Raw genomic sequence first — 135,367 nt, forward strand, 5'->3', positions numbered from 1 at the left:
CCAGAACCAGAACCTTAAAGCCAACCTTCTAATTGAATTTTGATCCCCACTCTCATTTTAAATGAGGAAACTGAAGCCCTAAGAAACTAGATGTAGTAGTTAAGTGCTGGAATTGCAGCAAAAGAAAAAAAAATAAACCTTACCTTGGGTTCAAATCTCTTTTGTGATGGGGACAAGTCACTTATACTATGTTTCCTCATTTGTAAAAAGGTGATAAAAATGCCTCAGGTATTTTTTTGGGAGGGGGGCAGCTGTTTTGAGACCCAAATGAGATAAGTAAAATGTTTTATAAACTTTAAAGTGAAATAAAGATTTCATTGAAAGACCAGAATTCCTGGAATTCCTGGTCTCAACCAACACAAATCAACAATTAGGTTTGCACAGTGTAGTTTTAAGGGAGTTGCCTGAAGCACTGAAAAGTCAAGTGCACCTCTAAGGTCAAACAACCATTCTGCCTGAAGCAGGTCTTTCTGACTGCAGTCCAGACTTCCATCTATTACACCATATTATTGATTAATTAATCTCATTGTTAATTGTTTGCTAGATTAAATGCATTTCCTATGGTCAGACAGGTTAGTAGGTATCACAGCAAGGAACCCAAATCCAAAATTATTTCTATTTCACCATACTATATCTAAAGGGACTATTTTAATCAATCAATAAACATTTATTAAACACCTACTATGTGCCAGGCATTGTGCTAAGATATGGGGTTTATATATATATATATATACATATATATATATACATATATATATATATACATATATATATATACATATATATATACATATATATATATATATATATATATATATATATATATATTATATATAATATATATATATATAATATATATATACACACACACACACACACACACACATATACATTTTTTTAAAGGCAAAACACAACTGCCCTTAAGTAACTTGCAATCTAATCCAGGAGATCACATGCAAACAAATACATACAAAGCAATCTATGCACAAGACAAGTAGGGAATAGTTAACGAGGAAGGCACTGGAATTAAGAGGGGGTGGGGAAGGCTTCCTGTACAAAGTGAGATTTTAACTGGGACTTAAAGGAAACCAAAGGGTTAGTAGTCAGAGTAGTGGAGGGAGAGAATTCCAGGCATTAGGGACAGACAGAGAGAATGCCTAGAGCCAAGAGATAGGAGAGTTTTGTTCTTGGAACAGCCAGAAGCCTAATGTCACTGGATCAGAGTATATATCAGGCAGTAGCAGAGCGTGAAAAAACTGGAAAGATAGGAAGGAGCTAGGTTATGAAGGGCTTTGAAAGCCAAACAGAGCATTTGTATTTGTTGGAGGCAATAGGAAACCACTGAAGTTTATTGAGTGGGGCAGGGTGGGGGTGGGGGTATGGGTGTGTGTGACAAGATCTGACTTGTGTTTTTAGGAAAATTACTTCAGTGGCTAAATGGAGAATAGATTGGAGTAGGAAGAAACTTGAGACGGGCAGACCTACCATCTGGCTATTGCAATAATCAAGGCATGAGGTGATGAGGCCTTGCATTTAGAGTGATGGCTGTGTAAGAAAAGATAAAGGGGAATATTTGGGTGATGTTGGGAAGATGAACTCAACAGGCCTTGGTAACACATTGTATATGAAGGGTGAGAGACAGTGAGGAATTGAGGATGACCTCTAGGTTGGGAGCCTGAGGGAGTAGAAGTAGGGTGTTGCTTTCCACTGTAATAGAGAAGGTAGGAGGTGGGAAGAATTTAGGGTAAAAGATAATGAGTTTTTGGAAATTATTGATTTTAAGATGTCTACTGGACATCCAGTTCATAATATCAGAGGTATAGCTGGAGATGAAAGATTGGAAGTCAGCAGCGAGATTAGGGCAGGATATGTAAATCTGAAAATCATTTGCATAGAAATAGTCATTAAATTCTTGGGAACTGATGAGATCACCAAGTGGAATAGTACTGAAAGAGAAAAGGGCCAGGACAGAGCCCTAAGGGACAAGTACTGTTAGCTGGTGTGATCTGGAGGAAGATCCTGCAAAGCAGACCAGAAGGAATAGTTAGTCATGCGGGAGAAGAGCAGTGCCTGGAAAACCTAGAAGGAAGAGAATGTCCAGGAAGTGAGTGATCAGCAGCATGAAAGGTCAGAGAGGTCAGGGAGCTGGATGAGTGAGAAAAGATGTTTGATTTGGCAATTAAAAGATCATTAATAACTTTGGAAAGAGTAGTTTTAGTGGAACGATAAGGTCAGAAGTCAGATTGTAAGTGGTTAAGAAGAGACAAAATGTACTATATAGTAGGGTTTTGTAGGACTGCTTAGCAGCAAGCAAGGGCCCGGTTGAGGTTACGTAATATACATTATATGTTATACATTACATAATACATTATATATTATATATATGTATCTTTGTTATGTATAATAACATTGTATAATATTTTGCCTTTTCCTACCATTTATAATATTATTTCTTTGCAAAAATGAATTTTAGTAAGGCAGTCAGGTGAGTCAGAAAGAACCCAGGATCTTGGAGTCATTAGACTAAGATTTTAGTCTTAGTGCTGTGGCTTACTAGCTAGCTGTGTGACTTTTTGTGAGTTACTTTCTGAGTCTCATTTTCCCCATTTGCAAAATGGTGGTAATATTATAGGTACTGCCTATCTCACAGGGTTATTTGGGTGAGGGAAGGGAATAAACAGGGCGTTTTAGCGTATAAATGTGAGTAAACATTTATATAGTGCTTTAAGGCTTATTGGGCACCAGTAACTTGTTCCCTCCACAAACTTCTACATAAGATTGGGAAATAAAGGGCATATTTCTGAGTGCCCTATTTTCAAATGACCCCACTGCACTACCACACCTCATTCAGGGACCCAACACAGAATGCTTCTCTTTTCCAGGAAAAGCTGATGGGAGGGGGAAGAGGACTGAGGGTGGGGATGGACTTTGATATATTGGATCTGTGGAAACGAAATGTAAGACAAATGACCTCTGAGCTACAGATAAGTTCACAACTTTTGAACAATCTACATTTAGAAATGGCTGTTGTCATCATATCTCCATTCTTTTCTCCTTTTCTCCCTGGAAACCCTCATCAATGAACTTGAGACTTTAGGAAAAAGTGGATATGACCCACCTCAGGTAGGCTAGTAACTCGGAAGAGGTAGGGAAGGGGAAGGAGTGTTGTTGAACTTGCAATGTTCATAACAAGGTGTCCACAGTGGATAGAGACTTCATGGGGTCTATGAACTTTCATAAGGGAAAAAATAACATCTTTAATTTCATTAACCTGTAACTGAAGTTTAGTATTTCTTTCAATTAATTTACACAGGCCTTTAATGTCACAACTCTCTGCTGTGATAACGTAACCATTATTACTGAGTATAGCTTCAAGTCTTCTCTGGATCTGTTCAAATCATACTTTTCTAGGCCCAGTTAAAATTGACTCCTATAATTTAATATAAACTTTTTCAGGTTACTCACCTATCTTTTTCTTCCCTCCATCAGAACTACTTATTTTGACACTGAGCCACATGATAATTTATGGCCAAATACCACTCCAGTTATAAAAAGTCATTTCAAAAGCCACATCACATCTCCAGGCCTGTTTTCTCACCTATAAAAAGGAGTTAGTCTGACTTCATGATTTCTAAAGGTTCCTTTTAGCACTCATATTTGATTTTGTGACCTTGATCCACACACCAACCCTATGGTGATAAATAATACAACTAGAATTATGCTTATTACATGGACAAGGAAATTGAAGCCCAGGGTCACTGGAAATCCTAAGGTAACTGTTAGAAGGGGCTGCCACTCATTAGTATTTAACTTTCATGTGAAATGTGAGCAGCGTGCACTACCAGTGTAGAGGGGAAGAGCACTGGACTAGGCACCAGTTAGGGAAAATTGGCTCTGCCGAGAATTGGATATATGACCTTGGTCAGCAGGATATATGACCTAAGTCCCAGGATCAGAGAATTAGAGGTAAAACAGACCTTAGATGCCCCCTAACTCCCTTATTTTATAAATGGGGTAACTGAATGCAGAGAGGTTGTGACTTCCTCAAGGTTATGAAGGTAGTATTTGAATTCAGGGCCTCTTTCTCCAAATTTAGGGTTCTTTCCACACTATCAGTAATGTCATTTTACAAATCAGGAAACTGAAGCTCAGAAAGGTTCAGTGCCTTGCTCCAGGTCATAGAGTTAGAGAGAATTAGAATTTGAACCTGGGTTTTAAATTCAGGGCTCTTTTCATATATAGTATTATTATTCTCATCTTCCATGAAGAAATTGAAGTTCAGAAAGCTTAATAACTCGAAAAGTGACAGCTATTAAAATACGGGAGGGAGCCACATTTTAAAAAAAAAAAAGGTCTTTTTAACTTCCAATTCAGTTTTCTTTGCAGTAGAAAGAGGAATATCAATGATGGAACTGGGGTGGGGGTGGGGAAGTGGCCTAAAAGGCCTTTCAATCAAACCCCCATTTCAGAAGCCTAAGAAATCTGAGACCTAGTGTGACTAGGTCACAGAAGTTCAGTTCCCAAATTTCAGGGGTTTTTTGTACTACTTCCACGTTTGAAATTCTAAGTCATCTACACCCCTCCACTCCTTATTTGCTATGTATTGATTAGTTTTACTGTTTTACTTTTACTTAATCTGGGAGAAATTTTTGCTTTGTAAGAGATAGCAAGTCCCTGCACATCAGGGAATGTGGCCCTTAGGGTGCGATGGATCAGCTGGGAGCAAGGAAGGGGGTATGACAGTCTGACATGACAGTTTGTCAACAGCTGTCCAGACCTAAGTGCAGCTGGGTCTCCTCCCTACGTGGAGTGGGGTGGCTGGTCAAAATGGTTGGGGGTGGAAAGCATCCCATGAATGGGTGGACAGTCTCAGAAGCCAAGTTCCCCCAGATGACAGCGTCCTTCAGGGTGACAGTCAAGCCGATTACTATCTGGGGATCAGCAGCTTGCCGATGTCAGGCCCTAGGCCTGGCTCATCCATCATTTACCGCCTGGCCGCTGACCACAAACGAGGGCCCCTCTTGGTCCCCACACCGACTCAGCACCAGAGCATGACCGGCGGCCCCAGCAGGTCAAAGATACCCATTCTTGTCTGCTAGGCCAAGGCCCAGATGCCGGGATGTGGGCTTTTGTTCTCCCAGAGACACAAGCGAGGCTCAGGGCGGGAGTCTAGAGGGGAGGCCCCAACTTGGTGACAGCCTCCTTTCCCCCCCCAGCTCCCTACGAGCCAATGGGAGCATCCGGAGGAGGCCGCAGGGGGCGGAGCGAGAAGGCTTTAGCGCCTGCGCCGGGGGCACCGTGTCCTTTCGGTCTGAGCTGTAGCAAGTGGCTCGGCAGGCAGCAGCGAGTTCCCCGGTTTTGGCCCTCTCTCTCCGGTTTTCTTCTCCAACTCTAACACCTTCTCCCTCCCGTAACTATGACGGAACAAGCCATCTCCTTCGCCAAGGACTTTCTGGCCGGTGGCATCGCCGCTGCCATCTCCAAGACTGCGGTGGCCCCCATCGAGAGAGTGAAGCTACTATTGCAGGTGCGAGCCTGGGGGGCATGCAATGTCAGGCCCGCAGCCCAGCTGGGGACAACCAGGGCCCGGGGAGGGAGTGCACATGGGGGGGAAGGTGGGTATCTGGGGTGGGGGTAGTAGGCCTAAGGATCCCCGCTGAGGCCAGGCGCCCACCCTCGCTGTACTTTTCACTGTGAGGCGGGGGCGGACGACGCCCTGAGTGGTCGCAGAGCCTTCTCGCCAATCTCGTAGCCGGATACGAGCGCGCGCTCCCGCGCGCCCTCCCTCCCGTCCTTGACCGAGGAGGTCGTGTAGGAGGGACGGGAAGGTGACGGGGAGGAAGTAGCCCCCGGTTGGGTGTTGGGAAGGGGGGAGGCACGTCTTCAATGACACGTGGGGCTTCTGCCCTCCCTCCGTCCCCTCGGGCCCTTGGGGATTGGCGCGAAGCTCCCGGAAGTGTGCGTAAGTTCGCCGGGTAGGGGAGGTCTTTGTCCTTCCGCGCCCCGCCCCGGCAACTTTACCCCTGCTGCCCTTTTAAGGGAGAGGAAGAATGAGGAAGGGCGGGAGGGGCTGACGTCAGCTGGTCACGTGGCGCCGGCTCTGCTGCCGCAGTCACTGGGCTGTCGCGAGGACTGAATGCGGCAGGAGATGGGGGGTGGGGGACGTCTCGGGTTGTCATGGTGACACCCGCGCGCCCCTCCCCTTCCCTCCCCCGGCTAATTCGGGCCTCCTTGTCTCTCTGCCCACGTCTTCTGCCTCCTGCCGCCCCCTGCTTGGGCTTCACCCCCCTTTGAGGTGCAGGCGTGGGCGTTGGGTGTCTTGGCCTCCGCATTTTTTTTCCTTTTTAAATCGATTCTGGAGAAAAGTTTCCGCCCCTCCCAGCCTTTTTTTTTCTCTTAAACATAGAGCACGGCCAGATAAAAGGATTTGGAAATGGAGAGGGGAAAAACATCCTATGGCCTATTACAGCCCCCTATATTAAAAAAAATTGAGGAAATTTAGGCCCAGTGAGTCCAGTATGTCAGTAAGTTCCTTGTCACTAACAGTGACAAGAGCTGGAATCAGAACCCCCAGCCTGTGACCAGGAGTGGGTGTTCTTTATCCTTGTAGACTGCAGAAAAGGAAACTGAGGCCTAGAGCAATGAAATGACATGTTTGTCCCAAGGTCACAGCTGGCTTCATTACTCTTCCTTTTGGTAGATAACCTTGTGAAGTAGGCAGGGCTGGAATGTAGCAATTAAATTTAATGTTTATTAAGTGCATACTTAGCACATTTTGTATATTATTTTGCTAGACTTTGATATTAATATACCTGTTTTAAGAACAAGGAACCTAGGGAGTGCTGCAGGCTGTACTTGCCTAAGGTGATACAGGTGGTTAATGTTGGAATGGGAAGTAGAACCCAGGCCTGATTAGCTTTGTCCTCAGTCAAGGCATTCCCTAGCTTCACTTCTTTAGCTGTAAAATATAGGCCTTGACCTGGATGAACTCTAAGCCTCCTTTCCTCCTCTTAATTAACATCTTACATGGATGCAGCAGTAGAGTTCTGACATTACCTATATTTCAGGGCCTATAAAGACTATAAATTGCTAATTGAAGCTCTTAACCAGAAATCCTAAACCTTTTCATTCGTCAGATTGGCAATTTAAAAAAAAGACATTTAAGAGCTAGGTTTATTCTCCAAAAGCGTGTTTTAATAGTTATTTTTGTATAAAGATTATTGCCTGTTTGGGGAGGGGGGGCTTTTATCCTAACAATTTGTTTTATGCTTTTTGGTTTTAGGTGCAACATGCAAGTAAACAAATTGCTGCAGATAAGCAGTACAAAGGCATAGTGGATTGTATAGTCCGAATTCCAAAGGAACAAGGGGTCCTTTCCTTCTGGCGGGGTAACTTAGCAAACGTCATCAGATATTTCCCCACCCAGGCCCTTAACTTTGCCTTTAAGGATAAGTATAAGCAGGTGTTTTTGGGAGGAGTGGACAAGCACACACAGTTTTGGAGGTATTTTGCTGGCAATCTTGCCTCTGGTGGTGCAGCTGGAGCCACTTCCCTCTGCTTTGTCTACCCCTTGGATTTTGCAAGAACCCGCTTGGCAGCTGATGTTGGAAAATCTGGCACTGAGAGAGAATTCAAAGGTCTGGGAGACTGCCTTGTGAAAATCACCAAGTCTGATGGAATTCGTGGCTTGTATCAAGGTTTTAATGTCTCGGTGCAGGGTATCATTATCTATAGAGCAGCTTACTTTGGAATCTATGACACAGCAAAAGGTAAGTCCTTTTAAAATATTGCTATTAGATGTTAAAAAATAACATTTATGACTGTTTCTTTTTCTGTTATAAATAGATCAAATAAGTTTGATTATAACTGCTTTGTGGGGTTTTTGTATTACCTGTTCTCCCATTTCTAAGGTAGCTTACTTGGAACCCTTCTGCAATCTGGTTTGATAGACAAATTGACTCCTAGCAAACAAAACAGGATTGTAATCAGTGCTTTCTTGCCATTAATGGCCTTTGCTAAATTAATTTGTATAGCTTCTAAATTTTAAGTGTAATTTAGAACATATTCCTTAGTTGCAACCTCTAAAGGGCACAGAAAAAAAGAATTGTAAGTATAGTTTTCTGTAGTTGAAAACAATTTAAGGTTTTAAAGATGATTTTCTTTTACTGTAGAGTAAAACTAATGTTTCTTCTGTTCAATTAGCTTGACATTTAAGGGTAGGATCAGATGTTTGAATTTAACAAAATGTGATTATTTTCCAGGTATGCTCCCAGATCCCAAGAATACTCACATTGTGATAAGTTGGATGATTGCTCAAACAGTAACTGCTGTAGCAGGTGTGGTCTCCTATCCCTTTGATACAGTAAGGCGGCGAATGATGATGCAGTCTGGACGCAAAGGAGGTAAGTTTTTCTCTCTTAAATTATAGTCACTATACTTATGTCATAAAATAGCTTTTTGCATTTAACTACGCTTTTGCCATCTGAACCCCATTTTGTTTTGGCTAAGCTGAAAATGGTGAAAATCTTAGGCAGAAAACTAAGTATATTGTCCAGTTAGGGAAATGTTGCTTTTCTTCAGCATGTGTGTGTTTGATTCATTCATGCTTCCATGTCTTAATCTGCTTCTGGAATGTCTTGTGTAGTAGCACATGCTCTTGCCACTTAGTCCCAGAACCTGGAGTCCCTAGTTTCAGCTGTCTTTGTTCTTTCTACCCTCATCTTTGTTTTCTGAATTCTGCCTTGGAAACAAGAGCCACAAAAGCAGAGGTGGGGGTGTGGTGACAGCCACCTACTGCTTGAATCTTTATTGTCTCTTTATAATAGCATTGGTTTTACTCTTATGAATAAGGGCCTATTTATTTTAGTCTAGGTAAATTGTAGCAATTTGTGACAAATTGTAAGTCTTGAATTCTGACTGGAATTTTTTTTCCTTTTGACAGCTGATATCATGTACACTGGAACAGTCGACTGCTGGAGAAAGATTGCTAAAGATGAGGGTGGCAAAGCTTTCTTCAAGGGTGCATGGTCCAATGTTCTTAGAGGCATGGGTGGAGCTTTCGTGCTTGTCCTGTATGATGAATTCAAGAAAGTAATCTAAGTGCACCCTAACTAAAGGAACCAGTGAATATAGATCTTGTAGAATACTTAACCATACTTAGCATTTTGGACCATTGAACTTCAAGAAATTCCTGTTGTCTTTTTATCCAGGCCAGATCATGTTTGTTAGGGGAGCCAGGAAACGCTCTTAGAAAAAGGGACTCATTTATTGTGATCCATTATTCACACAGTGGAACTGATGTTGATTCAGTGTATTGATTCTATTGGTTTTTTGGGAAATAACAGTTACGTGGGTCCAAGGAGGCAGATCAACTTAGACCATCTAGTTTAAATGCTCTTTTGTAGGACCATAAATTTGTGTTTAAGTATTTATTTAAAAAAATCATGTCTCCCATTTGTACTTAAGCACTATATATACTATTTTGCACAGCTGACTATTTGGCAGTTATGATGATCTGTGTTGGGCATTCTGCTGTAAAACAATAAATACACAGAAGACTCTAAGACTCGTGGATTATCCAACATGGTTTGGTTGTGGTCATGAGCACAGTAAAGGTATTAATTTTATTTTTTTAGTTAATCAAGGTAATATGAAACAAGTACTAAATTGAGTAGTTTCATGAAAGAAGTTTTAGCTTTCTGTGTTGTCAGAGTTGCACAGATTCTTTTATGCTACAATTCAACTAGCATCTTTTGTAGATGAGACAGTATCAAAGGTCAGACAGGTAACATCTGGTTACTCAGTAGAGCAGATAACAGGAATCAGAATCTGGGCGCATCCATTGCCTTTAACCATACTACCCAAGGTATCAATACTGCCATGAATACAGATATGACCTTTGTTTTGCATTTAACATTTTATAGCAGTTTTATTTCTGCAATGGAGCTATATACAAAAAAAAAATTAGTAGCTGTTAGTGGGAAAAACTGGCATAGAACTGGCTAATCATTAGGAAATGCACAAATTTATCAATAAGTTATTAAACATTTCGTTTAAAAATCTTTAGCAAATAATTTTGACTATTAAAGTACTGAATATGTATTAGGTATCTGTATACCTAGTGGATAGGATACAAAGATTGGGAAACTACATAATGTATACTAACACACATGCACATGTATATATGTATACTTAACTATCAATTTTGAGTCTCTAGGTGAATTGGATTGGGACTTAGACTTAGTCTAAGTGTAAAGATGGGAGTCAGGAAATTGAATTTACAAGACCTTGCAGTTACATGTATGGAAACGTTCTACTTCTAATCATTCACATTCTAAACAGTAGTGATAGTATCCCTACTGGTGTAGAGATGTTACAGTTCAGTGTTGGGTGGGAACGGAACCAAGAATGCAGACAAAGGGGAGTGGTCCACCATATCAAATACTTCTGAGAAGAGAAAGGGGAATTAAGTACCTTGTAATATGCAAGCACCAAAATGTTCATTTTGATGATTTTTGGAAGCCAAATTGGAAGGTGTCTGGTGTCTACCTCCTCTTAGGGAATGGAGAGTTTCGGGTAGGGAACTAGGGGGTGGTGGTGGTTTGGACAGAAACCATGGTTGTTAATAAGTGTTAAGCACCTGTCAAGTACAAAGGGTCTTGTAGGCTGAGAGTTAGCAACAGTGTCCTTTTAAGATGAGAGGTAAATAACAAACTTAATTGGGAGAGACTTGAAAGGGCTAGGAATCCTAATTGATGGGTGGAGAACATTTCAGTGACAAGGGTCAGAAGGGAAAAGATACAATCAATCCAACTGAAGGAGTATGATACTTTGACTAGTTTAAAGGTGGTAGTACAGGCTGGAGAGTAGGTAACTGGTTTGGGAGGTGGGGGATAGTGAAGAGGCAAAGGTGACCTGCTGGAACAATGGTGATATGTTTGACAAATGGAATTAGGGTTTCAGCAGAAAATGAGTTTTAGATATGTTGCATTTGAAGCTTGTGAGTGAAAATGTAAGGGTAAAGAAATGAGGACTAGAGATCATAGATTAGCAAGAGACAGACCCATAGAAGAAACTAGGGCAGAGCTTTGACCTATACCCATGCTTTGGGGATGGAACATGATAATCCTACAAAGAAGATTGAGTTTTGTCAGACATTTTTAGAGTCAATTGGTCTTTCAAAAACCCTGGTAGAATGGTATCATGAAGGGAGTCTCCTACAGTATCACACTGCAAGGATCAAAATTGGAAATGCCATTAAACTTTGCATCTGATATAAGCCACGTACTGCAAGAGTCTAAAATCTAAAGATGGGGGCAAGAAAATGGAACTGGTGAAAAAAATTCTAGGTTTCTGCTATGGAAAGGAAGGATTATAGAACAATAGTTTGAGGGAGTGATAGGATTAAGTGGTTTTTAAAGGATAGAGATCTGGGCATATTTGCAAGCATCAAGGAAGAGCCATTGGGTAGAGATTGAAATTGAGAGAGAAAAAGGAAGGTCACAGGAGATGGAAGAGAATAGGATCAAGGCAATAATTAAAGGGAGAGATTATTGGCAAGAAGCTAAGCTAAGACAGGAGGACTTGAGTTCAAATACACTCTCAGACACATACTTGCAGTGTGACCTTGGGCAAGTCATTTAACCCTAATTGCCTCACTGAAAAGCTGCACTTTAAATGTATTGGGAGAAAGATGGGTAATATTGAAGTGATAGAAAAGTGTGGGACTAGGGTGTAGTGTGACAGAACTCTAATTTATTTGAAGATTACCAGAAATGAAAAGGCAAGAGGATTTAAGGGTGAAGGAGAGAAAAGGGCATTATTAAGGGTGCTTAGTGGTAGATGGGTTCAGGATTGAGAAGAAACAGGCAAGAATAAGGTTGCTAGAAGAGAAAAACAGGAAGGTTTGGTCCAAAGATCCTGGTTAGAGCTATGAACAGGTAGAGAAAAGAGGGAGCGTTGAAAGGACAAAAGATTAATCAGGGAATTTCTTATTTAGATTTTTGCAGGTAAAGCTGTTTTAGTGATAATACAGTTGGTGGCTGTAGTAAAAGTGGAACTGAATAATTAGAAACTAGGATCATGAAAATGTATATTGAATTCCTTTAGGATGGCTTCTGGTGAAGAGGAAGATTTACCAGGTTCCACAGCCATGGGGAAAGGTTATAGTGTGACCAGAAAGACCAAGATAAGTGTTGGAAGAGGATAGTGTAATTTGTGTCCAGTGATTTTAATTAAAAGGACAGGTTAAGTGAGGTGGAGTTGAGAAAGGTGTGGGGAAAATGGTGGTCAGCATTAAAAAGGAAAGGTAGCTAGCAAACGAGTCTTCATAAAAAAGCCAAGATTAACTTAATTTGAGGCCACTTAAATGATAATTGACTATTATATGGTGCTTTAAAAGTTTTAAAAGTGCTTAATAACTAGTTTGAATTTCATAAAAGAGCCAGGAGTATTACAGGTATCTCCATTTTACAGGTGTGGGTGAAAATGGAAGGTTAGAGAGGTTAAGTGACTTGCCCATAATCACATAACTGGTAAGGTGTAAGAGTCGATAGTTAACAAGCTTTAGGTGTGTACTGTATGCCAGGTGTTGGACTAAGATTGGGTTGGTAGAGGTAGGAGTTGAACCAGGTGTTCCTAATTTAGCATTCTACCTTCTGTGCCAACCGAGATTGGATTGCTTTCAGAATTTACAGTCCCAAGCTTTTTATGAAAGCACAGGCTCAGTTTTTTGTTTTCAGTTATAACATTTCACTGCCCTTGTTATATGACGGCAAGACGTAGGATACAGTTGCTCCCTGGAGAATTACAAATGAGTATCGTACAGGGCAGTGGAAGGGTGCATATGCATAAGGTGGCTGCAACAGTAACCAATGAGCTCCAAAGAATAACAGGAGTAGAGAATGTCATAACAGTTTTATGCTAGAGAAGATGTGGTAAGAACAAGGGCTAACAGGTGGAAAACAATGAAGGCTTCCAACACCTTGTGTGACACCTGTTATACAAGACGGCAGGTATGTATGGGCTGCAGTCTACACCATTGTAAGGAATTCTGGAATTGGTGAGGACACAGATCGATCTCTTTCTGACTTCTTCAGGGATGTACATCCAGCAGTGAGATTGCTGGGTCGAAGAATATGCAGTCACTTTTCTTGTATGATTTCAAATGGTATCCAGAACACTTGAACCAATTTGTAGTTCCACCGATAGTGAAGTAAACCTGTCTTCTTGATGTCGGTCACTACTCCATATAAATATTAACTCACTAATATTAGGAACAACATTATTAATATAAAAAAGATGATGTTTTTGTTTCAGGAAGAAGCCTAAGGTTATTAAAGACTGGACAGCTCAAAGGCAATCCAGCCTATTTTCAGTTCTGAGCGTCGTACACTGGCCATAGGACATACCTACTAATGGACCAGCTCTTTGAGTTGCCCCTCCAACTGCTTTTCATAGTTAAAATACATCTCATGAGAGTATAAGTGAGATAATGTGTAAATCATTTTGGAAACCTTTCAGTGCTGTATAGATGTTGGCAATTACCTAAAAACAAGAATCTCATGTATATGGAAGTTCTTTGATTTGTGTTCTGTGATGGACATCCTTCAGGCAGTGGCTAGTGTACATCATGCTTAATATTTCACTTGATGTTAGTAAGGGGGAAGTCATCAAAGGAAGATGACATCAGTAGGAATAAATGTAAAACCCTGCAATTAAGTTATGAAAAGAGAAAAAAAAATAGGAAAGATGTGGCTTAGTTATTGAGAAAAGATTTTAGGGAAGTAAAAGGAAGTTCCCAGAAACACCAAAATACCAAAATCTGGCAGCTGTCAATAAACATTAAGCACCTATGTTGTGCCAGGCATTATGTTAAGCACTGGGGACACAAAGAAAGCAAGACAATTCCTGCTGTCAAGGAGCTCACAGGATAAACTGGAATAAGCAGGAAAGGCACTAGACTAGAATTAAGGGAGTTCAGGAAAGGCTTCCTATGGGATTTTAGTTGGTACTTGGAAGGAAGCCACGGACATGAGGCAGAAATGAGAAGGGAGAACATTCCAGGCATGGGGGGACATACAGTGAAAATGCCCAGAATCGAGCAATGGGATAGCAAGGAGGCCAATGTCACTGGTTTGCGAAGTACATGGACAGGGGAGTCAGAATAGAGGAGACAGGTTATGAAGGCCTTTGAATGCTGAACAGTATTCCTGGAGCTGTTAGGGTTGAGTAGGGGGTTGACATGTTCAGACCAGGTCTTTAGGAAGATCATTTTGACAATTGAGTGGAGAATGGAATAGAGTAGGCAGAGCCTTGTGGCAGGCAAGTTCAGATTTAGGTCTGACCTCAAGTTCAGCATTCGTTTCAATATTCCATTTCACTTAGCTCCCATATACCTTTTCCAGGAAAAACCTGAAATTTGCACTAGTTCAAATCCAGACATCCAATGAGAAGCCACAATAAGTAACTTCTTCCACCCCAGAATGGAAGCCCTAAGGCAATTAGAGAAGGGACTACCAGCAGAGTCAGCATTAGCAAGTCTAGCCTTTCAGCACTACCAGTTGAGAGCCAGAGACGTGTAGCTACAACACTGAAGAAGAGGCAAGAAGAGCAGATACTTCCTTTCCCAAGTGGGCAGAAAGCCCCAGGGTGACAACCTTGGAAGACCTGGGGAGTAGCAACCAGTGACATGGCTCACAATAGGATGGCTCAGTTATCTGGGTATGCTGAGGCCTCTAGCACTCTGTCCTGAAAGGCCATAGAGGGCTTTGAATATCTAATGCTCAGAAACTCAAAAGATCCATTGGGTACTGATCCTTGGAGGTAAAGGTAAAGATGGAAACCCAGAGGGCCCAGAGTAAGATAACCACCCCACCCAAAAGCCCAGCAGGGCATGGATCCTGGCCCTGGCACAAAACCCTGGTTCAGGAATCAAAGCTGGAGAAACAAGTAAAAGAGAAAACTGACCAGTATCAAAAATTATTGTAGATCTGGAGATGCCTTAAAAGAGGGAGTAATTCTGTAACAACTGGGAGAGGATTTTCTATGAAGACTACATGAATATTTAACAGAAACAAAGCAAGAGATGAAAAATAAAAGGAAAGCTCAGGAGAAAAGATGTGAAAGAATAAATAGCTTAGAAGAGAAAATGGTAAACCTTAGAAATAAACTTCCTGAAATCAAATGACTCCATAACAGGATAAAATGTTAGAGCAAAATCTAGAGCTTGACAAAAGAAAAGAAAATGTAAGATATCTGATAGTAAGAAAAAAAATAACAAAAATTGGTTCGAGAGATAATTTAACAATTATTGTTTGTTCTGTAGTCAGAACAAAACAAATTTTAAAAATCTTTCTTCTAATTAAACCTTCCTTTTCCTTTCTCATTCCTTCCAACTTCTTGCACTTAAGAATCAACTTCCTTCTTATGACACAGCTTCTCTGGACACACTTTCCAGCACTGGTTGCACTTTCACTCCTACTGCTCTCCAAGAGAGGTGGTAAGGGGAGTTGGAATACTTCATGCTCTTTATTGCCACTTCTAGGTTCTCCCTCTACCACCATCACCCAGGAACTTCTTCTTTGAGGTTATGGCCTACCCAATCAAAATTCTGGTAGCTGCTGTCTACCAGCTTCCAGGACACTTCTTTCTTTCCTCAAGGAATTCAATGCCTTGATCAGTCTCTCTTCTCTCCAGTCCTTGCCCTAGTGTGACTAGGGGATTTCACCATACATATTGATTCTATCTCAAGCGGTTCCTCAACTTATTCATTTCCTATTACATACTTCCCAGGCACTCCTAACCTCAGCTGTACAGAGATAGTTGTCTTACTCTCCATCTTGTTATTACTCACAAATATTCCTCTTCTTTGTTAATGAGCACTGAAGTTAATTTATCTCTTCATTGCCATTCCACTTCACTCTCTGCCATGCAATGCCAAACACCATTCTTTATTCCTATTTTTATTTTATTTATTTGCTTTATTCTTAATTCTCTGACCCATCAGTTCTTTCCCAGGCCACTTTCCCTGCACAAGCTACACTCTCCTCCCTTCCCCATCTTGATCCCTTAGAGAACCAGTTCAAATGTACACTGTCCTCATGTCTCCGGTTCCTTGTTCCCTTGTCGTATCATGGATCTTGTTCCGCCAAGGCTCAGCCTTGGATTGCTCTCACCATCTGCTGTCTTCTCTCTTACATGCTGCCGAATGAAGCTAGAGGAAATCATGAAACCAGGGTGACTTGAGTCCACCATAAATTTATATTAAGTAACCTCAACAGGACCCTCATTGTGGCAAAACACTCTTTATAACACTCTAATCAGTTTACTATTAAACTCACCGCAGCAACTTTTTCAGATTTTTTTCATCTTTCCTCAAGCCTCCCGTGGCTTCCTATCCCTCCACCCTCCCAACTGAGAACTTTACCTCATATGAATAAATTGAGACCATTCACAAAAAATTTCATCTTCTCATCTGACATCACTCAGATGTCTTCAGCCACTCTTTCTTCATTAACCCTGGTCTCACAAGAAGAGGTGATCCTTCTTGCCAAGGCAAACCCTTTTCCATGTAGAAGTGATCTCATTCCATCCTGATTTCTCAGGCAGATTGCCTCCTCTATCACCCCCACTCTCTCATTTATCTTCAATTTCTCCCTGTCTACTGTCTTTTTCCTTTCTGCCTACAAACACACCCATGTCTCCTCAATCCTCAATAAATCCTCATTTGTGGGAAGTTAGAAAAAGGTATTGTTGTGAGTTTAATAGTAAATTGATCAGAGAGTTATAAAAAGTGCTTTGCCGCAGAGAGGGTTTTCCTGAGACCCTCCCATCCCACTAGACAGTTCTATACCTTTCCTCCCTTTTTGTGGCTAAACTCCTTGAGGCTGTTTACAATTGTCTCCACTTCATTTCCTTTGACTTTGTTTTTAGTCTGGCTATCCACCTCATCATTCAACTGAAATGGTTCTCTTGAAAGTTACTAATGATCTCTTAATTGCCAGATCTAATGGCCTTTTCTCCCTCCTCGTTTATCTTAATCTCTGTACGCTTTGACTTTGTGAATTACCCTCTTCTTGTTGAATCACTCTCCTTTTCCTTCTGCTAGTCTGAATGCTCCTTAGTCTCCTTTGCTGAGGTGTGTGAAAAAGCTATATAAACATGAAGAAAGGGGAGGGGGGCATCAGATGAACTGCTCCCTTATCTTAAACAAAGAAGGGTTACGCATATGTACACACAGAGTTTGGTGTGAAAGTAAATCACATAGGATGTAAACAAGCAATGGCAGGACAGAGATTAAGAGGGAGCATGATAGTGGGTAGGGAAGAGACACATATGTACTTGATCCTGAAGGAGGAAATTAAAGGGGTGGGGGAAAAACAAAGACATAGACTTTAAGGGGAAAACAATAATCAGTTGTAGAATGGATGAACAAACTATGTTATATGAATATAATGGAATATTTCTACAACAAAAAAATGACAAAAGATACAATTATAGACAATCCTGGGTGATATGAATTGATAAGTGAAGAACACTTTATACAAGGACTGTGTTGTAAAGAAAAATAATTTTGAAAGGCTTAAGAACTCTGATCAATGCAACTACTAACCATGTCCAGAAGACCTATGATGAAGTATGTTATCTACCTCCTGACAAAAGAGATGGTGGACTCAAGATACAGAAAGACATACATTTTTGGATAAGGCCACTTTGTGAATTAATTTTGCTTGAGTATGCTTATTTATTTATTTATTGTGTTTTTTCTTTTATTATTATTTTTCTGTTCTCTAAATATTTTTCATCTTTCTTGCTGATTTATTTATTTTTAGTTTTTTTCTATTATTATTATTTTTCTGTTCTCTAAATGTTTTTTCTTTTTTTCTTATTGATTTATTTTTAGTTTTTAACATTCACTTCCACAAGATTTTGAGTTCCAAATTTTCTCCCCATCTCATCCCTCCTCCCACCCCAAGAAAGCCTCTGAATACCCTTTCCCCCAATCTGTCCTCCCTTCTATCTCACCCCCTCACTTCTCTTATCTCCTTTCCCTTCTATTTTCCTGTAGGGAAGAGACTATGCTTATTTATTACAAGGGTTTTTATTTTCCTTTCTCTCAGTTTTTAAGGGGCAGGGCCAGGGTAGAGAGGAAAGGGAGAATTGGCAATAACAATGAAAAAAGAGGACCATTGAAACACTTTTTAAATGCACAGAAGCTAAAAAAAATGCACAGAAGGAAGCACAGACATGCAGAGCAATTTTGAAAATAACACTTTTTTTTTTAAAGCAAGCAATGTGAAACTAAGATTCACAGTTTTATACAATCCTCCCTTTTGTATTTGGCTGTCTGCATAGAAATTGTTTCTTCTTTTTGGAATTTAAGGTCAGAATAAAAAAAGACCAAAAAAAATTAATTTAGCTAAAGTGGGAATATGCCACCAGATTCTCTTACTGAGGTTTCCAAAAGTCTAACCCCAAGTAAGTGGACATGTCTGAAAGTGTGCTTCGGTGAGCTCAAACAATCTCATCAGCGCCGACTGTTAAAATTTCTGTTTAAGCATTTAAAACTTAGAAATGAGCATCACTACCAATTAGGGCTTGATTTACCATTTTATTGGTTGTCTAGAATTAATAAAGTGGTGAAGAAAATGTTAATAATGCAGATTTAACTTAAAAGTATGTCTTAATTACATTATTCCCCCCCCCCAGAGAACCAGTTGTTAAACATTTGCCAGCACATTCCTCCTTATGTGTTACCATAAAATTATTTGGAAGAAAAGGAAAAAAAATAGAAATAAGAAAAAAGATCAGAAAAGAAATTTCTTTTTAAAAATTAATTTATTTATTCTTAGTTTTCAACATTCATTTCCACAAGATTTTGAGTTCCAAATTTTCTTCCCATCTCTCCCCTCCCCAACCCCAAGATGGTTAGGCATTCTGAATGCCCTTTCCCCCAATCTGCCCTCTCTATCATTCCCCCCTTCTCTTATCTCCTTCTCTTTCTATAAAAAAGAAATTTCTAAGAACATTATCCAATCTTGTTTAGTTTTATGGACAGTTTTATTTTTTCCCTATGACCTGTATCTCTTCAATTTTACATTGTTCTGGAAGTATTTTATTTTCTTCCCAGAGCACCTAAAGAAAAGAAAAAGACAAAAAGGTTATTTGATTACATTCTTTTGTGTATCCATCAACTTCATAAGTTTATTTATTTATTAAATTAATATTATTTTGTTTTTCTATAAAAGCATAAGACAGACATGGAAAAATATGTATAAAATCAGGAGGTAGGAAGATAAAAGCAGCTAGCTTACTAGAAAAAGTTAATAGGTTGTTAAGAGTTAACAAATTACTTAAAATATCTGAAGTTATCTTAATCTGTAGATGAAAAAACTGAGACCCAATGAAGTTTAGTAACTTGCACAGGATCACATTCCTAGTGCACTAGTTTTTGTCCAGGAAAACACAAGCTAATAGGGAAGGGAGGTAAACAATGATGAGATGAGATGAGACAATTTAAAATAAAAAAAAAACAATTATGTTAAGAGTGGTGATAAAAGCCTTGGAAGGTGAATAAGAGACTTCTTCACAGTCAAATGATAGCCAAACAGCTTTCAGAATTTCTACACATCTGTTCTCCACCACCTCCTAGGGCCTGTAATCTCGAGTTTGGGAAATATGGGGAACTTAGGCAGGCAGACAGAATGACATTTTCTCTCTGTCTCTCTCTGTCTCTCTCTGTCTCTGTCTCTGTCTGTCTGTCTGTCTGTCTCTCTCTCTCTCTGTCACACACACGTCTCACATCCTTTAAAATTAGTATTGTAAGATTTTAGCAATACAACTTACCTCATTGTATTGGTGAAAACTGTCACTAACTTGGTCTTTAATACGGGGAACAGGAGGGAATATTTTTTGAATCACATAATACCTTGGAAAAGAAAAGTAGATGTAAAACTGGATAACGATCACATGAAATAAGCACAAAATAGCATGCATTGAAAGGAGAGACAGACACTGAACTTGGATCAATATCTGATTAAAAACTCGAGTCTTAAGTGTACCTGTTTTCCCACCTCAATGTCCTCAAGCCACAGCTATTTTTGTCACTTGTAGCAAAGCAGAGTTCTGCCCATCCTCCCATTTATTAATATGTTCATTTTAAACCCTATTGTGCGTCAATCAACAAGTATTTATTAATTGCCTAGTATGTGCCAGGCACTGTTTAGGCTCTGGGAGTGCAAAGACAGAATGAAACAATCCTTTTTGCAATGAATTTATATTCTAATGAAGAGAGAGATGAAGAGGGATATACACTATGTATCCCCAAAGATTAAGCCTTCATTAAGACTTTTGGGACACATTGTTTAAGTATATACCAACTAAACAAAAATAAATACAAGAAAGTTAAATATAATGTATTTTGGAAGGACACTACTGCGCAGTATAAGAGATTAGGAAAGGTTTGATCTTCCTCTTGTAGGAAGAGAGGAATTCTATGAAGTGGGGATTAGTTAAATGTGAATTTCAGGTATATAGGAACATAGAGGAGATGGCATATGGTATGTGAAGAAGAGAGGCCAGTTTTACTCCTTAGACAGTGCCAGTTCTGTAAGGATAACCTACACACTTTTGTGTTTGAGCTCTAAATAGATCTCTCTCCTGAAGAACTGTCTACATATTCTCCTAATGGAAAGGCTAAAAGTCTGTCCTCACCAGGTATCTTTCAAATATGGCAGGAAAGACATTAGCCTGAATTATTGTTTCTTACAATACTATGAAAGGACAAGTTTGGATTCTTATCACATCACTTTTTGATTATTGATTAGAATTTTCTTGCTGATTTCTCCTGATGTAGGTCACTTAATTGGATTCATTGAGGGCCTATTTTTTCAGAATTGGTAGTTATCCATGTGAGGTACAGAAGTATTGCATAATTGTTTTCATGAGTGCATCTAAAAGTAATTAAAAGAAACTATTAGTAGTTCCTTTTCCTTATTTAGGTGTGCGGAATAGGTTGAACTCTGTGTGTGCGTGTGTGTGTGTGTGTGTGTGTGTGGTGTGTGTGAAAACCTTTGATCTGTTTCTGTTTCCCTCTTTTAATTTCATTGGCTTCAACATTCATTAAGGAAATCCTGTGTACAAAGTCTTAGGCTGAGTTGTGGAAACATTTTATACATAGTAAATACAAAGTCATTTTGGTGGAAGAGAAGAAAACATGTCGAGGGGGAGAGATGTGGTGTCTGTAAAAGCTTTGCATGTAGGAAGTGATGCCTGAGCTAAGCCTTGAAAGAAAATAAGAGTTCTGAAAGGAGGAGATGAGGAGAAAGGGCATTGCAGGCACTGAAGTATGCCTATGTATGACAAGGCATAGTGATAGCATGTTGATTTCAGAGAACCCATGAGTGTCATTAGTGCTGATAAGTATGTATTTCTCAGCTATTTTTTAAAATTAGATTTGGATGACTGCAGACTGAACTCCACAATTCAAACATTAATTTGGTAAATATTATAATAAATCAGACAAAAGGATTTAATTAGATTATCACATAGCCTGTCTCTTTAGGAGTCAGCGAACTAGAATCCTCATAGTTGGCACTTATTCACTATAGTTTCATAGTAACATAGGAAAAAAGGATGGAATCGAGGTTACTTCTAATGGGCTAGGGGGGCTCAATGCAAATGTCATTGTCTACTCTGGGTTAGTAGAGGGAACTTGCAAGGCTCAGAGCAACTAGATGGTACAGTGGATAGAGTGCCAGGCCTGGAGTTATGAAGACTCATCTTCTTGAGATCATATTTGGCTTCAGACACTTATTAGTTGTGTGACTCTGGCCAAGTCATTTAATCCTGTTTGCCTTAGTTTCCTCATCTGTAAAATGAGATGCAGAAGAAAATGACAAACCATTCCAGTGTCTCTGTCAAGAAAACCCCAAACTGGGTCATGAAGAGTTGGACACAACTGAAAAATAACTGAACAATAACTTTGGACTTAGCAGAGGGAACTCTCAAGGCTCAGAGCAGAGTTATTCATCCTTGGCCTTCTGCATGACTTGAGAATTTGAACTACAACTTTTGCAAGTGTGTAAGTAGTTCACTTTAATTCATGCATTTATTAAATGCCTGCCGTATTCCAGACACTGTGCTAGGCATTGGATACAATGATAAAAAAAAAGGAAGTAATCCCTTCCCTCAAGGAACACATGAACACAAAGATGTGAATGAATGTTTACACAAAGTAAACAAAAAGCAATTGTGAGGTGAGTGGGAAGGAAATGTATTAGCAGGTTGGGGGAAATAGGATAGGCTTCACGTGAGAATAAGCGTTCAAGGAAAGCCTGAAGGAAGTTAGAGATTCTATGAGATGGCAGTAAGGAAGAAATACATTGTAGGCTTGAGAGAACATTCTGTTTAGAGTCATGGTAACAGGAGATGGACTATTGTGTTGGGGAATCAAAAATAGTCCAGTTTGGCTGGAATATAGAATGCCTTTGAGTTCCTGAAGAACAGCTCGGAGCCAGTCTGTGAAGGCCTTTAAATACCAAACAAGGGAGACTGAGTCTGATCCTAAAGGTTAATAGGCAGCCACTGGAGCTTCCTCAGCAGGGGATTAATATAGTTAGACATGTATTTCAGTAATCAATTTGGCAGCTAGAGAAGCTAAAATAATGAGCTATAGAAAGTGGGTTCAAGCTCAATGAAAAAAAATCTTCAGGCCACCACTCCCTTCCCCAATAAGGGTAGAAAAGAGGGAAGAGGAAGAGAAGTGAAGGAAAAACAGAGGAGAGGAGAGAAAGGGATGGGAGAAGAGGAGAAAGGAAGGGGGAAAACATAAACATAAACTGAATAAAAATCTGCATGTGCAAAAAACAAAACAAAACAAAACAAAAAAAGATCTTCCCTGTCTTACATGAAAGAGGAAAACGAAATGTTGTTTCAGAACATACAAAAACAACAAAAACATGTCATAGACATATAAATCATGTCACAGAGCTCTAGTTCACATTGCAGTAAATACTTGCAAAATGCAGCTTTGCAAACTGCAGCTCTTCTCAAATTACAGCCCTGATATAATGCAATATTTAAAATTAAGTACTCCCAAAATGCAACTGTTTTTTGCTGGAATATTAAATTTTTATAATTTTGATTTTTCTTGTTTACTTGAAAATGAAGATAAAAGAAATATTTTCGAAGAAATATGTATTTTTATGAAATGTGCATGTAGTCCATTTAACTTTTTGTGATTAAAAAATAGCTAAAAATTAAAATGCATCCTTTTTCATAATAAAATAAACTTGCACCCTGAATTATAATTTTATTCATAAAAGCTACATCTGGAAAACGTTTTCTGAAAAGTTGCACCTAAAATTAGATTGCATCATCATACTGTCAAAGGGCAGAAGTGAAAGTTCATATAGAGTTAAAAATATTGGGTATTCAGAAATGTATGTGAATTGAACATGAATATAGCTATCTAAGAATGACACTAAAATATAATCATTCTGTTCTTCAGAATTAGTTAATTTTGAACTTAGAATTAATATTCTAAAATTAGTAGTTCTTTGGTTTCATTAAGGTCTATATTGGCTGATAATTAAGAGATTTGCATGTTATTATTGCTATTTTCTTTGAAATTTGCTATTTCTACAATATATATCAAAGACACATGCAATATAGTTGGGTTCTGGTCCTCCTCCTGGACTACTCATTAGCTAGTAACTTGTACTAGATTTCTCTTTCTCCCTCTCCCCCCCTCCCACTTTCTCTGCCTCAGTCTTTCAGATCTTAGTATCTGCACCAGATGCTCTAATCTATTCAAGGAATATCTGGAGATATCCCCATTTGTTATCTTTGTGAAGTAGATTAAGTGAATAAAAAAGCCTATTATCTAGACTGATATGTAGAGTTAGTCTATCCACTTGTCTTGAATAGGCACTGTAGATAGATAAACAAATGGAGGAGAATAGACTGGATTGCTTTTGGGAAACACAAAAAAGCACAGTGCTTTTAACCACCACAAGTGCTTTTATAAAATGAAGGTCCAGTGAGGCCATATTGCTGTCAATCAAGGATTACTTTAGTCTGTGGAGAATTAAGTTGTGGGTCACCCACAAGACAATGGAGGGGTCCAGGTGAGTTCCTTGAGAGAAGGGGGAAATTTTTTTGTGTTTCTTTGTATCCCCACCCCTACTGTGTAGGGGTGGCACACAGTAGGTATTCAATCAATACTAGTCGACTAACTGTTGGGGATGAGGAGTTTCCAATGAAAAATTGCACAGAAGAAGCAGTATAAAGGATATGATTAGAGAAATATATGATAGTTTAAAGAGGTGGCCTGTCACTTAGCAAGAATTGATATGTCTCATGAATATACAAGTAATGTTAGGAGATGTAGAGGAAGCCCCTCAGAATGCTGGGTGTGATGAGGGCAGGGCCCAAGCCAAGATCTTCACCCTTTGCCCCAAAGGGAATCTGACTCACAGGCCCCAGACCCTCACCTCCCTTGAAAGCCCTAGCTTACCTTTAGATCTTATTCAGATGCACCTTCAACCCTTGCCCTGAATAGAATCTGGCTCTTGTCTATAGGCCCCAGAAAGGCCTTCCTTTATCTCCTTTTGAAAGTCCTAGCCCCACCTTGATTTTGTGCAGATTCCTTTCAAACTTCTGCCTTCCTGTTCCTCCATTATCTATTCCCATTGTCTATTCAATCTCGCTGACCTCCCCAATTAGAATTGTTACCTACACCCTTTACCCAACCCCCTTCTCTGGCCACCCAAAGTTATTTTAGTATTTAAGATCCACCTTGGCCCTCATTCAGATGCTGAGAATCTCACGCTCAAAAGACTGAGAACCTCTCATGCCCGCTCGTCCTTATGGGCGTCACCCAGCCTATATGTTTTACCACCAATAAACTTTTCCTCTGGCTGAAGAAGATTTGAGTTGAATTCTTTCAGACGGGGCCTGGTACCATGATCTTGGGGTCCCAGCACCCCAAAACCCCTAGACCTCTTCAGGTGGACCTCTTGTGAAAGATTTTCAGGAGAACATAGATGAGTGTTAGGCGATGAGAAGGCATGGACAGGTTGTGATCTGTAGAGACGACTGTAGCCCATTTTAATGATATCATGGATTCATAGAAATAACTATGTGGGCTGTCCCAAACATCTTAGTTAGATTTTAGTAGACTGAAATTTTTTTACTATATCTTTGCTTGGATATTAAGATTTGATAGCTTAAAACTAAACTAAGATATTTAGGACAGCCTGTATGTAAAACTTATGTGAGCTCTAGGAGAAGGAACCAGGAGCTGACTAACAATTAAGGAGTGGGAATTAGTCTAGGAGGCTCTGGAATGTATCCTAGTTGCCATGTGAAGCTACATCAATCTATCTGTAAAGCAGGGGGCTCATGACTAACCTATTCTATCAACCTTCTGTTTTAGAAATTTATTTCATCACTTATAATCCCATCAGCATGGTAAGATCATAGATTTAGAGTTAGTAAGAATCTCAGATACTATCCAGTTCAACCCTTTCAGTTAGTCAACAAGCATTAAGTGCTTACTACATGCCAGGTACCTTGTTAAACTTGGGTTTAAGAAAGGCAAAAATAGTCCCTCCCTCAAAGAGCTCACCCTCTACTGGGAGAGACAACAAATAAATAACTAGTGTCTTAATTTATAGAGTAGGAAACTGAACCTCAGAGGGCTTACAAGACTTGCCTAAGGTCACAGGACTATAGCAAATGAGGCGGGATTTGATCCAGCAACACCAAAACTAATGCTCTTTTCACTACACCAAGCTGTGGTACCAATAGCTCCCTTCTCTCGTTGGTGAGTTCTTTTCAGATTCTTCATTTTGGGGAGGGAAGCAGGCCATCTTTGTTTTATTCCCCTCTAAGCTGTGCTTCTGACTCTCCAGACTTTTCCTCAGTTACTCCCTTCTAACCTCTTTGCCCTTCTTGAGAACAGGCCTTGTCTTTGTTTTTCTATTTGCTTATATTTGTATCCTCAGTACTTAGCACAGTGCCCCCTGGCACACAGTAAAATTTTAATAAATGCTTTTTGCCTTATTCCCTGTGACAATAAGAACTGAAAGGAAATGTTTTAACTCTTCAGTGAAAAAATAATATGCTTTAGTTGTGCAGGTTTTTGTTTTTGTTTTTTTTTTAAAGGCAGGTAGGCTAACAAAAAGATAAGATTTACAAATATTTACATGTTTCTATCTAGAATAGAGAGAGAAGGAATTTTGTTACTGAAAGTAAAGTAGGAGAAACAATTGTTGGTTCTGCTGTGCCTCTCCAGGCTTGCTAATTAAAGCTCTTAAGGTGGTGATTTGCATGAACTATGGGAATGAAAAGTATAGAAAGAATTGCTCTCGCTCTCTCTCAAATAAAGGACTGAACTCACAGAATGACAGTTCAGATAGAATCAAAGCAGTTCAAAAGATAGGTTTAATGGAAGCCTAAGGGCTTCTGCTGGTGGGTTGGCTGTGGCTTTGGGACTTTAAGGCAGGAAAGAGTGATAGCCCTGAGGTAATGTGTTAAAACCAAAGCCCTCATCATGGGACCACAAAAAACTGAGGCAATTCAGCAGAAGTCCAATAGGTGGCAGCTGAAAGCACCCTTGACCATGGAGGACCAGCAGTTGGCTGGGCACTGAAGACAGAAGCTCAGCAAGACAACAGGAAATTTGATGAAGTCACTGGATCAGTCTCTTTGAAGGAACTTGCCGCAGTAATGTTGGGAGTAGCCATGGATTACAGCAAGTATGTGTACCTAGTATCCTTTCCTGCTTTGATGGGGCAATCTGTGGGAGAATGTGCCCCTATTTGGGGGGGGGATTTCCTTGTCATTTATTCTGATATGATGTTTAATTGTATTTTACTTTGAAATAATGAGTAGGTAAAATAAGATAATAGTTTTAGGTAGATACTGGCCAAAATGTGTCTTAAACTTGGTTTTAACTTTCAGGGTGTCCACCTCTGAGGGGACCCTGGATTATACCTATAAAATGATTTGTTACATAGCTGCTATTTTTCAACCACTTACTCAACAAGCATTATTAATTGCCTTCTGTGTGCTAGGCACTGTGCTAGGTATTAGCAATACAATGGTGAAAATGAATCAGTCTCTGCCCTCAAAGAACTATATTCCATCAGAGGAGAAAACATGTACACAAATAAGTATATATAAAATAAATACTATTGCTAATGATAACATTAAATCTATAAGAGCAATACAACAGTGACTTATTTTACCTTTTACAGAGATATCCCAAAATGAGCAGGATAATGAAGGCTATTCCAAGAAGTGAGAACATTAATACTGACAGAGGAATATCTCTGTGGACTTCATGACCTGATAGAATAAGAATATTAGATTATCACAGATGCCAATCTCAAACTTCTTTTGTTTCCTGTAAAGTACCTTGCAGTTTGTTTAGTTTTCTGGCTTGGGCAGGGAGCATCAAAGCTATGACTCCTGCAAAATGTCTGGTGGTTTTGTGTTGTGGAAATTGCCTGCCTGGTTTTGCAGATGCCATCTGACCTTGCTAGTGACAAATCCTTTGTTAGTTTTCATGGGATGGAGAAGCTTACAATCGTTAACTTTTGGGACTTTGGAAATCTAATCCAAGCCCTTATTTTTTTACATGAAGAAATTAATAATCAGACACTTAGTCAAAGTCAGCTAGCAAGTGACAGAGCTAAGATTTGAACCCAGATCTCTTAGGTCCCAATGCACCTCTCTTTCTACTACACCATGTTTCACAACAATCTCAGAGTTAGGAGGTCCATCTACGCTAACCCACACTCATTCCTCAATGATTAACAGACTCCCAACAGATCATATTATCCTCATCCCAGTGATTCTGAATCCCTTGGCTGTCATCATTCAAAATCCATTCTCCATTTGCCACCACTCAGTCCTTTATTTCTATTCTCATCCACCCAACCCCTTCCTCTGCTCTAAGGCTACCCATCCTTTCCACTATTTTTTCTGGAATGCCTACTCCATAGACAACTAATTTACTTTCATCTTAAAACTTTTTTTCCCCATTGCTTCCCTTTTTTTTTTTTTGGCTCTGAGAGAGTCCTAACTACTCCCAATGACAGTCTTCATGGCTACCCTTTTCAAAGGACTTTCAACAAAGCTAACCAGCGTCTCGAATTATAATTAAACCTTCCACATCTCAACTTTCTCCATCTTAGTTTCGATATATCTTGAGTCAGCATAAGAAATTAAATAGGAATTTTTTGGGGAGTTTTGCAGAAGCCGCAGGTGACATGTGAAGGCCAGCAGTTGACACAGAAAAAGTTTAGTAACTCAGAAATGTATAAAATATATGTACAGTACTATATAACATCAACACCCCATAAAAGAAAAAGAAAAAATTCGAACTTCTCTGGTATGAAGGGAAGGCCAAAATTTTTTTATTCAGATCTTTCAGATCATGGGGGTGCCATACTCCTAAATCCCCATGGAAAGATAACTTTATTTCCCTATTAATTATTTTTTGAACACATACCTGTTAAGTAAATATTTTTTTAAAAATCACAAAAGTTTAAAAAAACCTAGAAAAAAGTTAAATACTTTTTTGTTATTCTTTTACTGCTGTGTTTGATATATGACTCTATAGTAGTAGCCTAAACTATGTAAATAAAAGTTAAATGAGTATAGCAAAAATAATGTGAGTGAATAGGAGATGACTTCACAAGTAATAGAATGCAAAACACTTCTTTCCTCTAGAGTAAAGGGACTGGGTTAAAACTTTGTTTTAAGGAACACTTCTGTCACTAACAATCATAAAGGGGCACATGTTCAGACTATATATTACACAGATACAGAAGCTTGACTATAGTACATCTGTTTCTACTGCAGTCATGAATGTACCCGCATTAATCACCCCTGTGCCTGTAATCAATTATTCTTTCTCCCTCTCACTTCCCCCACCACAAAAGACCAGTAGGTGGACTGTTTTCTTTGCTTGAACTTGGAAGCTGAACTTAGCTTTTTGAAATCATATTATGTCCAAAGCACTGTGCCAAACATATAAAATATTCATGAAAATTCCCCTGCCCCATGTTGGCCACTTCAAAAGAAAGCAGCTTACTCCCCAAATATTAACATGGCTCTCCTCCCTAATATTAAACATAAAAAAACCCCCTACACACAAGAAATATATGAATCTAAAAAGAAGTCAAATAAACCTGTCAAGTCATGAACAAAAACTATTTGTAGGATCACATAGATGGCAAATGTTCTACTGAGTATATTTCAGAATGATGCAGACCCAAGTTAAAAGGCTGATTAATTTTCTTTTGCTGTTCCAGCCTCAGATATACAAAGCATAGATCTTTTCATATCACTCACATACTCAAAATCTTCACAGGCTCTGTAGTGTCCCTTAGGTAAAGTTCCAACTACTGTATGTGACATTCAAGGCCCTCCACAAACTGGTATGACACTAATTCATATCAACACTTCTATGCCCCAGTAAAACCAGATTACTTTGGGGGAGTCAGGAAGGTACAGTGGAAAGTGTGCTGTGTTTGGAATCAGAGGACCTGGATTTACAACCTTTGACACTATAGGTCCATGACTTAGAGGACCATTAACTGCCTTGAGCTTAGACAGCCAATCTGCAAAGAGTAGACCAGAGGAGGTTTGTCTGAGATATATTTTGGTCCCTTACACATTTTCAGAGATACATTGGAGGAATTCTCCACCTGGGATTCTGCATCTTAGGGGAAAAAAAATAGCGCTTTCCTTCATTTGTATTTGACTGTAATTGGATAGTCAGTTTCTGAGTGTGTTTATTTTACAAATTAGACTAGTTCCTTTGAGAGAAATTTTGCATGGTTGAATGCTTAAATACTAATATCAATTATATCACTGTACCAATCACAAATGTGTAAGCTGACATGATCAGTATGAATGTCACACCTTCAGAACACAATATTGCTTAGAATTCTCTGAAAAGACACTAATAGTCACCATGCCCTCCTAGCTTGAGGTCTTTGTTTATGTAGTTCCCTATGTTTGGAATGTCTTTCTTCCCTCTTTTCAAATGTTGCATTTCTACCCAAATCAAATCCCATCTTCTCCATTAAACTTTCTCTGATCCTCTGTCAATACAACCTTTCTCCTTAAAATATCATGCGAACTTTGTTTTTCTATCTCTCTAATGCACTTTTGACATTCTGTTCTACCTTGTAGTTATCATTATTTGTGTCCTTTTCTAAGCTACGTGACAACAGGGATCGCATCTTACCTAAATTTTACACTTCTCCCATAACTTAGCACAGTGTTTCATAAATAGTGAGTCCTCAATAAATGCTTGTTGAAGGAATTAATAGATGAAAGAATCACATATTGTATGGTTATCAGTTTTCTTTATCTTCTCCTAGCACTTGTGAGTTTTATCTGTGCTCCATTAATTTGCTTTTTGGACCCTGCCTTTGTAAATATTCTTATCCATTTTCTTTTTTTTTTTTTGCCTTTTCAGGTTTTATGAGCCAATGTAGAGAGAATTCAGTTTAATTCAACAAATATTTATTAAGCATTTACTATGTGCAAGGCCCTGGTTTAGGTGCTGGGAATATAAAGACTAAAACAAGCCCTGACCTCAAAGAGCATAGGGGTTTACTGAAGTAGCTTACATCTATTTACTAAAAATAAATCACTGTCTTCTTTCTTTCTTTCTTTCTTTCTTTCTTTCTTTCTTTCTTTCTTTCTTTCTTTCTTTCTTTCTTCTTTCTTCTCTCTCTCTCTCTCTCTCTCTCTCTCTCTCTCTCTCTTCTCTCTCTGTCTTTCCGGCAATCGGGGTTAAGTGACTTGCCCAGGGTCACACAGCTAGTGAGTATCATGTGTCTGAGGCAGGATTTGAACTCAGGTCCTCCTCACTCCAGGGCTGGTGCTTATCATTGTCTTTCTAATTCTGCTTAGTAGTCCATTTTTTATCAAATGTGTGCCCATCTTTAAAATGGTCTATATAAGTGTTTCTATAAATGATCTACCTGTGAAATTGATGGACTACATCGGGGAAAGCAGAGAAAGAAATTATCTTCTTCTCCATAGCTAGACCTGTCCAAAAACCTACACATAAGTTTAAAACCTTTACCACAATCACATTTTTGTTAATAAACCCCCATGAATACAACTTTGCCTTGCCATGTCAATTCAGTTTGTCAGGATCCCTATGCCAAAACTATCCCTCTCTTTCTACTCCTCTCTTTTTTCTATTATTAAACACCCTGTTTTCCAGAGCTAAGGTCCAATAAGCAAACTATGCCCTGAGCTTGGCATAAGCACTCACCCTCTGGATGAACTCAGCCACAACAAAATTCTAGAATTGTTTCACACCAGCACCAGGTGGTCTCAGAGCTTGGTTAAACACCTGTAGTACCCACGTTCCAGTCATGAAATCCTGCTATAAATCAAACTTGTCGCATTGTTACTGTTACCTCTCATTGTCAGGGCTATAGCTCACTGCATAGCCACTGGTTTAAGTATTGAGATTTTCCCACACTAAAGTGGTTCTCCTACTAGAGGGGGCCCTGGCACACGTGTCTAATTTCCCTCCTTCAATGGAATAAAGAAAGCCTTTTGCTTATAACTACTGTTAGCTCTTTTATTTTATTTTATTTTACTTCATTTTATATAGAGAGAGTTAACTATGATTTTGATAATCTATGTGACCTCTCTTTTTTTTTTGAGTTAACAGCAATTGTAGAGCTGCTGTAACTCTTTGGTCATTTGTTATCAGGGATGACAAGTTCAATTCAATAGACATTAAATGCTAAATATGTGTCAGGTACAATATTAGGCAATGGGGATTGGGATTGATCCTGGACTGATGATTTCATTGGCATAGGGAATTCTCTAGATGAGGAAATTCCTGACAACACAGATCAGTACCTTCTCTACAATTCAGACCCTTAAAGAGTTGTCTAGAGTGCTAAGTGGTTAATCCTTGCCTATCCACAACCCGTATGTGTCAAGGTGGGACTTGAATCCATGTCTTCCTGGTTCTGGGTCCATTTTATCCACCATCCCTCTCTACCCAACATGTACTAAGGACTACAAAGGAAATGAAAACAATTTCTTCCCTCAATGAACTTATAACTTGCTAGGGAAATGCAATAAACATTCACACAAATAAATACAAAATAATTCAGGTTAGGGGTGGCCAAAGAATACCAACAAATGGGAGGACAAGGAAAAGCCTTGATTAGGAGGTAGGAATTGAGCTATGGTTCAAACATATCCAGGGTTGCTAAGAATGAGAAGGGAAATCATTCCAGGCAAGGAGAGGGACATCCTATGCAAAAGCCAGCTGACCAGCAAGTAGACCCATTGACTTAGACCATGGAGTGTGTGATGGTGAGTAATGTGAAGTAAGTGGAAAGACAAGATGGGACTAGATGATGAAGGGTTTGAAGTGCCAGAAGGTTTGTATTTTATGCCACTTGCAAGGTAGAGTCAGTGAAGCTTGGCCTGGTCCGATCTGAGCTTTGGGAAATTTGACTGGTAGTTATACAGAAGATGAACTGGAGAGAGGAGAAATTAGTGGCAAAGAGACCAATTTGAAGGCTACTGTAATATACTTCAGGTGAGATTTGGTGGGGGCCTGAACTAAACTAGTTGTGATATGAGTAGAGAGCAGAGGACAGAGGCAAGGGGACCTAGGTGGATGGAAGCATGATGTTGCCCTGGACAGAGATAGGGAAGGTAGGCAGAGGGGTGGGATTTGAAGAGAAGATAATGAATTCTCTTTTAAATATTCTGATTTTGAGATTTCTGTCACATATCAGGAAGACATATCGAGCAGGCAGTTGGAGATGTGGAGATGTAGCTCAGGAGAGATAGGTCTACATATGTCGAGTTGGGAGTCATTTTTATAGATATGATAGTTGAACCCATCAAAAGCTGATGAAGTCACTGAGAGTGAGAGCTGCTGTTCTTCATCATTTGTTCTTGAAAAGGACCAACAACATCATGAAGGTAGTGTCTTGACTTGCTCATGAATCGGATTTAAGTGAGGTAGAGCAGCACAAAGTGCTCAGCCTCACTTTCTCATCCAGAATCCAGGAAGTCCAGTGGCAAAACAAAAGTCCAGATGACTGTGGATGGCCCTGTATACAGGAGTGAGCTTGGCCTTTGTAAATTAACATCTTTTGCGGCAGCTAGGTGGCGCAGTGGATAGAGTGGATAGAAGTCAGGAGGACCTGAGTTCAAATCCGGCATCAGAACAAACACTTGATGCTTAGTAGCTGTGTGACCCTGGGCAAGTCACTTAACCCCAATTGCCTTAAAAAAAAATTAGCTTCTTTCCCAGGTCTCCTTAGTCTGAAGCAACTCCCATTCAATGAATTGAGACAAAAGGTGGCCTAATTTACCATCACAAAAATACCAATCTGGGAGGGTAGACCCTCAAAGTTTCTAGAACAGGAAACAACTACTGTTTACATTCATCCTAAATCAACGAAAGCTAAATAATGAGCCACTGAGGCATGGGCTTGGGGGCCTTTCAGTGAAAGCCAGAATGAGTTGGATTTAAAGGCTAGTCAAGTAGCTCTATTGGAAACACAATGGGCTTTTTTTCTTCTTTTTTTTTTTAAGGCAATCAGGGTTAAGTGACTTGCCCAGGATCACACAGCTAGTAGGTATCTGAGGCTGGATTTGAACTCAGGTTCTCCTGATTCCAGGGCCAGTGATCTATCCACTACACCTAGCTGCCCCTACAATGAGCTTTTTTTTTTTAAAGCCTGATTTTTTTTTCAGAGATATATTTCAAGAAATCATAGATGAAAACTGTACAGGATAAAAAGTAAATTGTCCTAGCTTTTTGAAAAACATAAATAATAATATTATATAAAGCTATCTTTGAATTTTGTAGGTTCAGCTCTCCTCATTCTACAGATGAAGAAACTGACACATATTGAGGTGAAATGCCTTGCCATAGAGTCTCCTAGGAGAACTTCTATTGAAATGGTAAGACCATCCTGTAGGAAGCTGGGACCTTTCTTCATTGTCTGGCTAAAAGGATGAAAGATTACTCACACTCACCTACTCTCCTCCACACACACACAGTGTGTTGGTGCATAAGCTGTAATGTTCTTATTGGTAGTCTTTTGGCAAATACTTATCCTGAGCACTTGATTACTGAGAAATCAGGTCAGGAGCAGATTGAATTACTTACGGGAAGCTATAAAACTCATTTAATGACCCCAAACTTTCCTTAGAAATTAAGCCCATCTTTTTTTTTTAAGCACATCTTTTCAATACCAATATTCTAGTGGTCCGGTGGGTTGGCTGGGTGCAATGGAATACTAGTCACTAAATAATTGAAACTGAGTAATACCTAGAGGGCAGTGAAGAGGTGAATGGTGGGTGTGAGTAGGCTGTAATTCATAATGCATAGAGACTATAATGGAGAACCAGAGTAAAGGATGTTACGAAAAAATGTATAATCAAAAAAGAAGATGGAGTGGTCAATGTGGCAAGAGCAAGAACTAACTGTTGAATAAACCACTAGGCTCCACTAGGTGTCAAGAGAAAGCAAGAAGGCCCCCCACACATTGGGTAAAGCCTGTTAGATTAATTCTTGAGAAGATATGGATAAGAGCTAAATAGGATGGATGGGACAGGTAGATGACTAATGATCCATGCTTTGGAGGGAATATCTGTATCATGGAATAATAGATTCATTAACATATGAGGTAACAATGTGATATGGCAGAAAAAAAAAAGAAAAAAAAAGCTAAAAGATCTTAGACTACCTTAAGAGACTCCTTATGTCTAGGACTTTCTCATAGCTGAAGCTGATGGGTCTTTTTGAATACCACTGCAGCCAATCAGCGTGGTTAGCTGACCTGAATCAGTTATAGGATGTCTATGCATGCTCCACAGTCTATCTCTCAAAGACACTTCTATTACCCATCATCATCATTTTCCTGGAAGCAGCTCTCTAAGGTCCTTCATGTGAAGAAACACCATCTCTTCCCTAGTTTCCTCCTTGAAAAGAAATGCTGGTTCTTCCCTAGCATCTTCCATAGAGAGCTGCTGAGGCACTCTGTGCATGCACTGGGCCCCCATTATAAAGGAACAGAAGCAGTCACAAGTAGAGTTCCCAGTTCTTTGTGAGTGGGAGAAATAAGAACAAAATAAAGAAGGAAAAACAATGAAATGACCCGTGGCTTAATCCAAAGATTATACAAAGGGAGGTATATTTATAAGAAAAAAAAGCCTGTTGCACAAGAAGAATGTGGTTAAGATACATTCAAACACTTAGTGCTTAGAAGAATGGCACATAATTTTGAAACAAACCATATTTGGAATCAGAAGCCCTGAGTTCAAATTCTGATCCTATTTACTACTTATGTTTGACTTTAGGCAAGTCACTTCACTTCTAGTCCTTGTTTTGTCAACTATAAAAATGAGGTGCTTATACTAGAGAGGGCTTCCACTCTGGGTCACCTCTTTCTAAAAACCTCGCAGATGTATTATCATTTTAGAAAAAAATCTATTTTCAGAACTTTTTCTTTCCTTCCATCTGGGGTTTTCATCTTGGTAGTTTTTGTTTTATTTTATTTTTTAAGCATAGAACACTAGGAATTGTATTTGTGTTTTCCAAACTAAGCAACATCCAATGCCTAATTAGTAGTTTTCTTGCTTACCCTACACGTAGAGTCCTTTCTAAAGTTCCTTTCAGCTCTAAACCTTTGAATGCCTCTTCAGAAGCATCTATCTAAAACTACATCTAAAGCCTCATACAATGCTGGAAAAGCATCAGGGCTTATGGATAAAGTGCTGGCCTTGGAGTCAGGAATACCTAGGTTCAAATCCCACTTTCTACACTTATTACCTCTGTGATCAAAGGCAAGTCAATCTCTCTGAACCTCAGAGAAATCTCTTAAGATGATGAATTACAGATGTGATCTTCTTCAAAGATTCCATGGAGCTGAGCTTGAGAACTTTAGCTGCATAGTGAAGTGACACCTGCTTCATATGTCCTTCCCCATGGAGCCAAAGTGGCCACAGCCAGATCTCTGGGAGATATTCCAATCTAATTTCCCTTCCCCAACATGTGTATTAGAATTAAAGAGTAGCACACTTACCAAATTCTTGAGGCTCACTCCATTCACTCCAAGGTGCATTTTCAAACAGCTTTCTTGTTCTTATTTTCACAGTATATTTTCCATCAGTAATTTTGAAGTCAAAATTCGTTTCTTTTGTAGTAACAGGGCCCTTGAAAACAAAATAATTTTTAAAATATCTGTACACATACTCACTGACAACAATACATGTGTGTTCTCAATGCTAGAAGTAGATATATAAAGAGCCCTGTGATTCTAGAAGGAGGAGTATGCTGGAGCCAGCTCTAATTTGTTTGCTGAGAGTCAATTGCTAAAGTTTCAGTGTGAGCATTTACATTTCAGAAATCAGCAAATTATACAAGTCAAGACCTGATTCTTTGCTTTGTTGCCTGCCTAGACTTAAAAAGGTGATGCATAAAATGTTGAAAAAGCAAATTAAATTTATTTTTATTTTCCATTTCCAAATTCTCTCCTTTCTTCCAGTCCCTCTCCCATCCATTGAGAAGGCAAGAAATAAGATACCCATGATACATATGAAGTCATGCTCATGTTGCAGAAAACAAACAAATAAATAAAAGGCAAGAAAAATAAAGTGAAAAAATGTGCTTTAATCTGCCCTCAGAGTTCATCAGTTCTCTCTCTGGTGGTGGATAGCATTTTCCATCATGAGTCTTTTGGAATTGTCGTGAATCATTGTATTGATCAGAGTAGCCAAGTTTCCCACAGTTGATTATCTTCACAATATTGTTGTTACTATGTACAATGTTCTCCTGGTTCTGCTCATTTAGTTTTGTATCAGCTCATGTAAGTCGTCACTGGTTTTCTGCAAGAATGTACTTCATAATTTCTTATAGCACAATAGTATTCCATCACAATCATATATGGCAGCTTGTTTAGCCATTCCTCAATCGATGGGCATCACGTCAATTTCCTTTTTTGGGTCAATGGGTACGCATAGTTTTATAGCCCTTTGGGCATAGTTCCAAGTTATTCTCCAGAATAGTTGGACCGGTTTAAAGCTCCACCAACAGAGCATTAGTGTACCTATTTTTCCACACTCTCTCCCAGGATTTGTTATTTTCCTTTTCTTTCATGTTAGCTAGTCTGATAGGTATGAGATGGTACTTCAGAGATGTTTGAATTTTAATTTTTCTAGTAAATAGTAATTTAGAGCATTTTTATGTGACTATTAATAGCTTTGATCTCTTCTGAAAAATGCCTCTTCAGAAGCATCTATCTAAAACTACATCAGCAAGCCTTGTTTATAATGGGGATAAGCTAGAAGTCTTCCCAATAAGATCAGGAGTAGAACAAGGATGTCCATTATCACCAATATTATTCAATACTGTACTAGAAATGTTAATAATAGCAAGGAGAGAAGAAAAAGAAATTGAAGGAATCAGAATGGGCAATGAAGTAATAAAACTATCTCTTTTTTGCAAACAATATAATGATATACTTGGAAAGTCCTAGAAATTTAACTGAAACAATAATTTCAGCAAAGTAGCAGGAGATATATAAAATAAACCTTCATAAATGATCAGCATTCCTATACATCACCAACAAAACCTTGTAAGAAAGATAATAAAAGCTATTTCATTTAAAAGAACTCTAGGCAGCATAAAATGCCTAGGAATATACCTGCTAAAACAAATCCAGGAATTTCATGAACTTCCATTGTAAAAGAACAGAAGCAGTCACAAGTAGAGTTCCCATTTCTTTGAGGGTGGGAGAAATATGAACAAAATAAAGAAGGAAAAATAATGAACCAATCAGTGGTTTAATCCAAAGATTATATCAAAGGGAGGTATATTTACAAATAAACAAGCCTATTGCACAAGAAGAATGTGGTTAGGTTGCATTCAAGAAGTTAGTGCTTAGAAGAATGACACGATTTTGAAATATGGTGCAATGGAAAATGCACTGTGTTTGGAGTCAGAAGTTCTGAATTCAAATTCTGATCCTACTTACTACTTATGTTTGACTTTAGGCAAGTCACTTCACTTTATTTCACTTCAATTATAAAGTACTTTTTATAGTCACATTTAAATAAGTGGAAAAATATTAATTGTTCATGGGTAGGCAGAGCCAATATAATAAAAATAACAATTCTATCTAATCTACTTATTCAATGTCATCTCAAATTAAATTATCAAGAAAATATTTTATTGAGCTAGAAAAAATAAGAACAAGATTCATTTGGAAGAAGAAAAGGTCAATAATATCGAAAGGAATTAATGAAAAAAATGTAAAGGAAAGAGGTTTAGCAGTACCAGATTTTAAAGTATATTATAAGATGGTAATTATCAAAACTATCTGGTACTGGCTAAGAAATAGAAAGATGACTCAGTAGAACAGAATAGACATACAATACACCATAGCAAATGATTATAGTAACCTTGTATTTGAGACAAATGTAAAGATTTAAGCTTTGGGGATAGTAATTCATGATGTGGTAAAAATTGTTGGGAAAACCAAAGAGCAGTCTGGCAGAAATTGGGTATAGACCAATACCTTACACCATTTACAATGATAAGGTCAAGATGGATACATGATCTAGCTATAAAGGGAGATATCATAAGTAAGTTAGAAGAACATGGAACATATTACCTATCAGACCTATGGATAGGGGAAGAATTTACAAATAAGAGATAGAGAGCATTGTGAGATGCAAAATCAATAATTTTGATTATATTAAATCAAAAAAGATTTGTAAATAAAACCAAGATAGCCAAGATTAGAAGGAAAACAGGAAACTGGGAACAATTTTATTGACAATTCTCAGTTAAGGCCTCATATTTCAAATATGTAGAGAACTTTGTCAAATTTATAAGGATATTGGTCATTCTCAATTGATAAATGGTCAAAAGACATAAACATGCAATTTTTTGATGAAGAAATCAAAGCTACATATGCTCGTATAAAAAAAGCTCTAAATCTAAAATGATATAATGATATACTTGGAAAGTCCTAGAAATTCAACTATTGATTAGAGAAATGAAAATTAAAACAACTTTGAGATATCATTTCACACCTATCATATTGGCTAAAATGATAGAAGGGGGAAATGACAAATGTTGGAGAGGATGTCAAAAAATTGAGACCCTACTGCACTGATGGAGTTGTGAGCTAGGTCAACCATTCTGGAGAACAATTTGGACCTATGCCTAAAGAGTTGTAAAACTACATATACCCTTTGGTCCAGCATTACTACTATTAAGTCTGTTTCCCAAGGTGATCAAGGAAAAAGAAAGAGAACCTATATGTTCTAACATATTTATAGCAGCTCTCTTTGTGTTGGCAAAGAACTGGAAATTGAGGGGATCCCCCTCAATTGGGTAATGGTTAAATAAGTTGTGATATATAATTATGATGGAATACTGCTATGCTATAAGAAATGATGAGCAGATTGATTTTTAGAAACATGGAAAGATTCACATGAAATAATGAAGAGTCAATTGAGCAGAACCAAGAGAATATTGTATATAGTAACAGCAATATTGTTTGAACAATAATTGTGAGGAACTAAGCCCTTCTGAATATTGTAAATACTCAAATCAATTACAAGGGATCTATGAAAAAAGATGACATTCACTTCCAGAGAAAGAACTGATAAATGTAAGTACTCATAGCATGGTTTTACATATTGTACACACGTGTGTGTGTGTGTGTGTGTGTGTGTGTGTGTGTGTGTGTGAAATGGAGGTTTTCTTTAGTATGAGGTGAGGAGGGAGGGAAGTAGGCAGTTTGGAACTTAAAATGTAACAAAAAAATTAAATTTTTAAAAACTGCTTGTTTATATCCTTTGACCATTTCTCAATTTGGGAATGCCTCTTATTTTTATAAATTTGGATCAGTTCCCCATATATTTGAGAAATGAGACCTCTATCAGAGAAACTTGCTGTGAATCTCCCCCCCCATTCCTGTTTTCCTTCTAATTTGGGCTGCATTGATTTTGTTTGTGCAAAAGCTTTTAAACTTAAGATTATGAAAATGATCATTTTAACCTTCCATTATCATCTCTCTCTCTCTCTAATTTATTCAGACTAATTTAAAAGTGAAAAGTGTGTCATGTGTATAAATTCCCTCCCCTACCTCCAGGGAGCCAGCTGTTAAATATTTATCAGCATCCCATTGAGTGTACCAGAGACCAAGATTGGATATAAAATTCCCTTATGAGCAGTTAGTAAACATAAAGATGACCTCTAGAAGATTCAAAGGTAAGATAAAGGAGCAATTAACTTCTTTAAAAATTAATTTTAATTTGTATTTTTCAATTAAGTACCAAATAGAATAAATATTTTTATAATTAACTTCTCACTTAAGGTTTTACTGAAGGAACTTAGTTCATGGAAGTCTCCTATAAGTATTATTAATTATTAGCTCATAGGACCTAAGCCAAGTTTAGAAGGCCTTACAATAATGGCAGTTTAGAGCTTCAATAACGAGTCTCCCTCTTAGATGAACACAATATTGATTTTGGACTTGATTTTCTTCTTGCATGAAGGTACCTAGAATTTTCAGTTCTCTAAATCAACCCTGGTGGTTAATTTGAGTTAATGCACATTTTGAAAATGCCTAAGTAACTTCTAGTGAGTTGCTTACCAGCTAGGAGAACATGAGGTGTCATTTCTTACTTGCTATTACATTCTTGGATTGTACTAAAGCAGATGAAGATACTATATGCTTCAATCCAAAGTTATCTTTCATTTTTCTAAGTGTAAATGGAAAGCGAAAGGATGGAATAGTACATCAGAATTGGAGTCAGGAAGATCTGGGTTTAAGCCTTGCCTCTGTTTGCCTACTGGTTGTATGACCCTGGATTGACTGATTAACTTTTTAGGCAACTCGAAGGCTGTAATAAGTAAATTTTTTTTTTCGTTCTTAAAACAATGGAGAGGTTCTCTACAGTGAAGTCAGGAGTTTTAGAAAGGCTATTGTATGTCAATACCATCTTAACAGTTATGAACAACCCACTCATCACACAACAGAGAACTCAATATATACTTACCCAGTAACCACAAAACCATAAAAAGGAGTAGATAAGAGTTCAGTTAGTCCAAGCATAGTAATGGAGGTCTAGCATCAATTTAAGTCTTTGATTTACTGTGTTATCCTGGGAAAGTGAAGTCTCTCCAGGGCAGTTTTCCAAATACTCAGCTGTGGCTATCCAGAAGAGCCCAACTTTATTTTGACCCAATTTTCTAAATAATAATGCTAAATAAATGCAACTAATTGGTTGTATCAGTAGAAGCAAGACAGCTATGAAAGATTTGCTGCTCTTCAACATGATGTTTGCTTTTGGAGTCAAAAGTTTAGTGATGTCAGAGAAAGTAATACTCACTCCTGATTCTAAGATATTCTTGTCAGCAACCTGCAAAAACAACAACAACAAAAAAAAGCAAAACCAAGTAAGTGTCTTGAATTCTAATCTCCTTGGGAAATGGCTTTCTTGATTTCCTCCCTTGTTTCCGGGAAAGACAATACAACCTCTAAGCCAGTCCCAAAGTGGGCTAAGATGATTTGACTATTCTATCTTTCCCCATTCTTTTCTCTCTTTTTTTCTAGTTTTTACATATTTTATTTGTGCTCTGATGAAAAATTATCTTCACAGATAAACATCACCCACAGTGCTTTTTATTCTGTCTTTTTGCCAGCACCGACATTTGCCTTTGCAGTACCCCTGACTTTCTTCATTCTGTTCTTAACATTCCTTTCACTGTTTTCTTGATGTCTTTTTCTTCTCATATAGGCCATGCCTTGCAAGTCTATGCTTTGGTTAATTTTTCTTTGCATCATCAAGGGAATCATAAATCATGCCAGAGCCTGTTGCTTTGCTACCACCAAAATGGGTTCTGAATCCAAAGACAAAAATGGCGTCTAGAGTTGTCTTGTACACATTGTCCAGTTTTTCTCAAATTTCAGTCTGGGGCACTATGGCCTTTCCAGGATGAAGGACATCTATAACCATCTGTTTACACTGAAGAAATCTGTCATGAACTTCCTGGTTCTGATTGTTACAGTATCATTCATGGTGGCAGCCCACTCTTTGAGCAGCAGGAGAGGGAAAGGCTTCCCATTCTTTTCAAGTTCACTTCTACAGAGAATTATGGAGTAGTAAAGAGAGCAGTGAACTTGGAGTCAAAAAGCCATACGTTTTGATGGGGTCATGCCAACGTAATAAATATGATGATACTTTATAGAATCAGTGCTACGCCAATTGGATTGACTGAAGGAATACTTTGTAGTGCTAGATAAACTAATAAAAAAATATTTTGGAGGAACAAAAATTCAGGAAAAAAAGACGAAACAAAGGAAAATATTACTTTCAGATCGAAATTTACTTATGTATTTTTACTTTTTGTAAAATCTGAGGAATTTCTTCATCTTTTCTTTCAAGATTAACATAAAATGTGAGTTGGAAATTGCCTGAAAGGAAGGATTTTATTGACTGATTAGCAAGAACTCTAACAATTTTCTGATATCTATTTCTCTTTCTAAGTAGAATTGCTGTTGATTAGTTGTATCCTACTCTTTGTGACTTGGCAAAGATATTGACGTAGTTTACCACTTCCTTCTCCAGTTCATTTTATAGATGAAGAAACTGAGAAAAACAGGGTTAAAAGACTTGCCCAGGGTAACACAGCTAATGTCTGAGACAGGATTTGAGCACAGGTCCTCCTGCCTCCAGGGCTGGCACTCTATCCATTCTGCTATTTAACTTCCTTCCCAACAGTATGTTGATACATTGATAAAAATGTAATAACTGATTTGGCTAAAATGCAAGGGTCAATTGTTTTCTTCAACAGGGATTTCCACCTATTTTATCCACTGTACTTGGGGCCTCTTGAACCAAACAGAACAAGTCAAATCCTTATTCCTCTTAACAGTATTCTTCCAGCTCTAAATGTTATCATCAATCTAGGAAATTCTAGAAGGCAGCTAGCACATTGCCCTTGAATTTTCTTTGTGTTTTGCATATCCAATCTCTTCAGCCAATCTTCCCGAGACATATTCAGCATCCCCTTCCCTAACTTAGTCAATATCCTCCAGATAATTCAGTTTATCAGATTCCTACCTGAAAGAGGCTTCTAATTTTTGACACAATGCTCTAGATATGATTTGATAATGAGTCATTCTGGAAACTATTCCTCTATTAGTGTAGCCTAAGACTGAATCTGTTTGCATTTTTTTGTTTTGTTTTTCCTTCATGTTGCTTTTTCATTGAGCTTGCTGTCTACTAAGATCTATTTTTTACTTCCAATATCCTATATACTTCTGCAGTTGAGAATCTGAAACCAAATACAGAATGTTACACTGATCCTTATAAATTTCATCTTATTAGATTCAGCCCACATTTTTAGCCTATGAGATGTTTTTGGATTCTGTCTCTGTTACCCAACATGATCATGTCATGTTATCTAAAAAATTGATTACCGTGTTATTTATGTCTTTAGCCAAGAGGGGAAGAGAAAGAAGAACGGTGCCAGTATATATCCACCAACTCAGATGCCACCCAGATTTATAGTTACAGTAGAGGAAGAAGAATATCAGTGAAGACCAGTCATTCATAGAAGATAACTTAGAAGAAGAGGGACCACAATGAAACCCATGACCTCAAGGGTTTGTATCTATAAATGTGTGAGAAGCAATGAGATAACACACATAAAAAGCTTTGCAAACATTAAAGCTATTATTATCACAGAAAGGTATGTCTTATTCAAAAGGAAAAGTAAATAAAAGTAAGCAATTCTCTAAAATTATGTTTTGGAGATGGTGTCAACCTGTATTAGTAAATGGCCTTTCCTGATCTGGGAGGTCCTTGGGCTGGCGAAATCAGTTAATTAGTCAACAAGCTTTTGTTAAACACCTTTAATGTGCCAGGTCCTGTGCTAAGGGCAGGGTAGATAACGAAAAGTAAAATATGGTCTCTGCTCTCAAGGATCTCACAGTCTAATGGGAAAGACTACATGAAAACAACTGTAGAAAAAAGATATATTCAGGATAAACTGAAGAAAATCAAAAGATGGAAGGCACTAGCATTAAGGGGGATTGGGAGAAGCTTCATGTACTTGAAGGAACCAAAGGAAGTTAGGATCATAGGTCCAATTCCTATCCCAATTCCCCTAGACATACAAGGAAATCCCCGAACCAAAAAAATGAAGCAAGGCAGAGAGAATATTTAAGTCAAGACCAACAGAACAAATAGAATTAATGTGGTTAGATTATGATACAGACCATATGGACCAAAGGAATGAATGACAAGTTCAGGAAACCTCACAAACCCACAACAAAGATATAGCATCAGTAGCAAAAGGAGTCTTCAACAATCAAAATGTCTTCAAGCACACATTCTGTCTGCTAAAACAAAGCATTTGACAAGTGCACAACTTGCCTTAATTTCTTTCTTTCTTTTTTTCTATTTTCTTTTCTTTTTTTTTTTGCTACGCAATTGGGGTTAAGTGACTTGCTCAAGGTCACACAGCTAGTAAGTGTCAAGTGTCTGAGGTCAGATTTGAACTCAGGTCCTCCTGACTCTAAGGCTGGAGCTCTATCCACTGAGCCACCTAGCTGCCCCCAATTTCTTTCTTTAAAAGGTGAGACAAACAAGATCTAATTCTGACCAATAAGGAAAAATTGATTATGGAAGTAGCAACAAAAAATTTTGCTGAGGGAGAATTGGGTTATCTAGTCAAGACACTTGGAAAATTGTCAAACACCACTCTTTGCTACTTCTTCCTCTGAGTACTAGATGATTTCTCTCATGGTGGCATCTGAAGAGGTCTAGAGGTTTGGGGGTACTCCTGGAGATTGTGATGCCAGGCTCTGCCGGAAAGAATTCAACTCAAATCTTCTTCCAGCCAGAGGAAAAGTTTTATTAGTGACAAAACATATAGGCCAGGTGAAGCCCATAAGGACTGGTGGGCATGAGAAAGCCTCAGCCTTTTGGGCATGAGATTCTCAGCATCTAAATGGGGGCCAGGGTAGATCTTATATACTAAAGTGACTTTGGGTGAGGGGGAGGGGATCTGGGAAAAGGGTGTGGGTGAGAATTCCAATTGGAAGGTCTGAGAGATTGAATAGACAATGGGAATAGATAATGAGATCAAAAAGTTGAGGCTAGGGCTTTCAAAGTGAAATAAGGGGAGTTGACTAGGGGAGTCCATAAGGAACCTAAAATGGAAACCAAATTCTTTTCTGGGGCAGGGGCAAAGGTGAATCTGAATAAGATTAAAAGATAGGGCTAAGGCTTTCCAAGAGAGAGGAGGGACTGGGCCTGTAAACAAATGGGAGTCAGATTCCCTTTGGTGCTAGGGACAAAGACCTAGGTTCAGGCCGCACCCCAGCAGCATCTATGAATCATTCCTTGAAGTAATAAAACTTTATTTTTTTTAGTGAGTCCCATAAAGGATGAAGTTGGTCATTTGGAGCTCCAAAGGTTTATGGGTCCTAATGATGGGGTTTGGATCTAGACCCCAGAAAGGAAAAACCCTGGACTTTCCCACTTGGCCAAATCTCTGGCATTTGCCTGAGGCTGTAATCCATCAATTAGCCTTTCATTGTGGCTACACCTGATCTCCCAATTCTGTTACCTTTAATCTAGCCTGGTCTTCCCTTGTTTTACCTCCCTATGTATGGCCCCTGGCCATTTCCCTCCCTTAATACTAACTAGGCTCTATTCTCCCTTGGCCATGAGGTCCAGGTCCCAGGGGTTCTGTTCACTTCAGTTTACTGGCCATTCCTAGGTCCCTCCCACAGTCTTTCTTTATATAAGGTCCACCTTGTCTCCATTAAGATGCTCAGATTCTTGTAATCTAGCCACTGCTCAGATTTCTAAAATCTAGCCACTGCTTGCTTATTCATGTTCAGACTCCTTAAGAGTCTGCCCAATATGAGGATGTTCTAATAAACCCTGTCTTTGGCTGAAAGAAGGCTTGGGTTGAATTCTTCTAGACAAGACCATGTGTTGTGGTTTTGGGGTTCCCAGGACCACATCACTTCTGCCATATTTTGACACCTTCCAACTTCCTGACCTCAGGTTAGAATTCCCCACTTTGACTTTTGAGATTCTTTTTCTTCTATGTATCCCCTTTGGAGCTATTCTATTTTTTCCAGAAATCCTTCCTTATTTGTGTTAATATAGACAGTAGAGAGGCATTCCTTCAGCTGTTTTACTTCCTCCTCTACTACAGTCTCCAACTTATGTTTTGTACACAAGGAGCTGTTACTGTACAGACAGTCTCTGAAGGTCACTTTAAGTCTCTGAAGAACAAGACTTATCAATTCCTGTGATTTGGAAGGGCTGCACCCAGGTTTACATTCTGTCCTTATTTTGTGCATAGCATTAAGAAACTTCCTTGGTTAATAAGTCCCCTGGTAAGAAAGGCTTGTCACCTTGAGGTGATAACCTTCAATTTTTAAGCTACTTTTGTCTCTGAATGGCTGGCTAGGTTTCTGAAAGTCACTAAGAAACAATGTAGGTGAAGAAGATTCAGATCTTGTGACTATAGATAAGACACTTAAACTCTCAGTGCCCCTAAGGCAACTTTCTAATACTTTATTGAAGGGGAGTTGCCAATCTGTATCTAGGGCAGAAGTTTCCACATGCTAATATTCTCTACATTGATGAAATTATAATTCCAGAGTGAAAATAATAGTCTGGGAACCCTAGTGCTAATGCAGTAAACTGCTATGGCTTGGGTTAGCTTGATGAGTTAAACCACAGTGCCAACGAGGCTGAGGTTGCAGATCTAATTACTAGGAAGCCTGACCTGAATGGTTAGTTTTGGTTTATAGCATGACCTTCATATCCCAAACATGTGTTGCTGGTCCTGAGTAGTCAGGGCACAATTATATTTGTAGCAGTCCTCTGGGCTCATTTCCCCAACTGTCACTCCTACTGGTGGTTTGGTGTCTATAATGCATGGTGAACATGCCAAACCAATTTACTATTACATATACTAAGGCAATGGAAATACTAAAATAGATTTACACTCATGATGCATTTCATCACTGTTTATTAATCAACTGTATATAATTATCCACTCAACAATATAAACATTAACCCCTATAGGGACAAACCATCAACCTGATTGCTAAAGATCCAGGTAACCATGTATTTTACCAGTACTCAAGCCAAAGTTTCCCTCTGCCCAGTTCTGTCTCTACTTTCAAGGTAGTGTTCTGCTAAGTATGGGTTTATGCTAGTGAACATGAGATGCTTGAATCTCTGGGGAATTTAGGAATCAGTTCTATTGGCCGTCCAGAAGCAGATTGATGGCCATTGTCTCTAGTGGATTTTTATAGGCCTGTCTAAAGGCATTTATCAGTTACATTAAGTTCTGATTGGTGATCAATTAATTAATCTTATGAGGAATGGAAACTACCAACCAAAGTTTAGTTTCTTAATGTCATTAGCATGTTTAGCAGTTGTTTACTAGATTTGGGGGACACACAATCATTGAAATATGAAACAATTTATATACAAGTGCTTATTTTATTACAGAAAAACAACTTACATAGCAACTGTTTAATCACAAAATGGAAGCTTAAAATAAAATGGAGCTGCTCATGCTAAGTTAATATATTATTCCTACTATGGGGTCCCCAGAAGTTCAGATTATTCTGATTCTTGGGGTTCCAGGGTAAATCTTGATAGACTGAGTTTCTAATATTATTTACAAACCTTTACCTATGTAATTCCCTTTGATTATCAGTCATCTAGAATGTAATGCACTTTTAAAAAATATATTTACTGAGATGGTTAAGAATGGTTAGTACAGGGGCAGCTAGGTGGCACACTGGATAAAGCATCAGCCCTGGAGTCAGGAGAACCTGAGTTCAAATCTGGCCTCAGACCAGACACTTGACCGAATTAGCTGTGTGACCCAGGGCAAGTCACTTAACCCCAATTGCTCACCAAAAAAAAAAAAAAGGTTAGCATAAAACATTTGGCACCCCCCCCCAAAAAAAAAAAGAAATCTGGGGCACATTCTCCATTGAAAAGAGTAGGCTTAAATGTGAAATATAATGGTAGTGAAGAATGTGTAGACAACATGGTGCCAGAAGGGGTTACCCACAATTCCTGATTACTGGAAATTTTTGTCCCCTTGTCATAAAGTCATCATGAGGTTCCCCTTAGGTGTAGCCCTCTATTAGCGTCTAAGGATCCCTTCCTTTGAAGAGCTCCCAGTAAGCAGTTTTCTCTGTTACAAAGTGTCTCACTCCTTGAAAATCACTATCTTTCGGTGACTTTTCACATCTGTCTTCAGGCCTTTCCTCTCTCTTTGGCTACTAACTGTTCTGGTGGAAACTTCTACCGCTTCTCTTTGCTAAGGTGTCCTCTGAATCTCTTAAAATCAAATGGCTGCCTACAGGGAATGGGGAGAGGACAATGAGAAATAAAGAAACTCTTCTCTTCCCCTCAGCCTGCAAGGGATTCCCTCTCAGGAATTTGGCTTGAATTCTTTTACTGCTAAATAGGGCTGCCGCAAGGCTTTGTGGTTTTGAACAAAGTACACACACAAGAGAATATAAAGCAACTTCAGGAAGGAAAGAGTGCCAACAAATATGGGAATTAGGAAAGGCCTCAGGTAGGACTGGTGACACTTGAGATGTGCTCTGAAGAAAGTGGAGATTTTATTAGACGGAGTGGAGGGAGTACATTCTAGACTTGAGGAAACAACCTTAGCAAAGACCCAGAGGAAGGAGGTAGAATGTTGAGTGTGTATATTTGGATCAGCAAATAGGTCAGTTGGACTGAAATGGAGAACACAAAATGGGAGAGTAATTTGAAGACTATATGAAGTAAGGAGAGGTAAGTGAGTGTCTTATTAGAGTAACAGAATCATAGATTTAGAGCAGGAGGGGATTTCAGAGGTCATTCAGCCCAGCTCACCCCACACTATCTTGCAGATGAGGAAACTGAGGCTCAGAGAAGTTAAGTGATTCTCCCATAGTCACACAGCTAACAAATGTCAGAGGCAGGATTTGAATTTTGTCTTTCTCACAACACTTTCACCACTATGACACACTGCTTCTTAAAGTAGCGCTTTAAATGAAATTTTGTATTTTATCATAGAGGTGGTGGGGATGCTCTGAAGATTTTCGAATAGGAGAGTGGCATGGTCAGACTTGTATGTTAGGCATATCAATTCAGGAATAGTGAGGAGCATAGATTGGAGAAGACCAATTGGAAGCCTGTTTCAATAGGCCAGGTGAAAGGGGACAAGGTAAACTAAGATAGTGGTTATATGAATAGAGAGAAGGGAATAGGTGAGACAGATGTATTGCGGGCAGGAAAGACTTGGCAACTAATTGGATTTGGGAGAAGGAGAGAGAGAAAAGTAAAGAATGACTGTGAGGCTGCAATTCTGGATGACTAGAAGGATTCCCTCTACAAAAGTAGAGAAGTTTGGAGGAGAGAAAGATTGGGGGGGACATATTAATTGCATTTTGGAAACGTTAAGTTTGAGATGCTTACAGGACATTCAAATGGAGATGTCTAGTAGAAAGTAAGTAATATCGTCCTTTAAGTCCAGAGAGTAATTGGGGCTAGATATATAAATTTGAGATATAGATATATAGAAATGATATTTGAACTCAAGGGAGCTGGTGAGATGATCAAAAGAGGGTATAGCAAGAGAGAAAGAAAGGGGCAGCTAGGTGGCCCAGTGGATAGAGCACCAGACCTGAAGTCAGGAGGACCTGAGTTCAAATATGGCCTCAGACCAAACACTTGACACTTCCTAGCTGTGTGACCCTGGCAAGTCACTTAACCCCAATTGCCTAAAAGTAAAAAAATAAATTCAAAAAAAGAAAGAGAGAAAGGAAGAGGACACACAATAGAGCCTTGAGAAAACTGTATTTGGTATTTGGGAGGATGATGACTCAGCAAGGGGGACTGAGGAGAGATCAGATAGGTAGGATAAGGATTAGGAGAAAGAAGTATTACAGAAACAAATGGAGGGGAGAGCATCCTGGAGGAAAGGGGAATCTCAAAGTCTGAAGTTGAAGAGATCAAGTAGAATAATAGGACACAACAAAAGCCATTGGATTTGGCTGCTTAAGAGATCACTGGCAACTTTGAAAGGAACAATGTCAGTGTAGTGGTAGGGTTGGAAGTCAGATATTGAAGGGATGACAAACGAATACAAAGTGAGGAAATGAGACCATCTTTTTTAGGAGTCTGGTTGTGAAAGGAATAAAAGGCGTAGGATAGTTTGGCAGCTTCAAGTGGAGAATTTTCTTCTTTTAAAGGCATTTTGGTAGGTGGTAGGGAAGGAGCCAGTGGATTCTGAGAGATTAATGATGACAGGAAAATAAGGAATGACTGAAGTGGCAAAATCCCGTGGGATATGGGAGATGAGAGAACTCAAAGGCATGGGCAGAGAAGTTGGCCTTGGCTAGAAGAAAAACTACTTCCTCAGAGGGATTGGAGTAAATGAAGGGAAAATGGGTTAGAAACGGTGATTATGATGTCCTGTTATTTATTAAGGTGACAATAACCATTGCACTTTTTTTCCTGTTGTGATATTCTTTCATATTGCCCAAAATTAATTTCTCATTGTTGATGGCTTGTTTCCATTTAGAAAAGAGACAGAAGTGGGCGGCTAGGTGGCACAGTGGATAGAGCACTGGCCCTGAAGTCAGGAGGACCTAGGTTCAAATCAGACCTCAGACACATAACACTTCCTAGCTGTGTGACCCTGGGCAAATCACTTAACCCCATTACCTAGTCCCACCCCCTCCCCCCAAAAAAGAGAAGACCATCCTTGCACCTTAGAGAGAAGGAAAAGAGGGAAAGTTGTTCAGATTGGAGGAAGTTTTGGTACAACAGAATTACTCCGATAAGAAAGAAAGTTGGATTGAGGAAAATGGATTCTTCAGCACACACAATATGAGGAACACAGTTTCATGGAGTACGATTTAAGAAGTGACAAAAAAAATTTACCTTTTGAATTTGAAGCTGATATTCAAAGCTTGTCTCCCACAATTCTCTTCTTTTGGGTATCTGCCATTGTATGCTACAAGTAATATTTGTGCAGTTTATATTGATATTTGGTGGTTTAAATATTTCTGGAATAGAAACATAAACATTGTGATGGATAATAGAGAAGTCAATGCTTTCCTTATAGATGCTTTGGGAATGCGCTTGCCACAGTAACTAGGGGTAGGAACTAGACCTGTGATTTCATTGGTACATCTATCAATGTAAATTGGTACATTCTTTGTAACTTGTAAAATTGTAGAAGAAAAATAATTTAATTGTTTAGGTGTTGAGTTCAAGTATTTTATAATGTACATATATGCTTGCTATAACTGTATATAGTATAAATGATATCATAAATACGTAGTATATAGATGATATAGTAGTATATGTTATATGTAGTATATATTATATATTAGACTATGTATTATAACAAATATACTATTTATGACATAGTATAATCTATATAAAACTACATAACTACATATAATTATATATAACTAATACATATATGTATGTGTATATATTACATATGTGTATCTATAAGTATATATGTTCAGCAAACATATAAATATACAGAATATATTCAGCAAAATATGCAAATACTACAACAAAATGATCAAGAGAGGAAGACTCAGGTTTAACAGTGGGTAGGATGCAAGCACATACACAACTATTTTTTAGATTCAATGGAGAAAGGTACAATTCAAAATAAAGTACATCCTAGGTTTCAGCCATTTGTCCTGATCCTAGGATATGCTGTTGTACATGTAAAACCAAGCCTCAGTTTGGCTGGCTCTGCCAGGATGGTAGGCTAGTCTTATTAAGTGCCTATCTTGTAGGTGCCGATCAGTTGGGGAAATGTATAAATAAATTGTGGCATATGAATATAATGAACTATTCCTGTGATGCAAAAAATAAAAAATAATAATAATAATATGAGGAATGTAGAAAAACATGGAAGGAGTTATATGGACCAAGGCAGAATGAAGTAGACAGAACCAGGAATCAATCAACATACATTTATTAAGTACTTATTATATTCCAGGTATTATGCTAAACACTGCAGATAGAAAAAGCTACAGAAGTCCCTGCCATCAAGAAGCTTACATTCTAGTAGAGGAGACCACACGCACACATATGAGGGAGGGGAGAGACAGACAGAGAGAAGTTATCTTATTATTCCTCTTAAAGGGGAAGGCACTAGCAACTGGCAGAATGGAAAATGCCTCCTGCAGAAGGTGACTTTAGAACTGAGTTGAAGCAGGGGCAGCTAGGTGGTACAGTGGATAGAGCACTGGCCCTGGAGTCCGGAGCACCTGAATTAAAATCTGGCATCAGACATTGACTATGACCCTGGGCAAGTCACTTAACCCTGATTGCCTAAAAACAAAACTGACAAAGAAAAAAAACTGAATTGAAGGAAGCCAAGTATTCCAAGAATTCAAAACGACCAGGGAAAGCATTTTAGTGCTCATATTTGTTGATGTTTGTCAGTTTCAGAAAACATACTCATATAGTAGGGTAGAGATGAGAGAAAATGGTCACGTACTTGAAAATTAACAAGCTACTCTGGTGTGCTTTCCTAATGTACCAATCATGAGTATGCTGGGTTAAAAAAAAAAGAAAAAGAAAAAGAAAAAAAAGCATTCCTGTGTGGATAGAATTTTCATGGTATTAAGTAATTATACCTTATATGACCAGCTACTCTGCCTGTTTCTATTGAGGTTTTTTTCCCTTATCCTTATCTCACCTGTGATTAAGATACCTAATCTGACTAGTGTACGTCATACATGATGACAACAAATGATGATAAAGATCCCTAAGCACTGACAAACCCAGACCTGCAATATTATTCTGAGTCACCAAACCCATCTCTGGAAGCTCTCAACATGAAACTTAACTGATACCTGCCCCACTCTTCTTTGGATAAATCATTCTTTGCCATTCTCTCCTCTCACCTAACTGTTATTTATAACCAACTTACTTGGAAAAAAACCCATCTCTTTTGGATACAGAATATCAAAAGATTTCTTCCTTCTTCTTGGATTCAGTGTCTGCTCACAACTATCTGTATTTTCCACAGACTACTTCTTTTATTCCCCCTTAATAGTATTTTATTTTTTTTTCGAATTACATGTAAAGATAGTTTTCAACATTTATTTTTGTAAAATTTTGAGTTCCAAATTTTTCTCCCTCCCCTTCTCCCTCCCTTCTGTTCTCCCCAAGACAACAAACAATAGGGTATACATGTACAATCATGTAAATATTTCTACATTAGTCATGTTGTGGAATAAGAATCAGAATGAAAGAGAAAAACCATGAGAAAGAAAAAATGAAAAAAACAAGTGAAAATAGTATGCTTCAGTCTGCATTCAGACTCTACAATTCTTTCTTCGGATATGGTTAGCATTTTCCATCACAAGTCTTTTGGAATCATCTTGGATCATTGTATTGCCACAGACTATTTCTAATTCCAAGATAAAACTGGATTATCTGGCTACCAGAATCATAGAATCATAGAAGGGACTTCAGAGACCACTCACTCTAATGTGTAGCTGAACAAGATTCTCTTTTACAAAATTCTTGAACTAATCTACAAAATATTGCATCTGCTTAAGACTTCCAGTATGAGAAAACCACCCCTCCCCATAGCTGTTGAGAAGGCCCATTCCACTTTCAGCTAAACTTAATTATTAGAAAGTATTACCTTATATCAATCCTTAATTTGCCTTTTTAAAATTTTTCATCTACTGCTCCTAGTTCTCTCTCAGGCCAGGCAAAACATGTCTGATCCTCTAATGTTTCAGCATTAAGAGAAAAGCACTTAAAATATATATATATATATATATATATATATTAGCATTTTATTTTTCCCCAGTTACATGTAGAAACAATTTTTAATATTTGTTTTTAAAACTTTGAGTTCCAAATTCTTGGACAAATTCTATGACAGAAGTCATTCTGGTCTAACCACCTCATCTGACACATGAGGAAACTGAGGCCCAGAAAATTTACTTTGACCAACATTATGTATAGGCTTCCAAGTCTGGAGTGCTTTCCCTCTTCACTTCTGCCTCTTAGAATTTCTAGCTTCTTTCAAGGCTCAACTCAGGTGTCACCTTCTATGTGGGGCCTTCCCTGATCTCCTCAGTGGTGAATGCTGTCCCCCACACCAAAATTACTTTCTATCCATTTTGCCTTTACTTATCTGTGTTCATTTTGTATAACCAATAATAGAACCTAAGTTCCTTAGGGCAGGAGCTATTTTGTTTTGTCTTTGTAATTCCAATAAATAGTGTCAGGTCTAGCATATAGCAGACCCTTAATAAATATCTGTTGATTCTATCACCTCATTCTAGAGATGTGAACGTAAACAAAAGATTTAATTTTTCAGCGCCCTAAGGAACTTCCTTTTTTATATATATATAAATTTATTTTTAGTTTTCAACATTCACTTCCACAAGTTTTTGAGTTACAAATTTTCACCCCATCTTCCCCTTCCCCCCACCCCAAGATGGCATGCATTCTGAATATCCCTTCCCCTAGTCTGTCCTCTCTTCTATCTCTCTCCCCTTCTCTTTTCCCCTTCCCTTTCTATTTTCATGCAGGGCAGGATAGACTTCTGTACCCCATTTCCTGTATTTCTTATTTCCCAGTTGCATGTGAAAACATTTTTTTAAACATATGTTTTTAAAACTTTAGGTTTCAGATTTTCTCTCTTCCTCCCTCCCCACCCACCCTCATTGAAAAGGCAAGCAACTCAATATAGGTTGTACATGTGCAGTTATGCAAAACACTTCCATAGTAGACATGTTCCCTTAATCCTATTTATTCTATTCTTTCTTTTGACCCTGTCCCTCCTCAGAAGTATTTGCTTCTGATTACCCCCTTTCCCAATCTGCCCTCCTCTCTATCATCCCCCTGCTCTCTTGTCCCCTTCTCCCCCTATTTTCCTGTAGGGTAAGACAATTTCCATACCCAATTGAATGTGTATGTTATTCCCTCCTTAAGCCAAATCCTGTGAGAATGAGATTCACTCATTCACTCTCACCTTCCCCTGTTTCCTCTCCACTGTAAGAGACTTGACTTTTCTGTTTTTTTGTGAGATAATTTACCCCATCTACCTCTCCCTTTCTTCTTCTCGAGTATAATCCTCTCTCATCCCTTCATTTTATTCTCCAGATATGACCCCTTAATCTTCAACTCACCCTGTGCCCTCTATCTATCTATCTACATATACATACATATAATTTTTTTCCTCCAACTACCCTAATACTGACAAAGGTCTCATGAGTTATAAATATCATCTTTCCATGCAGGAATGTAAACAGTTCAATCTTAATAAGTCTCTTATGATTTCTTTTTCCTGTTTACCTCTTCATGTTCCACTTGAGTCCTGTATTTGCAAGTCAAATTTTCTATTCAGCTCTGGTCTTTTCATCAAGAATTGAAAGTCCTCTATTTCACTGAATGACCATTTTTTCCCCCTACAGGATTATACTCAGTTTTGCTGGGTAGGTGATTCTTGGTTGTAATCCTATCTCCTTTGCCCTCCGGAATATTATATTCCATGCCCTGCGGTCCTTTAATGTAGAAGCTGCTAAATCTTGTGTTATCCTGATTGTGTTTCCACAGTACTTGAATTGTTTCCTTCTGGCAGCTTGTAATATTTTCTCCTTGACCTGGGAACTCTGGAATTTGTCTATAATATTCCTAGGAGTTTTCCTTTGGGGATCTCTTTCAGGAGGAGATCTGTGGATTCTTTCAATTTCTATTTTGCCCTCTGGTTCTACTATATCAGGGCAGTTTTCCTTGATAATTTTCTAAGGAACTTTCTAAGACTAGAAGTTACATATAAATTGCTAATTTGTATCAGTAAAGGAGTTTTCTCACTGGGAGTGCAGGCCCAATAAAAATTTTCAGCTTTAGGAGAGTGCCATACACATAGTAGTTGTTTAAAAATGTTTGTTGAACTGAACAGGCAGGGAGATTCAACATTTCACCAAGCCAATTAGCATGAGGTCTTCTCAGGATTAAGAAACAATGAAACTCCATCACTGCATCTATACAGATTGCTGTCACTTAACTCCAAAGCCCACTGATCTGAGGGAGGATTTATTTTGTGTTTTTGTTCCCAGTGAGATGAACTTATCTTTTACTTTACTGGGAAGATCGAGGCTGTCTGATGCCTGCTCTCTGAATTCCTCTCTTGTATACCTCTCTTTACCATTCAGTTTACTTTTGAGTTCTACTCCAACGCATTTAAGAAATTGCAGAAGATAATTAGAACTATTGAAATACAAACAGAAAAAAAAACAATAATGGGAATGATACAATTTTAAAGACATATAGGAATTGATTTTCAAGAAATCTGAAAGAGGGGAAGATTCTAAAATTAGAGAAAATACTGTAGATTGTACCTTTTTTTATCCCCAAAAAGCAACCAAGAAGACATTAGTAATTTCAACCCATGGGCCTATTTTCTCATCTTTATAAAATCTTTATAAAAATAGTCTATGGACACATTGAGTATAACCTTGCTAAAAACATGAGAAGGGAACCAGTGGTCTTTCATAGGTGATTTTCCAAGAGCAGGACATATATTCAACCATACACTTGACTGAGAGCTTGAGAGAATATGGAATCATACTTCGTATCATGTTTAATTTCAACAAAGTATCTGATTTGATAGAAAAAGATGCCTCTCCAACAGAATCATAGAAATTCACAGTTCTAAGGTACTTCAGAGACCACGAATAAGTGGTCCTCCAAATTTTGCTTGAATGCATCTAGGGTCAAGGGGAGCCTACTACTTGCAAGGTAGCCCATTCCGCTTTGCAATAGCTGTAATTGTACATATTTTTTTTCTCCTCTAAATTCATCTCTTTGAAGCCTTCATCCATTGCTCCTAATTCTGACCAACTAATTCTTGTTCCAACCAAGCAGAATAATTCACTCTAATGTGCGAGCATTTTGCATACTCAAAGACAGCTCTTATGTCTTGGGTAACCAATTCTTCTTTTCACTAAACTAAACACCTCCAGTTCCTTTGACTGATTTTCGTATGGTTTCATATTCAAGACCCTGTACTATCCTAGTCACTCTTTTCTAGATGCTATCCAGCTATTGAATATCTTTCCTAAAATATAGTGCTCCAAATTAAACACTAAATGTAGATTGGTCTAACCAGGATGGAATTCAGCTGAACTATCATCTCCCTAGTCCTAGATATTATGCAGCTCAAAGCATTTTATGATTACTTTAGCTTTCTGACTATTATATCAAACTTTCTTCTCATTTCAGTCCATGAAAACCCTCAGATCATTTAAAGAAATTTTTTAAAAAAATTTTTAGGCAATTGGGGTTAAGTGACTTGCCCAGGGTCACACAGCTAGTGAGTGTCAAGTATTTGGTCTGAGGCTGGATTTGAACTCAGGTCCTCCTGACTTCAGGGCTGATGCTTTATCCACTGAGCCACCTAGCTGTCCCAGATCATTTTCTCAGGCAAAATCCCATATCTCTTCCTCTCTGTTGACTACTTTTACTCCCAGCTTTGTCATCTACTTCTTTTTTGAAATTATTTATTTTTAGTTTTCAACATTCACTTCCACAAGATTTTGACTTCCAAATTTTCTCCCCATTTTGATCCTCCTCCTACCCCAAGACAATGTGCATTCTGAATACCCCTTCTAATCTGTCCTCCCTTCTATCACCTCCCCTTCTCTTATTGATTCCCTTTCTATTTTCCTGTAGGGAAGGATAGGTTTCTATACCCCATTGCTTGTATATCTTATTTCCAAGTTGCATGTGAAAACAATTTTTAACATTTGTTTTTAAAACTTTGGGTTTGAAATTTTCTCCCTTCTTCCCTCCCCACCCACCCTCATTGAGAATGCAAGCCACTTGATACAGGTTATACATGCCATCTATCTTCTTTTCATGGATGCTAATAGTAACAATGATTCTTGGAGTAGAATGTTGGTGCATAAATACAATGATCTAAGACAATTCCAAAAGACTCATGATGAAAAACGCTATCTACAGCCAGACAAAGAACTATGGAATCTGAAAGTAGATTGAAACATATTATTTTCTCTCTTTTTTTCCTTTTTTCTTTCTCATGGTTTTTCCCTTTTGTTCTGATTCTTCTTTCACAACATAACTAATGTGGAAATACGTTTGATGTGATTGTACATGTATAGCCTATATTAGATTGCATGCAGTCTTAGGGAAGGAGAGAAGAAAGGGGGGGGAAATTTAGAATTCAAAAATCTTATAAAAGTGAATGTTGAAAACTAAAAATAAAATAATTAATTAAAAATAAGATCTAGGGCCCTTCTAGCCCAAGGGAAAAAAATATTCCTCCTAGCTTTGGGTCACCCACAACTTATATGAATAAACCCTCTATGAAAGGGTGTGCTTATAAATGTTTAACAACCAGCCCTCTTGGGGGGAGGGTGATGTATACATTTAAGTTTGGACTGTATTATTAAAAATTATTAATAATTCCTCCCTCACTTTCTTAAGCCTAGACAACAAAGTAATAAATCAAGTCTTGATTTCACCAGGAAATGATTGAATGATTCTATCTTTCAGCATTTGCTGATTTCTGAGTGCAAATATGCACATTAAACATTTAACAGTCTTTCTCATGATCCAGTTAGTAGCTGGCTCCTGTGCACCATTCTATCTACACTTTTATATAAGTCATTGGTAAACATATTAAATAGAAGCAGGCCAAGAACAGATACCTGGAGTGCTGCACTGGAAATCCACTTCCAATTTGACATTAAACAATGAACCTGACTGTTATTTGGTTCTGGCCATTCAATCAGCTCTGAATATAGCATATTGTACTACAATTTATCTCACATATTGTGAGACTTTGACAAATTCTTTACTAAAATCTAGCTAGATCATATCTGGATTTCTGTACTTGAAAAATAGAACATTTTTTGTTTTTCTTCTGATTACTACCTCCTTTAATGTACCCTGTCTCTTATTCCCACCCCCTGAACTCCTTTCCTTAACTCTCTGTTGGATAAGATGAATTTCTGTTCTCACCTGTGTCTATATGCATTCTTCCCTCCTTTAACTGGTTCAGATGAGAGTGAGGTTCAAGTGTGTCCTGTATCCTCCAACTGTTCCCTTCCCTGTATGAAATCTTCTTAGTACACCCTATCTATGTGAGATGATTTTTCCCTATTTTCCTCTCCCTTTTCTCTTCTCCCAGTGCATTTCTCTTCTTCATTCTTCCATTCTTCTTTTGAGAGCATTCAAATATAACCAAATTCCATCTGGGCTCTTAGACTTGAAGACGCTTGGTGATGATACAGTTCTGAGGGGTTACATTTATCATCTTCACATGTAAGAAGGAAAACGATTTAATCTTCTTTAGTCCCTTATGATTTCTCACTCATGTTTATCTTTTTATGCTACTTTTGAGTCCTATGTTTGTACTCCAAATTTTCTAATCAGCTCTGGTCTTTTCCTTTTTGTTTTGTTTTTGTTTTTGTTTTTGTTTAAGCTCTGGTCTTTTCATCAGGAAATCTTGAGAGTCCTTTATTTCATTAAAGGAAAGACCCTATCATTAAAGGAAATTTGGAAAGAGTTCTTCTAGATGATGGGGTTTCATCTGTGACTTGAAGAAAGCTAGGGAACCCTAGAGGTGGGTCAGTAGATTAGTAGAATTCCAGGCATGGGGACAGTCAGGGAAAATGCATAGAAGTAGGAGGTAGAGTGTCTTCCATGAAGAATAGGAAGAAGGACAGTGTTATTAAATCCCAGAGTTCATAGGGGTGGGGAGTAAGATGTAAGAAGACTGGAAATGGAAGGGGTTGGGTTAAGATAGGCTTTGAATCTTTCTCAGTCTTTCTTAATGATATGTCCTTCCTTCTGTTTATTATTTCCAATTTATCCTGTATGTAACTTGTTTGTACATAGTTGTTTTCATGTAGTCTTCCCCATTAGATTGTGAACAACTTAAGAGCAGGGACAGTTTTAAACCTTTCTTTATATTTCCAACACTTAACTCCTTGAGAGTAGGGGCTGTTTTTTTTTCTTTATATTTTCAGTACTAGGTGCTTAATAAATGTTTGCTGTTGTTTCCAGGATCTTATTCTCTAGTGATGTGACCATTGTTGTTGTTCAGTTGTGCCCATGGGATTTTCTTGGCAAAGATACTGGAGTGATTTGCCATTTCCTTCTTCAATGAGTCCTTATTTTACCGATGAGAGACTGAGGCAAATAGGGTTAAGTGACTTGCCCAGGTTCACACAGCTGGCAAGTGTCTGAGGTCAAATTTGAATTTAGACCTTCCAGACTCTAGGCCTGGTCTCTATTTCCTGCACCAACTGTCCCTCAGTGTGACCATGGGCAAGTTATTTAACCTGTCAGTGCCCCAGGGAACTTTCTAATCTCCCTAAAGAGATTCAAAGACTAGAAGTTAGAAATAAATTGCTAATTTGCATCAGTGGAAGAAGTGCCTGGCATCTAGAAGGTACTTAAAAATAAATGCTTGTTATCTGTCTTACCCTAAGGGGAAAAATGGGGGAAAAGGATAAGGGAGAGGGAGATGATAGAAGGGAGGGCAGATTGGGGAAGGGAGTAAGCAGAAGCAAATACTTTTGAGGAGGGACGGGGGTCAAAGGAGAGAACAGAATAAATGAAGGAGGGGTGGGGGGGACAGAATAGGATGAAAGGAAATGCAGTTAGTTTTTCACAACATGACTATTATGGAAGTGTTTTGCATAACTGCACATGTATAACCAATATCGAGTTGCTTGTCTTGTCAATGAGGGTGGGTGGCGAGGGAGGAAGGGAGAGAGCTTGGAACCCAAAGTTTTAAAAACAAATGTTAAAAATTGTTTTTACATGTAACTGGGAAATAAGATACAGGCAATGGGGTATAGAAATCTATCCTTCCCTACAGGAAAATAGAAGGGGAAGGGGGTAACAGAAGGGGGGGGGTGATAGAAAGGAGAGCAGATTGGGAGAAGGAGTATTCAGAATGCACACTGTCTTGGGGTGGGGCAGGGATGAGATGGGGAGAAAATTTGGAACTCAAAATCTTGTGGAAGTGAATGTTGAAAACTAAAAATAAATTAATAAGAATAATAAAATGCTTGTTGACTGACTGATTTTCTCATGTTTTCAGCTTTCTCCTTCATGCCTTCTGCTGTTTTCCTCCATGCCAAAAAGTGTCCCATTGCTAAACATATACCCCAAGATGGAAAAAAAAAAGCCCCACATACACCAAAATATTTGTAGCAGTACCTTTTGTAGTAGCAAAGTGCTGGAAACAAAGTAGATACTCATGGATTGGGGAATGGTTAAACTGGTACATGAATGAAATGGAATATTACTGAACCATAAGACTACGAAAAATACAGAGACACATGGAAAGATATATATGAAGAAGTGACATCAAGTGAAGGAAGCAGAATCAGGAATATGTCAACTGACTACAACAATGTAAATGGAAACAGCAACAGCAACATCATGCAATTATAATGACTATATTCATCTCTGAAAAAGATAAGGGAAAATGAACTTCCTTCTCGAATTTGCAGAAGTAGGAAGCTACGGGTATGGAGTACTGAATGTACCTTCCAAAACAGATGATCTGTTACTTGTATTGGGCAGCTAGGTGGTGCAGTGGATAGAGTGCCAGGCCTGGATTTGGAAGACTCATTTTCCTGAGTTCAAATTTGGCCTCAGACACTTCCTAGCCATGTGACCTTGGGCAAGTCATGTAACCCTGCTTGCCTCAGTTTCCTCATTTGTGAAATGAGCTGGAGAAGGAAATGCTCCAATATCTTTACCAAGAAAACCCCAAATGGGGTGACAAGAGTTGGATAGGATTGAAACTATGGAACAACAACATTAGTTGTGTTGGTTAGTTTTTGCTAAACTACTTTTCCCCCCTCTCTTTTAAAATCTTTGGTGCAGGAGATGGTTCTTCGGGAAGGGGGAGGGGAAAAGATATTTGGAAGTCAAGGTGATGTAGAAGTAAAAACTGTCTATATAGACTTCGTTAAATAAAAAAAGAAACATTGCATCGATGAGGAAGACATCTTATCTCAGGCTGGTAGAAGAGGTACTTGAGATACATTTTATGAGATGCTATGGAGCCAAACCATTCATTCAATCACTACAAATAAAAACATGACCCATGTCTCACTAGCATGAATGTGTAAGAAACAAATCATTCTTACCAATTTTACTTAGTTCAATGTACTTATCATTACACTGGACTTCCCTTCCACTGCTGGTTCCTGTTACTAGGAAGTGATACCCTTCAAGCTCTGTGAATCCTGACAGGTTATCAAAATGACATCCAACATGTCTTCCTTCAGAATCTGTCTTGTATTTTGGACATTCTCTATCTGCAAAAGCACTGAAATAGCCACAGTATTTCTATGAAAGATCCAAAAACATTTTAGTATTACAGAATTATAAAGAGATTTCCCTTTAAGACCAAAACCTACTTTGCATTTTGTGAGTAAAAAAATTGATACTGGATATCCCTTAGAGTTTCTCTCACTGTCCATTTGCAGTCCATGAGATTTGCATCATGAACCTGGCAGGATAAACTTTCTTCAGTGGTCCCTTCTTTTCCTAGGAAGACAGAAATGAAAGAAAATCTATTTGCATATTTGTGTGCACACAAAATTTAGTTTTGAGGGTGATGAGAAATCAAAAAAATACGTTAAACATGATGATACATCACCTCTTCGGGGAATCTGGAATGTTTCTAAAAATCTTTTGCCAGCAAATCCCTCAATTTCAAAGTCTACCCCTTGGCACCAAGGATAATCGGGCTTTAGTTCACACTCGTTTTTTTCTGCCTAAAAACAAAAGCAATAAATCACACAATCATTGGCTAATTGATCATGAAACAGGACAAATAAAATGAGGAAATTAGACTAATACCCTCTAAGGTCCTGTCTACTTGTGATATGCTGTAACTCTCTAATTGTTGAGAACAAAGTCACCTTGTTTCCCAGAATTCTCCGTATTATACTGGAAAGGTCATTGGACTTGGGAGTCAAAAATCTGGTCTAGAGTTCTGGCATAGTCACTTACTAGGTATACGATGCTAGAAAAGGGAGGGGTAAGAGAACAAGCATTTCTATTATTCTTACTATGTGCCAGGCAATGTACCAAGCACTTTTCACAAATATTATCTTATTTGGTCCTTTACAACACTGCAAAGTAAGTGCTTTTATTATCCCCATTTCACAGTCAAGGAAATTGAGACAAATAGAAGTAAGTGACTTGTCTAGGGTTACACAGCTAATAAGTGTCCAGGCCAGATTTCAACTTAGGTCTTCCTGTGCTCTATTACTTAACATCTTTACACTTTAATTTTCTCATTGAAAAATGGAAATAATACTTCGCAGTGTATCCTGCACAGGGCTATTGTCAAGATCAAATGATTTGATTGTGTAAAAAGTACATTTTCAATCATAGCATAACATAGAAACATCAATCATAACTATTTATGACTTGGAAAAGTAAGTTCTCACTATCAAAGTCCCTGGCATTGTCAAATGGTTTAATTTCAGAGATGGATTATGATTTTGTTAATGGAAATGATGTTTCAGGGGCAGTTACGTGGCACAGTGGATAGAGCTCTGGCCTTCGAGTCAGGAGGACCTGAGTTCAAATGTCTAGGCGGTGACTGGAATCTAGGGAGACTCCCTCAATGTCACCAGAAGGCCCACATTTAATTACTGGAGGATGGTGGTGGCTTCAGACCCTTGTCTCTCAGAGCTGAACAGCAGCTGTGCTTCCCTTGAGGACCTGAAGGTAGTTGGGAACCAGTTGAATTCAAAACTGGAACTCAGAGAGGGAGATCCCAAATAGGGATAAAGTGACATAAGGAATTTAGCCCCTACAAGAGGGCCACAATTTCTTGGGGATGATTTTCTCTTCCCAGTGATGGAGACCTTTCCCTAGGAAGTTTTGCCCGTTTTTTTTTTTAAAAAAGTTTTATTGAATACTCTTTTCTTCTTTACCTGATAGTCATTTTGACTCCCCTATCCAGACTGAAAAAAAAAACCGGCAAAAAAATAAACAAAAACATTCAACACAGTGATATAACATCTGCCAAAGTATTAAAAAAAATCCCACTGGTGTAGTTTATCACCTCTCTGCATTAAGAAGGGAAGTGTGTTTAATTATCTTTTCTCTGGAAACCTCCCTCCCTGGCTTCTCATATTCCAATAGGCAATAATACCAAGTTGAAAGTGTGGTGAGTTGATGATGTAAAACCATCAGTGAGGGGAGCCAAGGATAAGGGGATACTTCAATTAGGACAAGGCAGGGGAACAATCTAGTTCCGTAGACCTTTTCTAGGGCCATCCTTCTGGGCTACTTCTGCCTATCGTCCCAGGGGTCTGTGCATTCCATGGAAGCTTTGATCTTTCAAGATGCACAGATTTTCCTGATGAGTAGAACCTGGGGGCTGAGCTTAGGGCCAGGCTGTACCTGGAAGGATCCAGGGATGCCCTATCCATTCAATCACTTGTTCCCAGTCTTGAGACCAGGGGTCAATCCCCCTAAAGAAGGCCGCGTTTCAACAAACTTGTTAAAAGACCTTTCGATGAGCGATCAGAAGATCTGGGTTCCATTCCTTTCTCTGACATTAATTCTGATTCCTTTTTTCTTCCTCTGTAAAGTGAGGAGGCTGGACAAAATGGCATTTAAGATCCCCTTTCAGCTCCCCCAATATATGCATCCATGAGATTTGGCCTCCTGATGATTCTATTTTTCCTCAGTTCCAATTGTGACTATTTCCCTTCTCTAGAGCCTCAATTGCCTTCTTTGTAAAATGAGGCAGCCAGATTAGATAGATTATCCTTGAGAAGCCTTTTAACTCTAGCTTTTTTCTTTTTTTCTTCTTTTTGGAGGTAACTAAATGATCAAAGGATAGAGTGCTGGGCTTGGAGTCAGGAAGACCTGAGAATCAGTTCAAATCTTGCCTCAGATCCTTATTAGCTGTGAAACCCTAGCCAAGTCATTTAACCTTTCTGTTCCTAAGTTTCCTCCTCTGCCAAATAGGACTGGGTTGTTGTGACATATGCAAAATGTTTTGCAAAACTTTAAGTGTTATACAAATGCTAGCTATTATTTTTGTGTGGAGGTATCATGGTTGCCTTCAAGTCTTCTTTCAGTTTCCTTACCCCAGTCCCTCTGTTTCTTATAAAAGTGACTAGTCTACATGTACCTCACCCAATATGTATGCTCTGAGATGCTAAGTGGAAGAAACAACTAACTTTAGCACACAGATGTCAAAAATAATTATTTAAACGAAGAAGCTACCAAATAGCCCACTTCCTTTAATGGGGGTGAGTATCATCTCAACAACCTTGGAGTGTTCCTAAGACTTTGGTTGCTATTCTGCCCCTCCCCCACCACTGAGGGTGCCTTTGGTGACACTTGTCTCAGGGGGCAGTTTGTAGTACTTATTTCAAGTGCAAAAATTCATAGGTGTGAATATGCTAGTATTGCCCATTAGTTCTTTCAAGTAATCTTTTCTCTTGCTCTAGGAAAAAAGAATATATTTGTATGATATACATATATACATATACATGTTTTTAGTTTTATATGCTTACATAGGTATATAGATGTATATATTCACATATGACTTTTATATATATGCACATATATATAAAATTATTTTTACCGGTATGCGATATTCTAATTTTGAGAGCACTTTAACAGAACAGCTGATGTTATTCACATTCTCCACATTGGTCCATCTCAGGAACATTGTCTTCATATCCAAAGTTATATTTTTAATTGGCGAATCTGGAGTTGAAGGTTTTCAACAATAACATAAATTCAATTCAACCAGTATTAATAAAGTACATGCTATTTGAAGAGTACTCTGGAGGAAGGTATAAAATTTCTGCCCTCATTTAACTTGAATCTATCAGGGCTGGTAAAATATACACAAATAATTAAAATGTGAAATAGTAATGATTTTCTAAGGTTGAATAAAATGTTATGGGAAGACATTTCATTTCTGATTGGTGGTAGGAGTTTCAAAGAAAGATTCGTGGAGGAAGTGGTATTGGATGAGATGGGGAAGACTTTAAAGTTTGAGCTGAAAGGTCAGATTTCATGCATAAGGCATAGTGTGAGGAAAGGTCTACAGCTCAAGGAATATACAGAGAGATAAATGAATAATGCAGGTTAGTTAGTATATAAAGAAATCCTCAACTCTTCCAGCTCAGCAGCCAGTAAAGGAACTCCCAGCAATGAATCATACCTGGACAGAAGTCAGCCCCCAAAGTATCCATATGGTTCCCCGGAAGCAGTAAGAGAATGTCTTTGAATACACCAAAGGGGTAGGGTTGGGGCTGTGGAAAGTGTCCCAAAGTGTATAAAAAGGTATAGATAAGAATTACATGCTTAGATGGACTAGCATCTATATAGGTAATGGGAATATTGATTAGATAATGGATCCATCCGTATATAGAAGCACACTCAGAATAGTACTTGAAATGCAGTTTGAATGTCCTATGATGGTTAATACCTTGCCATTATTACAGTTTCCTTTTGATCAGGGGTGACTCTATTGATGGAGCTATTATCTTAACTGAATTGTCAGTGAAGTTACCCTTAAGTTATATAAGTAATGATGGCCATGATTTGGCTATACCATTTGGAATATGTAATTTGTGACAAGTAGATCAATAGGATTGTGGATGCAATGAGAAAAATGATTACATTTTTCATTTCCTTAGAATGTAAGAGCTAAAAAAGATTGAAAAAGATTTTAGAGATCCATTTCAGTTCCCTCATTTTATAATCGATAAAACTGAGGTGCAGTGAGTTCAGATGCTCTGCCCAAGTTTACAGAGATAGCAAGAGATTGAACCTGGGCTCAAATGTCTTTCTATAATATTATGCTGTGGAACAGTTCTGTCATATTAACATTTGGGGAAGAGTATGAGTATGGGAACCAGGCTGTCATATTTAATGAGTTCAAATATTGGAGTAAGCATTGTTAGGACTTAAAAAGGAGTTCAAGTCCCTGCTGTAGACTTACAGTCTAATATTGGAGATAAGACAACATACATATAATACACAGGAGTATATATAATGGCACATATGTATATTATCAATAGTTACAGTTCGAAAGCACTAAAAATAAATTCAAAGATTATGTTCATTTCAACATCAATGGGAAAAATGAATTCCAATGGATTAAAATATGTAGTTCAAGGTAGGGCTTATTTTAAGTGAGCCACCATGTATATAAACTCATACATAGTACTTTCACCTCTCTCTCTATTTAGAAATGCAGCAGTATAGTTCATTTGAAAAAAATCAGTTAGAGTTTTTGTCATAGCAAAGAAATGGAAATAAAGTAAATACCAATAGATTAAGTAATAATGGCTAAACTAATTGTGGTACATGAATATAATAGAATATTATTGTGCTATGAGAAATGACAAATCTGTCAAATGATAAATACTGAGAAGCTAGGGAAGGATTACATGAACTGATGCAAAATGAAATAAGCAGAGCCAGGAAAACAATATATACAATGACTACAACAACAAAATAACAACCACCATAAAATAATAAGAGAATGAATATTGCAAAAATTATAAAGAATATATTCAGTTGTGTCTGACTGTTCATGACCCCATTTGGGGCTTCCTTTTTTTTTTTTTTTTTGGCTAGGCAATGGGGTTAAGTGACTTGCCCAGAGTCACACAGCTAATAAGTGTTATGTGTCTGAGGCTAGATTTGAACTCAGGTCCTTCTGAATTCAGGGCCAGTGCTCTATTCACATTTGGGACTTTCTTGACAAAGATACTGGAGTGGTTTGCCATTGCCTTCTCCAGCTCATTTTACAGATGAAGAACTGAGGAAAACAAGGTCAAGTGATTTGCCCCAGGGTCATATAGCTAGTAAGTGCCTGAGGCTGGCTTTGAACTCGTGAAGATGAATCTTCCTAATTCCAAGCCCAGTGCTCTATATACTGCGCTACTTCCCTGCCCCATTTATTCTTCTTGTAAAGAATAAGCGAGCACCAAAGAAGAGATATGAGAAGACACCACCCTTTACTCTTTTGCAGAGATGTGAAGTGGATGTAGAACATCTCACATATTTTTATATTTTTTCACTGTGTTAATTGGTTTTCCCAATTTTTCTCTTATTTCTTTTAAAAAAAATTCTTCATTACATTGGAGACTTCACTAGGAGAGGTGAAAGAATAGAGAGGGAATTTAAGTAGTGTAAAAAAAATCAATAAGATTTATTTAAAAAAAGATGCAGCTACTACTCTCTCTTTCCCTTTTCTCTTAAGACATTTTAAAATTTTCAAAGTGGTAGAGATAGTGACACACAATCAGCATTTGTCATAGTTCAGGTCCTGTCCTGAAGATGATGGACTTTGTCTCACTAGCACAAATCTAGTCCTTTGGCCTCCTACCCCTGAGAGCCAAGATCATAAAATCTCAGATTCTGAACTAAAAGGGATCTTAATTAACCTAGTCAGCCCTCCCTAATTTTACAAATAAGGAAATTGAGACTCAGAGAAGTTCAATGACTCACCCAAGGTCACAGAAGTGTTAAGTGGAATAGCTGGGATCTGAACCCATGTCATTCAAATCCAGCATTCTTCCCACTGCCCAATGAGACAATTGTATCATTATATCAACTTTCTAGTCATCCCAGAGAGGGATAACTAACAATCATTTAACAATAGTTAGTTATCCTAGTGAGGGATAACTAATAATAGCTAATAATCACAAACATCTGCAAGTTGGATGCTAGAATGATAATACCGAATCAAGGTAGAAAGACATTTCCAGGTTCCCAGAAAAAGGAAATACTTAAAAATTTCAAGGATAAAAAAACCATATAAAAATCACTGTCACAACCTCGTTACTCACCCTCCGGTGTTGGTGTTTGGCTGTATGTTACGGTTAGTAACATTGAGAACCAAATGAAGGTTATCAGATCTGCCATGGAACCACTCTTTGGGACTAGATCTGAAGATCTGAAATAGAAAGAGATAACAGGTAGCATATCTCTGGGATTTCACAAGACCTGGTCTCTGGCTGTGTTTCTTGGCAGCAGAAATCATAGAAACATTCACAGAATCTCTGAGTTAGAAGTTACTTCTATTTCAAACCATACCTGAAAGGGAATTCCTTTTACAATCTCCCTGACCAGATTTCCATTAGGTTTTATAAGAAGGCCTCAGAAGAAAGGAAACTCAGTACCTCCTGAGGCACCCCATTCAACTCTTGTTGGTTTTTTCAATTGCATCTAACTCTTTTTGTTACCCCTTTTGGTGTTTTCTTGGCAAAGATACTGGAGTGGTTTGCCATTTCCTTCTCCAGTTCATTTTACAGATGAGGAAAGTGAGGCAAACAGGGTAAAGTGAGTTGCCCAGAGTCACACAACTAGTAAGTGTCTGAGTCCAGATTTGAACTCTGGAAGATGAGTGTTCCTGACTCTAGGCCCTATTCTATCCACTGGGCCACCTAGCTGCCCAGATGACATATAGTATAGGCAATTAATGATAGTTTAAGTCCTCCTTGAGAATGAAGAACAAGCAACAAGACAATTAGGAAAAGGCTGAACAAATTGTGATGCTGTCACTGTTTGTCCTTCTTCTTAAAGAGGACCATGACATTGGGGAGGTGATGCCATGACATGCAAGTGAATTGGATTGCAGTGAGGCAGGGCTGGGCAAAGTCACCAGCCTCACTTTCTCCTCCAGAGCCATCTGAGTCCAGTGGCAAGATAGAGATGAGGAGGACTGGAAATGGCTCAGGGTGCAGTAGGAGGCCTTTTTAAGCTAAGTTCCTTCTGAGTTCTCACTTTGACTGAGGCAATGCCCATTCAGTGACAAAGGGTAGGTAAGAAATGAGTCAAGGAATGATCCTTTTTTACCTAATTAACAAACAAACAAACAAACAACAACAAAACAAAAACCAATCAGGGAGAGGGAGAACTTCAGGATTTCTGGCCAAAACAGAAACAATTACTATTTACATTCACTCTGAGCCTCTGGGGCCCAAACAATGACCACTAAGTGAAGCTTGGATTGGGATCTATTGTTGGCTAATCAACAGAGCCAGAGCGAATTGGGTTTAAGGCATGGTCTTTAAGAAAGAAATCTAGTTCCAAAACCTAAACCCCAAGATATCTTGCTAGGTTTTAGCCATCAATATTTACATTCCTTTGGGCAGAGCACCCACAGGTAAGGGAGGGAGGGAGAGAAAGAGAAAGAAAGGGAGGGAAGGAAGGAAAGAAGGAAGGAAGAAAAGAAAGAAGGAAGGGAAGGGAGGGAAGGAAGGAAAGAAGGAAGAAAGGGAGGGAGGGAGGGAGTAAGGAAGGAAGGAAGGAGGGAGAAAGCTGCATTGCCCAACTGGAACTGGCCAATTGGGTCCCCACTGAAGCAGCTGGGACTATTCACAAAGAGTCAGACACTACTTACTGAACAACAACAGGGATGGAAGAACCATGGTTGCTGCAATGGGAATGGGGTCATAAGAGAAGGAGAGCAAAAGATGCCAATTACACAGCACTAGGTCTGGGATTTTTAGGTATTACTCCTGTCAGCGTTTCTCTTCTTCCTTTCCTGCCTTCGTGTCATTTTTACACATTTGAAATGCTTGCATGTTGTGAGCTCAAAGCTATTTCATCTCTCCTCTTAGTTTGTTCTGTAACCAAAAAAAGGGAGGAAAGCACTCATTTGTTTTCAAAAGCAAACAAGGGGCAGAGCTAAGATGGCAGAGTGAAAGCAGTGACTTGCTTGAGCTCCCCCAAATCCCTCCAAATGCCTGAAAAAAATGACTCTAAACAAATTCTAGAGCAGCAGAACCCACAAAAAGGCAGAATGAAACAAATTTCCATCCCAAGACAACCTGGATGGTTGATTGGAAAGGTTGACTGTGAGAGAGGAACTCAGTTCAGGGTGGGCATGCAGGCAAAGACCAGGCCTCAGCAAACCTGCAGCAAGCCTCAGGGGACTGAATCACAGGCAACTATAGCAGTTTCCAGACTTCTCAACCCACAAACGCCAAAGACAACGTAGAAGATCAGTAGGAAAAGTCTGTGACTGGGTGAGAGAGAAGCTTGGTCCCAGCCCCAGTCCTGGGGCTTCCCTGGGGAAGCAGCTACTTCTTGAGCTTGGCCCACAAACTGTGGGGGAATTGAGTGGCTAATCAGAGGGGGATTGCAGAGATCTCTTTACTGGTGCTAGGGCAGGAATCTCTTGCTTTGCCCATGGTTGGATCTGTGTCACAGTTCTGGGTGGTGATCCTGGGGTGAGGAGGAGCACTGGCATGGTGGAGTTTGTAGGGGTGATGGAGAGGGAATTGTTCAAGGGAAAAAAAGGATATTCAGTGAAATAGAGGACTTTCAAGTATTTTTGATGAAAAGATCAGAGCTGAATAGAAAATTTGACTTTCAAATACAAGACTCAAGAGAAGCATAAAGAGGTAAACAGGAAAGAGAAATCATAAGGGACTTATTAAGGTTGAACTATTTATATTTTTACATGGAAAGATGATATTTGTAACTGGTGAGGCCTTTGTCAGTATTGGGGTAGTTGGAGGGAAAAAATTATATGTACATATATCTATAGATAGAGGTCACAGGGTGAGTTGAAGATGATGGGGTGATATCTGGAGAATAAAATTAAAGGGTGAGAGAGGATTATACTGGGAGAAGGAGAAAGGGAGAGGTTGAATGGAGTAAATTATCTCACATTAAACAGATAAGAAAAGGCTTTTATAGTGGAGAGGAAGTGGGGGAAGGTGAGAGGGAATGAGTGAATCTTATTTTCGTTGGATTTGGCTTAAGGAGGGAATACCATACACATACAATTGGATATGGAAATCTATTTTACCCTACAGGAAAATAGCTGGGAAGAGGATAAGAGAGGGAGGAATGTCAAAGGGGAGGACAGATTGGGGGAGGGAGTAAGCAGAAGCAAACACTTCTGAGGAGGGACAGGGTCAAAAGAGAGAATAGAATAATCAGGGGGCAGGATAGAATGAAGGGAAATATAGTTAGTTTTCCACAGCATGACTACTATGAAAGTGTTTTGCATGACTACACATGTATAACCTTTATCGAGTTGCTTGCCTTCTCATTGAGGGGGAAGGGAGAAAATTTGGAACCCAAAGTTTTGAAAACAAATGTTAGAAATTGTTTTCATATGCAACTGGGAAGTAAGATATACAGGCAATGGGAAATAGAAATCTATCCTGTGCTACAAGAAAATAGAAGGGGAAGGGAATAAGAGAAGGGGGGAGAGATAGAAGGGAGGGCAGATTAGAGGAAAGGGTATTCAGAATGCATGCCATCTTGAAGTGGGGGGAGGAATGAGATGGGGAGAAAATTTGGGACTCAAAATCTCATGGAAGTGAATGTTAAAAACTAAAAATAAATTAATTAATTAAAAAAAGGAAACAAAACCCACCCAAACTTTTCACAGAACATTGGAGCTGGAAGGAACCTTTCACTCCTTTTAGATCAGATTTTATAAAGGAACTATAGCTCAGAGAGGATGAATAAACTGAATAAGATTACACAGCTTAATGGTGGCAGAACCAGGACTCAAATCCAGATTCTTGTCCCAACTAATTTCACATCTCCATGGATACTCTCACTTAAGACACCATTCTTAACTAGAGAGTCAGGTGTTCTGGACCCTCTCTCTTTGGGTTCCCTTAGGGATTGGAATACGAATACACTTGATCTATTTCCCAGAGGCAGAAAAATTATTCTTGGGCAAAACTGGGTGGAAATCTTTTCCAAGAAATTTGAAACTATGCCTCAAAGTTACTAAACTGTGCATATCCTTTGCTTTTTTTTTTGTAAACTATTTCATTTTTTCCAATTACAAGTAAAAATAGTTTTCAACATTCATTTTTCATAAGATTTTGAATTCCAAATTTTTCTCCCTCCTTCCCCTCCCCAAGATGGCAAACAATTTGATATAGGCTATACATGTGCAATCATATTAAACATATTTCCACATTAGTCATGTTGTGAAAGAAGTATTGGAACAGAGGGAGAAGACCATGAGAAAGAAAAAACAAAAAAGAGAAAGAAAATAGCATGCTTCAATCTGCATTCAGACTCCATAGTTTTCTAGACGCAGATAGCTTTTTCTATCATGAGTCTTGTAGAATTGTCTTGGATAAAAAAGCAACTAGATAGTGCAGTAGATAGAACACCAGCCCTGGAATCAGGAGGATTTGAGTTCAAATCTAGCCTCAGATACTTTATACTTAACTAGTTGTATAACTCTAGCAAGTCACTTAGTCTCAATTGCCTTGGGGGTAAAAGAAGAGCTACTCTTTTTCACTGCACAATTGTCTCAGATTTTATGCCAAATTATTTGCAAAACAGTTGGGTGTGACCATCATGTGAAGCTTTACAAAACTGCCCTGGTATTACTTAAAAATCATTTATTACTAAATTGTCTTTGGTGCAAGATTAGGATGCATGCCTACAGCTCTTCATTGGGTTGAGTGACAATACTGTTAGTTCTACAGTGCTCTAAACAAACCATGCAAATCAGCTTTTGGAAATATACTGACAATTCCTACAATGTGTGTGGACTGAGAATTCCAGGCTCACAGCTCTCAATGTGCAAGAGATTAATGTGTATCCATATGCCACTGGTGAATACTTTCCTGCTCTGTTTACCTTTTAAGTGGCCGGCCCGTCAACCAGCCTGACAAACAGAATTTGACAGACAGAATTACACCATGTAATGATTACTTGAAGAAAGGTTGTAAACCAATTTTTGGACTGAAACACACTCATACACACACACACACACACACACACACACACAAACAACACAGTGTGACAATTATGTGGTGAAATACAGTAAGTCTATCATAGTTGATTTTGATCATCACAGTGTGCATACCTTTTGACTCAATGAAACCACTACTAGATCTATATCCCAAAGAGATAAAAGAAAAAGGAAAAGGTACATATAGCATGAAAATACTTACAGTTCTTCTCATGGTGCCAAAAATCTGGCAACTAAGGTAATGCTCATCAATTGAAAAATGGTTGAACAAATTATGGTATATGAATGTAATGGAATACTATTGTGCTGTAAGAAACAATGAAGGAGACTATTTCAGAAGAACTTGGGAAGAATTGTATGAATTGTAGAGTGAAGTGAACAGAACCAGAATAATCTACACTATAACAATATTATAGAAGCCAATGATTTTGAAAGATTTAAGACCTGTGATCAATACAATGATCAGTCATTTACCAATGATGATGAATGCTACCTATCTCCTGACAGAGAGGTATTTACTGAATATACTGAGTCACTCAGTTTTTGAATGACTGGTGTGAGAATTCTTTTTTGCTTGACTAAGTGTATTTGTTATAAGGGTTTTTTTTCTTTTTCAGTGAGGGAAAGAGGCGTGAAGAAGAGAAAAAATAAATGTGCATTAGTTAAAAAAACCAAAAACAAATATTTTTTAAAAATTTGCTATTATTATTTTGTGAGGCCATTGGGGTTAAGTGGCTTGCTCAGAGTCACACAGCTAGAAATATTATGTGTCTGAGTCTGGATTTGAACTCAGGTCCTCCTGACTTCAGGCCCAGTGCTCTATCCACTGCACCATCTAGCTACCCCAAAACTTAAATATTTTAAATTTAAAAAATACTTTTTGAAAATGGTGGTTACAGGTAGCCACCAGAGATTCCCTTGCTTAAAATGCTACGCCATTATGTACTGACTCCTGGAATTCATTAGAAGTGACTAAAATGAATCTAAAAATGAACTACAAAGAATCAAGAGAGAAAACCTCATTATCCCTTTTATCTAGAGTGGAGCTGAGCAACGGGTAGTGGAGAGAAGGATTCTATTTGCTTCTTGATCAAACACACAGTTCTTATTTACATAGGAGCATATCAGAATTGTGATTAAAAGACATCCCTGGTCTGAATTACAAATGGAAAAGCAGCATGACAGTGGCTAGAGAGTCTTGGAGTCAGGAAAGGTGGGGTTCAAATTCTATGTCTGATATCTTTTTTTTTTTGGTTTTGTTTTTAGGCAATTGGGGTTGTGACTTGCCCAGGTTCACATAGTTAGTAAGTGTCAAGTGTTTGGTCTGAGGCTGGATTTGAACTCAGGTTCTCCTGACTTCGGGGCCGATGCTCTATCCACTGCACCACCTAGCTGCCCCATCTCTGTTATCTTCTAACTATATTACCATGAGCAAATCCCAGTCTTCCAGTGCATCAGGCAACTCTCTAAAACCATAAGTTATGATGAGTTGATGATCTGTATCAGTGGAAGAAGCTCCCATTCTAGAAGCTCCTCACACTGATTAGCTTACAGATGTGGACAATGACAACAACAATGGCAAAGAAAAAAAACCCTAAAACAACAACAAATAAAAGATTTTATTTGGAACCCCAAATGGTGAATCCAGTAAACACAACATATGCTGTACTATACTGAATGTTTAGTTTGGCAGAGACATCTTGTATGTTAACACATGCCTTTTCTGGAAGGTCACATGATACAATGGAAATAACTCACATTTTTACAACATGTTAAGGCTTACAAAGTACTTCCTCTACTCTGCCCTGTGAACTAAGAAAGGATGCTGAATTTGAAATTATGCTCAAATTCAACTTCAAATTCCATCTATACCACTTAGTAGCTCTGCAAACTTGGGCAAATTACTTAACCTCTATTAAAGGGGAGTAGCACCCTTTTCACAGTTAGTGTCCTACAGAAGCCAGTCGAGTTGACAAATTCTGTGAGTCAGCAGCTTCCAAAATTATAACTCACAAGCCCCAACTTGTGGATTTGCTTATACTAGTCTGTCAGAAAACATAATTGTTCAAACAAAAGACATTTAATGGAACAATATGGTTAAAGTGACAAGAAAAGATTCCTCCTGCTTAGACATGGGACACATTCTCTACAGGTTATTGTACCACCACAAAGAGGACACATACTCAGAAAGCAAACATGACCAGGGACTACACACGGAGAGTACACGTGTAAGAAACAGTTGTGGCCAGGAAATACATGAAGAGGCACATGCCAGGATGGTATCTGACTAAAGACCATGTGTGGAGAGCACATATGTATGAGACATTGAATTCAGATCTTCTGATTTCAGTTTTGGCAGTCTTCCTTAATACAGAAGGTTGGTGGGAGGGAAGCCCTTTGCAAACATGTATTGATAAGGAATTCATGTGTTGAAGGCAGCTCATGCCTCTAACATGGCAGGGTGCTGATGTCTGCTGGTAATGACATCATGTTGTTCTTTGTTCTTCTTTTCTGGGGTTTATATTTTTGGTCCACAATGGTTGCATTACTTTGTTGATTTCAGAGTCACTGCTGGACATTCACCCTGCTACCAGCTTCTGGGCTTCACCTCTTTATAGCTACCTGCTATCAGGGTGACTCTAGCTGATTAGGATGAAATCACTAGAATGCCTTTCTCTCATAAGGACAGGTTGACATCTCATTAATCAAGACCAAAAAATTGGAGCTACCACTTCTAGTTAAGGGATCTGCTGAACAAAAATTAGGCACATAGGCTAAGATTGATTCTTTTCTTTTAACACCTTGTATCTGGTATTGAATTGTAGTCTATTGTCACAGGTAATTATCTGACTTGGAGTTAGAAAATCCTTTCAATTCCTGTTCAGCCCCTTATGAGGACCATATGTCTGTCACAAACCAATTTCAGGAGACTGACACAAGGCCCTTAAAGGAACTGCATGAAAGCTGTGGTCCAAAGACCACCTTCCTCTCAAGGTTCTCTCTGTCTTGGAAAGTAAATGAAATTGAGTCAGAGCAAAAACAAAGTGAAGGTGGCAAGGTCATTATCCTCCATCCTCCAGGCCCAGATTCCTGCCTTTATTGTGTCTGTCTGTCTATTGATCTTTCATCGAATCTATCTGTATCATATCTATGTAAACATCTATATCTATCATCAAATCTATCTATCATATCTATATAAACACTTAGATCTATCTATCTGTCTTCTGTCTGTCTGTCTATCTAATCTGTCAGGAGTAACATCCCCTCCTTACTCCACTCCTGTTTTAGAGCAGCATTTTGATCAGGGGGAAGAACTTCCCTATCTTCATATGTACTATTTGCTTCTTTGGATTGTTTCAAAGAAACAACCCTGAGAATCTTTTTTGTTTTGTTTTGTTTTGGTTTTGGCTAGGCAATAAGGTCAAGTGACTTGCCCAGGGTCACATAGCTAGTAAGTGTCAAGAGCAACCTTGAGAATCTTAAAGTACTGCATAAATGATGGTTGTGATCATTATACATGCTGCACTTATTTGTCCTTCTAAGTCACTTAGCTATGACTTTGGGCTTTTCTTTTTTATCCTTCTTTCCTACTTCCTTGCGCCACTCCCTTTTCTCTTTCTAAGCCTTCTAGTTTTGTTTCCCTTTCTCCTGCTTTCTGTTCCTCACTCTCATCCTAATTTTGCTCTTCCATTTGAAAAAAGTCCCAACAGACTTCTGCTCATGGCCAAACATCTGTAATTGCCACAACTGTTTTTTTTTAAAGGGACATCCCACAAGTTACCAAGTAGATTTGATTGTTTATTATATTGATTTCCCTGGTGGCAAAGCCAGGCCCTTTCCTGTGGACCATTTATGGTTTACATAATGAGAAATATGATCTGAAAGCATATGGAAGGAGATATACAATTTCAGCAACATTGATAGAATGACCCAAATCAGCTCTTGTAAATGGTAAGAATCCTAGATAGAGGATGCCTCTTAAATTTCTTGGACTGAACTGGATTCCTAGTCTTGGGAGGCAACTTTTCACAGAACTATCAAGCAAGCAAGAATACGGTTTGTTGCCCCCAGAAACCTCTTTCAAATGATACTTTCTCCCAATTTCTATCTCTCCCCATCTTACATAACTTATGCAGTGTCTTTAAACTCTTTCATTATCCTCTTCACACTGAGACCTCCTCTCAGGAAAAAAAAAACTCAATGAAGTCACTCATGCTAATATATAAATGACTGGTAAGGCTTAAATTGTCAACTTTTGCAAGTATATTCATATTTATCCATCCTTCTTCTAGATGACAAAATAACCTTCCAAAGGCACAAGTCTGATCATGTCACTTTCCTGCTCCAAATGCTTTTTTTTTTTTGGTAAGGCAATTGGCATTAAGCGACTTGCCCAGGGTCACACAGCTAGTAAGTGCCAAGTGTCTGAGGTTGAGATTTGAACCCAGGTCCTCCGACTCCAAGGCTGGAGCTCTATCCACTGCACCACCTAGCTGCCCCTCTGCTCCAAATTCTTTGGAATCTCCCTGTTGCCTAAAGGATAAAATACAAATAATCTGTCATGGCACTGATATGTTACCATATGGCTTCAACCTAACTTTCCAGATTTGTTTACACCATCCCCTTTCATGCATTAAATATTCCAATGAAATTGGAATCCCCTATCCTTATGCCCCTATACAAGCCATCATCCATGACTGAAATACATGCCCATCTCTGCCTTTTAGAATCCTTATCTTTCTTCAAGACTCAGATCAGATACCACTTCTTCCATGAAACCTTTCTTTCTCTCTACAATTATTAGTGCTCTTCCTTCTCAACAATTTCTAGAACACTTTGTCAGATCACTTCTTCCCTTGCCAGTCTGTCAGGACTTCATCCTGAGTCATGTATTATTCTTACCTGTGCACATGTCATATCCATCCAGTATAACATAAGCTCTTTGAAGGCAAAGACTACTTAATTTTTTTCTTAGGTGCTAAATAAACACTTGTTGAATTGAATTGATTTGAATGAGGAATAAAAAGTCAACTTTAAAGGGACAAATTTCTATTGGAGTTTCAGATGCTAGAAAGCAGATGAGAGAGATTCTTTAGGGAAGGGAAAGATTTCCTGATGTGTTTTGAATCATATCATACAGGCAGCTGCTTACTCTGCTTGTTACAACCTACCTGGGTAATATATAGGATTGGAGCAGGCTAGAATTTAGGGTTCTCCAGGACATAAAGGACTAGGGATGTTCTAGTACTCTTCCCTATGCTCTGGAATTGCTAGCAAAAGACTAGTTCAAGGGTGGGGAACCTGAGGCCTCGAGGCCACGTATGATTCATTAGGTGTCAAGTGCAACCCTTTTCAGTCAGAGAAGGTTGCATTTGAGGACTAGGGGGTCACATGTGGCCTTGAGGTTGCAGGTTCCCCAACCCTGGACTAGGTGATGGAAACTGTATACTTCTGTAATTTTCCCATGCTCAGCATACCACCTCTCATCTCCATGCAACTATATGGGACATCGCACATGACTGAGATGCCTAAGCAGGCTTCAGATAGCAGGGAGTTGAAATGATAGTATTTGCTGCAATCTATGGACTCTGGTGGGGATTGGAAACTTGAATCAGAGGGTCAGGTACTCACAGTAAGCTGCAATCAATAATTACCAATAAGAGTGCCTGGCACCTGGTAAATTCTTAAGATTAACTGATTGATTGGTTTTTAAAACTCATAATAATTTAGTCCCTTTCTGCCTTTCCAGTCTTATACTTTCTTCTGTTCGGGTACTCTACAATCCAAAGACACAGGACTCCTTGCTGTTTCTTACTCTGTCTCCCAACTCTGAGCAATTTCAGTGATTGTCTCCTACGTTGTCTCTTTCTTCTGGGCTTCCTGGTTTCCTTCAATTCTCTGTTAAAATTCCACCTCGTGCAAGAAGCCTTTCCCTAGGGGCAGCTGGATGGCATGGATTCAGCTCCAGCCTTGGAGTCAGGACCTAAATTCAAATCTGGCTTCAAACACTTGACACTTGCTAGCTGTGTGACTCTGGGCAAGTCACTTAACCCCAATTTCCTCACCAAAAGGCGAGGAAAAAAAGAGTCTTTCCTGGTCCCCTTCAATGCTAGTGCCTTTCCTCTGAGATTATCTCCGACTTATCCTGTATGTATCTTGTTTGGACACAGTTTGTATGTTGTTTCCCGTTAAATTGTTTTTGCCTTTCTTTGTATCCTCAGTGCTTAGCCTGTACCTGGAACATAGTAACTGTTTAATAAATTCATGTTGTCTGTCAGTCAACTTGTCAAAATTTGGAAAAGGGAAAATTTACTCCACTGAGTAGTTTTTTTAAAAAACAAATCAGCTGTTTCATGATGAAAGTCTTAGCTTAAAAGAAAGATGAACTAACCACACTACAATTCCAGCTGAAGCTCTCTTGAGATTTCCAATGTTAACACTGTCATCCTTGTATTCTCTTAACAGCTCTCCTATACCCTGATGGCATTCTTCCCACCACCCATCCAGTAAAACCCCCAGCTGCCTGTGACCTGTGAGAAAAAGCTGAACCAGAAGCAGGTCTAATTGAGTTTCAAAATGGAAAATGTGCAATATAGTTGCAAGGCAAAGAACTTACTCCTTAGTGCTAGGGACCTCTTCCTTTTCCTTAAGGTCAAACAGTACAGTTGTGCAGGCAGGCTTTCTGTCTTCTGGGCGCAGTCAGAAATGTGTCACTCCCTCTCGAGAATTTCTTTCCCCCTTATATCCTCTCAAAGCTTCCTGTTTTTTTTTCTTTTTATGATACCACCCCTTTCTATGAATTTCCCTCATTAAGACTTTAGAGTTGTTTTAAAATTCCCAAGCTAGTAAAGGAATGAGGAGGGTGGAAAAAGCAATGAATTTAGAACCAGAAGAACTGGGCTTGAACCAGAAAGAACTGGGCTCTTCTAATGAAGGCTGGTACCACCTTGGCTGTACAGGGGAAAAAAAAACCATGGAGGACAAAAAAAGAGATTGGGAAGAGCAGAAAATGAGAAAGAACAAAAGTGGGAGAATGTGAAAATGGATAGGAGACAAGGTGAGGACAAGGAGGAAAAGAGAGGGAAGAGAAAGGGGAAGAAGATTGTATACAGATAGGGCTAGCCCTGAGAAAAATTGTAAAGTAAGAAAAGTTCTTTGTTATTCTACTTCTAACAAAAATCTCTTTAATCTCTTCTACTTTTTCTTCAATACTCTCCTCCCTCTCCCAACTTATCCTATATCCTCTCCTTGCTAATTTCTAGTCAAATGATAACTGATAAAGTTATTAGCTGTTAAACACTTATGGTGTGTCTCCTCATGGGGATACCTTCCCTCCTTCCATTTTCTTAGAGGATACAGCGTAAAGTTGCCCTTTGTGATAGTTTTTGGATGCCATGCCCATAATTACTCTATGAAAGATGCAGGCCTACTTTCTTATACTGTAGCTATTTCCATATGTGTATGCCTTATTTTTATAACTACAATGCTGGTTCCTTGAGGGTGGGGATTGTTCCAGATTCATCTTTCTATGCCCCATGAAACCTAAAACAGTGTCTTGTTCTTAATAAGGTACCTGAGTAAATGTTTATTGAAAATTATGATGATGATTCTGATGGACACTGCCCTGTGCTTTTGGCTTACACCTCCTACTTCTCCATCTCAGTTAGCTTTTACACTGGAAAGGAGTCATACTATGGTGTTATTGATTCTGTGTGTAAATCTCTTCTAAGAGTATTTCAGTTTAGTGCATAGTACCAACTCCAAAGAAAGAGTCTCTAGCGATAGAATTTTCATGCATCTTAGATAGGTCAGTAGGAGGTATCTTGGGTAGAAGGAAAGAAAGAATGCTAGATACAGGGGGAGAGAGATACTGGGGGAAATTAAGAATAGGTAGTAAAGGGCAACTAGGCGGCTCCATGGATAGAGTGCTGGGCCTAGAGTCAGGAAGACCTGAGTTCAAATCTGACCTTAGACACTTAAAAGCTCTGTGACCCTGGACAAGTCACTTAACCTCTGCTTGCCTAAGAGGAAAACAGCTAGATGGCTCAATGGATAGTGTGCTGGGCCTGGAGTCAAGAAGATCTGCATTGAAATCTAGTCTCAGATACTAGCTGTGTGACCTTGGGCAAGTCACTTAAACTTTGTTTGCCTTAATCCCCTGGAGAAGGAAATGGCAAACCACTCCAGTATCTTTGCCATAAAAACCGCATGGACATTATGGTCCATGGAGTCATGAAGAGTTGGACATGACTGAACAACAAGTAAAGGGAAAGGTCAGGGAAATTAGAAATAGGCTGCATCTGTGATCATGATAGCCACTTTCTTCACCCTCTCCCCCTCCCCGAACTGTATCTTTTGTTTGCAGTAAACCACACACATATTTCAGGTACTGACTTTGATAGTCAAAGTGAGAAGTGGTCAGAAGTTATCAGTAACTTGCACATCATTAATCTATCTCTTTTGACCTACAGAAATGAACAAACAAAAAAGAACTCCCAAATCTTGATCATGTCCTTACTGGGCATCACTCAACTTTCTTCTGCTATTGTTTGGCACCTGTGTTGCTCACAGATGTAAACAGAGTGGCCTTTATTTTCTGAGACTTAAAACTTTTGCTGGTCCTGAAGCAGTCCTAGATAGCAAGTCAAATTGTGATCAGATAACCAGAGAATAGCAGAGAAATGCTGTTCTAGGTCAGTAATAACAGCCAGAAACTGTGCAGAAGTATGTAAGCTGTCCTGAGTTTATCCATGAAGACTGAAAATGTTACTGGACATCTAGGGTTATGCCGTTAGATCTCTGCTCCAGAAGGGTTTTGGGGTTCCACTAGATAAACATGTTTAGCTCCTTACCCCGAGTGTCTTAGGTAGGGAACTATTTTGAAGATAGATGGAAGGACTCTTGGACATTAAAAAGTTTCATTAAGTATTTTATTTTTCCCCAGTTACATGTAAAAACAATTTTGATTTGTTTCTTAAAACTCTGAGTTCCAAATTCTCTCCCTTCTTCCCTTTCATCCTCCCTCATTGAGAAGGCAAGCAATTTGACATCGGTTATACATCTACAATTCATGCAAAACATATTTTCATGTTAGTTTTGTTTTAAAAGAAAATACAGAACAAAAAAAATAATGAAAGTTTGAAAAAATGCTTCGATCTTCATTGATACCATTAGTATTTTTCTCTGGAGCCAGATACCATTTTTATCATAAGTCCTTAGGAATTGTTTTGATTGCTAACATGTTGCAGCTTTTGTCTTAAGTTTTCTATTCTTTCCAAGTTTTTCATTAAGAGTGCAAATTTCATTCCTCCCTTCTTTCAATTCTTTTACTTGGCTTTTTAATCACTCTTTTGAAGCTCTGAAAGTTAGTCACTTTTCCTTTTTTGCTTTTAAATTGAGTTCAAAGAGCCATAAATCTAGATCTATAAGAGATCTCAAGAGTCATTTAGTCTTATAGACGAGGAAAACAGGGAGGTTAATTGACTTGTTCAAGGTTACTCATGTTAAGTATCTGCGGTGGAATTTATTGAAGCAGTATTCTCTCCAGTTTTCTTCTGGGATTCTTTTGCCCCATTGTATTTCATTGTTTTAGGGGGTGTGCCTTTGCTTGCTCATTTCCTAAAACTCTTTGCTGAATTTTCCTGTCAAGCCTTCCTCATGGGAATTTATTTTGTTTTCCTCTTGTCACTCCTATTGATATTGATGTTTTTCTTTTTTAAATTTGGTTTTTTTCTAGTTGCTTTGAGGCAATGTGGGGGAGGAGTATTATATACAACCTCTTACCCCAACGATCTTGCTATTAGTCCCCTATGTGTCTTTGAGCAAGTCCCTAAATTGTTGTCCAAATATGTCATGGGTAGTCTTAGGAGGTGGTTGGTTACCCATCAAGTGAAAATCAGATGATTGAGTCTCTTCCCTTCTCTCTTTCTCAATATCACCACTAGATTTATACCCCAAAGGGATCAAAGTCAGAAGAAAAGGACCCATATTCATGCAACTATTCATAGAAGCACTTTTTATTATAGCAAAGAACTGGAAACAAAATGATGTCCATTAATTGGGGAATGGCTGAACAAATTAGTCATCACTAGCTCTTCTCCCAAACTGCAGGTTCATTTAGGTGTCAAGTCATTCTACTCCACGACAATGCTTTCATTCCTCCATTTTCTGGCCTTATACTATCACCATGATTATTATCTCTCTTATACTATTGCACCAGCCTCCTACTTGGACTACTGGTTTCCTGTATCTTGTCTCTCCAACCCATCTACCATTGGCAAAAAAAACCCCACAACAACCCAAACAAGAATCTTGCTATGTTGATCTCTTGCTTGAGAACTTTCAGTAGCTTCATATTGTTTCTATGAACAATTTCTTTATTTTTCTTTATCATTGTTCCTTCTAGTACTTTTAGTACTTTACTGCAATGTTTACAATAGGTCTATACTCCTTTTGCCTGTCCCCATAGCTGGTTTATGCTCCCTCCTTAACTCTGCTTATTAGAATTGCTAACTTCCTTCAAGCTTACACACACACATACACACCCCTCTCTCTGTCTCTCTCTCTCTATATCTCTTCATGTGTCACCTCCTATAGAAATCCTTTCTTGAACTTCCTGATTATTAATTGGCATGATTTTGCTTGCAAATTTTATACACATATACATACAGGGAGCTCTTTATATGTTCTATTTCCCCCAGTAGGAGTCCCTGCCTTTTGAGGGCAGAGATTGTTTTTTATTTTGTCTTTGTACGTCCCATGAATAGCCCAATGCCTTGTAAGTAGTAGATGCTTAATAAATTTTTTACCAAGTAAACCACCAGGATTAATTCTTCTTGTTCTTCCCCTCTTCACTCTGCTGTTCTAGGGTCTCTCTGTCCTTCTTTCTGCACTGCCTCCTTTCCTAAATGAGTTTTTTTTCTTGGCTCTTGTCCCAGATGTAAACATTTCTAATTATGGCTCTGCCTCTATGAAGCTTTTCTTGCCCCCAACAAGTGAAAATTATCTATTTCCCCAAAATTTCTCATATTTTCCTCGGATTCATCTATTTTTTTATTTCTTCTTTGTATTACAATAATTTAAAAAAAAACATCTATGCTTAGAGACCAGGTTTGTTTAATGCTTAACTCAGGACCTGAGTTAAGAAACTCAGCTAGATTTGAAGATGAATGTAAGGAGTTTTCTCCCATTATCCATCTCAAGAAACTCACGTATCTTATCTTATCTGGAAACTGCCTCTGTGCTAGCTAATCAGGTATTATTTCTTTGTTCGAATCTTATATAATATCTAATTTACAGACACTTGCGGGGAGTTGGCTGCTGCTTTTTTGGTTCTCCCCACTGCTGGATGACAATAATTTTAAAAAATTATCTCAGTTCTGGTTTTATTCTCTGCCATATAACATATATGTATTAACAACTCTCTCTCTCTCTCTCTCTCTCTCTCTCTCTCTCTCTCTCTCTCTCTCTCTCTCTCCTCTCCCCTCTTTGAAATCTGGGCTTCCACTGTCTCTGTTCATAGGTTCCCAATAATAGATACTTAACATATTTGGTAAAATGGAAGTAAATTGAAATAAACTCCCTAAGACCTGTCTTGATATCATCTATATATGTACATGTATAAATATATAAAATCTTTCCATTACTTTACATGCTAAACAGACTCAAGAAGAAAATGCTTATGTACACACTTAACACTTCCTTAAAGCTTAATTTATGCTTGCTCATCTAAGAAACTTCCTTTGCCTGACATCACATACCTTACTCACACCATTTGTTGCTAGTAATTGTGACTGAATTTTTTTTTCCTGTGAAAAAAGTTTATTTTTCTTCTTTCTCTGGTAAATTACTTCATCTCTATTGGCTTTTGTTTCCTCATCTGCAAAATGCAGAACTTGACCTAGGTGATCTCTAAGATATCTCCTAGCTCTAAAATACTATGATCCTGTAGCAATACCTGGAATTGATAAAAGACTCTGGGGACTCAGACCTCTGATTAGCTGATATGAAGGTTTTTAAAAATTTAAGTTATAAACCTGAAATTCATTAATAAATGTGAACATTTCCAAATACAATAAACAGAAAAAGTATTGCACATGGAAATTTGAATGCTTGATTTTACAATATACATCAACTTTAATATGGTACTATCTACTTTATTGTTCTTGTCTGTGTTCCTTTCCAAACTTCCTTCTGTTTCCTGTGTGTTTCAAAAATGTTTGATTGATCTCTTTTCCTTCCTTTCTTCTTCTTCTTCTTCTTCTTCTTTTTTTTTTGAGGAGAAGCATTATTATCTTATCCCCCATTCCCACTGATAACCTTCCCCATCCAAACAAAAGCCTGCTCTCAGAATAAATTTGTGTTGTAACAAGTCTTCCTATGTTTCTCTGAATCCATCCTCTTATCATTTCTTAGGGTGCATTAACATTTTGTTACATTAATTTACCATAATTTGTTCAGCCATTCCCTAATTGACCTATTTTGTTTCTAGATCTTTGCTATAACAAAAAGTGCTGCTGTAAATATTTTTTGTACATATAGATCCTGTCCCTCTTTCTTTGATCAGTTGAGGGCATATGACTAATAGAATAGTTCCAGGTCAAAGGGTATATACAGTTCAGTGATTTTTTTGGGTGTAATTCCAAATTGCTTCTTACCAGAATGGTTAAAACACTTCACAGCTCCTCTAATGGTGCAGCCTCTCCAAACAATTGACATTCCTTTTGGTAATCCTTGCTAATCTAATCAATGTAAGGACCTCAGAGTTATTTGAATTTGTATTTCTCTTATTATTTGTGATTTGGAACATTTTTTCATGATTGTTGATAGTTTGAACTTCTCTTGAAAACTGCCTGTACATATCCATTTACCATTTATCTATTGGGTTAATGATTCTTTTTCTTATATATTTGTATCAATTTTCTATCATCTATCTATCTATCTATCTATCTATCTATCTATCTATCTATCTATCTATCTATCCAATCTTGGATAGCAGACCTTTATAGCAGATATGAATTTAAGGGGAAATGATTCTACATCTTGAGAAATCTTCAAATACCAGAAGATATGATAAAAATGCTGCAAGATTTCAAGCCCCTTTCTTCACATCATTGGAGTTATCTACTGATCTCTGAGACCAATGCTAATCTGCTTCTCTCTTTCCTGCCAGCTCTTATGGGAGAAGATCTATTTCTGTAAGCCCCTTCAATGCAGCTGTTTTCTTGCTCTGCACACACTTTACCTGGTTTTCCTGCTTTCTCAATCACACGCTATACAGATGTTGTGCAACCTCCCTTAAGAGACTATATATGCCTCAGGAACAAAATTAGGACCTAAATGAGAACTATGTTTTCCTTGGCTTAGGCTGTCAAATAGCATTGGATGCATTTCAAAACCTGTTATTTTTGTATTAGCTGGAGTTTTTGTAGTTATTATTTTTTCTTCTTGTAATTATCATTAAATAACTCTTGAGATTAATTTGAGTCTTGGCTACAGACTGTTTTCAATTACTAAATTAAGTTTAATTAATTTTTTTTTCAGGGACTGACTACTTTCAGTTTTCCAAACTTGCTATGTTTTTGAATTTTATCTAGAAACTAGAAGACAGCATAGACTTTAGCTAGTTAGTAAGCTACCTGGTTCCACCAATCTTGACCTGGCTGTACCTTACAAAGCAGAGTCAGTGATCTTTTAATGGTATATCCTCCAATCTAGAACCTTGTTTGAAGTATGAAGGCCAAGATTACACAGAATATTTTGAATACGGTGTGTATTTTTAATCAATACTGACATATAGTTGGTATTACATCATCTCCTGCCTGCTCATATTCTCTTTTTGTTTGTGTAAATTTTTTTATTGATTTTAAACTTATATATAAAATGAAAAAAGAAAAAAAATTTCCATATACACAGCAGAACATGAGAGGATTCAATATAAAATAATAAATACCAATTTCAAGAAAACCTATGTAATAAATATTACACATGTAATAAATATACACATTTCAAAACTACCCAGTTTTTCTTTACTTCCTCCCAGGTTTTCTTTCTTTCCTTTTTCTTTTTCTTTTTTTTTTGTTGTACATTTTTTACTTTATTTTTTTCTCCCTCTTAGCCCCTTCTACCTCCCCCTAGCCTAGAGAAGGTTACAACTGAACTCATATATATATATACACATATACACACACAAACATACACATACATATATATATATATGTACATGTGTATATGTATATATACACATGCATAAGATATCTATATCACGTATAGATATCTGTAAATATGTGCATATATACACATAAACATATATCTAAGACCATACTATGCATATTTCTATTTGTCATTTTTTTTCCACTGGAATTGGATAGCATCTTCCTTCACACATTCAAGTGCTTCCGTGCTTTTCTAAATTAATTAGCTCATCATTTCTTATATCACAGTAGTATTCCAAATATAATAATTTCCTATCTGAGAGATTGTCTATGAAAGGCCCCCCCCCAAATTTTCTGCTTTCCTTCTATTTTTGGCTTCACTGGTTTTATTTATACAAAAATTTTTAATTTAAAACAGTCAAAATTATCCACTTTATAATATAGCTTAATGTCTGGTACCGCTGAATTTCTTTCCTTTTTATTTTCCCCCTTAGTTTCTTTGAAATTCTTGACCTCTGTTCTTCCAAATGAATTTTGTTATATTTTTTCCTAACTCAAAAGCGTATGGAAGTGATTGTTGATAAATCAAAATAAATTTATAAAAAAAATATAAAAAAAGGCTCTAAGCAAATTCTAGAGCAGCAGAATCCACAAAAAGACAGAGTGAGACAAATTTCCAGCCCAAGACAACCTGGATGGTTGATTGGAAAGGTCTATTGCACCAGGTTGGTAGAGGAACACAGTTTAGCTTGGGCATGTAGGCAAAGACGTAGCCTCAGCAAACCTGGAGCAGGCCTTGGGGGACTGAATCATGGGCAGCTGTGGTGGTTTCCAGACTTCTCAACCCACAAATGCCAAAACAACTTAGAAGGTCAGTAGGGAAGGCCTATTGGACCATGGTGAAAGAGAAGCTTGGTCCTAGCCCCAGTCCTGGTGCAGCCCTGGGGTGGCAGCTGCTTCCAAAGCTCTCTGCCCACAGATGGAGGGAGGATCAAGTGTCTGATCAGAGGGGGGATTGCAGAGATATCTTTGCTGGTCCTGAGGCAGGATTCTCTTGCTTTGCCAGTGCTTGGATCTGGGTCACAGTTCTGAGGCAATAAGGAACACTGGCATGGTGGAGCTTGTGGTGGTAGTGAAGATAGAATCCTCCTCACAGTTCCAAGGCAGAAAAGAATGCTTGTGGTCACTCATAGACCAGAGCACAGGCCAGGAAAGGAGTAAACACCTCACTTTTGCTCTTACCACCTTAGAAGAAGTGAAAATTTACAGGTCCTTAGAAGTATCTCTGAAAACAGCTGCACAAAACCCCCAAAGCTTGGGATGGTACATTCTCCTCACCGGAAGCATACCCCGACTTTAACAAAGAGCTTAGAACTGTGTCTGGGATCATGAGCAAACTGCGCAAAAAAGGTTAGACCATAGAATCTTACTTTGGTTACAAAGAAGATCAAAACACACAACCAGAAGAAGACAACAAAGTCAAAGCTCCTACATCCAAAGCCTCAAAGAAAAATATGAATCAGTCTCAGGCCATGGAAGAGCTCAAAAAGGATTTTGAGAAGCAAGTAAGGGAAGTAGAGGAAAAACTGGGAAGAGAAATAAGAGCGATGCAAAAAAAATCATGAAAAACAAGTCAACAGCTTGCTAAAAGAGGCCCCAAAAAATGCGGAAGAAAACAACACCTTAAAAAAATAGCCTAACCCACATGGAAAAAGAGGTCCAAAAAGCCGATGAGGAGAAGAATGTCTTCAAAAGCAGAATTGGCCAGATGGAAAAGGAAGCCCAAAATCTCACTGAAGAAAATACTTCCTTAAAAATTAGAATGGAGCCAATGGAAAGCTAGTGACTTTATGAGAAGCCAAGACATTGTGAAAACAAAACCAAAAGAATGCAAAAATAGAAGACAATGTGAGCTATCTTGTTGGAAAAACAACTGACCTGGAAAAATAGATCCAGGAGAGATAATTTTAAAATTATTGGACTACCTGAAAGCTGTGATTAAAAAAAAGCCTAGACATCATCTTTCAAGAAATTATCAAGGAAAACTGCCTTAGTATTCTAGAACCAGAGGGTAAAATAGAAATTGACCTCCTGAAAAAGATCCCCAAAGAAAACTCCTAGGAATATTGTAGCCAAATTCCAGAATTCCCAGGTTGAGGAAAAATATTAGGCAACCAGAAAGAAATAATTCAAGTATTGTGGAAATACAATCAGGATAACACAAAATTTAGCAGCTTCTACATTAAGGAACCACAGGGCTTAGAATATGATATTCTGGAGGGCAAAGGAGACAGGATTACAACCAAGAATCATCTACCCAGCAAACTGAGTATAATCCTTCAGGGGAAAAAATGGACATTCAGTGAAATTGAGGACTTTCAAGCATTCTTGATGAAAAGATGGGAGTTGAATAGAAAATATGACTTTCAAATACAGTACTGAAGTGGAACATGAAGAGGTAAACAGGAAAGAGAAATCATAAGAGACTTACTAAGGTTTAATTGTTTACATTCCTACATGGAAAGATGATATCTGTAACTCATGAGACCTTTGTCAGTATTAAAATAGTTGGAGGGAAAAATTATATGTATCTAGCTATCTACATATATGTATATATATAGAGATAGAGATAGATAGATAGATAGATAGATAGATAGATAGATAGATAGATAGATAGATGATAGATAGATGGCACAGGGTGAGTTGAAGATGAAGGGGAGATATCTGGAGAATAAAATTAAGGGATGAGAGAGTGTTATAGGGGGAGAAGGAGAAAGGGAGAGGTAGAATGGGGTAATTTATCTCACATAAAACATAGAAGAAAAGCCTTTTACAGTGAAGGGGAAGTGGGGGAAGGTGAGAGAGAATGAGTGAATTTTATTCTCATCAGATTTGGCTTAAGGAGGGAATACCATACACATTCAGTTGGATATGGAAATCTATCTTACCCTACAGGAAAATAGGGAGAGAAGGGGACAAGAGAGCAGGGGTATGATAGAGAGGAGGGCAGACTGGGAAAGGGTATAATCAGAAGTAAATACTTCTGAGGAGGGACAGGGTCAAAAGAGAGAATAGAATAAACAGGGGCAGGATAGAATGAAGGGAAATATAGTTAGTGTTTAACAACAGAACTACTATGGAAGTGTTTTGCATAACTACGCATGTATAACCTGTATCAAGTTGCTTGCCTCCTCAATGAGGGTGGATAGGGAGGGAGGAAAGGAGAAAATTTGGAACCCACAGTTTCAAAAACAAATGTTAGAAATTGTTTTCACGTGTAACTGGGAAATAAGATATACAGGCAATGGGCTATAGAAATCTATCCTGTGCTACAGGAAAATAGAAGGGGAAGGGTATAAGAAGGGAGAGGAGAGATAGAAGGGAGGTCAGATTAAGGGAAGGCGTATTCAGAATGCATGCCATCTTTGAGTGGGGGGAAGGATGAGATGGGGAGAAAATTTGGAACTCAAAATCTTATGGAAGTGAATGTTGAAAACTAAAAATAAATTAATAAGAAAAAAGAATTATGTAGAAGTTAAGGAAGATAAATAGCTATTCTCAGTGGAGGTTTGGCAGAATAATATTACAGCAAGACACTGCAAGAGAACAGTGGAGTTTAGAGACATCATATTAATATGTTTATTGAAATGATTTTGGTTGGGACAGTTCCAGAGGACTGATGATGAATGAAGCACCTCCTGATGGAAAGGTGATGCCTCAAGATATAGATGCAAATCTTTTTGGACATGTCCAATGTGGAAATTCATTTTGCTTGACTATGCGTATTCATTACAAGGGTTTTCTTTTTTTATCCCCATGGGAACAGAATTGGAGAGAAAGGGTGACTAATGATAGTGCTATTAAAAAAAGAAATAAGAAAGAAAAAAGGGTCATTTAGATATTTTTATAAGTTTCACAGAACAGAACAGAAGAAAGGTCAGACAGAAACAGACAAACAGAATAGCTTTGAAAATTGAATTTTATGTAGATAGAGCACTGGCCCTGGGGTCAGGAGGACCTGAGTTTAAATCTGGCCTCAAACACATAATACTTCCTAGCTGTGTGACTCTGGGCAAGTCACCTAACCCCAAATGCCTCACTAAGAGAAAAAAAAAAGAAAATTGCATTTTGAGTTTATTATAATACTTAAAAAAGAGCAGTCTATATGTAACAAATTTATGGTTTTATATACAATATTCTTTTTCTCTTCTACTTTGCATATACAAATGTTAGTATTATTTTGTATTTGTTAAATTAAGAATAATAATTTTTTTTAAAGTAAAATTATTTTAGTTGAAGTAACTTTTTTGCCTGTGCCTATATTCCTTTCTCTATTTCTCTATTATTTTTCTATTTCTACTTGTGACTTTGTCAAAATGTAGGATTTTCTGACATATGAATTTTATCAGAAGAAAAAAAAACATTAAGACTACAACCGTTTCTCCTTTTTTTCAGTTTAATCCAATAAATATTTATTAAGCATGGCAATGTACTCTACCTGTCTTTGGGGATGCAAGGACAAAATCCCCCCCCCAATTTTACACATATTCTTTTTGAGGTATAATATGAGTATAGAAAAATAAATATGAGGTCATTTGAAGGGGGAAGAGTATACCAATAACTGAATAGATGGCACCTGAACTGAGCCTTCAAGAAGATAAGGGGAAAAAAAAAGAAGACAAAGACAGAAGTGAAGAGGACATTCCTAGTGTATTCAAAGCCACAAAGGCAAAGAAATGGGAGACAGAATGGTAATGTGCCTTGAAATAGAATTTTCTAGCTTTGGAAGCAAAGGTCTGAACTACAAAGATCTGCAGGAGATGCCCACGGCCAGAAGGACAAGCTCAAACCATTGTCTAGAAGACATAGACCTTGAGTAAGTTGTTCAGGACAGCAAATCTGAGACAAAAGTGAAAAACTGACATGTGCTTTAAGTATTTGTATCCTCCAAATCAAGTTACAGTGTGATCAGACCAATACAAGCTTAACTCTAACATAGTGATGTCATTTTGGTCCTCTTCGAGAACGAACAACAATTGATAAAATCTGACACTGCTTCCATTTCTTCTCTTTCTATTTGTCAGGAAGTGATAGGACTAGTTGCCAAGATTGAAGGGTCATTTTTTTTTAAATATTAAGTGATCATCATTATAGCATTGCTATTACTATGCACAATGATCTCTTGGTTCTTTTCACTTCACTTTGCACTAGTTTGTATAGATCTTGCCAGGTATTTTTTGAAACCATCCCCTTCATCATTTCTTATAACACAATAGAACTCTGTCACAATCATAGACCACAACTTGTTCGGCCATTCCCCAACTGATGAGCATTCTCTCAATGTCTAATTCTTTGCCACAACAAAAGGAGCTGCTATAAATATTTTTGTACATGTAGGTCCTTTTCCTTGTGGCTAAAATTTCTAAGTAAAGGAGAGTTATGACCAAATGAACACATAAGAAACAACATTCAAGATAACCAATGTGAAGTCTCCTACCACTAAGTTGGTGCAGGTTGTATTGAGGGGTTGAGTTAAGAAGTTGTTAGCAGACTTATTCTAAAAAGAAGGCCCTTTCTGGGATGAGAGGAACCACTATATGCATACTCACATAGTTAAAGCCAGAAATCCAAGGGACTACCAAGAGTAGACAGGGAAGTATGCTTCAAATGAAGTTACTTTACATTGTTCAAAGAGCTATTCTAAGGCAGATTCATTTTATGTAGCAAGGCACAGGTTTATATGTATGGAAAATATGAAAAATATTTTTCTTTTTCTTTTTTTCTTTTATTAATTTATTTTGATTTATCAACAATCACTTCCATATGCTTTTGAGTTGAAAATTGTTCTCCCCCTTCCTCCCCCCACCCTCCCCAAGACAGTGCACAATCTGACATAGGCTTTACATTTACATTCCTATTAAGCATATTTTCACATTAGTGAAGTTGTAAGTAAAAATTAAAACCAATAGGAGGAACCATCAGAAAGATGAAACAAAACTCAACAGAAGGTAAAAATAAGTGATAGCGATTCAACTTCCATAGTTCTTTCTTTGGATGTGGACAGCGTTTTCCATCCTGAGGCCTCTGCAGATGTCTTAGATCCTTGTAATGCTGAGAAGGGTTAAGTTTATCAATATTAGTCATCACATAATGTGGCTGTTATTGTGTACAAAGTCCTCTTGGTTCTGCTCACTTCACTCAGCATCAGACCATATAAGTCTTTCCAGGTTTTTCTGAAGTCAGCCTGTTCGTCATTTCTTATAGCACAATAGTATTCCATTGCACTCATATACCACAACTTGCTCAGCCATTCCCCAACTGATGGACATCCTCTTGATTTCCAATTCTTTGCCACCACAAAAAGAGCTGCTATGAATGTTTTTGTACATGTGGGTCCTTTCCCAGTAAATATCAAATTAATACCACCTTGTTACTTATTAAGTTACTAGAAACCACTGTCAGCTACTGGAATGGATGGGGTGAGGGGAAGAGGACAGAATGCCCCAGACTCCATATCAAATGCACTAGGCACTTGTTTGGATTGGAGTTACACATACCTACCCTCAAGAGGACAAAACTGTTGAGCAGAGAAGCTGAGATCTGGAGAAGGTAATGCCAAAGCAGCCAATTGAGAACTATCTCATACATAATGAAATAGGGACCTTATTCCTCACAGCCACTAGTCTAGCAGGAAGAAAGTAGCCTAAAGCTCTATTTATTACCTTCCAGAGTCCATCATCCTGTAAGTGCAGTAGAAGGTGAGGTAGCTGCACCCAGAACGGGGAGTGCTAGAGCTCATAGTTCTAGGCAGAAGCCTATATGTACCCACTAGAGACCAAGAAATCTAAGATAGTCTGCAATGGAATGAAGAGTTCCCCAACTGGTAGGGAGGTGAATGGATTGAGCTGATGAGGTCAGGCATAAAACACATGAAGCAGTGGTTCCTTCCCAAGAATAATTTCAGCTTTTGTTTCCTCTCTCTCCCCCATAATGGACCTTTCAGTGTCTGCTTTTAATTCTACTTTTGACTCCACTTTCTGTCCTTGGCCTTTTCCAGCCCCTTGCTTGGTTGGGTACTCTGCCTTCAACCAAATGTCTCCATTCCAGGATGGGATAGGGCTTAGTCAGAACAGTCGAATCTGTATGAGACATCACAAAGCCTTAGTCCTCCATCCCTACTCACTGAGGAAACAAATGGTGCAGATAAGAACTCAACTACTGCTTTTGGTTTGGAGTCCAGGAACAGAAACTACTGGAGTGCCGCAAGAGCTAGACCAGATGATGTCTGAGGAGGTGAGTTTCCAGGCCAGATGACTGCCCTAGGCAAAGAGAATGCTTCTCAGCTATATGACCCTGCAAGGGAAGAGAGTGGTGAGTGCTTTTCCTCTTCTGAACTGCAAGACAGTCCTCATTTGGGTCATGGTTCTTCCTGAGTTTCCTGTTAAACTTGCTTAAGTAGCTTTTCCCATGATTGTTGCTGGACTATATCCTTCTTGAGATGCTTGAGACATGGGATTATTCTCCCTACATAATCCTACAGGAATTATCATTAATTAACTTGTGGGTTCTTAGGGAATTGGCGTTGAGTGCTGGCTCAGAAATTCTGATGAATTAGTTTTGGAGAACCTACTGCCAGGCCAATGAGAAACTGCAAGAGAATAAATTTCCTTTTCTTCCTTCTCCTTCCCCAACTCATGAAATTCAAGGGGGCTCAGCTTAAAGTGATGCTGTCAGAATTGACTTAATGCATTGTGAATGTAGCCATGTTTAATGACTAATGCGGAAATGTTTAATATGATTATACACACATAGCCTATATCAGATTGTTTGCTGTCTTGGGAAGTCAGGAAGAGAGAGGGAGGAAGAAAAAAATTTGGAACTCAAAATTTTGAAAACTATCTTTACATATAATTGGAAAAAAATACTATTAGGTGGGGGAAAATATAATAAAATAAAAAAAAAAGAAACTAGTCGTGTTTATATTGGCACATGACTGGACATTATGCACTGATGAGACCAGCCAATGGCCCGCAAGGACAGGAAAAGGGCAGGGTTCATACATTGCATTAGGAAAACTAAAACTACCTGGTCTCCCCAAATATAGATAGTTTTACTCCTCTACTCCTGTCCTGTTAACTTGTAACTATCAAAAGCACCAGGTAATTCTACAACTGGGGGGATGTCCTCCAATTTTTTGGACATATTCTCTCAATGGGAGGAGCTGTCACAGAAATACCAACCAAGGCTGGTGTTAATGAAGACCATAGATGACTGGCTTTGGGTTGGGACCAATTTCTCAAGATTAAATTTTTGTGGGTAGAGGCAGCTAGATGGCATAGTAAATAGAGCTTTAGCCTTGGAGTCAGGAGGACCTGAGTTCAAATTCAGCCTCAGACACTTGACTTATAGCTGTGTGACCCTGGGCAAGTCATTTAATCTTGATTGCCTCATCAAAAAGCAAAAAATAATTTTTTTTTGTGGGTAGATAGAACATGAATGTCACATTATTTATGTCAAGCAATCCCTATTATTATAGTTGGTCTTAGAAACTGGTCAGTACAATCCAGGCATTGTTCATGAAAGATGAGTGAAGACCTGAATGCTAAAACTAGAGACCTAGTGCCACTTCAATATACAGACTACAGTGCCAGTGAGGCAGAGATGCTACTATCTTGGTTTCCTCCTCGCTTCCCCTCACCTACCCCCAAGAGTTATTTATTCCCTGGTCAGGTTTCTGAAAGAACTATAATTTTTTTTTTTGGCAGGGAGAAGAGGAGAGATAGAGACCCTCAAAGGGAATTCAACCAATCTTCTCTCTCTAGTTTTGTATATGGGATAAAAAGAGCTGATCTAGGTCTCTGTCACAACTGTAAGCCCTTCAGTGTTATTAGGGATGGTACCCTATGCCTCTATCTATAAAAGTATGAAAACCAGACCTACACTCCTTTAAAAAAAATTGCTATCTTTTTGTTGTTGTTGTTGCCTATGTGGCACCTCCAAACCCCCAGAAATTCCTTATAACAAAGAATTTTCCTTTAAGAATTGTTTGTGTACTTTATTAATGTATTTGGGAATGGCTTTTGTAGACCTAGAATCTTAACTGGATAAATGGGGACAAATGGAAGACTACTTTTTCAGAAATCCCTGTTCCTCATCTCAATATAAAATCTCTAAATGTGGTCATGCTATTTGGACACATTTTCAATCCTGTTATTCCAAGCTAGGCCTTTATGTACTTTCTAAGAGCTGCGATCAGTTGTTGAAGACATAGAGATACACGTGTATTCTCAAGACCATGCAGAATACTGCTTTGGTTTCTGGGGGACAGCCATTTGTTTAGGAAACTCCAGAATCAAAAGTTTGATCTAGCAGAACTAGAGTTTCTAATGTGCACAATAGATCTAGGGTGAAGAATTAGAAACGGACTCCTGAGAGAGGAGGGAGAATTGTAATAGGGGTCACTATTATCTCCAGTAATTCCTGAGATTTACTGGCCAATTCTACAGATTTATCCAGTGCTTTCCGGCCCTGATCACTTCCTTCACAGGCCTCTGGCACATGAAGATTTTCTTTTACCCTTAGGCAGCAGAGAATGCTTTTAGGGAGTTGAAAAGACTGTTCACCACAGCCCTTGGCCCAGCAAAGTCCTTTCTTTGCTGTGTTCTGACTTCAAGAGATGGGGAACCCGGCAGCAGGAGTTTCCAAGGTAGTCTCTTCCTTGAAGTACTTTGTTTCCTGGCTGTATTTCCATTTTCCTGCCTCCTATTCCCCACTCCCCACCTCCACTTGACAAAAAGATCCTGTTTGGAAAAGTATAATTCTGACTTGATACTCTTTCTTTGTAGGGGGTTCATTAGTCCAGTAGGATCACGAAACCAGGGTGACGGGGAAAGCGGCCAACATGGCGGGCAGACTGGGCTGATTCCTGAAGGAGGCCTGGGTCAAGTAGCCGGTGCTGACCGTGTCCTTCACCATCAGCACCTTGGCTCTGCTCGTGCCTTCCTTAAGCCCTGACACCAAGTACGCAGGCATGGTCAACCGAACTACGCCTTAAACTACCCCATTCCTGTTTGAGATGATGGCAACATGCCTGATATTCCCAGCTATCCTCAGGATCCCCAGGGTCCTTCCCTCCAGTGGCTGAAGAATCTGTGAATCCTCCATCTGCTCCCCGCAAATAAATGTCTTGTCTTAAAAAAAAATCACAAAACCAGCAGTACCTCCAAGGGGCCCCCCAAACTCAGTTCTAATATACAAGACAAGAGCTGTTTAGTCATTTAAACTTCATCTTGTGTGTCAGGTCACTGCTCTCAGGAAGCAAATTCTATCTCAGAAGCCACTATATTGCTTACTGCCTAGCCATCAGTGCAAGCCATACTGTGTCCAGAAAACTGTAGCCCCATAGCCTTGCCTTGTTGAGTTAGTCCGATAGACAGAGGACTCCCCGCAGGTCTAGCTATTTATTTACCTAGGAGTCACTGTGTTTCCCTCCCTCCCCCACGGCTAAATGGCTGATATTGAAGCTATGTCACAAAACACATGAGGCTATTTGTGACCTTTCACACCATTGCCCTAAATTCTGGCAATCACATCCCCGGTGTGATCTCAGCTAGTATGTTCATTTCTATGATGTCTACTTAAGGAAAGGAACTGCTAGGAAATCACACTACTATAACAATCCCCAATCCCTCTGCCTCCCGGGCAGCAATAACAATGGACTTCATCAATTACTGCTCTCTCAAGGGTATAATTCTCTGTTGTTGCCGGACTTTCACGAAAATGGCTCAGAATTCCAGCAATGTGAACAATACCATGCCACAGCACCTGAGATCCTTTCCTGGCATGCCAATTCAGGTAAAACTGCTTTCCTGCCCTGTCCCTTGATTTCTAGTGATTGCTTTTTTTTTTTTAAGATTCCTTTCTATTTTGGGGTCCTTTATGCCAACTTCCAGATTTGCCTGATGCAGATCGGCTTCCCTCTTTGGACTTATCAACTGCGTGCCCTACCTCTGCTTGAATAAATAGCTTGGATTTTGGATTCTGGTCAAAGCGTAGCCACTGGTACCTGTATTCTGCCTGTCTTTGTGCTTTTGGATAATCTCCCTGTTTTGGATCTACTTCCTGGATATCCCTACAGGCCCTGGGACAATAGATACTTGGCCCTACATTCTTCTGTGTTCAAAGTCGTTGCATTTGTGCGATGCATTAAGTTTGGCTGGATTGCTAGTCCTGGACTTCTCTGGTCAAGCTTGTCTTGTCACTGCTCAAGTGTCAAGTTTTTTCCAAGATAATAAAACAGTGATGAAGGGGAAGGAGTAGGAGGGGAATACATCTTGAAATCCATAGACGAAGATCAGGGGATTTAAAAAAAATTATTTCTCAGGGCAGCTAAATGGAGCGGTGGAGAGAGCAACATCCCTGGAGTTCAAATCTGGCCTCAGACACAGGATACTCACTAGCTGTGTGACCCTGGGCAAGTCACTTAACCCTGATTGCCTTGCAAAAAAACAATAATTTCCCCTAATCGTACCCTTGGAAAGCAGAATGCAGCTATTCTTCTGGAAAAGTCAGTTTTTCTGTTTAACTTATTTTATTTGCTTATAAGACTCCCTGAATAAAATAATTATTCTTACTCATCCCCTTACCTTCTCATAAGCTCTTCAAGGGCAGGGATTATTATTATTATTTTAATCTTTCCACATCTTTAGAAACCCCTGTATCTAGGAAGCATTATTCTGCTTTTAAGGATAACTTCAGGCTTTTGATAGAATTGAATAAAATATAAACTTAAGAGCAGGGATGAAGCAATTATTCTTTGAATTCTTAGTATCCAGCATTGCACCCTATTCAGAGTAGATGATTAATAAAATTAATTGATAAAAGCATTAATCAGTGGATAATTAATAAAAACTTAACTTTTCTGGAACCTTCCTTGATCCCTCTCACTTAAAGATATACTATTACCACCCTTGAGAGGCCACTTGGACTCAGGAATACCTGGGTTCAAGTCGTACCTCTGATATGACAATAGGCAAGTCACTGATTTGCATGTGTAGAGGGAATTTCCATAAGGGCATCCCTAGAGCTTTTCTACTCTGAAGTCTGGAACAAAAGGAAACTATCCCATAAAAAAAGCAGCCAACTTGGCTTATATAGGATATTCCAAAAGTCTTAGTGCAGTTTAAAGTTTTCAAAACTTTCTAAGCTTTAATTCAAATTAATTTTTTTCAAGATAATAAAGTAGTGATGAACTTTGGGGATCTGGGGAAAGAGGTAGGTGGGGAATGAATAATGCAAATACCTAATCTTATTTATTTAATATTTTGTATGGGTTCTATGTTCATCCATTTTACCATTAAGCTTACAGATGAAAACAAATCAAAGTGAGAGACCATACCTAGTTATGTTCAGTCAGGGATGTGCTAGCAAATGTTCGACAACCATGGGGGGAGGGGAGGGTGGGAAGAAATGTACATTTAACACACTTAAGTTTAAGTTTAATCTCCCTTATTAGTATTTTTTCCAACACTTTATTAAGTGGTGTTGAAACTATCAACAAAAGATATAAAACATTTGTATTGATCTGTAGCATTTGCAGTTTTTTTTAAATAATTTTTTTGGAGGCAATTGGAGTTAAGTGACTTGCTCAGGGTCATATAGCTAGTAAATGACTGAGGCTGGATTTGAACTCAGTTCCTTCTGACTCCAAGGCTGGTACACTATCTACTATGTCACTTAGCTGCCCCTCATTGGCAGATTTTTGAGGTTTAATGCTCAAACTAAAAATTTTAACAATCCTCTCCAAACTGATAGTTGAGTTGTCTCTACCATACATTATAGCCTTTCCCCTAACAAAAAAACAGGGGCTTTATTGAAACTTTTAGTGATGCCACAAAACAAATTCAGAATCTTGGCAAATCATGCTTCATTGACATCTTAGACACATTTGACTTTTCCACAAGTGATTAGAAGTGGGATTGCTGGGGAATCCATGTACCTTTTTTGGTTGTGGAAGATTATCCTACTTCTGCAGTCAGTATCTCTTCAGTTTCATTTTTGACTTGGGAAAACTTGAATTTCTCCTATACAACATGAGAATTGGTGAGGGGGAAAGGACAGAGTTCTGGAGAATTTGATGCTTGCTTATCTCCAACAAATGGCATGGGGACCTCTGGGCAGTTACAGCCTAATGTGAACTGAGCAGCCAAAGTAGCCACATATCTTCTCCATCATCTCATAGCTGACACAGATGCTCCTCGCATATAAACTCTAAATACTGGTGAGTACCCCCCCATATTGATTTTTTTTTTGTAGCGTAGAGAGCAGGCTCAGATGGTTGCAACTGCATTACCCCTTCCCTCAAATTTCCCTCCTTTTGAAGTTGCCTAATTCTTTTTCTCAAGGGTATAGCTAACTTTTTCATCTCCTAGATTCCCATTCTCCTGGTGATCCTTGACTTCCCAGTCAATTGAAACTGTTCTCTTGAAAACTGTCTGATTATTTTATGGTCTTTGCTCCATCCTCATTCTTCTTGACTTTATTGCAGCATTTGACATTGACTACCTCTTTTTTCTGTGGGGTGCTTTGATGCTACTTTCTTCTCCTACCTATTAGATTTCTCCTTCCCCAATCCTTGGAGGTGGGGGGGGTGGTCATTATTCAGATTCTTCCCCTAACTTCTAATACCATATTTCACTGCATAACCATCACCACTGCATAATGGTTGCACCCTCTTTTTTCAGTCCTAAAATTGGTTTATAATCTTTCATCGTGTAATTGTCACACGGTATAATTCTGTTCATCATGCCGCTTAAAAGGTAAACAAAGTAGCAACGTATTCACCAGTGGCATACGAGTTTATCTCTCCCACATTCCTAGCCATGAGCCTGGAATTTTCAGTGCAGGCACATCATCAATATTTAATTTTAATGTATATTCACGAGTATCCCATTCATCCCAATCTTGCACCAAAGACAGTTTAATAATAAATGATTTTTAAGTGATGCCGACACAATTTTTTTTGAGTTTAAATTTTTTTTTAAGGCAATTGGGGTTAAGTGACTTGCCCAGGGTCACACAGCTAGTAAGTGTCAAGTGTTGGTCTGAGGCCAGATTTGAACTTAGGTACTCCTGACTTCAGGGCCGGTGCTCTATCCACTGTGCCACCTTGCTGCCCTGCAACACAATTTTTTAAAAAACAGCTTCACCTAACAGTTGCACCCCAGTTTTTGGAAAAAAATTTGGCATAAAATCTGTGATGATTATGTGGTGAAATATGATATTTACCCCAAATCTCTGTCCTGGCTATTCTTTTCCTCTCTTTACACAAACTTTTGGTGACTTCATTAGCTCCCCTAGGTTTGATTCTATATGAAGATGACCCTGATTCCTATAGCTAGCCCTGATTTCTTGAACACTAGTCGCACATCACTAACCACCTATTGGACTTGTCTTATAGGCATCTCAAAGCCAACATATTCAAGACAGAATTCACTATCTTCCCTCAACCATCTCCCCTTCAAAACTTCCCCATTTTTGTTGAGGGTACCATTATCTTTCAGGTTTGCAGCTCGTTACTCAGGTTTATAACCTTGGCATTTTCTTTGATTCTACACTTTCCCTTACCCCAAATAGCTCATCTATGGCTAAATCATGTTGTATTTACCTCCATATCTCTTGACTCTAATAGCCACTAACTTATTTCAGGCCTTCATCTCCCCTCACCTGGGCTATTGCAATAGCTTCCTAATTGATTGCCCATCCTCAAGTTCATTCCCCTCATCCATTCTCTATTAACTACCAAAATGATTTTCCTAAAGCACAGTTATTCCCCTACTCAGTAAGTTCTAGTGGCTCCCAATTGACTCTAGGCTCAAACATCATTTAACATTTTTTTTTGGTGTGTAAAATGTTATACATGCTATGAATAAATACATAAATATACATATATTAGGGCATTATGTGCTCAAACAAGTTTTATGGCTAGGGATGCATGATCAAAAGTTTGGAGAACAATAGTATAGAGGATAGAGATCTGGCCTTTGGAATTAGAAAAATATGGGTTCAAGCCCCTCTGACATAGTAGCTGTGTGACCCTGGCTTAATATATGGCTTAATGCCCAAAAAACTCAATTAAGAACATAAGTCACAGAACAGTCGCCTATCTACATTGGTGGAGGACATTTCCTCATCTGGAATTCCCTATGTTAATGAAATAGCATCTGGCCTTCTTGCCCTCATCCAAAATGTTGCCCTCCCCAAGACTAACAATTTTTTTTCCCAAGGTTATCATGAAGATCAAATGCAATAATGTAATGTACACCATTTTGGCAACAAGGTGCTATATAGATATGACTGATGTTCTTCCTCTTATTTACCTTGTTATCACCACCAGATACATTGTCTTCTCTCTTGCCATTCTTCTTCTCCATGGGCATATATTCCTACTCTCAGGTAATAATAATAGCTAGCATTTATATAGTGCTTACGATGTGCCACACACTGTGGGAAGCACCTTACAAATATTTGATCCTCACAATAAGCCTGGGATGTAGGTGCTACAGTTGAGGAAACTGAGGCAAATAGGTTAATTGACTTGCCAATGGTCACATAGCTAGAAAGTGTCTGAGACTAGATTTGAGCTCAGGTTTTCCCAACTCCAGGTCCAGCTCTCTATCTACTGTACCACCTACCTGCCTCCAGAACTATATTGGTGATACAGATTCCTTGAGATTTTGATGCATTCAAGGACTACACAATATCCTATTTTGATGGGGCTAAGGAGAGGGCATTCATTGCACCATGGAAGTGCTACAATTTGTGGAATGACTAGATATTGGTAGGTGGAGTAGGCAGAAGGACCCAGTTCTTTGGCAGGTGGTTTTATTATATTGTGTACAGAATAACCATTGATATTAGGACGGAAAGTAGTGAATAATCCTGGTCCAGGTGTCCTGATGAACTAAGAATGAATGCAGGAGGGAAAAGAAAGGGAGGAAAGGTCATAGGATCTTAGATTTAGAGTTGAAAGGACTTTGGAGGAGATATAATCCATTCCTTTCAAGTGATAGTGTTCTCATCTAGACATCTCAAAATGTGCTTTGGTTGCCTCAGTGAATTGCATTAGGAAGCTGGGTCTTGATTTACAATCCTGACCAATGTAAAGACTGGATAGGCACTCATCAGGTATGGTGAAGAGTGTATTTATGTTTCAATTAAAAAAAAAATTGATCTTAACTAATGAGCATTTCTCTATATATTTAGCATAACTAGAAAAGAGGATTATACATGAAGCTGAGCTTCTCAATTATATATGGCTTTTTAAAAAATGTAATTTAACATAACTTTCAAAGTTGCCCTGCTTTGTCGGATTGTTTTTTTTTTTGTGTGTGTGGCTTTATGTTCTCTTTTATGAATTAAACAAACAGACAAACATGCAACTCTTCAGTGAAAGGGGAATATTCATGTTCTATCCAAATGAAGATCAGTCCAGACTTGTGATTTAATCTATATAGGGAGATCCATTACCAAAACACATCTATAATTTATTCTTTTAGAGAGTTTAGAAGTAGAAGGAGACACTAAGGATTAAGTGATTGCCCAGGGTCACATAGCCGTTATATGTAGGACTTGAATCCAGCTTTGCCTGATCTTTTCTTTCTCTTTTAACTTTAAATTCAATTTTGTCTCATTTTCATATCTGCATTCTCTCTTTCCCCTTCTCCTCCCTCCTCCTCCCAATTGCTCAAGAAAAATCTCATTACAAACATGTATAGTCAAGCAAAACAATTTCTTGCACTTCCAGCTTTTTAAAAAATGCCTCAGTCTACATTCTGAATCCTTCCAACTAAAGGTGGAATGCTTCATCGTGAGTTCTCTGGAATTGTGATTGATTATATTTGATTGACATTGCTATTGACATATATGTCTTTCAAAGCTATTTGTCTTTACCATATTGCTTTTATTGCATGAATTATTCTGCTAGTTCTGCTTACTTTATTTTGTATTAGTTCATATAAATCTCCCCAAGTTTTTCTGAAAAAAATTCATCTTCCTCATCATTTCTTACAGCAAAATAGCATTCTATATTTTATTTCATAACTTGTTCAGCAATTAGTTAATTGATGGGCACCCTTCCTTTCCAATTCTTTGGCACCATAGAAGGAATTGCTATACATATTTTTGTGCATATGCATTTTCCTGTTTCTTTGATTTCTTTGGGATATAGACCTAGTAGTGGTATTGCTGGGTCAAAGGGCATCTTGACTTGGTTCCAAGCCCAGTCTGCTACCTATTACGTGACAGTTCTGTAGTTTTCAAAGAAGTGTCATCTCAGAAAACCCTAGACTGTTTCAAAGGAAAGAACTTTACAGAACATGTAATCCAATTCCTTCCTTTACTCTATGTATAAAAACTCAGGTCTACAAAAGCTGTGATTTGCACAAGGTCGTATGACTGCTGACAAAAGCTTGTCCACTATTTCCCATTTGTGATATTTTTAGGGTGCAGCTCTCCCAGTAGTCCTGTTCTCCTGGGTCTTTGCTTCTGTATTATCACTTTGCCTCTGTAGTTACCTACCTGCTATGGAGAAAGAAGGGAGGAAGCATGATACAGTGGAAAAAGAAAAGACTTGGAGTCAGAGGACCTAGGATCTTATCCATTATTAGCTGTATACATTTGCATTAAAGTACTGTGTGACTTTGCAATACTCAGACAATTCTCTTAAGAACTTAAGTTGCTTATCTTCATTGAGGGAATTTCCTCATATGGAGTTCCCTACAGCAATGAAATAACACATCTGGACTTCTTGTTCTTACCCAAATAAGACAGTAACTCTTTCACAAGGTTATCATGAAAATCCAATGCAACACTGTAATGTAAACCATTTTAGCAACAAGGTGCCATATAAAAATGACTTATATTATTCTTCTTATCCCCATTGTTATTCCCTTCACCTATGCAAAACTACTGGTCACTGAGGAAGGGTAGGGTAAGATGACAAGGATGGATTATATTTCCATTCATGTATAAAAGAGAGCACATATCCCAGGGCAAGTATAAGAGGGGAGACAGGGCAAAAAGGAATGAACAAATAAGGGTTTGTAGATCATTTAGGTGGGGCATTGAGAAAGGGTTATCTCTCCTTAGGGTGGTGTTGCAGAGCACTGAGCCTACCCTCCATTCTCAAGTCCCATTTGGACTGGGTATGCTAGAGCCCTTGGGAGTAGGACATGGGGAGCAGTTGGAATTATCCATCTTAGTTTTTCTTTAATATGTGCAATGGGTAGGTCTAACTTCTCCATCAAGTAATTTCCAAGAAAGAGGAAAACAAAGAGAGAGTCTGAGGCTTAAATCTTATTTTTGCCAACCTATATCGGTTCCTTCAGTTTTCTGTCCAGCGTCATCACCCCCAAGCACGCCACAATCAACAAAACAGATGCTTTGAGACCTAATATCAGGGACACGCTGTTTTATCTCAAATGTGAGGCCATTAGGAGAACTAATTTGATGCTTTCTTTTTCACCTGTAAATTTATGCTTTTATATATGGCTTACTTAGACGAGATATTGCATAAATGATACTTCAAAGATCTAGAATATTAATTTTCATTCTGATAAAAAATAAAAACACAACTTTTGTAGAATCCTTATAAGTTAGTCACTTTCCCAAACCTAGATAGCCTGTTTTTTTTTTCCAAAAGAAATTTAGAGTCATAGAGATAAAGATTTCTTAAGCTTATGCGGAGATTAAATGAGTTACCTTAGGTCACAATACCTGTCCTCAAACTCCCAATCCAGTGATCTCTTCAGATTACCACTGAACAAACAATTTCAGGGAAAACAAAATTCTTTACTAATCTTGTTTCCTAGACTTATAATGATCCTGATTGCTCTCTCATGAACTATCCTTCAAGTTCTTCAATTGTTATTAAGTTATGAAGCCCATAATGGCATACTACTGGAGGCTCTCAGAATACATATCAGAAATTCCCTAGAGTAGTTACAATAAAGATGGAGAGGAAGCCAAGAGCCAGAAGAGTTATTAGAGAGTATATATGCAAGTATGTATTTTTGGAAGGCCATCTAAGAGGATGTTAGATAAAGACGGCTTGGACCAAAGTAAGTGGTGGCAGAGGGAATGGAGGGAAAGCCCCTTGTGTGACAGTTCCACTGAAATTTATAAAGCTTACCTGAAAATTCTTAAGGGCTTTGATTTAGAAAATAGAAATTCATTCAAACCCTTCCTCCTTCCAAAACATCATAGTTCATTTGTTTTACTACTCTTTGGAATACGTATGTATGCATACGCACACATACATATAGATACACATGAACATGATAAATAGTAAGACTAAACAAATATATATAAAAGTAAATGTATGCATATATGATATACAAATAAACATATTTAAATAATGAAATTTGATAATATGTAATAATATATTAAAATATATTTACTATTCTTGGGAATATGTATGTATGCATACACACATATAGACACACATGTAGATACATATGCATATAATAACTAGTAAGGCTAAATAAATAAATGTATATATAAATATATGTGTGTATAATATATAAATATATATTTGTAAATAATAAAATTTAATAATAAATATGAAAGTGTATATAATAACACATAAATAACAAAAAAATGTGTATGCATACAACACATAACACATGTGTATGTATGTGTACCATGGTATGTATGTATGTACATACGTATGTATGTAAAATTCAAGTTGACTTTATTGGCAAATCCCTTTGGCATTTGAGCCAAGAAAACAACTCAGGGGAGGTGACATTGGTAAGTTGATGAGTTGCTGCCAACACTATGGCTAATTGGCATGGCATCAGCCAGGTGGGGAATTCCTAGTAAAGAAATTTCCCTTATGGGAACTTTCCAGAGGGAAATCAGCATTTCCCTCTTTCATGGGTGATGGCTGGAGTTCAACTTCTAAGATGTGCTTGAAAAGCCTTCTGCATATGAATGACAACTTCCTGAGATAGCAAAAGGAGGTAGAGGTAGGTGGGGCAAGGTGGAAAGAACACTGAATTTAGAGTCCCAGAGAACCTGGATTTAAATTCTGGCTCTGTAATATCCTGCCTTTGAGACCCTGGACAAGCTGCTCTGGGCCACAGTTGCCTCATCTGAAAGAAGGAGGTTCATAGATGATCTTTAAGGTCCTTTCCAGGTCTAAATGCCATGACTTAATTCCAGAGACTTAATTCCTTTTTTTTTTTTTTGGGTGAGGCAGTTGGGGTTAAGTGACTTGCCCAGAGTCACACAGCTAGGAAGTGTTATGTGTCCACTTAATTCTTTACCATGGGATTTGAAGAAGTTGATTTTTTTTTTTTTGCCCCAGGGAATAGTTTTCTTTACATCTAGGTGCCTTAAAGCTGGGTTTCTGTGTAGCACTACTTTCCTCACGTGGCCTTAGGAGCCAGTACATGTCTACAACTAGGGGAACATCCAGTCAAAAGCACCCAGCAGCACTCTTGAGAATTCAAGGGCAAAGTCTTTGAACCCAGGTTTGTCCTAAGTAAGCAGAAAAGAGAATTGCTTTGGTAGGATAATTGAAGGGACTCTGAAATGCCAACATACTGCAACGTATGACTACCACTAGCCTGTTCAAGATTTCAACCATGACAGTCAACTGTTTTGATTAAGCCATTCTGCTTTTAAATAATACCTGTTTACAATCGCCTTAATTAAAACTCTTAATGACTGAGACTAGTAGCTTTGATTGAGTTACTAAGGCAGCTGGAATGACTTTCTGATTTATGTGTTTCATACATTGATACCACTCTCAGGGAATATATGGGTTAAGTGTGCTTGAGGCCCAATCTCAAAGGACTTTTCTGTAGAGGCAGGAAATTAGAAATAACTGGTACTGCTACAGTCTGGAAGATCAGGATTGGAGTAGATCTGACCCAAATTTCTATGACTGCTTACTTCCCTATGTCTAGTGCAAACCAAATTTGGACCCTAGAACAGCATCAAACCATTTGTGAAAACCCACTTAAGAAAACCCACATACACTACAATGATGACATAAAGACCCAACAGTGTGGGTATGGTGGTTTTAGGGGGCTTTAACTGACCTTTCCCAAGATTCATTTTTACCTCTACTCTTTCTCTTCACCATATCTGCTATCTAATTACTTCCATCCTTAATTTACCTCGGAAGCTTTTCTATCCTCTGGCAGCCTTAAACAGAAGTCACAGTACAATTAGCTACCAATCAAGCCCACTGATTCTTACAATACAGTCAGCATCTCAGGGTTATCTCCCATTTTCCAGTAGCACCCAGTACTGTTTGATCTCTCTTCAGCCAGTGAACCCCACTTTCTCCCTACTATAATGATTACATGATTCTACAAGAAGAGGTGAAATGGGTCTGGCAGCTATTTTAAGGCAAAGGCTCTTCTATTGTTCCTTTAATACTCTGGTTCTAAACTCAACTTTTCTGTCAAGGAGTAAAACCAGCATGGTTTGGAAGTGCTTCATGCCTCCTGTTCTTTGAAAGTGGCCCTGTGCCCCACCTAAGGGGAAGAGAAAAGAGTGGGATTCTGGGCCGCTGGTTTCCATCTTTGAAAGAGAAAATAGATTAATTCCAGAATCTCTTCAGGGTGGAGGTCCCTGGAGGGAGAGATAGATCGCTGTTGTCTCGGGGCAGCTAGGTGGTGTAGTAGATAGAGCTTTGGCCTTGGAGTCAGGAGGACCTGAGTTCAAATCTGGCCTCAGGCACATTAAACTTACTGGCTGTGTGACCCTGGGCAAGTCACTTAACCCTATTGCCTCACCAAAAAAAAAAAAAGAGTGGATCTCTCTTCTTTCTCAAGCTCTCACCAGATCCATGGAGCCCTGAATAATCAATCACCTTGGAAGCCTTACACAAGGGGCCTTTAAACTATGAGCTACATAAGCATTATCAACAATTCCAGCAGTGAGCAAATAGCATTTAGAGAGACCAGAGGGAGCTTTCCTAGTAATTCTGAAATCACAGACACCTGATTCATTCAGCCTGGCACATAGTAGGCTCTCAAATACTTGTTCACTAACTGGCTCATCCCTTCTCTTGGGAGAGAATAAGCTTCATAAAGGTTTCACATCTCCCTCCTACCCTCTCACCCCCACCTCTTTTAATGAGATTGCCTCTAGCAATCTTTTTTGTCCTGGTTTTTTGCTAAGGAGATACTAAAGTTTTGCAGTTCTATCACCAGAAACTTCAAATACTACAAAAAAACACCAGCTTCACAAACAATGTGCACTCTGGCTCTAAATTGACTAAAGCTGTTCTTTTACTAAAGATGAGTCACTTGGCTCTGTAAACCTCCACTATTCCCAGATCTCTAGGCTGTTCAAGAAAAGCCCAAAAGCAAAGAAGACACAGCTCCTGATCACGGCCTCCTCTTTTGAAAAAAGGATCCTTTTTGTTTTTTTTTTAGAGTACCTTCTTTTTCAAATATGAACCTCTCCCCATCCCTGTGTAACAAAGAAAAAGGGAGGAAAATGATGTCTCCTTTTTAAGTGAAAATTCTACACAATGAGTTCATGGATTAGAAGGCAGCTGAAATTTTGTTTACTTTACAATTTGTTTTATTTTGAACTCAACTAGAATTTATTAAGTGCCCTCTCTGTGACAAGTACTGTAATAAATACAAATGCAAGCAAACTAGATAATCTGTATCCTCAAAGAACTTATATTCTAATGGAAAAAGACAACACTGATGTGAGGGTTTTTAATTGTGGAAGACATGGGTGTGTTTATAGGCAGTAGGAAAGCAACTAATAGACAAGGAGAGATTGAAGAATCCAGAGTTAAGATGATAGAGAAAGCTCAACATTTTGCTGTAACGTCAAAATTTCTGCGTGGGCCCCTGAATAGGTGAAAACTTGGGACAGTGAGGGGGGAACAGGCAGATTAGAATTCTTTGTTCTCAATTATCCGGCTAGGTAATTTATCTGTTACAGATCCAGTGAGTAAAGTCTCTAATGCAGACCTGCTCAACTTGGCAGCAGGTAGGGGCCAAAATTAAAATAGGCTAAACTTCTTTGGGTTGCAGATAGGGTGGACTAGAGACAGACTGACTATGGTTGGTTGCCTTGGGTCATGTCACAAACAGGAGAGTGTGCAGTAGCAACCCTACATTTTTGTGTGCCACCTGAACCATATGGTGTTCAGTCCTGCTCTAATGTCTCATCCTGGTGTAGAAGTGACCTTGAATCCTGTGCAGTGGAACACAAACTATGGAAGGCCCTATCAAGCAGGGAAAGGCTTTGAACATGCTGAATAGCTCTTGGTTTTTTTTTTTTTTGGTGAGTCAATTGGGTTTAAGTGCCCAGAGCAACACAGCTAGTAAGTGTTATACATCTGAGACCGGTTTTGAACTCAGGTCCTCCTGACTCCAGAGTGGTACTTTATCTGATGGGGTATGGGCACAAGCCAAGATCTTTGCCCCAGCACCAAAGGGAATCTGGCTCCCATTTGTCTACAGTCCCCAGATCCTCATCTCCCTTTGAAAGCCTTAGCTCTACCTTTTGATCTTATTCAGATGCACCTTTGCCCCTTGACCTAAAAAGAATCTGGCTCCCATTGGCTACAGGCCCCAGAAAACCCTTAAACTTTCAGGTTCCTTGTGGCTCCCCTTATTTCCCTTTGAAAGCCCTAGCCCCACCTTTTGACCTTATTCAGATGCCTTTCAAACTTCTTCCTTCCAGTTGCCTTCATTATCTATTCCCATTTTCTATTCAATCTCTCAGACCTTCCAATTGGAATTCTCACCCTTTTCCCAGCCCCCTCCTCTGGCCACCCAAAGTTACTTTAGTGTATATAAGATCCACCCTGGCCCCCATTCAAATGCTGAGAATCTCTCAAGCCCAAAAGGCTGAGCTTTTCTCATGCCTGTTCATCCTTACGGGCATCACTTGGCCTATGTGATTTATCTCTAATAAACTTTTTCCCTGGCTGGAAGATTTGAGTTGAATTCATTCAGGCAGGGCCCACATCAAGATCTTGGGTTTCTAGCACCCTAAAACCTCTAGACCTCTTCATATCCCTGCATCACTTAGCTGCCCCTTGAGTGTCTCTTGTTTAAAGACCATGAGCTCTGCTAGGCTCAGAACATCATATTTGCTTCAGAAGGATGAATTTTGCCCCCTCCTCTTCCCCTAAAGGCCGTATACTAAGTCAGAAGTGGGGAAACCATAGTCTCCAGCCCTGAGGCCACAGGTTCCCCACCCCTATACTAAGTTCTAGGGGAGTTCTATTTTGTAAGAGTGCCTTCAATGATGAAATCTCAGATCCTGGAAATATGAAAGTGGCCGGTGGGTAAACTTCTGCTATTTCTTCTAAAGTGGTTTTCAGGCCCGCTGCTAGTGCTTTACTTTGTTTTATTTTGTTTTGAGACTGGGTCTCCCTATGTCATCCAGGCTACTCGCAGAACTTATCCTATATGGGAACTGATTCCCTTACTAACTCCCCTCATCCCTTCCCTGCTCTTCCCCATGGTGGTGATGAAGAGGCTGAAGAAAGAGGAATAAACTCACCCAGGTCAGAAATGAGGTAAGCTAAAGCTTCTGAGATAATCAGCAAGGAGGGTTTCCACAAGGTATCAGTTCTGTGAGTGGCCTGGGTAAGATAGGGAGACCCAGTCTCAAAAGAAAACACGAAAAAATAAACCTGGAAGCCATTCTAGAAGAAATAGCAGAAGTTTCCCAACTGGCCACTTTGATATTTCCAGGATCTGTGATTTCATCATCGAAGGCACTCTCTCAAAACAGAACAACTCCCCTACCTACACTTAGTAGATGGCCTTTGGGGATGGAGGAGGGGGCAAAATTCATTCCTTTGAAGCAAACCTGATGCTCTGAGCCTAGCAGAGCTGCTGGTCTTTAAACAAGAGACGTTCAGCTTATCTCTGGGCCCATATTCAGAAGCCTTTCCAACTTGATAGGGTCTTTCATGGCTTGGATCCAATATACACATCAGGATGAGATGTTAGAGGAGAGTTTTCATTATTATTTTTTTCTTTTTGGCAATTGGGGTTAAGTGACTTGCCCAGGGTCACACAGCTAGTAAGTGTCAAGTGTAGAGGAGGGTTTTACCCAATGGATCTATAAAAGCTAACAGACTTGCTGTTAGCCCATTGAAGCTCAGAACTCCCAAGATGAAGTTATCCACCAGCCTCAGCTCCACCAATAACAGAGGTTACAGGAGGTACTGGCCTTGTCTATGACTGAGTAATTGTGATGAGGATGAGATCTGGACCCCAAAAATAAAAACCCTGGACTTTCCCACATGGCCAAATCTCTGGATTTTGCCTGAGGCCATAATCCCATCAACTGGCCTTTCATTGCCCTGAAATTGGCCCAATCTCCCAATTCTCTGTTACCCTTCACCTAGCCTAGCCCTCCATTGTTTTACCTCCCTATGGCCCCCAGCCACTTCTCACCCTTAATCCTAGCTAGACTCCATTCTCCCTTGGCTATGTGGTCCAGGTCCCTGGCTGTTCTATTACCTCACAGTCCCTTCAGACTACTTGGCCACTCCTAGTTCTTCCCCACAGCCTTTCTGTATATAAGGTCCATCATGTCTCCATTAAGGTGCTCAGATTCTTATAATCTAGCCAATAGCTCAGTAATGTTCAGATTCCATAAGAGTCTGGCCAATATGGCAGATGTTCTAATAAATTTTGTCTCTGATTGAAATAAGGCTTGGGTCAAATTCATTTGGGCAGGACCCGTGGTCATGATTTTGGAGTCCTAGTATCCCTAAACCCCTAAACCTCAACAGTTGAAACTGTCTGAGGTTAGGCTTTGGAGGTGATATAGACATTCATTTAATTGATGGGCTTGGGATAGGCTAGATTGGCTACTATTGTGACTCCTGCTGGCTCCGGGAGAAGGTTGGGAGATTGATCTCCCAGGATGCTCCCCATTTGCTGTTGTGTAGGGTCATAAACCCACATGGGTCCCAAAATACCATCCTTCCCCATGATCTTTCCCACTACCTTTGAGGGTGAGAGTGTATGTGTTGGGACATGAGCACTTTGCGACTGTTTCCCCAGCACCCAGAAAAGCAAAAGCTGAAAGGATAAGTGAGAAAAAGCTTCGGGGATTTGACTGTAGGTATAACACCCTTGCAGGTTTGCTGAAACCTTTCCTCTACTATTTTCACCATTTGGACCAAAAAAGGAGAATCCAAATGTGGGGTAGGAGCCCAGCTATAGATTTTACTTTATATGAAAAATCCTGAGAAATATTTCATAGCATTCCTAGAGCTTAAATTCAGAACCCAGCCAGAGCAGCTGTGCCATGGTCTGGTGGAAGTTTGAGGTGGAGGAGTCTGAGCATTTTCAGAGTGTGTTCTGGAGACCAGGTAGCATACTGTGGATTTTTAGGAAAACCATCCTTTGCAGGATGTAGAGTTGAGGTTTTCAAAGAGTGTGCCAAATATCAGGATCACAGATGTAGAGCTAGAAGAGAGCTTAGAGGCAATCTAGTGCAATCTTCTCATTTTACAAATTAGGAAAATGAGGCTCAGAGAGGTCCCATGATTTGTCCAAGGTCACACAGGTAGTAAATATCAGAGATGTGATTTGAACCCAAGTCCTCTGACTCTAGTCCTTTCAGGTGGTGCTAAGTTTGAGAAGTCCAGGACAAAAAGAGTTGACAGGCTCACTTGGACGGTGGCTGGAATACAGAGCCACTTGCTGGTCAATATGGGTATTGCACTCATTTTTTCCATAACTAACAGTGTAGGTTTTAGGGTGCACTATGGCAGTCCTGTAAACTTCACATGCCTCCTACACCTGTATCATATTAGAATTATATTTAGATGTATCACTGAAACAAGCACTTTGAAGCTTAGCCTCTTGGTTTGGCTCCCAAAAGCTGGTGGTCACCCTGTGCTGTTGTGGTCTGTACAAGTCAACTAGCTCCACTTTATTTACTCATATCTGAAGAGCCTAGAGACACTGATTAGGCTGTGTAGAGTAACAGAAGGAAAACTGGCCTCGAAGCCAGGAAGGGCGAGGTTCAAGTCTTAACCTCTCTGACACAGACTGGCTAAGTCAACATGGGGCAAGTCTGCAGTGCCTAAGGCAACTCTCTGAGATACTAAATTATGTCAAAAGTACTGAATGACCTATATTGGCAGAATGAGTTTCCTTACTTGGGAGTTCTCTATAAAAATGAAATAACAGACTTAGTCTTGGAAAACCCCAGTTCAAATCTTTGTGACCCTCAGCAAATCACTAAAACTCTCTCAGCCTCAGCTTCCTCAACTATAAAATGAACATAATAATAGCACCTACCTCCCAGGGTTATTATGAGGATCAAATGAGATAATATTTGTAAAGCAGGTAGCACAGTGCTTAGCACATAACAGCCCTTCAATAAATTCGAGTTCCCTCACTATCCCTATCTTTTGACTCTTGACTGCTTCTCTGGATTTCAAACTAACTTCCTAACAGACCCCTTCTTGCTACATTATCCATTTTTTTTTCCTGACCTAATTTCTGGGTAGATGTGCCTTGATAGCTACTTGTCTGCCTATCACTGACTACTGGCCTCACAATAGAGATTTACTACTACTACTACTACTACTACTACTACTACTACTACTACTACTACTACTACTACTACTACTATTAGTACTGCTACTAAATAATAACCTTTTTTGGTGGTAACTATATCGCAGGTAAAACAGCTAGGCAGTGATAGAGTGCTAACACTGGGATCAGGAAGACTTATCTTCCTGAGTTCAAATCTGGCCTCAGATACTTACTAGGAGTGTGACCCTGAGCAAGTCATTTAACCCTGTTTGCCTCAGTTTCTTTATCTGTAAAATGAGCTAGAGAAGGAAATGGTGAACCACTCCAGTATCTCCTCCAAGAAAACCCGAAACGGGGTCACGATGAATTGGATAGAGTGACCACGAAGCAACAAATATGCCAAGTACTATGCTAAGTGCTTTACAATTATCATTTTATTTAATCCTCACAACAACCCTGGGAGGTGGGTGCTATAATTATCCCCATTTTACAGATGGGGAAACTGAGGCAAACAGAGGTTAAGTGATTTGCCTAGTGACTTACATAGCTAGTAAGTTTCTCAGGCCAGATTTGACCTCAGCTATGTGAATCCTGAATCCAAGACCATTGCTTCACCTACTGTACCACTTAGCCACCCTATTCTCTACATGGCTAGCTTTTCTGGTCCCTGCATTAGGAGATCTTGAGTAGTGCACTTACCTGGGACTCCCAATGATCATTCAGATTCACTTGGGCCCAGCTCCTGCTATGCCTAGCTCCTCCATCTGACCAATGACTCCTTGGCCCCTCAGAGCCTTAATCTAATATTGATATTTGATCAAAAATTATTTTTGTATCTGCTTCTCTCTCAGTGGTAAGAGGAATCTGGAAAAGCTATAGATACTTGATAATCATGGACACTTCTAGTCTATGCCTGCCAATAAGTAGAACCCAGGTATACAGGATTAAAGTTAAAATGTACATAAGAGGTCTTCTCTGAGCCGTAAATTGGGCTATGCTCAGCTGCACTCCAAACTCAATTTTTGCTCTAAACCTTAAACTCAGCATTGCTGAACTCAGCTTAAGGGGGAGTATATGAAATAAGTCTGGAAAGGTAGATGGGCACCATATTATGGAGGTTCTTAAACACCAAGCTGAGGAATTTGTGTTTTACTCTACAAGCAATAGGAAGCCCCTGAAAGTTTTTGAGGAGAAGAAGATGGCCAAATCTATGCATTAGGAAGATTGTTTTGGCTGCTGTAAAAAGAATGGATTTAGGAGGGAGAAATTCAAGTCTAAGATACTATTTAAGAAGCTGTTGTCTAGGGAAGAGGTCACCATTGTCTAAACTAGGGTGGTAACAGTGTAGGCGGAAAGGAAAGGTGGTTAGAAATAAAATGCTTAAATATGGAGCACAAAAAATAGGTAAGATTGTAGTAGGTTGCTCATTGTGTACTAAGAAGAATAAATGCAAATGGAGTAGAGAAAAGAATGGGCTGAAAGTGTCAGGGTAGAGTTGTCTGAAGAAGGGGGTCTTGAAGTATACTTCAAGAATTTGCTACAAATAGGCTTTGAGAAGGATTGTTTGGAGAACATTCTTGTTATAAACGGATGGGTTTTTGTACTACAGAGCAGTTTGGGATCATTGATTGGAAGCATTGAACAATTTAGTTTATTTCCTTAAAAATTAAAAAAAAATCCTGGGCCCAATTTATTGTTCATTTGTAGCACATGTCCCAGACCTATGTGCTGAAGGACTCACTTAGTGGACTGCCAATACAATTACCTGTCAGGTATTTTTTGACCCTTTTTTTTTTCGTTATGCAGGTGATTATGCCAAAATTAGACCTTTCCAAAGAAAAGATCAAGTGGAAAAGGTCCTTTATGCACAACAATATTTACAGCAACTCTTTTTGTGGTGACAAGAATTGGAAACTGAGGTGATGCTTATCAATTGAGGAATGGCTGAATAAGTGGTGGGATGTGAATGTGAGAGAATACAGTTATACTTTCCACATCATGGGGGTTAGGAGCACAGTGCCCTTGCAATCTGGAAAATCTGAGTAAAATTTTTGTCCCTTCCTTTGAACCAGAGAAGTCTGAGTCTTTTTTTTCTTTTTCTTTTATGAGGTATTTATAGTACCTTAGATTATATAATAGGCTATATCATACAATACTATACATATATTTTGTGCATTCCTGAGTTTCTGAACTTTTCCTGTGTCATCTGCTAGCCTTTCTGTATCCTCTGCAGCTTCTGCAAAACTCCCTCCAAATTTTCATTTTATTTCTTATGCTTGACCAATGATATACTAAAGCTACTATGGGGAAAATCACAATGTGGAAGGGATAACTGTACTATTATGCTGTAAGAAATGAGGAAACAGATTATTTCAGTGAGATATGCAAAGACTTATATGATTTTATACAGAGTGGTACAGAGTAAGCAGAACCAGAAGAAAATTTGTACAAGAACATCAGCACTTAAGAGGCACTTAATAGATACGTACTGCATGATTAGATCAGAGATCTCCTTCCAGAGACACTTAATTAGATGGCACTTAATAGATGTTTATTGCTTGATTAGGCTAGAGATCTCCTTGAAGAGGCTCTGAAATGTAATGTTCTGGTGTTTGATGCAACCAGCTCAGTATCATCCACATCTAGGAGCAGATAGAGGACCTCACTATCTATAAGGAATTTGTTTTATATTTGGGTCTTGCTCAGGACATCTACTGTGACTATGGTGGTCGTCTTTGGCAAGCAACCATCTACCTGTTTGTATCCTATTTGAGAATAATCAAAGGGTCATTGTAACAGAATTGTCTCTGGCTGTGTTTACCAAAGAATCATGAATATGGTGTTGAAATCTCTGTACCTTCAGATGTTTGTCTATAAGGATGTGGTCTGTGAGAGAAAATTATTTGCAAAAGTTCGCCTCTTTATTTCTCAATGATTCCTTCAATATATGCATAGGTCATTCTGAGAAAAATTTCATAAAGATTAGGAAGTAAGCATATGGTTGGGTAATTGTTATCATTCTACTCAGTTTCCCTTTTGGGTAATTGTATTATTTCTAGTTTTTCTCATTGTTTAGATGTCTTATTCATTTTGAAAAGTCTTATATAGTCTTATAAGGCTTTCAGGAAATGTGTCACTTTCAGCACTGAAAATACAGTAAAGTTCTGTACCTAAGAATAATGAATGACATATCAACTTCCAAAGAATTTAAATTGCACACCACCCAGAGGTCTGTAGGGAGGTAATTTGTGGACACATGTAGATTGCAACATAATACCAAGAAAGAATTATGTAGAAGTGCCCTAGAAGTTATTATCAAGAAGTGTAACTAGAAAAGGAGGAGTCATAAAGCAGCGAGTGTGACCTGATGCCTAGTCCACAAACTCCATTGGTATCCACATAATAGCAGGGCATCTTGAGGAAGGCCTGCAACACAAAAGAGTGATCCAGTATATGATTATGAGGATATAGATAAGCATTGCACAGGTGAAGAAGGTATTGATAAGGGGAGATTGGATGAAATACCCATGTGAGTGAGATTATAGCACTTGGGTGGTACAGTGAATAGAGGTCTGGACCTGGAGTAAAGAAGTTGCTGTTCAGTTGCTTTTCAGTCCTGTCTCACTCTTCATGACCTCATCTGGGGTTTTCTTGGCAAAGATACTGGAGTGTTTGCCATTTCCTTCTCCAGTTCATTTTACAGCTGAGGAAACTGAGGCAAACAGTGTTAATAACTTGACCAGGGTCATACAGCTAGTAAGTATCTGAGACCAGATTTAAACTCGAGAAGAAGAGTCTTCCTGACTTCTGTCCTGGTACTCAAACCACTGAGCCACCTGCATCCATATCCAGCCTCAGTCATTTACTAGCTGTATGGTCCTAGGCAAGTCATTTAACTGCTGTCTGCCTCAGTTTCCTCAGCTGTAAAATGAGTATTATAATGATAATATCTACTTCACAGGACTATTATGAGGCAATGAGCATAAAGCACTTTGCAAAACTTCAAAGCACTATAAAAATGCTAGTGGCAGTTGTTGTTATTATTGTTCCATCAAAGTATTGCAGGGTCAATATCAATGTAGCTTCATTCTCTACAGTTGATAAGGTTTTCCAGATGTTCCTGTTAGCAGTTGACATTGTGCTACTAACATCAAGACATTGAACTTTGCAATATGTTAATTCTTTTTTCATTAGACAAAAAGCTAGCATTTAGTGAACCTAGAGTTGTTAATGTTCCATGAGATTCTTAATACCCTCTGTCCCCTCTTCTACCACTCCACAGCTGTCACAGTGAAAACAGAAATAGGGCTGCACAAGACTGAGGGTCCTTGATTCTTTTTTCTTTTGTTTGTGTCATGGAAGGCCATTGTCAAATAATTCTGGTGGGACCTAACTGAGATGTGTTATCTTTCACATTTTCATATATGAAATTGGTGACAACAAATGATTCAGAATATGCCAGAATTTTTTGACTATGGTAACCCATAAAGCAAAAATGGAATATTTAAAAAATTATAATTGGTAATAGTGAATAGAACTTTGTGTGTTTGTGTGTGTGTGTATGTGTATGTGTATGTGTGTGGCAATTGAGATTAAGTGACTTGCCCAGGTTTGAATTCAGGTTCTCTAAACTCCAGGGTTGGTCATCTATCTACTGTGCCACCTAGCTGCCCCCTGCATTTCTTCTTTAAAAAAAAAATTTCATTTATTTATTTATTTTTGGAGGCAATCGGGGTCAAGTGACTTGCCCAGGGTCACGCAGCTAGTGAATATCATGTGTCTCAGGCTGGATTTGAGCTCAGGTCCTCCTAACTCCAAGGCTGGAGCTCTATCCACTGCTCCACCCGCTGCCACTTGTCCCCTGCATTTCTTTTTTTTTTTTAAATTTTTAGATTTTATTAATTTATTTTGATTTATCAACATTCACTTCTATATGCTTTTGAGCTTAAAATTTTTCTCCCCCTTCTTCCCCATCACCCTCCCCAAGATGGAGCACAATCTGACATAGGCTATACATTTACATTCCTATTAAACATATTTTCACATTAGTGAAGATGTAAGTAAAAAATAAAACCAATAGGAGGAACCATCAGAAAGAGGAAACAAAACTCAACAGAAGAGAAAAGAAAAGAAAAAAAAAGATAGCAATTCAACTTCCATAGTTATTCACAGTAATGATTACTATCTATGTCTTTTTCTCTATCCTTTTTTCTCCCTGTTTATGCTTTTCTTGCTCCTTTCTCCTTTCCCCCCCTCACTAGTGTTTTGCTTTTGACCACCACCTCCTTCAGTCTCTCCTCCTTTTTATTATCCTTTTTCCCTTTTCTTCCTCTTTACCCTTACTGCTTCTTCCTTTCCTTCTATCCCCACTCCCTTTTCTTTCCCCTTTTCCCTCCTACTGCCTATAGGGCAAGTTGAATTTCTATACCTAACTGATTATATTATTCCCTTCTTGAGCCGAATCTGATGAGAGTAAGGTTCAAAATTCTCATTCCTCTCCCTTCTTTCCCTCTGCTGTAATAGGATTTTCTGTCTTTTTCTGTAATGTGATTTACCCTTGTCTGTCTCCTCCTTTCTCAGTACATTTTCTAAGATCAGACTAATCCACTTACTTGGATCCATTTAACCCACTTGATTAGATTTTTTTTATCATTACATCAAAGTCAACTAATATCCACCCCTTTATGTATACTCCTTTAACATGGTGTAATAACAATACAGTTCTCAAGAGTTGCAAGTGTCATCTTCCCTTGTAGGGATGTAAACAGTCTGCCCTTATTAACAACATTTTGTATCTTTCTGTCCCATTTACCTTTTTATGTCTTTCTTGAATCTTGTACTTGAAGATCAAATTTTTTGTTGAGCTCTGGTCTTTTTATCAGGAAGGTTTGGAAGTCCCCTATTTCATTGAATATCCATCTCCTCCCTTGAAAAATCATGCTCATTTTTGCAGGGTAGTTGATCCTTGGCTGCAATCCAAGCTCCTTTGCCTTATAGAATATCATGTTCCATGCCCTGCGGTCTTTTAATGTAGAAGCTGCAAGGTCCTGTGTAATCCTGACTGTGGTTCCATGATATTTAAATTGTTTCTTTCTGGCTGCTTGCAGGACCTTCTCTTTCATCTGGTAATTCTGGAATTTTGTCAATTTGGGATCTCTTTCAGGGGGTGAGCGGTATATTCTTTCTATGGTTATTTTACCTTCTGGTTCTAGGACTTCAGGGCAGTTTTCCTTTATGATTTCCTGAAAGATACTGTCCAGGCTCTTTTTTTCATCATGATTTTCAGGTAGTCCAATGATTTTTAAATTGTCTCTCCTGGATCAGTTTTCCAGGTCAGTTGTTTTACCAATGAGGTATTTTATGTTTTCATTTATTTTTTCAATTTTTGTTTCTGTTTGATTCTTGCTCTCTCATAGAGGCATTAATTTCCATTTGTCCAATTTCAGTTTTTAACAGATTGTTTTTTCTGTTAGTTTTTGTACCTCCTTCTCCAATTGGTCAATTCTATTTTTAAGGGATTTCTTTTCTTCAATGTACTTTTTTTCCAGTTTGCCAATTGTGTTTTTTAGGGACTTGTTTTCTTCAGTGTACTTTTTTTCCAATTGCCCAATTGTATTTTTTAAGGATTTTTCTACCTCTCTCATTAGACTTTCAAAATCTTTCTTGAGCTCTTCTAAGAAGGCTTTTTGGGCTTCAGACCAGTTTATATTCCCTTTTAATGTTGCAGCTGTGGGTTTGTTGACAATGTTGTCTTCTTCAGAATTTCTGTCTTGATCGTCACTCTTCTCATAATATAAATCTATGGTACGTTTCTTTTTACTCATGGTGTTACTTTATTCCCTGGCCTTTAAAGAGATTGAGCTCTCCTGCTGGGGAACAGAGGGCACTGACCCAAGCTTCTTGTGTTGGGAGCCTAGGTCTTGGTCACCGGCTTTGTGTGCTGGGACCTCTTTGTTGGCAATTGGAGGCTGTAGGATTCTGGCAGCTTACATCATGTTGGGCTGGAATCAGTAAAGCTGGAACTTTCAGGCAATTCTAGGTTGCCTGCTCTTCCTTTCCTTTAGCTTTCTTCATCTCCTTTTAGATTGGTACCTGGGGCCCCTTGCAATGCTGCCTCCATTGTTTTTCCTAATGCACTGAGAGATTTCTTTGTAGTAGAGTACCGAGGCATCTGGTGGTTTTCTGAGCTGGTTTCCACCAGTTTCCACCCCTTCACCTCCCCTCCCCCCCACCGTTGACAGTTGGAGGCTCTAGAATGTATTTTCAAGAATTGGTTATTCAACCTCCTCTTAAAGTCCTGCACTCCTTCCCTGAGGTGGTCCATTCCATGGTTGGATGGCTCAAATGGTTGTAGTTGAGCATAAATCTGCTACTCTAAAATTTCTACCTTTAACTCTGTAGGGCTGAGTACAATAAATTGTATCTGTCTTTCACATAACAATTCTTGAGAATGAGAGTTGCTATTTTCAATTGATCCACTGAGATGGTTAGATCAGAAGCTTTCTCCAACTCTTTTCTCTAAGAAAGGAGGAAAAAAAAGCCACTCTGGACTCTGATACAATTTGGCCACCAGGGGGTGCCAACAGCAAATGCTTTGTCTTCCAACAGTCCCCCCCCATCTTTCTCTCTTTTCTTTCCTTCTTTCTTTCCTTCCTTTTCTTTCTCTCTCTTTCCTTCTTTCTTTCTTTTTCTTCCTTCCTTCTCTTTCTTTCTTTCTTTCTTTCTTTTTTCTTCTTTCTTTCTTTCTTTTCTTTCTTTCTTTCTTTCTTTCTTTCTTTCTTCTTTCTTTCTTTCTTCTTTCTTTCTTTCTTTCTTTCTTTCTTTCTTTCTTTCTTTCTTTCTTTCTTTCTTTCTTTCTTTCTTTCTTTCTTTCTTTCTCCCCTTTGTCCTCCCACCCTATCCCCAATTAGGAGAAAAAATTACTAAGCCCTTGTAACAAATATTGAGTAAAAAAAATTCCCACACTGGCTGTACCTGAAAATGGGTGTATTATTCTTCAACTTGAGGTCATCAACTCTTTGTCAAGAGGTCTAATGTGTGACTTCTTGACTTGCATCCCATTTCTGGGTGATATAGTAGTTCATAGGATCTCTAATACCAAGCATTCTAGAACCCCTTGAATCTATTAATGCCTAGTATAGTAATTAGACCAATTCCTTTTGCCATTTTTCCTACCCTAATTCAGAGGCAGCTAGTGCTGTAGTAGAGAGATAGAACTGGATCATGGGCACCTGTGTCCAAATTCAGCCATAGACGGTTACTAGCTCTGTGGCCAAGGGAAAGTCACTTAACTTATGCCTGCCTCAATTTCTACAATTGGAAATTGGAAATCATAATAGCCTCTAACTCCCAGGGTTATTGTGAAGATAAAATGAGATCATATTGATAAAATGCTTAGCCTTGTGCTTGGCACATTGTAGTTGCTTAATAAATGCTTATTTCCTTCCTCCTTTTTCTTATCGTTTCTTGACCTATACTCTAAAGGTCTTAGGGTAAAGCAGAGGCATTGAGTGCTTGTTCTTGAGACACAGATTGGGAGAGCATGCCTGTTGGAAATACACAATACTTTGCATGTAATTGATATTTGATAAATTTTTGTCATGGTGAATTGAATTGAATTAGTAGACCCACTTGTCAGCCTCTTTGGCAAAGATTACGCTTCCTAGGGAAATGAATACTCTCCTGGCTTGGAGTGAAGGTGTTCCCTCCCTCAAAATTGCATTAAGTACAATCATATCATTTAAGAACTGGAGTAGATTTAAGATCGCAATAGTCTAACTTGTAGCACTGGACTTGGAAACCTAAGCATGAGTTCCTTCCCCCACCATTTATAAGCTGCATGACCTCAGAGGTCATCTCAAGTAATATTCACCTGAAGACCGCTGATAGAGAGGACTCGCTGTATCTGACGCAGCCCATTCCCGTTCTTAGGCAATATTAATTGATAGAAAACTTTTTCCTTATGTAAAGCTAAATAAAAAGTGCTCTCCTCTCCACAAACATCCATCCATTAGTTCTGGTGCTGCCTTTTGGGTCAAATAGGACAAATCTAATTCTTTTTGTATATGGAAGCCCTTAAAATACTTCATTTTGTAATGAATAAGGACTAACTTTTATAATTATGAAGAAATTATACACGAGAGCAGTTATTCAATAGACAAATCTTTAGAATAGTAATAGAGGGTGATTGCTATGTTTTATTTGATAATAAGTTAATATTTGCAGTATAATCACTTATATGCATGTGTGTGTCTATTAAACACACCTGGCTGTATGATCCTAAGCAAGTTATTTACCTCCTCAGGATGCAACTCTTTTAAAAATTTTATTTTCATTTCGAGTTTCAAATTCTCTTCCTCCCTCCACCCTTCCCCCACCCACTGAGAAGGCAAAAAATCCATTATACATATACAGTCATGCAAAACACATTTCCACATTAGCCATGTTCTGAAAAAAAGCAAGAAAAATAAAGAAAGGAAAGAAATATACTTCAATCTGTACTTGGAGTTAATCAATTCTTCATCTGAAGGTAGATAGCATTTTATATCACCAGCCCTTTGGAGTTCTAGTGGCTCATAGTATTGATCAGAGTTAATAAGTCTTTCACAGTTGATCATCATTACAATGTTGCTGTTACTGTGTACATTGTTCTCCTGGCTCTGCTCACTTCACTTTGCACCAGTTTATGCAGTTCTTCACAGGTTTTTCTGAAACTATCCTCTTCATAACTTCTTTTTTTTTTCTTGTTTTCTTAATTTATTTTGATTTATCAACAATCACTTCCATATGCTTTTTTAAAAAACATTCCTATTAAACATATTTTCACATTAGTGATGTTGTGAGCAGAACTAGAACCAATAGGAGGAATCACCAGAATGAGGAAACAAAACTCAACAGAAGAGAAAAAAATATAGCAAACAGTAGGCTTCGATCGACATTCAGATTCCATAGTTCTTTCTTTGGATGTGGATAGCATTTTCCATCAGGAGGCCTTTGGAGATGTTTTAGATCCTTGCATTGCTGAGAAGGGTTAAGTCTATCAATATTAGTCATTGCACAACGTGGCTGTTATTGTGTACAACGTTCTCTTGGTTCTGCTCACTTCACTCAGCATCAGACCATACAAGTCTTTCCAGGTTTTTCTGAAGTCCACTTGCTCATTATTTCTAATAGTACAATAATATTCCACTACATTCATACACCACAACTTGTTCAGCCATTCCCCAATTAATGGGCATCCTGTCAATTTCCAATTCTTCGCCACCACAAAAAAGAGCTGCTATAAATATTTTTGTACATGTGGGTCCTTTCCCTATTTGTATTGTCTCTTTGGGATATAGCCCTAGAAGTGCTATTGCTGGATCAAAGGGTATGCACATTTTTATAGCTCTTTGGGCATAGTTCCAAATTGCTCTTCAAAATGGTTGGATCATTCCACAACTCTACCAACAATGCCTTAGTGTTCCAATTTTCCCACATCTTCTCCAACATTTATCATTTTCTTGTTTTGTCATGTTGGCCAATCTAATAGGTGTGATGTGGTGCCTCAGAGTTGTTTTGATTGGCATTTCTCTAATCAATAGTGATTTAGAGCATTTTTTCATATGACTATACAAGTCATTCTCTTCATAACTTCTTACAGCAAGGTGATATTCCATCACATTCATATACCATAGCTAGGTTAGCCATTCCTTAATCAATTGGCATCCCTTCAGTTTCCAATTCTGCCACCATAAAAAGAGCTTTTGTTCACATGAGTACTTCTCCTTTTTCTTTGATCTCCTTGAAGTATAGACCTAGTACTGTTGAGCTGAACATTATGTGAAGTTTTATAATACTTTGGTATAGTTCCAAATTGTTCTCCAGAGTAGTTGGATTAGTTCACTGTTGTAGCAACAGTGGATCAGTAAACCTATTTACCACATCACTGCCAGCATTTGTCATTTTCTCTTTCTGTCATCTTAGCCAATCAGATAGGTATGAGGTGGTACCTTAAAGTTGTTTCAATTTGCATTTCTCTAAGTATTAGTGATTTAGAGCATTTTTCCCACATACCAAGTGACAGATTTGATTTATTCCTTTGAAAACTACCTGTTAATATCATTTGACCATTTATCTATTGGAAAATGGCTTTTGTTTTTATATATTTATAAATTTTGTCTCAGTTCTCCCTATGTTTAAGAAACGAGACATATATTAAGGAAACTTACTGCAAGAAATTTCCCCCAATTCTCTACTTTTCTTTTTATTTTGGCTGCCCCAGTTTTATTTGTACAAAAACTTTAAAATTTTATGTAATCAATTATACCTCAATTATATATAAAAATAATTGATGCGTATATTAATTTTACCTCCTGTGAATCCTTCTATCTTTTCCTTAGTCATGGACTCTTCCCCATCCACAGATCTGACAGGTAACTTTTCCCATACTCCTCTAATTTGCTTATGATATTACCATTTATGTCTAAATCCTGTACCCATTTTGAGCTTATCTTGGTATGTGGTGTGAATTTTGGTATAGTTCTAGTTTCTATTAGACCACTTTCCAGTTTTTCCCATAATTTTTGTCAAAAGGTGAGTTCTTGTTCCAAAAGCTTGGATCTTTGGGTTTATTACATACTGGGTTACTTCACTAGTTTGCATCTGAGTATTGTATACCTAATCTATTCCACTGGTCAACTACTGTATATCTTATTCAGCACCATTTTTTTCAGTACCATTAAAAAAAAAATGCTTCCTGCTTTGTAATATAGTTGGAGGTCTGGTACTGTGAGCCCTACGTCTTTCACATTTTTTTTCCACTGATATCTTTGACCTTTTGTTTCTCTAGATGAATTTTATGATTTATTTTAGCTCTATAAAATAATTCTTTGATAGCTCAGTATGGTACTGAATAAGTAAATTAATTTAGATAGCATCATCATTTTTATTATATTGTCTTAGTCTACCCATTAGCAAATATAACATTTCAATTATTTAGATCTATATTTGTGAGAAGCATTTTTTTGCAATTGTGTTTGTATCATGTGTGCATTGGCAAGTAGACTCTCAAATATTTTGTACTGATGATAATTATTTTAAATGGAATTTCTCTTTCTGTCTTTTCCTGTTGGGTTTTGTTAGTAATATATGATGATTTATGTGAATTATTTTATATTCTGCAACTTTGCTAAAGCCATTAATTCTTTCAACTAGTTTTTCAGTTGACTCTCTAGGGTTCTCTAGGTATACCATCATATCATCTGCAAAAAGTGACAGTTTTGTTTTTTCACTGCCTATACTTATTCCTTCCATTTCTTTTTCTAGCCTTATTGCTATAGCTAGCATTTCTAGTACAATATTGAATAATAGTGGGGATAATGGACATCTTTGCTTCACCCCTGATCTTATTGGAAAAGCTTCTAGTTTTTCCCCACTGCAAATAATGCTTCTTCTTGATTTTAAATAGATACTACTTATAATCTTAAGAAAAATTCCCTTTACTCCTATGCAACTCTCTTTACGACTGTAAGTTAAAGAGTGGTATTCATCTGCATTAGTAAGAGTGAGTTTTCTTCCATATTGATGAACCACAAGTCTGGTCCAAAAGGGAAAAAAAAATAAATTGCCAAAATAGTGTTCTTAAGGTGTGGCTCTGACCACATGTTCAATGGTCTCTCCTATTACTTATGAGGCAATATACAATCTCCTTAACTTAGTGTTTAAGGCTCTCAACAATCGGTCCTAATCTCATTTTACTTTACTTTCTTTCAGGCGAACTATACTATAAGGTGTTCCCTGAACTCCACATTACACCTTTTGCAACTGTGCATTTGTATATGCTTTCTCAGTCATCCTCTCTGCCTGGAATTTACTCTCTTCGTCTCCATCTTTTTAAATGTATTCTTTTAAGGCTCAGTTTCCATTTGAACTCCTAGCTGTTAATGCTTTCTACTTTCTCCTATTTTCCTACAGCACTTTTTTTAATCATCCTCTTTGCCTTCTTAATGCCCTATCATGTATTATCCTTATTTGCATTGTGTTGTACACCCTCCCCCCAGTAGAATGCAAGCTCCATAAAGACAGTTGTTACATTTTTTTCTTTGTATTCCCAGTGTCTAGCATAATGATTTGCATGTAGTAGGCTATTAATAAATGTTATTTAATTGAATCAAAATATAATGTGTTCCCCTTCTACTCTTTTCTATACTATCTTGGGTTCTTCAATCCCTCCTTGTATGTCATGGTTTCAATTCCCTGAAGAATTCAAGTCTGAATCTGAATATCCTCTTTGAGTCGTTGAAGCAGACTTCCTATAAGAAATCACTCCCTTTCTGTATTTGCATTTTGTTTGCCTGTTCTTTCAACCTGACCCTCAGATCTGCTTATTGTTGCCTATGACTGGAGGAACTATTCCCAGCAATCAGACTAAGAAATTTCTCATGAGGCTAAGCTTACAAGGCATAGCTTTCAGGGCTAATTGACCTCTAATGATTTCTTTAGTACACCCTCTAAAAACACAGATTACCTGTCTGGGTGACTGGGCAAAAAGTACAATACTATTATGATGATTGCTCTGACTTAGCAGTTATCAAACTTTCTGGTCTCAGGATTCCTTTACACTCTTAAAAATTATGGGGAACCCCAAATACCTTTTTATGTGAGTTATATTTATCAATATTTACAATATTAGAAGTGAAAAATTAAAATATTGATTTACTAATTAATTAAAAAACTAAAAATCAAAAAATAAACTAATTACATTTTAATATAAATAACATTTTATGAAAAATAGCTATCTTATGAAACAAAAAATGATGAGAAGAATGGTATTGGTTTACATTTTTGCAAATTTCTTTAATGTGTGGCTCAATAGAGGGCAGAGGGATCCTCATAGCTTCTTCTGCATTCAGTCTACTATGATATGTTGTTTTGTTTAAAATGTATGAAGAAAATCTGGCCTCACATAGAGAAGTAGTTGGAAAAGGAAAGAACATTTTAATAGCTTTTTCACTTAAGAAAGTGATGGAGAAAATGTTAATAATCTGTATTAAACCTAAAAGTGTGTTTTGGGTCCATTTCTTTTTCTTGGAGAGCCAATTGTTAAACATATACTAGCATATTCCTGCTTAAAATCCTACTCTTACATGTTAATCACATGAATGCCTCAGTCTTGCATCATACTGTAGAGTCATAGAATTAAGATTCGTAAGGGGCCTTACATAGATATTTTTGGGTAGGGTAGTTTATTTTATTATTGTTTTTTTGTCTGTATAGTTTGTGCCTACTTAGACATGAAGGAGGATGAAAGAGGGAAGTTATATAACATCACAGAATGTTAAAGTTAAGACCTTAAAGATCATATAGTCCAATTTCTCCATGATATTGTCTGTTCTCAGGAATTCACTTATCTATTTTGTCTATTTCTAATGTAAAGTAAAATTGGGATGTGGTTGGTCAATGGGTCATGGATAAGCCTATTTTGAGAAATGACTAAATAAAAATTATATCTTGAAGCTCTCTTATCCTTGTTTGTCTACTTGAATACATTGTGATGTGGAATCTATATTTAAGCTCTAAAATTCTTACTGGGCTTAAAGCATTTTTCAATTTTAGTCCCTGAATAGGTAAGTCCAAGAAAAAATGAGATGGGCTTGATAATTTCCACCTTATGCTCTCAAAGGGCCAAAATCCATTTTCTGTTTTTGAGGAAGATTGAATAATGAGGGAAAAAAATGCCAAAGGTTACCTTTTTTTCTATTAACAGGAAACTTGGGTTATGTTGTATTATAGGGTAGCTAGATAGTGCAGTGGATGGAGTGGCAGGCCTGGAGTCAGGAAAACTTCTCTTCCTGAGTTCAAATCTGGCCTCAGACATTTACTAACTGCGTGACCTTGGGCAAGTCACCTAGCCCTGTTGCCTCAGCTCCTCATCTGTAAAATGAACTAGAGAAGGAAATGGCAAACCACTCCAGTATCTTTGCCAAGGAAACCCCAAGTGAGATCACGAAGAGTCAGACATAACTGAAATGACTGAACAACAGCAATGAGTTTGATAAGCTTGGTGCTGCTGGGTATTTCTTCTGAAACTTTTTTTAAGCTTCAGAGGCTACCCACTACTTTTATACCCAGCTCTGTTTGTCATGTATCTTCTTTTCATGGATGCTAATAGTAGCAATGATTCTTGGGGTAGAATGTTGATGCATAAATACAATGATCTAAAACAATTCCAAAACTAAAAAAAAAAAATGATTGGAAAATGCTATTCACATCCAGAGAAAGAATTTGAATGCAGATTGAAGCATTTTCTCTTTCTCTCTCTTTTTTCTTTTTTATGATTTTTCCCTTTTGTTGTGATTCTTCTTTCACAACATGACTAATGTGGAAATATATTTAATATGATTGTGCATGTATAGCCTATATCAGATTGCATGCTGTCTTAGAGATGGGAGAGGTGAGAGAAGGAGAAAAATTTGAAACTTAAAATTTTATAAAAAAGTGAATGTTGAAAACTATCTTTACATGTAATTGGAAAACAAAATACTATTAAGTGGAAAAAATAAAAAAAGTCAAGTAGTTCACTGACCAAAAAAAAGAATGTTGATTGATAGAAAAGCACAGAGGATATGGGAAAGTTCCCCCAAAAGCAAAAGACATGGAGACAGTGACAAATTTCACTGAATCTTAGAGATGGAAGGGACTTCAGATATAATTTGGATAACTTTTATTTTTTGTTCAAATAATAAGCATTTATTTTCTCTCCATTTCCCCTCCCCATTGGAAAAAAGGAAAAAAAAGAAAAACAAAAGCCTCATGACAAATATGCATAGTAAAGGGGAAAAAAATTGCCAATGTAACTTTAGTTTTGTTTTACTTTTATCAGACGTCATTGTGTCCAAATACATATAGCAATGACAAGTGGTCATTAAGCCTTTGCTTGGGGAACTTCAGGAATGGGGCTCTCACTATTGGTGACTCATTCTACTTGGGAACAGTTCTGATTGGTAGGAAGTTTTCCCTTAACACTGAGATAAAATCTGCCTCTTTTTTTTCAATTTTTACCTTTTGCTCCTCATTTTGCTTTCTGGAATTGTACCGAATACATTTAGTCAACTTACTCCCTTTCTTCCTGCTGCAAGGATGTATACTGAATCTTAATAGGTAGTGTAGTGGACAAAGTCAGATACCATTATTTTAATCCCACTGTACCTCAGAGGAAAGTAGATAGAGATGGAACCTCAGGAAATACCTAACCACATCAGAGAGTACATTATAAGACAGAAGCAGAGGATAAAGATAGTGCTTACATAAACATCTCAATGTGTAAAACAATGAAGGCCTGCATTGGCTGGATTTACTTGAGGGAGGAAATGAAATGAATAAAGGCAGTAGTAGTTTGTGAACTCTGCTGGATGATTTTGGGAAATTCACCCAACCTCTTTGGGGCCTCACTTTCTTTATCTACAAAATTAGTATTGGGCTGTTGTGTTTATTTTAGTCATGTCCAACATTTTGTAATCGCATTTGGGTTATTCTTGGCAATGATAATGGAGTAGTTTGCCATTTCCATCTCCAGCTCATTTTACAGAAGAGTAAACTGAGCAAAATCAGGTTAAGTGACTTGCCCACAGTCATACATCAAGTAAGGTCGGATTTGAACTGAAGTCTTCCTAATTTCAGGCTAGGTACTTTATGTATTACACCCCATAGCTGCCCCAGGGTTGGGGTAGTTAATTTCTAAGGGTCTGCAGAGCATTTTCCTTAGGTGATCTCTTTCCATTCTTACAATAGCCTTGTTTGGTAGTGAAATGGAGTTTAACTAATTTGAAACTTGAGTAACTCCAAGTTGTTTTTTAAGTTTTTTTAAAGTTTTTGGTGAAGCAATTGGGGTTAAGTGACTTGCCCAGGGTCACAAGACTAGTAAGTGTCAAGTGTCTGAGGCCGGATTTGAATTCAGGTCCTCCTGACTCCAAGGCCAGAGCTCTATCCACTGCACTACCTACCTGCCCTCCAACTTGTTTTTAAATAATTATGGTACTGATGAATTTTGCTGAATAAGAGCACTGTCTAGCAATGTATATCTAAAGAAATATCTTGTACCTTTTATCCTTTTCTAAAGGATTTTCTTTGTTGCAGTTGTCTTTATTATCTGTCATCCATATCCCATTTGTGCAGATGTTTTATTAGCTTAATCTCTACTATATATAATTTATATATTTCTTAATATTTTATTTTTCCCCAATTGCATGTAATTTAAAAAAAATAAAAAGTATTATTTAAAAAATTTTGAATTTTAAATTCTCTTTCTCCCTTCCCCCTCATTGAGAAGGCAAGCAATTTGATAATTTATGTCTTTTTAAAAGCAGATGTTTTACAGATTTATTTCGCTATATTCCCATGTATTCCTGTACCTTATCAAAGCTAACTGATTAAAGTAAGCATTTCCCTTGATTTTGTTGCTTTTCTGAATAAAAGATGCATTATGGAAAAATCTAATTGAATTTGTATTCAGAGATGTCATTTCTGAGTACATAAAATTTTATTGGCTAGTGGCTGTGTCTTAGTTTTCCTCTAAGGTGTCAAAGTAGTGAGTACTACTGGTATGATCATCTCATGTTACATTTGAACTTCTAAACTTCCCTCTGTGCACTTCTATTTTTTTTAAAGTTTGATTAATACTTCTTTCTCTCTCTCTCTCTCTCTTTCTTTCTTTCTTTCTTTCTTTCTTTCTTTCTTTCTTTCTTTCTTTATTTCTTTCTTTCTTTCTTTCTTTCTTCCTTCCTTCCTTCCTTCCTTCCTTCCTTCCTTTGTAATATTATCACATCCATCATCTACCACTTACCAATAGAAGACTGCCCTGGTGACATATAACTATAATCAAATAATATAAAACACAGTGGTCTCATATATATGTATACATGTATATAATATGAGGTATTATTGGAAAAAAAATAAGATGGCTCATACTATCCTCTTACATAGTTGTACTCCAAAATTAATAACTGTCAAGAAGGAGAAGCCCAGTCCACTTCCATGAGCCAAGATGGCAGAGTAAGAGGTAACTTGCTCTTACCCTCCTGTATTAACTTCTGAAAACCCAGAAAATATAGTCCAAGGAAAAACCCTGGAACAGCTGAATCAGAAGAAAGACAGGGTGCAGCAGTCCTATAGCCCATGTAGCTAGAGGAATTAACAAGAAAGGCCCCCTTATCCTTGGGGAAGGGAAGTAGTACAGAAAGGGAGGCATCCCAGCAAGTTAGCAGAAAGCCCCACCTCAGCATACCAGGAGGAGATCCTGAGACTCAGGTGATAGAGCAGGCAAACACCAACACCTGTAACCCCAAGTGCCTCAGTGAGGGCTGGGGAACCTGTGGAAACCAGTGTGGAAAACCACCAGGTGCCTGGGCATTCTACAGCAACTTGGTCTCCCAGTGCTTCAACAAAAATAAGAGAAGCAGCACTACAAAGGGCCCCAGGCAAATAAACACCCTGCAACATCCATCTGAAAGGAGCTGAAGAAAGCAAAAGGAAAGGAAAAGTAGGCAACCTAGAGTTTCCCTGGAGTTCCAGGCTTGCTGATTCCAGCCCAACACCAGGTAAGCTGCCAGAACCCTACAGCCTCCAATTGCCAGCATCAGAGGCCCCAGCACACAAAGCCAGTGACCAGGCCCTAGGCTCTCAACACAAGAAGCTTGGGTCAGCACCCTCTGCTCCCCAGCAGGAGAGCTCAATCTCTTTAAAGGCCAGAAAATCAGTAAACGTCATTAGCAAAAAGAAATGTACCATAGATTCATATTATGAGAACAGTGAAGATGAAGGCAGAAATTCTGAAGAGGACAACATTGTCAACAAACCCACATCTGGAACCTCAAATGGGAATATGAGCTAGTCTGAAGCCCAAAAAACCTCCTTAGAAAACTTCAAGAAGGATTGTCTCATTTTCACTCCCTGGCTAGCTTTTGTCTGGATCTGGTTTTCTCTGGTTTTCCTGAGTGAAATCTCTCATCTTGAACAGTACTTCCTGATTTCCCCTCTGCAGCAATGCCACTGTACCCACTAGATTCATTTGATGTTTGAGGTGGGATGTATAAATGCTTTTCCGTTGTCATCATGTCAGTGAATGCTGTTGCCAAAGACTTACACTAGAGGGGCAAAGGACTGGCAACATTTGTTCTTCATTCCTACAGCTACACTCAAATTCTTGCCCACCTCCACCCCAGAGTAGGAATGAAAAAAATGGTTCTCATCTATGTATAATCTTCATTTCATTACCCCCCCCCTTCTGATCTTGGGAACTTAATTTGTAGATTTCTCTTAACTGCCCTGAGGTAGTTTTACAATGTTCTTAGGTTATATCTGCTTTCCTGTGCTGAAGAGGGCTTCTTAATTTTTTTTTAAATTTTGCATGATTTTTAATTATTGAAAACTGCTGAAAATTATACCAATGAAAGAATCAATCTAGCATTACAAAAATTTTCCCATGTCACATTACAAAATCATCTGAACATACTACAAAAGTAGTCATTTTTGTACATGAACTTGTTCTCATGTTAACTCTTCATATATGTGATAAATTATCTTAGACAATCACAAGTGATGGCTTAAAAATATAATGAAATTCTGACTTCCTCACAGATACTTCTTAATAATTGAGTATGAAGAGGACTTCTTTAAGGACGTCTGCTAATTCTGTATGAATCTGCATGAGCCCCTAGGTATGGTCATATCTGTGGGCAATATCTATCAGTCAGTCAATCAATCAATCA

The 135,367-nt window shown here is 38.4% G+C and overlaps 2 protein-coding genes and 1 pseudogene across 2 annotated transcripts; 2 read left to right on the top strand and 1 right to left on the bottom strand.

The window, feature by feature from the left end:
• Positions 1-5,286: 5,286 nt before the first annotated feature.
• SLC25A6 (solute carrier family 25 member 6) lies at positions 5,287-9,563 on the top strand. Its single transcript, XM_020992874.2, has 4 exons — positions 5,287-5,527; positions 7,283-7,769; positions 8,262-8,402; positions 8,942-9,563. The coding sequence occupies exons 1-4, from the start codon at positions 5,417-5,419 to the stop codon at positions 9,097-9,099; spliced, it is 897 nt and encodes a 298-aa protein (XP_020848533.1). The 5' UTR covers positions 5,287-5,416; the 3' UTR covers positions 9,100-9,563.
• A 9,255-nt stretch (positions 9,564-18,818) lies between these two features.
• On the bottom strand, positions 18,819-80,616 carry LOC110212842 (interleukin-3 receptor subunit alpha). Its single transcript, XM_020992949.2, has 12 exons — positions 80,523-80,616; positions 69,009-69,115; positions 65,780-65,904; positions 62,819-62,936; positions 62,577-62,706; positions 62,304-62,485; positions 51,049-51,173; positions 41,440-41,469; positions 36,117-36,246; positions 27,255-27,354; positions 19,846-19,927; positions 18,819-19,134 (listed from the first exon to the last, which is right to left on the bottom strand). The coding sequence occupies exons 2-12, from the start codon at positions 69,082-69,084 to the stop codon at positions 19,060-19,062; spliced, it is 1,173 nt and encodes a 390-aa protein (XP_020848608.1). The 5' UTR covers positions 69,085-69,115; positions 80,523-80,616; the 3' UTR covers positions 18,819-19,059.
• A 17,344-nt stretch (positions 80,617-97,960) lies between these two features.
• LOC110212776 (NADH dehydrogenase [ubiquinone] 1 alpha subcomplex subunit 3 pseudogene) lies at positions 97,961-98,214 on the top strand (annotated as a pseudogene).
• The last annotated feature ends 37,153 nt before the right edge of the window (positions 98,215-135,367 follow it).

The sequence above is a fragment of the Phascolarctos cinereus genome, unplaced genomic scaffold (assembly GCF_003287225.1).
Source record: "Phascolarctos cinereus isolate Bilbo 61053 unplaced genomic scaffold, phaCin_HiC Scaffold_726;HRSCAF=1367, whole genome shotgun sequence".
NCBI lineage: Eukaryota > Metazoa > Chordata > Mammalia > Diprotodontia > Phascolarctidae > Phascolarctos > Phascolarctos cinereus.

What these genes read in the sequence shown, in the direction of transcription:
- LOC110212842 (XM_020992949.2), bottom strand. Translation starts at nt 69,084, where the DNA reads ATGGCAGATCTGATAACCTTCATTTGGTTCTCAATGTTACTAACCGTA. An exon ending in ATTCCAGATTCCCCGAAGAG is followed by an intron (nt 62,707 to 62,818) that starts GTGATGTATCAT and finishes CTGTCTTCCTAG; the next exon opens with GAAAAGAAGGGACCACTGAA. An exon ending in GTTTTCACCAATACAATGAG is followed by an intron (nt 19,135 to 19,845) that starts GTAAGTTGTATT and finishes TCTTTTCTTTAG; the next exon opens with GTGCTCTGGGAAGAAAATAA.
- SLC25A6 (XM_020992874.2), top strand. Translation starts at nt 5,417, where the DNA reads ATGACGGAACAAGCCATCTCCTTCGCCAAGGACTTTCTGGCCGGTGGC. An exon ending in GAGTGAAGCTACTATTGCAG is followed by an intron (nt 5,528 to 7,282) that starts GTGCGAGCCTGG and finishes TTTTGGTTTTAG; the next exon opens with GTGCAACATGCAAGTAAACA. An exon ending in AATCTATGACACAGCAAAAG is followed by an intron (nt 7,770 to 8,261) that starts GTAAGTCCTTTT and finishes ATTATTTTCCAG; the next exon opens with GTATGCTCCCAGATCCCAAG.